Source organism: Malania oleifera, chromosome 4, assembly GCF_029873635.1.
Source record: "Malania oleifera isolate guangnan ecotype guangnan chromosome 4, ASM2987363v1, whole genome shotgun sequence".
Taxonomy (NCBI): Eukaryota; Viridiplantae; Streptophyta; class Magnoliopsida; order Santalales; family Ximeniaceae; genus Malania; species Malania oleifera.
Genome location: NC_080420.1, coordinates 38451980 through 38596158, shown reverse-complemented (window position 1 = coordinate 38596158; position 144179 = coordinate 38451980). Strand labels below are relative to the sequence as shown.

General features: G+C 36.3%; 1 protein-coding gene across 4 annotated transcripts; it reads left to right on the top strand.

Moving 5' to 3' along the window:
- Positions 1-35786: 35786 nt before the first annotated feature.
- On the top strand, positions 35787-128984 carry LOC131154593 (protein SPIRAL1-like 2). Of its 4 annotated transcripts, none has more exons than XR_009136520.1 (4): positions 35787-35975; positions 41718-42006; positions 54892-55048; positions 128789-128984. XR_009136520.1 is itself a non-coding variant. In XM_058107499.1 (3 exons), exons 2-3 carry the CDS (start codon positions 41746-41748, stop codon positions 54970-54972), a joined length of 342 nt encoding a protein of 113 aa, XP_057963482.1. In that variant the 5' UTR covers positions 35787-35975; positions 41718-41745; the 3' UTR covers positions 54973-55295. The 4 variants fall into 4 exon arrangements, 2 of the variants coding, with proteins under 2 accessions (XP_057963482.1, XP_057963483.1); XR_009136521.1 differs by having other exon boundaries at positions 35861-35975; positions 41722-42006; XM_058107499.1 differs by lacking the exon at positions 128789-128984 and having other exon boundaries at positions 54892-55295.
- Positions 128985-144179: the final 15195 nt, after the last annotated feature.

Genomic DNA, 144179 nt, shown 5'->3' with positions numbered 1-144179 from the left:
AAAATGAGGTTTAATATTTTCGGGAAAAAACAAGGAATGTCAGAGTCGCCACTAACCTTTTAGTATGGTTAGAACACATGATTACTACCCCGTTAAATGTAGAATGGGTTTATTTTACCAGAGTTGGGTTCGAGAGTTCAGTTACGCAAGGGGAAGGTATGAGCACCCCCTATGCGCCCGTTCTTACGAACGGTACCTAATTAATTTGGAATTGTCCCTAAGTTAATCTAGTATGTCTTTAAAATTACTCCTCTAGTAAATTTACTAATACACATGCAAAGTGAATAAATAAATAATACAAAAAATACGTAATATATAAATATTCACATATTCCCTCAGAACAAAAGGTACGTGAAGCCCAAAGACTCATACCCCCGCATTAAAATCATAGGGATAAAAATCAAGAAAATATTTTAGGAAAATACACTCCCCAAATTTTGAAATTATATAGAATTTTTAGTAGGAAAATACTAGCATGGAAGGTTTTAATATATACTAATAGGAAAATAAGTTGAGATATTAAACTATCACGATGCATATAATATTAATAATAACACATATTTACCAAAGTATTACAAAGGTCAAAACAGGTAATAAAATACCATATATATTTAATAAGTAATACTAAGTATAAATATAGTAATAATGTTATACTAGATACCATAATAAGAATAATGTAACGCACCAAAATACCTAATATGAACACACAATCAATGATATACATAATACATATAGAAACGAAATCACCAAAACTAAGGAAACATTCTTATAATCAAATTATGGAAACTAAGTCAACCTAAAATTAGTAGGTAATTATACTAGGGTAAGAAAGAAGTGAAATTATAGAAACCAATTCAAACTATTAATACTACGTAAACAATCGATATGGTGACCCAATACTAAATTATGGTAATAAATCAAATCAAAAATCAATATACCATCCTAAATATTTAATATCTTAGACATAATAATAAAACATGATAATAACTTTACACACGATCTGATGAAAAAAAAAAACCTACTTTGATAATACATCATAGACACAATTTATATTTGAATATTTAATTATAAAACAAATAATATAACAATAAAATAAAAACCCTAAATATGAATATACTATTTACTTAACAAATATATGACCATAAGAAAACCAAAACTTCAACAATTATAATCAATCAACCATGATACTACTTATTTAACATATGTACGATTCGCAATTTAAAAATTGAAACCAGCCCCAACAAATAAAAAGGAAACCTACAAAAATGAGAGAAAACCAATTAGTATTTATAAACATGGACATTAATTATTAAAAATCCTAAAACAATAAATATAAGTAAATATTAATACCTAAACAAGTACCAAACAAAATTTAAACTTCGAAAAAAAAGTGTGTAAGTGTATATAGGTGTTGTGTGTTTTAATGTGTGTGAAAAAGTGTGTAGCGCATACAGGAAAAGGGGGCTCACGAGGGGGATATCGCCGGGTATGGTGGCTATGAGTAGGAAGCTCTCGGGTGACTGGCTGTTGTAGGAGCCTTGTTCGGGTGCTGTAACTAGGCTTGTGGCCGAGAAGCAACAGGTTGGCGGCCGCGGCTGTGGCTGGAGCAGAGAAGATCCTTGGGTGGGTGTGCTTCCGGCTATTGGAGTTCGGAGTTACAGAGTTGTGTCAGCTGCCAGAGTGGTGATGTTGGTGGAGCACGGAATAGGGGTTGCCATGGCCGTGTATCTGAGTCGAGGCGGCTACTAGACTCTCTCATGTTCTATGCGGAGATATGGATTAGGGGCTAGTGCTCGGTGGTTGCCGGAGAGTTCTGGGTATGCTGGCAGTGGAGATGGCTTAGACGGAGGCGGGGGAGGAACTGGAGCAGAGGGAGTTTGGGAGATGAGCAGAGAGGCAAAAGGAGGCAGAGAGGATGGATTCAGGGTGCGCCGGGAGAACGAGAGAAGATGGGAAAGAGCAGGAATGGCCGTGAGTTGCAGGAGACTCCGCAGGAAGAAGAAGATGTGCTCTTGGCCTACGCTGTGCGCCCCCACCTTTTTGTTGTGCCCTGTGGTCCTTATATAAAAATTCCAACCCTAAAAATCCTTCTTTTCTTTTCTTTTTTCTTTTTTATTCTTTTTATACTTTTATGGTAATAATAATAATAATAATAATAATAATAATAATAATAATAATAATAATAATTAGTAAATAAAGTAATAATACAAATATTAAAAGCAATAATTAATAATAATAATAATAATAATAGCAAAATAATAGAAATAATAATAAAGTAATAATAATAATATATGAAAATAATAATAATAATAATAATAATAATAATAAATATATCCAAAATAATAATAGTAAAGTAATACTAATAATACTACTAGTAATAAATAATAATAAATAATACAAATAATTATAAAAGAGTAATAATAAAATAAAGATAAAAAATACTAATAATAATAATAAGAATAAAAATAATAAATACTAAAAATAATAGCGATAATAAAATAATAATAATAATAATAATAATGAAAATAAGAATAGACCCATTGTTCTATCTGGTTAGGGCAAAAATAGGGTGTCTACAACGTAGTTCCTATTCTTTTCTGTTCAGAATCTGTATGGGCACCTCCTCATAGACTAGTGAATCACTGAACTCTAACTCACCGTAACTGATAATATAAGAAGGGTTTGGGACGTATTTCCTTAACATAGATACGTGGAATACGTCGTGCATCCTGGATAGCGTTGGTGGCAAAGCTAGCCTCTAGGCAATCGGTCTCACTTTCTCTAAAATCTCAAACGGACTGATGAACCTAGGGCTAAGTTTACCCTTCCTTCCAAACCTCATAACTCCTTTTAACGGAGTTATCTTCAAAAATACATGATCACCCACATCGAACTCCAAATTCCTATGGCGATTATCAGCTTAACTCTTTTTCGGCTTTGAGCTGCCTTGATTTTATCCCTAATGAGTCGAACCTTATTGTACGCCTATTGTACATGCTCTGGCCCCACAACTTGCCACTCCCCCATCTTGTCCCAATACAAAGGAGACCGACATCTCCTACCATATAAAGCCTCAAACAGTGCCATGTCAATGCTGGCCTGATAACTGTTATTATACACAAACTCTACCAGTGGCCTGAACTAAGTCCAGCTACCCCCAAAATATAACACACATGCTCGGAGCATATCTTCTAATATCTATATCGTCCTCTCAGTCTACCTGTATAACTGAGGATGGAATGTTGTGCTAAATGATACCTGAGACCCTAGAGCTTCCTATAAGCTTCTCCAGAAACGTGACGTGAAACGCAGGTCTTGATCTGACACTATAAATACTGGCACCCCATAGGAATGAACTATCTCCTAGATATAAATCTCTGTCAAATGGTTAAAGGAATAGCTGATCTTGATAGGGAGGAAATGGACGGTCTTAGTTAATCGATCTACTATCACCCAAATCGTATTCTGGCCATGCGATGTCGACGGCAGCCCTAAGACAAAATCCATTGATATATGATCCCACTTCCACTCTGGGATAAATAGTGGCTGCAACTGACCTACTGGTCTCTAGTGCTCAGCTTTTACCTACTGGAACGTCAGACACTGGGCTACATACTCGACAATCTCTCTCTCTTCATACCACTGTACCAATAAAACTCTCGCAGATCCCTGTACATTTTCATACTGCCAGGATGAACTGTATACAAGGATCTGTGAGCCTCCTCCAAAATAGTCTTCCTGATCCCAACATCAGCAATAACACACAATTTGGAACGGAACATTAAAGCCTCATCATCTAAAATGCAGAATTCTTCTCCCTGACCAGTCTGCACTCTATCTATCACCTCTGCTATTCTAGATCTTCCTTCTGAGCAGCTTTAATTCTTTCCTGCAGAGTAGGCTATACCACTAAACTAGTGATACATACTGGAGGATCACTCTATACCAACTCTATGCTGAGTCTCTCCAGATCCATCATGATAGGACGCAGGATCTCCATAGTCACCAACGCTGATTCCCCAGACTTCCTGCTCAATGCATTAGCTACCACGTTTGCTTTCCCTAGGAGGTAACTGATAGTACAATCAAAATCCTTAATAAACTCTAACCACCTTCTTTGTCTCATAATCAATTCCTTCTGAGTGAAAAAATACTTTAAACTCTTGTGGTCGAAGAAAATCTCACACTACTTACCGTATAGGTAATGCCTCCAAATTTTCAATGCATGAACCACTGTAGCTAATTTAAGATCATGGGTAGGGTAGTTCTTCTTATACTCTTTCAACTGTCTAGACGCATACGCCACCAGCATGCCATGCTGCATCAATACACAGTCAAGTCCTTTTAAGGACGCATCACCGTAGATAGTATAACCCTCACCCCCTGATGGGATGATTAGTATTGGTGTTGTGACTAGCCTCTGTTTCAATTCCTGAAAACTTTGCTCACAGCTTTCGTCCCATTCGAATCTAGCATTCTTTCTAGTCAGTCGTGTCAGAGGCCCTAATAAAGCTGAGAACTCCTCGACAAAATGATGGTAATATCCGGCTAACCCCAAGAAACTCTTGATCTCCTGTACATTCCTCGGTCTAGCCCAATTCACTACCACATCAATCTTACTAGGATCCATAGAAATTCCATCTCCTGAGATAACATGCCCCAAAAACACAACTTTCTCAAGCCGAAAATCGCATTTACTAAATTTAGCATATAGCTTCTTCTCCCTAAGCATCTGCAAAACCTACCTCAAATGTATCTTATGCTCCTCATAGTTTCTCGAATAGACTAGTACATCATCAATAAAAATAACAACAAAATGGTCTAAAAGTGGATGAAAAATCCTATTCATCAAATCCATAAATATCGCAGGAGCATTCGTCAGACCAAATGGCATAACAAGGAATTCATAATGCTCATATCTGGTCCTGAAAGCAGTCTTCGATACATCTTCTGCTCTTACCTTTACTTGATGGTAGCTTGATCTAAGGTCGATCTTAGAATATACCCGTATACCCTGGAGCTGATCAAACAAGTCATCAATACAGGGTAGAGGATACTTGTTCTTGGTGATCACTTTATTAATCTCCATATAGTCTATGCACATCCTCATAGATCCGTCCTTTTTTTTCATGAACAGTACTGGTGCTCCCCATGGGGATATATTAGGTCGTATGAAACCTTTATCAAGTAAATCCTACAATTGATCTTTCAGTTCTACCAACTTTGCCGGTACCATTCAATATGGTGCTTTAGAGATCGACACTGTACCTGGAAGTAGATCAATGGGAAAGTCTACCTCACGATTAGGTGGCAAACTTGGAAATTCATCTGGGAACACATATATAAATTCTTTTACTACTGGCGTGTTAATAAGCTTCAATTCATTCTCCGACATTTCTTTCACAAAGGCTATAAATCCCTGACAACCACTCATGAGTAGTCTCCTTGCCTGAACAACTGAGACCATCTGAGGTAAAGATTGCACTCGTGATCTTGTAAATCTAAATTCTAGTTTTCCTAGTGGTCTGAATATCACTTCCCTTGCACGGCAGTCTATAATGGTAGAATCAGCTGCTAACCAATCCATACCGAAGATGATATCAAATTCATGCATATCCAACACCATTAAGTCAGCAAATAAAATTCTCCCTTAAACATCAATTGAACAACCATGAAGCATCCTACTACACCTCACTGCTGACCCAGTTGATGTAACCACTAATAATTCAACATCTAGTAATTATGTTTCGGCCCCACACAATTTAACACATTCCATAGATGCAAACGAGTGTGTGACCCCTAAGTTAAAAAGTGCAATAACTTTAAATGAAAACATATTAACCGTACCTCTCACCACATTGCCGGTTGTCTTAGCATCACCCGGCGTTAGAGCAAAAACTCTGGCTGGGGCCATATTCCACTGCTAGCCTCCACGTAGCGCCTGGTAGCCTCCTTGAGCAAGTCTAGGAGCAGGAGCAGCACCAATTTGAGCCTAACAATCCCTCATCACATGCCCTGGCTCCGCACAGTGGTAGCAAATACCTCGCCCAGCTCAACACTCCCCCGGGTGTCTCTTCCCACAAGTTAGGCAAGCTTGAAGTGGCTGCATACCCCGAAAACCTTGAGTCCCTGTCTCCTACCTCCAATCTCTATAGTAGCCACCTCTTTTCCATGAACCACGGCCGACACCCTGCTAGGAACTTGAAGGTGCAGATATCTTCTTCTGCCGCTACTCTTTAGCTTCCAACCGCTCCCCAATCTCCGCTATAGTGGCTCTGTCCACCAGCTCAGCAAAATCCTGCAACTTCAGAATCGACACCTACTTATATATTTCTCTCCTCAAACCTCTTTCAAACTGTCGTACCTTCTTTGCTTCATCTAGTATAATGTATAGGGCGAAGCAAGATAGTTCGATGCACCTCATCGCATACTGCTGCACGGTCTGCTGTCCTTGTTTCAGATTCAGGAACTCCTCAATCTTAGCTTCCCTAGACAAAGCCAAAAAATACCAGTCGAAAAATATCTCCTCAGGTACTGTCCTCTGTTGCTCCAAGAATTTCACCGCCGACCACTATCTCTCGGCCTCTCCAGTCAGTTTATATGTAGCGAATAGTAACCTCTGCTCCTCTGAACACTGCAGCACTGCAAATATTTTCTTTATCTCCTACACCCAGTTTTCAACGACTGCAGGATCTGTTCCCCCTGAGAAAGCCAGAGGATTCATCTTTATGAATTTCTCTATCGAACTACTGTGGCCTGTTGATGGACCACCCTGTTCCCTCAAACTCCTAGCAATTTCAGCCATAACCTATTGTGCCATGTTGCACAAGACTGCATTTGAATCACTGCCCATAGCGCCCAAGGGTCTAACACCCTCATTCCCACTAGCGTGGGCACTACTGCCACCAGGGTCCATCCTGAAAAGCAAATAACTTAACTTAGAATCCCTTCACTATACATATTACCCAACTAATATAATGTTTACTCCTAATTAATTCATCTCTCATGATCTTAGTTCAAGGTTCAATCCTGCAACCTAGATACCCAACCCGATGATAGTTTACCATGACTTTTGTGAAATTGTCACCCCAGGAAAACCACACAAACCACCACGGAAGTCTTAAATTTATACTACAAAACCAGACTTCAAATTCCCTTAACCTATACTCTGGTATTATTACTGCTGCACTCTAGAGTCTACAGAACCTAGTATCCTAGGCTCTGATACCAAACTGTGAAGACTCGCTTATATATTCATATAAGAAGAGCAAAATAAATAAAATAGTCAACCCGAAACTCGTGGGTAGCGAGGACACCTATCATACACAGCGTAACCTAGGCAGCAGTAAATGTAAATCATCATACTCATAACCATAAAATATAAAAAAATACCAGAGCCAACTACAATCCACAGTGATACTGTATTCATATACAACGTCAAAATATCAAAAAAATACATCTAGGATCCCACAACAAAAATCTCCTCACCCTAGTACAAGACTTACCCTTCTAACGGGGTAGTCCAATGGACTCAACGGCGGCCACGACCCGCCGGTCATTCTAGGTTTCTTGAAAATCATTTAATTTTTGGGAGTGAGACACTTCTCAGTAAGGGAAAATAAACTAAATACAATTGTGTGGCAACATGAACATTTAATGCAATTATACATATACAACACATTTCATATACCTGAAACATTCATCATAACAAATTGAATAATCATATATTTTCGTATTTTCTAATAAATCATATAGTTCATAAAATGTCTGGTATAACTGATAATACTAAAAACATACCCAGGATGAATAGCTAGCTAGTGTCATGTATTACTCCCAATGACGGGTTGTGCAGCTCGAAGGTGGGACCCGACAATGGTTGGCCGACCACTACCGAGTCAAAAATGTCTATAAGTACGATGAGCTCACCACACCCTGGGCCGGACTGCCAGGTGGACATCTACAACTCTACACTGAAAGCCACATCGACTATCCATTTCCCACCCCCTTGTGGGGTGGTTAGCACAAGTCTGAACATAGATATCTGATTTATGTAGCTACGGTACCGTGCTCCTGAAATTGAACTAAATTAACATCTGGGTTCTGATAACATATAGTACATGATAATATAGCATTTAACATAAATGGATTGATAACATTTCTATTCTTTCATAAACACGGCCTTGCACCGAACATTTCATAAATACGGCCTTGCACCGAACATTTCATAAACATAACCTTGCACCGGAAACATATAACATACACGACCTTGCGCCGACTATCAATCATGGTCTTGCACTGAACATCTTATACATATCTTTCTAAATAAATAAATCATTTATCATGTACTTCAAAATCATAACGTACTGTATTATTTCATAATTCCTGAAAACATGCTTTACTCGTAAAATTGTCATAACATAATACTTATCATGTAAAATAATGTTCATGCCACACAATGCTGAGTAAAATCATACATTTTATTCTAAATACATTTCTTGTAATACAGCGGTATTTTTCCAAATATGCATTTTCTCAATAATATTTAAATATAAAACATACTTTCCTGAAAATTAATTTGCTGATAAATAATACTAATTTGCATGGAAAAATAACTACTTTAGTTTATTCCCTTACCTAACACTGAGAAAAACACCCTAAAAATCCACTCGTTCTGCACCTGCAGGGTTCCCTTTTCAACACCCTGAATTAAACAACTTCTAGAACTAAACTTCAGTATTTCTCCATATAAATAACCTTTCCTATAACTATAGAAAGATCAAATTTCGCTTAAAAGGCCTTACCTAAAACTAGGGACGAATTTTAACTCGCTTCCAACAACAATCCACTCTGGCAGATTTGGAGAGAACTTCCACAAGAGTGTCGTGGTGGCCTCAGATCGTCGATCCGATGAACGATGGAGCCGAAATCGAAGAGAGAGGAGAGAGAAACCGTAGGGAGAGAGAGAGAGAGAGAGTGAGAATTTTTTATTTTTCTACATTTAAATCCAAGTTTTAAGCTATTTATACAAGGGGCTTCGTCGACGAGGCACGTCACCTCTTCAATGAGGTTAAGAGACAATTCATCGACGAACTCTCCCCTTCGTCAACGAAATTCAGAGTTGCCCAAGTTGCCACGTCGTTGACGAAGTCTGCTACGACCTTCCATTTCCCTCTCTGTTTAATATTTAAATACCATTACTCTTCAGGTCATTACAGGTTTATACTGAAGTTTTATTAAGGAAAAACATTAATTTTAGGATGTTGTGCTAGGAGCACCGCGGGTGTAATTTTGGACTAAATTGTGGGCTCAGTAAGTCAGGTAAGGGGATAAACTAAGTTAGTATTTACATGAAATTATTTATTAATATTTAGCTTTTATTTTCGAGGAATTTATGTATGTTATAGAACTGAATTTGGAAATACTGTTGTTAATAGGAAAACAATTTTAATACAGTTCCGCAGGGAATATGATTTTGTACAGATTTTACAAATAAAACAATATTCATTTTGTGTGGCATGAGTATGAAATTCTACGATTTTATGAAATATTAGAATATTATGTTTTTAGAATCAGCATGTTATTACTGTTTTCAGGAAGATATTAAAAACAATACAGGAACTATGTTTAAAGTGTGATATTGAAACACTACAGGGATTTCAAACTATATATGTTAAAATATATGTCAGCATAAGGGCCATGATTTTTACATGATATGTCGGTGTAAGGGTTGTGCTTTTTACATGATATATCAGCATAAGGGCCGTGATTTTTACATGATATACCATGCTGGCGTAAGGGCCGTGATTTTAATATGAAATGCTATGCAAAATTTATGAAAATATTATCATGACAGATATTATTATGAAATAGTCATGTATTAGTATTTGAAATTTACTATATGTTATCATAACTCGGATGGCTTGGTTTAGGCTTTCAGGAAGCATGGTACCGTAGCTATATGATTATGATCATATATATGTTAAAGCTACCATATATCGTAAGGGGCTATGGGTAATCGGCAATCGATGTGGTTTTATGGTAGTGCAGACATCCCTCTGTCATCCGGACCAAGAGGGGCAAACCCATCGTACTTACAGACTTATGTTGATTTAGTGTGGTCGGCCAGCCATTGCTAGGTCTCGCGTTTGGGTTACACAACCTAGTCATGTGGGGGTAAGACATGACACCAGCCAACTATCCATCCAAGGTGTTATTTCATGTATAGTTATATAAGATAATTTCATGTATAGACACTCAATATGATATAACATGTTATGTTAAATTATCTTTTATCTAGTTATGATACAGGCAATTTTGCCAAATATGATTTATGAACTGTTATATATATAACACAAAAATACTCATGTTACCACACACTGATATTAGTTTATTTCCCTTACTGAGAGGTGTCTCGCCCCAGTTATATAAACATTTTAGGAGCCCTGAATAGAAGAGCAGATAGAGTTCCGCAGCGTTAAAGGTTGACTGTTTTGCCTTGTCAGAAGGGTAAGTCATTACGCTAGGGTCTGATGGGTTTTTGGGTTATGACCCTAGAGCCCTTTTTGGTCTTTTGGGATGTGTATATGTGAAGGTCTAGTAGAAATCTGGTATTGTGTTGGTTGGGTGATTGGATATGTATATGATTTTATCTTTTCCACTATTTAGGTATCAGAGTTATATTTCAGGTATGTCCCCGGTACCCATAAGTGCAGGCTGATTATGCTTTATTAGTTGTACAGGATATCAGGATTATTATATTAAATGTTATTATGAAAAAAAATTATAGTAAAATATGCAGGTCGTTACAGTTTGGTATCAGAGCCTAGGTTCCTAGGTTTTGTAGACTCTAGAGCGCAGCAGAAACAATACTAGAGTGTAGGAAAACGATTTGAAGTTTTGTTCTACAGTCTAGAGGCAGGACTTCCGTAGTGGTTTATGTGTCTTTCTTGGGGCGACGATTTCAGGAAAGCCATAGTAAACTATTGCCGGGTTGTGTTTCTACAGTGTAGGACTAGATTTTGAAATAAGATAAGGATGTCAAGATAAGGGATTTTAGTTAGACGCGTAAATTATAAGAATAGGGTCCCTGAACCATGTTTATTGACTTTTCAGGATGGACCATGTAGGAGGTAGATCCCATGCGAGTGATAGTGACGGTGTAGGGCTCTTGAGTGCAGGCGGGGCTGATTCTGATGTGGTATTACACAATGTGGCTCAGCAGGTTATGGCTGAGATCGCTAGGAGCTCCAGAGAGCAGGGAGGCTCGTCTGCAGGCCATCGGTGCACGATAGAGAAATTCTCCAAGATGAATCCTCTAGCATTTTCAGGAGGTGTTGATCTTGCAGTTGCTGAAATTGGATGCAGGAGATTGAAAAGCTGTTGGCAGTATTACAGTGTACGAAGGAGTAAAGGGTTCTCTTCGCCACCTATAAATTGATAGGGGAGGCTAAGAGGTAGTGAACTGCTGTGAAACTTCTAGAATAGCAAAGGACAATGGCGATAGTTATAACATGGGACCGATTTAAAGAATTATTCTTTAACAGATATTTCCCAGCCACTGTCAGGGAAGCTAAAGTGGAAGAGTTCCTGAATTTGAAGGAGGGACAATAGTCGATTTAGCAGTACGCAGCGAGGTTTATAGAGTTATCTCGCTTTGCCTCGTATGTTGTTCTTGATGAAGTAAAGAAGGCGAAACAGTTTGAAAAAGGATCGAGGTGTGGAACATACAAGTAGGTAATAGTGTTAAAGATATAGGACTTTACTGAGTTTGTCGACAAAGCAGCATTGGCTGAGGCTAGTGAGCGGATGGATGCAGAGGAGCAGGGACAAAAGAAGATATCTACGCCTTTAGGCTTCCAGCAAGGATCTAGGTAGGGTCAGTGGAGGAAAGGAAACTATGGAAAAGGATAGAGGCAGGAGACTGGAGGTCATGAATTTCAGGCAGTGCATAATTTCCTTGTCTGTTAGACTTATGGAAAGAGGCACTTGGGAGAGTGTCGAGTGGGGAGAGTCATCTACTATCGCTGTGGTAGGTAGGGACATTTGGTGTGAGATTGCCCTACACCACCTGGTACCGCTCCTGCTCCTAAAGTTTATAGGGGAGGTTATCAAGCGCCCCATAGAGGCCCACAGAGGAATGTAGCATCGACAAGAGTTTACGCCCTAATACCATGTGATGCTGAGACAACCGACAATGTAGTGACAGGTATGATTAACATGATTTCATTTAAAGTTATTGTATTGTTTGATTCAGGAGCCACACGCTCATTCGTGTCTATGGGGTGTATTAGATTATGTGAGGCAGAAACACAGTTGTTAGACACCGAACTGTTAGTAACTACACCGACAGGGTTAGTAATGAGGTATAGTAGAGTGCTCTGAGGCTGTCTAGTTAATATTCAAGGAAAAGTTTTGCTAGCTGACTTGATAGTGTTAGACATGCATGAGTTCAATGTAATTTTTGGTATGGATTGGCTGGCAACTAATTACGCTAGTATAGACTATTGTTTGAAAGAAGTGATATTCAGACCTCCGGAAAGACCAGAATTCAGGTTCATAGGGTCACGTGTGCAATCCCCACCTCAGTTAGTATCAGCCATACAAGCGGGGAGATTACTCTTGGATGGTTGTTAGGGGTTTGTGGCCTTTGTTAAGGAAATGTCAGGAAATGAATTAAAGCTTGCTAATACGCCAGTGGTGAAGGAGTTTTCAGATGTCTTCCCAGATGAGCTACCTAGTTTGCCTCCTAATCGCGAGGTATATTTCTTTATTGATTTACTTTCGAGGATGACACTGATTTCTAAAGCTCCTTACAAAATGGCTCTAGTAGAGTTCAGAAAGTTAAAAGATCAATTGCAAGACTTGTTGGATAAGGGTTTTATTCGGCCCAGTGTATCGCCGGGGGGAGCTCTAGTGTTATTTGTAAAGAAGAAGGACGGGTATATGAGGATGTGTATAGATTACAGGAAAATTAATAAGGTAACAATCAAGAACATGTATCCTCTACCCCGCATAGATGATTTATTTGACCAATCATGGTATGCGAGTCTATTCCAAGATTGACCTCTAATTAGGCTATCATTAGGTGAAAGTAAAAGCAAAAGATGTCTTGAAGATAGCTTTCAGGACCAGATATGCGCATTATGAATTCCTTGTTATGACTTTTGGTCTGAAGAATGCTCCAGCTGTATTCATGGATTTGATGAATAGAGTTTTTCACCAATATTTAAACCAGTTCGTTGTAGTTTTCATTGATGACATACTAGTTTACTCGAGAAGCTTTGAGGAGCATGAGACACATCTACGGCAGGTACTTCAAATTCTTAGGGAAAAGAAGTTGTATGTCAAGTTTAGTAAATGTGAATTCTGGCTAGAGAAAGTGGCGTTTCTAGGGCATGTTATTTCAGAGGATGGTATTTCAGTGGATCCCAACAAAATTGAGGCAGTGTTGAATTTGGTCAGGCTGAAGAACGTTTAGGAAATTAGGAGTTTCTTGGGACTGGCGGGTTATTACCGCCGGTTTGTAGAAGGGTTTTCAGCTTTATCAGGACCTCTTACACGTCTGACCAAAAATAATGTTAGGTTTGAATGGGATGAGGATTACGAGTAGAGCTTCTAGGAATTGAAGCAAAGGCTTGTCATTGCACCAATGTTGATTATTCCATATGGGGGTGATGATTATGTAATTTATAATGAAGCATCTTGGAAAGGGCTCGGATGTGTATTGATGCAGCAAGGCAGGGTAGTAGCGTATGCTTCCAGGCAATTGAAAGAATATGAAAAGAATTACCTTACCCATGATCTGGATATGGCTACAGTGGTACATGCGTTAAATATTTGGAGGCATTACTTGTATGGTGAGAGATGTGAAATATTCTCTGATCACAAAAGTTTAAAGTACTTTTTCACTCAAAAGGAGCTGAACATGAGACAGAGGAGGTGGTTGGAACTTATTAAAGATTATGACTGCACTATCAGTTACCACCCAGGGAAAGCAAATGTGGTAACTGATGCTCTGAGTTGGAAATTAGCTGGACTAGCACTGGCAGCTATGGAGGTTCAGTATCCGATCTAGATGGATCTAGAGAGACTCGGTGTAGAGTTGGTAAAGAGTGGTTCTCGGGAATTTATTGCCAACCTAGTGGTGTAGCCTACTTTACAGGAAAGGATTAAGACCGCACAAAGAGATGACGCAGAGTTAGCAGAGCTGATAGCTAAGGTGTAGGATGGACAGGGAGAGGAATTTAGTATTTATGATGATGGGGCCTTGAGATTCCATACCAGGTTGTGCGTGTCTGCAGATATGGACATCAGGAGGACGATCTTAGAAGAGGCTCATATGTCTTTGTACACGGTTCATCCAAGTAGTACTAAAATGCATAGGGATCTGCGAGAGTCTTACTTATGGAGCGGCATGAAGAGGGAAATTATCGAGTTTATGCAACAGTGTCCGACATGCTAGCAGGTAAAGGATGAGCACTAGAGACCGGTGGGCCAGTTGCAGCCGCTTTACATCTCAGAGTGGAAGTGGAATCATGTTTCTATGGATTTTGTGACGAGTTTACCACCAGCACGATAGAGATAGAATTCTATTTGGGTGGTCGTTGACAGATTGTTGAAGATCGTTCACTTCATTCCTATTAGAGTCAACTACTCCATGGACAGATTGGTAGAATTATATATTTAGGAGGTAGTACGATCACATGGAGTGCCAGTGTCTATAGTATCATACCAAGACCCATGTTTCATGTCATGGTTTTGGAGGAGCTTTCGGGAGGCTCTAGGGTCTATGTTATCTTTTAGCATGGTGTTTCATCCTCAGACGAACGGTCAAACTGAGAGAGTGATTTAGATATTAGAAGATATGTTACGGGTGTGCGTGTTGGATTTTGGGGGTAGTTAGACCTAACATATGCCGCTGGTAGAATTTGCCTACAATAACAGCTATCATGACAGCATCGGCATGGCACCTTATGAGGCGCTCTATGGTAGGAGATGTCGTTCTCCTCTATAATGGGATGAGATGGGTGAGAGGCGAATGTTGGGACCAGAAATAGTGCAACAAGCCTATGACAAATTCCAGTTTATTAAAGAAAGAATATGTGTAGCTCAGAGTCGGCAAAAGAGCTACGTCGATACTCGCCACCAAAAATTGGAATTTAAAGTTGGAGACCATGTGTTTTTGAAGATAGAGTCGTTGAAGGGAGTTATGAGGTTTGGGAGGAAAGGTAAGTTGAGCCCTAGGTTTATTGGCCCTTTCGAGATTCTTGAAAGAGTAGGGTCAGTTGCCTACCGGCTGACTTTATCACCAACTTTATTTAGAATTCACGACATATTTCATGTTTCCATGTTGAGGAAATATGTCCCAGATCTCTTCCATGTAATTAGTTATGCTGAGTTAGAACTCAGTGATACTTTTGCTTATGAGGAAACTCCAGTGCAGATTCTGGACAAGAAGGAACAGGAATTGCGCAATAAGAAGATTCCTCTAGTAAAAGTTTTATGGAGAAATCACGCAATGGAAGAAGCCTCTTGAGAGTTGGAAGAAGAAATATGACAGAAATACCCGCACTTATTCAGTGGAGATCAGCACTAGGTATACGAGTAAAGTAAATGTAATATGGTTTAATTTTATGAAAATCAAGATGATATGTGTTAGCCTTAGTGGCTACACCATCATTGTTTAATGTGTTTTGATGATATTAACCTATATGTTGTTCCTAGTATTTTCCTATATTACATATCATGTTTACTATAGGTACTCGTACATATATTATTGGATCAAAGGCAAAGATCGGACCGAGTAGTCGTTAAGAAGGAAAGATCAAATGGACACATACTCAGAATGACCCAAGCACAACCAAAGGAAGCTTAACTATAGAATTTTTTGTAATAAGGGTTGTATGAGGTAGTATGTTTTGTAAATCTTGTGAGTGTGTTTCTTGCATGATTTCTAAGCAAGAGTTGAGCAAAGCACATGCATACTAGGACACATGAGTTTATAGGATTGCACTAAAGACATAAACACAAACTCACCTTTCATGACTTTCTAAGTTAAAACAAGAGTTTGTCAAATGAATCCTAAAACTCAAATATATTTTCAAAGGGATAAGTTTTTAACATCCTAGTTTTAAGAACATTTTTATATTTAGTCCTGATTGTGTTAAAACAAGTTTAATGTCCTAAAAGTTCAAAGAAAGTCAAGTATATTTACAAAAGGACATACTAAGCATATAAGATATCAAAATGGGTTTTCAAACGTGTTTTATTAATTAAAATATCTTATATTCAAAAGGAAACTCATTTGGATAAGTTTTAATCTCAATTAGACTTAATATGTTTCATATAATTTTGTCCAAGAATGTTTTGAGTCATTAAAACACTTTTTGACAAGGAAAAACAAAGTAATCGTCACTGCCGTAGTGCAGTCTTGAGTCCGGAACACCTTATGGTATTTTGGACACAACTTTTTGTAAAAAAGTCCAAATGGACGATCCTGGTGTCTCTGGAAAGCTAAGACAAAATGCCACAACTTTCATTTTGGTGACTTTTTCTGATTTAGGGACCTCGTCGATGAAATTCAGATTTTGTCGACGAATTCAACGGGCAGAAGCGTTCCAACGAGCGGAAAACGGCTAGTTTACCAAAGAAAATATTTTTTCTTCCCCCCAACGGCTAGTTAACGGCTCCTAAGGTTCTTGGGCTATAAATACAAGCTATTAGACTTGTATTAACATGGTTTTGAAGGTCTTTGATCATTGTTAGTAAAAAATATCATTTTATGCAAAACCTAGCACATTGCATATTAGTTCTTCATTACATGTGCTCATTCTCTCTTGCTCACTTATTGTGTTTGATTCAATTCTTGAGAGAATAGTGTGAGGTTTAAGTTGTAAATCATATTTGCTCATTGTAAGGAGCATTCTTTGTAATCTTCCATCTTCTTGTGAAAGGTTCTTTGTGAACCGAATCGGTAAAGGCTCTTTGTGAGCGGTAGGGATTTGTTCCCAAGTTTGTAAGGCTTGCTCCGCTGTGAAAGGAGCGATTATAGTGGATTGTGGAATCCTTGGCTTGGTGCTAAGGCGTGGACGTAGGCTTGGTGCCGAACCACGTAAAAATACCGGTGTTATTCTTTCTCTCCTTTACACTCTCTATTTTATATCTTGTGCATGATTTATATTTATATTGCGATATAATTTCTTGTATCTTACCAAGAGTTTTTATTTTGTAGAAAAAATACATATTCCTTGAAAAGAGTCTATTCACCCCCCCTCTAAACTATATACTCCCGGGCTGGGACTTCCAACAATATGTGTGTGAGTAGTATTGTAGGTTATAGACTAGGTAATATTTTGGTTTTGGGAGAATTTTTCTTTTATGTATATATTGCAATCTCCCATGACCCTATATGTAATCACGGTATTCCTCCGCCACAAGTGAGGGTAAGTAATAAAATAAGTAGCCAATTTTCTTTAAAGGATGGTGTCAATACAAATAGTAGTTTTCGAGGACGAAATTTTTATAAGGAGGGGAGAATGTAGGGACCTAAAGAATTATAGTAATTTAATGATAAAAGAAAGAAGAGAAATGGAAAATTTTAAGGGGGTCACAACAAGGTCTTGTCGATGAAGTGACGTGTCTCATCGACGAAGGCTGGTGTATAAATAGACTCAAATCCAATTTCTGCAAGAAAATTTCATGCAAAACCTTCTCTCTCTCTCTCTCTCTCTCTCTCTCTCTAAACTTCGGCTCCCTCACCTTCTCTCTGGAAATCTGGCCCCGTTCTTCGCTGGTTCGATGATCCGAAGCTGCCACATTACTCCTGGGAAGATTCTTTACAAATCTACTGGAGTGATTTTTAGGTTAGACTAACTTGGGAACCATTCCACAATTTGGGTAAGTTAGTTATTTTAATATTTATTAGGGTATTTGGTATTTTTGGATTGAGGAAAGGTGTTAGATGGGTTTATACTGAACTTTTATTGGGGGGAAAACATTAATTTCAGGGTATTGTGTTAGGAACACCGAGGGTGTAATTTTGGACTAAATTGTCGGCTTAATAAGTCAGGTAAGGGGATAATCTAAGTCAATATTTCCATGAAATTATTTATTAATATTCTGATTTTATTTTCGAGAAAATTATGTATGTTATAGAACTTGGTTTGGAAATATTGTTGTTAACAGGAAAACAATTTTAATACAGTTCCGCAGGGAATATGATTTTGTACAGATTTTACAAATAGAACAATATTCATTTTATGTGGCAAGTATGAAATTATATGATTTTATGAAATATTGGAATATTTTGTTTTCAATATCAGCATGTTATTACTGTTTTCAGGAAGATATTAAAAACAGTATAGGAAATATGTTTAAAGTATGATATTGAAATAGTACATGGATTTCAAACTATGTATGTTAAAATATATGTCAGCGTAAAGGCCGTAACTTTCATATGAAATGCTATGCAAAATTTATGACAATATTATCATGACAGATATTATTATGAAATAGTCATGTATCAGTATTTGAAATTTACTATATGTTATCAGAACTTGGATGACTTGGTTTAGGCTTTCAAGAAGCACGATACCGTAGCTATATGATCACGATCATATATATGTTAGTGCTACCACATGTCGTAAGGGACTGTGGGAGATCGGCAGTCGATGTGGTTTTATGGTACTGTAGGCATCCCTCTGTCATCCGGACTAGGAGGGGCAGACCCATCATACTTACAGACTTATGTTAATCTAACATGGTTAGCCAGTCATTGCTAGGTCCCACCTTCAGGCCACACAACCTAGTCATGTGGGGGTAAGACATGACACCAGCCAACTATCCATCCAGGGTGTTATTTCATGTATAGTTATATAAAATGATTTCATATATAGAAACTCAATACGATATACCATGTTATGATAAATTTTGTTTTATCTAGTTATGATACAGGAAGTTTTTCCAAATATGATTTATGAACTATTATATGTATATCATGAAAATACTCATGTTACCACACACTGATATTAGTTTATTTCCCTTACTGAGAGGTGTATCACCTTAGATATATAAACATTTCAGGAGCCCTAGATAGAAGAGTAGATAGAGCTCCGCAACATTAGAGGTTAACTGTTCTGCCCTATCAAAAGGTAAGTCATTACGTTAGGGTCTGATGGGTTTTTGGGTTATAACCCTAGAGCACTTTTTGGTCTTTTTGGGATGTTTATATGTTAAGGTTTGGTAGAACTTTGATATTGTGTTAGTTGGATGACTGGATATGTATATGATTTTATATTTTTCGCTGCTTAGGTATCAGAGTTATATTTCAGGTATATCCCTGGTACCTATAGGTCCAGGTTGATTATGCTTTATTAGTTGTACAGGATATTAAGATTATTATATTAAATTTTATTATGAAAAAAAATTATAGTAAAATAGGCAAGTTGTTACACTCAAAGATCCCTATACATTTTAGTGCTACCAAGGTGTGCAGTATACATGGATCGGTGCGCTTCCTCCAAAATAACTTTCTTAATCTTAGGGTCGGCTGGTACACAAAGCCTGGTACAAAACCTCAAGACTCCATCATCTGAGATACTAAAATCTACCTCCTAACCATCCTGTACTTTACCCATAAGCTCTACTAACTCTACATCACTCCTCTGAGCCACTTTAATCATTTCCTACAGGGTCGGCTGTAATACCAGATTGGCAATAAATGTCTGGTGATCGCCCTCTACAAGTTCCAAACCAAGCCTTTCTAAATCCATCTGAATCAGATGTTGCATCACCAGTACAGATACTAATGAACCTATTGATTTTCGACTCAGAGCATTAGCTAGTACATTAGCCTTTCCCGGGTGGTAACTGATGGTGCAGTCGTAATCTTTTATTAGCTCCAACCATCTATTCTGCCTCATGTTTAATTCTTTCTACGTGAAGAAGTATTTCAAACTCTTATGATCGATGAAAATCTCACACCTACCCCCATAAAGATAGTGTCTCCAAATCTTTAGTGCGTAAATCACCGCTACTAACTCTAGATCATGGGTAGGGTAATTCTTCTCATATTCTTTCAACTGTTGAGAGACATATGCTACAACTCTCCCCTGATACATCAAAACACATCTGAGCCCTTTATGTGACGCATCACTATAAATCACGAAACCCTTTTCTCCTAAAAGAGTTGTCAACACATGTGCAGTGATGAGTCGCTGCTTTAACTCTTGAAAGCTCCGTTCACATTCGTCGGTCCACTCAAACTTCACACCTTTCCTGGTCAATTTAGTCAACGGACCAGACAATTTAGAAAAGCTCTCAACAAATCTGCGGTAGTACCCATCCAATCCTAGGAAACTTTTGATCTCCTGCACATTCTTTGGTTGTACTCAGTCTACCACCACCTCAATCTTATTCAGATCTACTAAAATACCACCTATGGATACCATGTGTTCAAAGAATGTAACTTGCTCCAGCCAAAACTCACACTTCTTGAATTTCATATACAATTTTCTTTCTCTCAGCACCTAAAACACTATCCTCAGATGTTCCTCATGCTCCTCTGGGCTCTTTGAATACACTAGTATGTCATCAATGAACACTACCACGAACTGATCTAAATACTAGTGGAAGGCCTGGTTCATCAAATCCATAAATACTACAGGGGCATTTGTCAACCCAAACGACATAACCAAGAATTCGTAATGGTCATACCGAGTCCGAAATGTTGTCTTTGGAACATCCTCTGCTCTAACCTTTACCTAATGATACCCAGACAGTAGATTTTTTTCGAGAAAATTTGTGTCCCCTGTAATTAATCAAACAAATCATCGATGCGGGGAAGTGGGTACTTATTCTTGATAGTCACTTTATTTATTCCTTTGTAGTCGATGCTCATTCTTATCGACCCATCCTTCTTTCTTACAAAAAAAATCGGTGCTCCCTAGGGCGACACATTGAGCTTAATAAACCCCTTATCTAAAAGTTCTTGCAATTGTTCCTTCAACTCTTTTAGCTCTACCAATGCTATTTTGTACGGTGCTTTCAAAATCGACACTGTCTCCGGAACTAGATCAATAACAAACTCTACCTTTCGATCAGGAGGTAGTCCTGACAAATCTTCAGGAAAAACATTAGGAAAATCCCTCACTATCGGGATATCTTGTAGCCTCAACTCCCCTTCTGATATTTCCTTCACATAAGCCAAATAATCCTGACAATCCTTTAATAACAACCTCCTCGCCTAAATGACGGATAACAACTATGGTGGGGTATGCACACATGACCCCACAAATATGTACTCCTGTCCTCCTGGAGGTCTGAACATTACCTCTCTTTAATGGCAGTCAATACTGGCACAGTGAGCAACTAGCCAATCCATCCCCAGAATCACCTCAAACCCATGCATCTCTAAAACCACCAAGTTAGCTGGTAAAGACCTTCCCTGAATACCAACTAGACAGTTCCTAAGTACCTTCCTACACAACACTATTGCCCTAGTATGTGTAGAAACGAACAAACTAATGTCTAATTGCTGGGTTTCTATCCCACAAAATTTAACAAATTCTTGGGCGATAAAAGAATGAGTTTCCCCTGAATCAAACAAGGTGGTAGCTTTATATGATTGTATTGAAACAGTACCTGTCACAACATCTCCAGCCACCTCAGCATCTCTCGATGTCAGTGCATAGACTCGTGTTAGGGCAATATTCCTTTGCTATCTGCCTCGGGGTTCCTGGTGACCTCCTCGGTATAGTCTAGGAGCAAGCGCATTCACTGGCAGTATTTGTCAATCCCTCACCATATGCCCAGGCTGATGGCATTAATAACAAACAATGTCCCTAACTTGACACTCTCCTAGGTGTCTCTTGTAGCATATGAGACAAAGAGGGGGCATATGCCTGCCTTATACTGTCTAATCTCTCACTCCCTGTCTCCGTCCTCCTCTATTATCCTGCCTCCTCCAAGGCCCTCAGCTAGACCTTACCTGAAAATCTGGAGGCACGAGCCTCTTTCCTTAGTTTTGTGCTGCAGCACTTCTCTACAATCCACTCTCAATCATTGCAACTCTATCCACTACCTCAGCAAAAGTCTGAACCCAAAAACCTATAGCCTGCTCAAATAAACTCTGTCTCAGGCCCTCCTCAAACTTTCTCACATTCTTTTCTTCATCAGGCACCAAGTACGGGGCAAACCCAGACAGCTCGATAAATTGGGCTGCATACTGTTGTACTGTCATCTGCCCCTATGTCAAGTGCAAGAACTCTGCTGCCTTCACACTTCTAATAGTAGTGGGGAAGTATCTCTCAAAAAATAACTCTTTGAAGCGACTCTAGGTCACCGCTACAGGCTTACGTCTCTGCTCCTCTAACAGTCTCGCTGATCTCCACCAGCATTTAGCTTCCTTAGTCAACTTAAATGTTACAAACAATACCTTTTGCTCATATGTACACGAAAGAACTGTCAACATATCCTATATATCCTGGACCCAATTTTCAGCCACGAGTGGGTCAGCTCCTCCAAAGAACGACGAGGGTCTCATGCGCATGAACTGCTCAATTGTGTAGCTCCGCTCCCCTGAACTCCTAGCCATCTTTGCCATCACCTGCTGGGTGATGCTACGTAGTACTGCATCAAGTTCTCCGCCACCCATACTGGAAGGCCCTACATCATCACCTCCTGTATGTACACTACTACTCCCTGGATCCATCCTAAAAATGATATAAAACAGTCTTAGAACTCTATCATCTCAACATCACTAACACAATCAACAAACTAAACTCATAAAACATTCCTCTACCGTCATCCTTCTCCAATATCCTGAATCCCAATTTAAGGTTCAGTCCTACCATTCAAAAACAAGAATCGGCGATAGTTTACTATGGTTTTCTTGAAGTCGTCACCCCAAGAAAATCATAGAAACAATCACGGAACTCCTACCTCCAGGCCGCAAGATAGAACCCTAAACTTCAATCTTATCCTCCACAATGACTGACTCATATCCTAGTCTACCTACCCTTTACTCTCATCAAAATTCATTCCTATACTCTGGTATTGTATTCCGTTGTTTACTAAAGTCTGCAAAACATAGCAACCTAGACTCTGATACCAAATTGTGATGCCACAATTTTCTTACCATTTTTTTCAATAAATAATAAATATTAATCAATAATACCCAAACATCGGCCACGTCAAAATCTCTGATACCGTATTAGCATAACCCGAACCGAAACGGGTACCGGGTAATCAGTCAAACTTATATAAACAACCCTAACAGCGGAAGTCAATAATTACAAACCATCCGGAATACAAATACCCAGAGTAATATACATTCATATATATATATATATATATATATATATACATGTCTAACCCATTTCCAAAACAACAAAACACCCTAGGGGTAACATACATACATACATACATATATATATACATACATACATATATATATATATATATATATATATATATATATACAGGTCTAACCCATTTCGAAAACAGCAAAACACCCTAGGGGTAACATGCATCCCTATCTCAAAACACTCACCCTGTTTATCAGGGTGTAGGCTCCCCTCTATCTCAGTGCTCTATCTCCTAGTCTGTCACTGTTCCTTGAAATATTTAGATATTTAGGTGAGACACATCTCAGTAAGACAAAATAAATTATTTATAGTGTGCAGCAGTAAGAGTTTCATTGTATCATAATATTCTTATTTCAGTGATAATACCATCTGAGAAAAATATACCATTTATACTTATAATCATATAGATATAAAACACAAGCTTTTTATAAGCTTTAATTCCATTTTCCAACTCATTCACATGCAACCCATATTTATCAGCGAAAGTTCATGAGGATTAGGGAGATTACACGCCTATACATGTAGCTCCGCTCTGCTATGATATCGTTTGTAATCTTGCCCAATTAACTCAGGTACGGCTACAATTAATACTTATCAAGGTACTCACCTTACTTAGTAAACCCTTAGGCGGAGAGTTTTACTTCGCCTATTCTATTTATGTTATTAAACTCACTCTTTCTTTTCTCATTTCCATTTCATCATCTAGCACATGAATATCCTCGGTAACTAATACATGTGTGTCTATAACTCATGGCTGCCCTGAGGATATTCTCTACGCCATGCTTCCCCCCATGGTCGAGGTTGTGCGGCCCAAAGGCTGGATTTAAACCGTGGTTGGCCTACCTGATTAGATCAAAATAAACAATCCATATACTCGTTTGTAGTATGAATAACCTGCCTAACCCTGGTCTGGACTCCAGGGGGCAAAACTACCCTTCTCACTGGCTTATTTGACTGCCACGCCACACTCTCCACGAGACCGTGTAGTTGCACTTATCATCCGCTAGCATCGGTACCGTGCTTTCTATCATAATCCATCCATCAGGGTTCACATTTTCACATTTACACATTCACATTTCAGTATTCCCATTTCCATATTCACATTTCACTATTCATAATTCAGTATTCACATTGTTGTATTTGAATTGCAATATTCACATTCTAGTATTCACATTCCAGCATTCACATTTTCATATTCTCATTTCAATATTCATATTGCAATATTCACATTCCAACATTCACATTTTCATATTCTCATTTCAATATTCACATTACAGTATTCACATTGCAATATTCACATTTCCATATTCACATTTCAATATTCACAATAGATTCTCATTTACGTATTTCAACATTTCTCAGTATAAAACATATCGTTATTTTATACTGCCACATTTATCATAGAAATCATTTCTATACATATATATCATGTTCCATCAATTTTTCCAGTAAACATATCCATGTTACATATTTCATCATTTCTTAGAAAATACCCTTCGATATATCACTTTTCATTGTTTCTTAATAAAACAATTCTCTTATCATTACAATTCAGTATATAAACATCACTGGGTTTCTCTTATATTCTTTTCTGCACAAAACATTTCAATATATGTTTGTCTCATATTCTCATAATTTACTATGCAGTTTACACAACCCAGTTTCAAACATGTTCTCAATATAACTCATATGCCACACAGTTTCGTTTATTATTCATATCATAATATATACAGTTAAAATATCATATCACCATTTTCACACATTTATTCAACCCATAATTTCTAAAATATTGCTATAATTTATTCCCCTTACCTCGCTTACGGAGATGTCCACCAACACCCTAGATCCTACACTCCACGACGTTCGTAGTTCAAAAGCCTAAAATTCACATTTTCCCTAATTAATCAACTCAATTCTCAGAACAATTCTTATTTAACACTTCCTAGGTTCTGAATACTTCAAATAACCTATAAAACCCTAAAATACCTCACTTACCCTGATTTTGGGATGGTGCCCAAGAACTACAAACCAACAATCTGCTCTTGCTAAGTTGCAAAAAATATTCCCACGAACCTCGTGGCAGTTCTTGATCATTAATTTAGGCTATAACGAAGCCGAAATCGAAGGAAGAGAGAGAGAGCGAGAGAGAGAGAGAGAGAGAGAGAGAGAGAGAGAGAGAGAGTGTGTGTGTGTGTGTGTGTGTGTGTGTGAAGATCGTAGGGTAGAGAGAGAGAACGAGAGAAGAGAGAAATTGTCACAGGCAAATGACAAAAAACTTATTTATAAGCAAGGCTACGTTGACGAGTTAAAGTGATTCGTCAACGAGGAGGCTGGTTCGTCAACGAACCTGAAATTCTCTTAAATTCCATGACTCTCGATATCTTCTTGTCAACAAGATGTGTACTTTGTCGACAAGACCTAGAGGGACATTTGTCAACAAAGACCATTGGTTCATCGACGCACCCCTGCTGATCCCCTTTTTCCTTTTTCCTTCTCTTTCATTTCTTTTCTTTTATTACTTTCATTAATTAAAATTTTTGGGTCTCTACACTATTGGAGGCCAAATATCCAATAAGGAGGGTGCTAGTGGATAATGGGAGTTCTGCCGATATAATCTTCTATTCGGTACTACAGGAGATGAGGATTGGAAGAGAGCAGCTAAAACCAATCTCCACACCCTTGGTGGGGTTTAAGGGAGATGTAATTCATCCTATGGGCATAATAATGCTCCCCTTTGCAATGAGGGCATCTCTGTAGTAGATTACCCTGATGATAGACTTCTTGGTGGTTGATCGCCCTTCAATTTACACCATCATACTGGGCTAGCCAACACTCAATGCAGCTCGGGCAGTGACCTCCACCTATCACTTGAAGGTAAAGTTCCCTACCCCACACGGAGTCGAAGTGGTGAAAAAGGATCAAACGATGGCTCGAAAATGCTACATAATGGCACTAAAGTGGAAGAAAAAGGCACGGGAGACTCTAGCCATTGAAGATCTAGAGGTAAGAGGGGAATACCCACAGATCAGCATGCTAGATGAGGATTTCATGAGTATTCCAATAAAGGGGGATCAAGAAAGGTGCGTTCAAATTGGGAGCCATTTACCAGAGCCCATAAAAGAAGAGCTAATCTGATTATTGGGTGAATATACAGACATCTTCACTTGGTCAACTAATGATATGCCGAGGATCAACCCTACAATCATTGAGCATAAATTACAAGTGGACCCAAACCATCGACCCGTGAAGCAGAAAAAGAGGAGCTATGCCTTGGAGCGAGTCGTGATTGATAAAGAGGTAAACAAACTTTTGAAAGCTAACTTTGTTAGGGAAGTCAATTATCCAGAATGGCTCAATAATGTTGTTCTAGTGAAAAATCCAAATGAAAAATGGCAGACTTGCATCGATTTCACAGACTTGAACAAAGCATGCCCCAAGGATAGTTTCCTCCTTCCATGGATTGACCAGTTGGTGAATTCCATGTCTGGACATGTGCTTTTAAGCTTCATAGATGCATACTCAGGTTACATTCAAATTGGTATGCATCTAGATGATGAGGAGAAGACTTTGTTCATCACCGAGAGGGGGCTTTATTGTTATAGAGTGATGCTCTTTGGATTAAAGAATGTAGAAGCAACACACTTGAGACTGGTGAACATAATATTCAAAGATTTTTTGGGGAATACCATGCAGGCTTACATTGATGATATGCTAGTAAAAAGCTTCAAGTCAAAGGAGCACTGCAAGGATTTGAATGGGGCATTCAAGCTGCTGCATAGGTACAAAATGAGATTAAATCCGACTAAATGTGTATTTAGTGTCTCTGGAGGAAAATTTCTAGGGTTTATGGTGACCCACAGGGGGATAGAAGCAAACCTTGACAAAATACGAGCATTGATGGAGATGAAAGCTCCTTAAATGAAAAAGGAGGTTCAAGTCCTTACTAGGAGGATTGCTTTGCTGAGTAGGTTTGTCTCTTATTCGGGACATAAGTGCCTGTCATTCTTTAAAGCACTGCTAAAAGGTGGGAGAATTCGAATAGGGAGAAGAGCTGGGTAAGGATTTTGAACAGCTTAAGCGGTACCTAGGTTTTCCACCTCTTTTAACAAAAGCAAAAACTAGACAAGATCTTTACTTATACTTGGCCTCTACTAAGCAAGTGGTAAGTGCAGTCCTGGTTCGGGAATAAGGCAGGCAACACAAGCCTATATACTATACAAGAAAAGTGTTACGTGGAGTAGAGGTCAACTATATGGTAGTAGAGAAAGTAGCCTTCGCTGTGCTGACCAACTTACCGTTAAGGCATATCCTTCAGCAGTCGGAAACCTCAGGAAGGATGATAAGGTGATCGATTAAGTTGGAGGAATTTGACATCCACTACAAGCCAAGACTTGTAATTAAAGCCCAAGTCTTAACTGATTTCATGGTGGAGCAATTCTGAGAAAAGTTGGAGGAGTAAGATGTTTGGGTGTTGCACGTGGACGGGTCATCCAACGAAACCAGAGGAGAAGCGAGATTAATCCTTATGGCCCCAGATGGCTCTGAAATCTTGTATGCATTACAGTTGGAGTTCACAACAACCAATAACAATGCTGAGTACGAAGCCTTGCTAGCAGGGCTATGACTATTGGCATCTCTTGGAGTGGAACGAGTTTGAGTATCAAGCGATTCCCAACTTGTGGTCGAGCAGGTAAAAGGCGAATTCAAAACTAGAGATCAAAAGATGAAAAGATATCTGGTGAGGGCGTAGAAATACATCTAGACGTTCCTTCAGTTCGACATCCAACACATACCCCGAGCAAAAAATACAAAAGTTGATGCACTGGCGAAATTAGCCTCAGCTTCAAAACCAAATTAGAAGAAAGTCGTCTACCTGGAAAGAATAGGGATACCAACTTACGAGGAGATCATCATTAAGGTGGCGGTAGTATAAGAAAATGAAGAAGATTGGAGAACCTTTTTGATACAATATCTTCGATATGGGTCTCTACCAAATGATAGGAAGCAATTGCTGAGGATAAGAAGGAAAGCAGCCAGGTACACACTTGTAGACCAAGAGCTATACAGGCGATCCTTGACGCAATCCTATTTACGATGCTTAAATATCAAATAAGGGGAATACCTACTAAGGGAAATTCATGAAGGGGTATGTGGGAACCATCTGACTAGTAGCGTAGTGATCCTAAAAAAAATTATAATTATAATTAAAAAATTAATTAATTACTATTATTAATTAAATAATATAATATAATAATAAAATATATTATATATATAATATATTTTATTACTATTATATATATAATATATTTTATTATTATATTATATTATTTAATTAATAATAGTAATTAATTAATTTTTTATTTTATATATATATAACCTTCTTGAAGCCATGCTTCAAGAAGGAATTAAATCTCCTGAAAGAATAAACAGAGGTAGCGACCTCCGTTCCCTTTGTCCCCTCTCTCTCACTCTCCTCAATCTCGTCACCAATATTTGGCCAATCGGAAATCCGAAGATACTGTTGGATTCCTATCACCGCCACCAACAATTCTATTGGAGCAGATTTGTCATAGGAGCGGCGTAGATATATCTTCTGGGGTAAGACCAATTTTTACTCTTACCTCAATTTTTCTTAAACCATAAGCCCAAATAACGAACAAAAATTTCCAGGAGACTCGTGGGGAGATTTTCTATAATCTAACCGGAGCGGGTTTTCGAATTGGATTTCCAAGGCACCAACCTTAAATCGGGGGTAAGTTTAATAATTTATACTTTATTAGGCTATTTAGGGTTTTTAGAACTTAGGGGAATTTTAGGAAAAGTTACTCTGGAGATTGTAATAAATAATGTGGTTAAGTTTGAATTTCAGGGTTTCAGGGGTTTTTGAATGCCTGGGGCGTAGGTCGGGGTGTTATCGGACTTTTTAGGAATCAGGTAAGGGGATTAAGTTAAGTCAGAAATTTTATTTAATTTGAACCGATTAAATTAATATATATATATAATTTATTTATTTATTTAAGAATTTAAAGGTTATTTCAAAAACCAACCGTTCGAAATGGATTTTACAAACTTAGGATATATGGTATGGTATTTTGAATAGAAACGAACGGTGGAAAGTTTGGTTGTTTATATGGTTATGTTTAAATGTTAAAATCGTGTGGCCGATGATTATTTGGTAAGATTTATTGTTTAACTGGATTTGAGATTGTTTGCAAAATACTAGAACTATTTGTGAAATACTAGAATTGTTGCGAAAAATATTAGAACTACTTGTGAATAATGCAGAAATTTGGTATGACGGCCGAGGGCAGAGTTTTAATTGATGGCTATATGCTGGGTTGTATTTTGTGGCCGGGGGCCAGGTTTTTGGAATAATAGGAAATATATGTGAATTGATGTTTTAAATGATGTTTTCTATAATCTAAATTGCATGATATGCTTTAGGAACCCTAGGGACCAGTGTATTGTGAGCACGGTACCGTTGTTAGAAATTTGTTATGTGGCCATGTGCACCCACACCTGTGCTGAGAGGTGTAGGGTGACCTTGTTCGGTTTACCTACGTGAGGTGAATGTATTCTCCCTAGATGAGGGCAATTGGACCAGCAATTGGAACTACATATACCCGTGGAGTATGTTAGCGAAGAGTACAGATGACTATTGTCTGGGTGGATCCTCAAGACATTAGTCTAGCCTTCGGGCCGCAAAACCTGTCCCATAGGAGAAGTAAATGGCGTGTTTATCACAGGGAGTGTCTTATATGCATATCTATTAATTTATATGAATACGAATACTTAATAAGATAATTTCAAGGGCTTGCTGAGAAAGGCGAGTGCCTTTATAGTAGTAATGGTATTAGAGTAGAGGGAAACTACTTGTATGCGTAGGTAATCTTCCCTATCCTCGGCTAATTGTGTGTGTGAGTGTAAAATAAGAATGTTTTTATAAATGTGTTTGTCTACTTAGTGAAATGGTTATTTTTTGTACACTAAATGCATGCTGATCATACACTGACATTAACTTAGTCTTTCCTTTACTAAGTTGTGCCTCACCCCTACTTTACAAACTGTCTTTTCAGGAAATCCTAGAGATCAGGTCTAGTAGACTACAGGAGCCGGGCTAGTGGTGTAAATTTTATGTAGGTAGTGTGTAGATAGAGATTTTATTTTTGTTTAGTTTTATGGGATGTAATTATGTGAAAATGGATATATTTGTGTATAAAGATAGTTAGAACTCTGGTAATGTAATTTGAAGATTTTATATTTTATTTCCGCTGCATATATGTGTTTTATTTATGATAAACAAGGTATTAGGTACACAAACAACACTAAAGTAGCACTCCGGCCCACATGGCGGGTCAGGGTTGTTGCAAGTAGAGCCCTAGCCCACAAGGCTCTGTGACAAGGTTTCTATTGGCACACTATGAGAAAATGTGCGATTGAATTAGTAAAGCAGTGCGACAGATGTCAAAGGTGTGTCAGCATACCACACCTACCATCCAGAACGCTATCACCCTCAACAAGTCTGTGTTCCTTCACCCAATGGGGACTTGACATTCTAGGGTCGTTACCACAAGCAGCTAGACAGCGAAAGTTCCTACTAGTGGCCATTGACTACTTCACAAAATAGGTAGAAGTTGACGTTCTGTCCCATATAATAGAGCGTAACATCACCAAGTTTGTATGGACTTTGGTGATCTGTAGATTTGGAATACCCTGGGCCATAGTGACAGATCACGGGAGATAGTTCGACAATAGTCGTTTCAAAGCCTTTTGCACAGATCTTGGTGTAAAGCTGCTCTTTGCATCTGTAGCACACCCATAAAGTAATGGGTAGGTAGAAAATATAAACAGAATGATCATGTCGGGCCTAAAAATGCATTTGGAGTCATCATATGGTAGGTGGGTAGAAAAGCTCCCATCAGTCATATGGGCATATCATACAACTCGACAAACGGCTACAAGGGAGACCCCTTTTCTGCTTGCCTTTGGAGCAAAGACCGTCACCCCTGCAAAGATAGGAATCCCTTCTTAGCAAAGACAACATTTCAACGAATAAAGGAACAGAGTTAGATCTATTAGAAGAGAAGCAGGATCAAGCACAAATCAAAGTTACGGCTTATCAACAGAAGGTGGCTAGATACCATAACGCATGAGTAAAAGCATAAACTTTCAAGGAAGGAGATTTAGTCCTAATAAGAGTATGAAACAACCCTGGAGAACCCAAACCGAGCAAGTTGAAACCCAATTGGGAGGGGTCATACTAGATAGCAATGGAAATCAAACCAATGGCATACACATTGAAAGACTTAGAAAGGAATGAACCAGATTAAGAACACATGGAACTCTGAAATGCTGAAAAAAGTACTATTCATAAATTTGTATACTTCAAAAGCAAATTACATAAAAGTTACATAGCAATAAAATTTCAGCATGAATCTTTCAGTCATCGGCTTCACTACCTTCTCCATCATCCCTTTTGACCTCTTCCCCCGACGGAGGACTCTCATTACCGTAACTGAGCGAAGAGACGCTGGTTAGGAAAAGGTCATGATGCATAGTCTTGACCTATTCTTGGCACCTACAAAAGCCCATTCGGTACTACTGGGAGTTGTCCACCACAAAATGGTCGAAATTGTGATAATCTGACACTGCAACACTAGTAGCAGCACTAGTAGCAGCACTGGTAGCAGCATTGGTTGTAGCAAGAAGCTCTTCGCTCTAGATTCGAACAATCTCCTCTTGGAGAGCTTTCTCTCAGACAACAGCATCGTTCAGGTCCTTTTGTAAAACCAGGTTCCATTCCCTTGCCTCTGTGGAGACTCGATACATCTCGGTTACCTTATCTTCCATGGTAAGGTTTATGGTTGCCAACTAAAAATAACAACAAAACCATAAGCAATGTAGTAAAAAAACAACAAAATAAACTTATAAACAATATCAAAAGGCTACTTGGTAAGCAGTGTGCCGAGCAGAAGCAGCAAGGCTTCAGGGAGCATTATTTTCAACTCTAAAGCGTCCTCCGAAGGTACAACACGCGTTGGACGGCACGACCAGAAAGCAGAGGGTTGTGCAAAACTAGCCCTAGCTTGGATGTAGCGACGACAGGTGGAGGTGCTTGGATTGGAATCTACTCATCATCCATCGCGGGGACATCTTCCACCTGAGAGGACCCACCTAGTGAGCCCTTTTTCTTCTTTTTGCTTGCCCTATGCCTTTTCTTTTGAGAAAGCACGTTGTCAAAATGATTCCAATTCATACCTAAAAAGAAAATGGGGGTGAGGAAAAAATAAAATAGGTATATAAACTATTACAAAGCTTATGAGAGGCAAAGACCGGGTGGAATGTGGCTGAGGTTACACTCCACAAGGACTCACTCCTTGAGTAGCTTGGAGTGGGGAACAATCCTTTGCCGGGCACCAACTTGAAGCTCCTCAAGGACGGTTCGCTCTAGGGGAGACTAGGAAGGAAGTGGTGCTGTTGGGCTGAAAAGGAATGTAGAGTTAGATAGAAAGCAGAGGGAGTAATATATATTGGGGTGAGGATAGGATAATAGACATCACCATCAAGAGGGGTTGACTAGATGCGGGGCCTATGTAAATTCAGCTCCCCTGAGGTGAAGAATAACTTGACAACTATGGGTTGGTGGCCCCTTCGTATAAGGAGCGCAACAAAGCACACTAGGGGCAAGTACAAGTTGGGGACCAGTTGGCAGGAAGCTATGTTATAGAATTGAAATACATCAAGAGAAAAGGGGAGGAAAGGTAGTCATAGGCCAAGCTCAATAAAGTCCGTATATAGGCAAATTTCATTGGGGCCTGGATGTTGAGCAGAATCAGAGCTGGTAGACAACCTAAGTTGGATATTGTTTAGAATGTAATACAATCGGCGTAGGTCACGTAAATATTCTCGGGTTAGGTACGACCTAGCATTACTTGTACTAGTGGAGGGCGCGTACTGAGCCTCAAAGGACTCCATAAAGGGAGATAGACTAGGTCAAAAGGAAAAATAACCTACGATTTTCAAAAAGGAGAATTAAAAGGCAAGCTTTCAACAAACTATGAAGAACATTCGAAGAACACATGAAGAACGTGAAAAACATATGAAGAAAAAAGCCATAATCTAAATACACACACAAAGACAATGCCAAGGAGAACAAAAAAAGAGAAACTCCAAAAAGGGGAGGATGGAAGGGCGTACCTAGCAGACGTAAGAGACACTATCGTTGGAGATAAGGAGAGAATGAACAGGCAGACACCTTTTATAGAGTGAAGTTGGCACAAATCTCACAAGCACACATTGCAAGATGGTGGGAATCACTAGGAGGTGCGAACGAACCCCCCCCCCCCTCGCAAGATGGTGGGAATCACTAGGAGGTGCGAACGAGGGGGCCCCCCCCCCCCCCCCCCGCGCCCAAATATACAAGTCTCGTACAAGCATGCATTCCAAGAAGGATGCTTATCCCAAATAGGTACATATATTGAACTGGTATGTACGAACACGCTTCCCGAACAACCACACATCCCAAGAAAGGTACATATCCTGAACAAGTGCATATCCCGAACGAGCATGCATCCCAAACAGGTACATATCCCAAACAAGCGTGCATCCTGAATAGGTGCTTACCCCTTAAACAACTACAAGCCCCAAGGAAGATCTCGAAATCTTGAAAATACGGCCCAACAGATGAGAAAAGCTTATGAGGCCCCAAGACACCGCCCAACCAATGAGCACAACTCATGAGGCAGAAGAAAATCGGCCCAACTGATGAGCAAAGCTCATGAGGGCCTAAGGAAGCCCAACTCTTGAGCACAGCTCATGAGGCAAAAGAAAATAGGGCCAACTAATGAGCAAAGCACATGAGGCCCCAAGATAGCCCAACTGATAAGAAAAACTTATGAGGCAAAAGAAAATCGGCCCAGCTGATGAGCAAAGCTCATGAGGCCCCAAGACAGCCCAGCCGACGAGCAAAGATCATGAGGCACGAAAAATGTGTTAAAGAGCTGTTCGACACGAAAAATGCCTTAAAGAGTTGCTCGGCATGAAAAATGCCTTAAAGAGCTTCTTGGATTAAGTTGCTAGGATTGGAGCTTCTCAACACAAAAAATGCCTTAATGAGTTGCTCGACACGAAAAATGCCTTAATAAGCTGCTCAGATGGAAACTGCTTGGCACAGAAAATGCCTTAATGAGCTGCTCGGATTGGAGCTTGCTCAGCACAAAAAATGCCTTAAAGAGCTGCTCGGATTGGAGTTTCTCGGCACCAACAATGCCTCCAAAAGTTGCTCGAACTGGGGTTGCTCAAATTAGAGCTGCTCGACACAAAAAATGCCTTAATGAGCTACTCAGATCAAGTTGCTCAGATTGGAGCCTGCTCGGCATGAAAAATGCCTTAAAGAATTGCTCAGATAGGAGCTTCTCGGATCAAGCTGCTCGGTTTGGAGCTGTTCGACATGAAAAATGCCTTAATGAGCTGCTCGGATCAAGTTGCTCATATTGATGCCTACTCGGTAGGAGAAAAATGCCTTAAAGAGCTGCTCAGATCAAGCTGCTCCGATTGGAGCTGCTCGGATCAAGTTGCTTGGATTGGAGTTGCTCAGATCAAGTTGCTCGGATTGGAGCTGCTCGAATCAAGCTGCTCGACACCAAGAATGCCTCCAAAAGTTGCTCGAATTGGGGTTGCTCGGATTAGAGCTACTCGACATGAAAAATGCCTTAAAGAGTTGCCCGGATCAAGCTGGTCGGACAAGCCCATTAAGCCACAGACAAGTCCAAAATGGCTCGAATGAAAGAAAAATGGCTTGGCAGCATTATAGGCGGCTTAGATAAAGCAGTGGAGCCGTGAAAAAGGGCAAAAAGGCTCGGATGAAAGAAAAACGACTCGTCAGCATTATAGGCGACTCAAATAAAGTCAGTGGAGCCACGGACACGACCAAAACAGCTCGGATGAAAGCAAAACGACTCGGTGCCGCACTTGAGTGTCCAATATGGTGCAATGGTGGTTGGAATCCCCGGGTCATAAAAAAAAATAAAAAGCTATCCACAACTATCCCAAAATGTCCTTATACTCTTTAATTTTTTGTTATATTCTCAATACTTTTTTAAAGATTTTAAAAAATAAAGTTATGGAGCACGCATGTAGTGCATTATTTATAATTATCTAAAAATATCCTTCAATTATTCACAATTACCCCAAAATAGCTTTATAATCTTTAACGCTTTATTATTTTTTTATAATTTTTTAAAAAAATTTAAAATAAAAAAGTCGTAGAATCAACCCGTAGTGTGAGTCCATGACTAGTTTGTTATTAAATAAATATTTCAAGAGGTTTAATGAGATATTAAAAACAAAAAGCAAAAGACAAATAAAAAGGGAAATGATTAAACATGAAAATTGGGCAAAGACACAGACCTTTTTTCTTTTTCTTTTTGTATTTTATCTTAAAATTTTAAATTCAAAATTCAAAATTATTTTTTTATAACACCCATTTTGTAGTTATATACAACATGCATACACAACATTTGCCCCCTGCCCTCGCCCACTGTTCCCTTCCCGTCTTCTCTGCGATCCAGTTCGGCTGCAGATCTTCTCTTCAGATCTGATTCAAACGTTTGGGTACAACCCTAGATCTCTGCTTCTTCATTCAGATGCATCTACGTGACAGCATTTGTTTATGATTTTATTTTATTTTTTAATTTTTATTCTCTATAGTTACTGATGTGATGCTTTCTCTGCATCTTTACTGGATTTATGCCAATTTTCGTATCATCATCTTCGTCAATGAAATATTTTTTCTTTGTTGATCTGTTTTTCCTTTCCTCCGTGAGACTCTGATGGATTGAGACGTTCTGTTTTTTTGGATCTGCAATGTGGCGGATTTAGTATACATTTGTTTGCCAAACAAAGTGAAAAGGGAAATTTAAGCTTGACTCTATTGTTGTTTTTGAAATTTGAGAAACTCATGTCGATTGAGGAGAATACTTGAGACTGAAGGCATGCATTTTTCTGTAACTGATATGTTATGGTTAGAAATGACCGCCCTGCAATTCTGTGATCATATGGCTATGTTGTCTTATGTGTGATCTCAGTGCCTCTAAGTTGGGTTTTTATTTGGCAGGCAGATGATGAAAACTTAAGAATGGGAATATGATATAAAAAAAAACCATCTCTCCCAAAGAAACAGCCATGGAAGGATATTCTGTGATATTTTGAGGCTCCATTCATGTTCTATGGCATATGGTCACACATCTTGGGAGAATTTTGTCTAGCTTTGGCTATAACAGTCAATATAAAACTTCCCGAAAATCTTTACAGCTGAAACAGATGGATCATGAAAGAGTATTCTTGCAGAAATGATTTTTATTTTCTTTTTTGAAGGTTTTTTTATTGGACCATGATGAGATTTGTGAGATAAAACTTTATTCTGTCAATGCCTCTTTTGAGGGAGTATTCTTAAATCTCAACATTGCTGACATTTAAACAGACTTGTCAGGTAGATCAACTACAAAATTATTTATTTTTGTCCTGCCCTACTTGTTTTCACACTCTTTTGGAAACCCAAATTTCAACAGTGCTTAATCTTGGAAAAGAATTTGGACATAAAATCTACCGCTTTCCATATGTATTTTGAATACTGCTAGGTTTCATTGTCCTTTGTTACTGCTACCTTTTTTTTTTAATGCTTTTATTACCATCCCTTACATCATTCATCATTTATTTGTGATTCAAAACACTCACCAATGAATCACAAACTCACCATCACCTTTATTCATAACCACTGTCCACTGCCTTCATGATCTTTAATACTGAGCACTGAGGCGTAAAGTTCTCTTGGAGCCTAGGTCCATGGCACAAGCCTGAGTAAATTATGGCACATAATATATAATATATGAAACCAACACAAAGAAAATTTCATGAATTTCTTATGTATAATATGTTCTTGAGTATATTATATTGAGAGTGTGACTCTTATAGAATCTTATTCAAAATTTTGGACAGAAGCTTAAGAATTTAGAGGTTTTAACTTTTAGGATACATTGAAATAAAACAATATCTGAAATGTAAGTTTAATTATTTTAGGAGGAATATTCGAGAAAAAAAAATTAAACTTGATGGTCAAGAAATTATTGACATGAGTGGACTTGATACCGTCGATCTATTATGCAAGCTAAAGGAGAAACTGAAGAAAATGTAATACATAGAGTTAAAAAAGGTCAAGTAAAAGGGGGAAGTATGTTGAGTGTGTTGTATGGTTGTAGAGCACCCTTAAAATTGAAAGGAAAGTTCATTATGACAACTATATGACTAGCTATGCCTTGGGCAACTAAAGAAACAGCATATCCAAAAAGTAAGAGTTACTTAAAATGAGAATGCTAAATGTAACTCTGAAAGGCAAAATTAAGGAATGAGCACTTGCATGGTAAGTTAGGCCATAGTACGTGTAGAAGTTAAGATCATTTAAGATGGTTTGGGTACTTGCAATGTAGACCAAATAATGCATTGATGAGGAGCGAGGTTGCTAATATTAGTGGTAATAAGAGGGGGGGGGGGGGGGGGGTTAGACTCAAAATAACTTGGATTGAGATACTGAGTACAGATTTGGCAGCCCCGCACTTGTTAGGATATTGCCTTAGTTCATGCGTAATGGCGGAAGTGGATTCATGTAGTGGGACATAAAGCTTGGTGGTGATTGTTGTTGTTTGTTGTTGGTACATTGAGTCTCTATTGTTATAACAGTTTGTAGTTCTATTAAAATAGTTAACTATGGCTTCAATATGCATGAGGCAAATTTTCTAACTTTTTTTCTTTTGGTATAATTTGTTCTTAACTTCTTATAGCCCCTACTAGGTTGGCTAGGACCTTGGAGAAAATTAAGGGAGATATTTTGTGGTCTGGTTTTGGGGAGGGTAAGATGGATCAGCTTGTCAGTTGAGAGGTTGTTAGAGGCCTAAATTTGAGGGGGACTAGGGTTTGCTCATGTGGTTTCTAAAACATCTATTTATTTGGAAAATGGTTATGGAGTTTTCCTTAGAGTCAACTCCTTATGGCATCACGTTCTAAAGAGCAAGTTCGGGATTAACGAAATGGGTGGGGTAGTAGGAGGAGTGCCAATGTTACCTATGCAAGCCCGTGGAAGTTTGTTTCCTAGGTAGCTTGTCTTTTCTTTCCTCTTACTCATCTTAAAGTGGATAATGGAGATCGAATTCAGTTCTGAGAGGATATTTGGGTGTGTGAGACATAGTAGGAGCTGTCAATGCTGCGTTTGCTTAGACTATCTACAGTTCATAAATGCACCAATTTTAGTTTTTCACTTTATCCGCGCGCGCGCGGGGGGGTGTGGTGTGGGGGGTTCATTTATGTAGGAGTCTCAATGGAAGAGATGTTGATGAGCTTCCTTCTTTATTGGTTGTGCTGGATTTTTTTTTTCTCCTACTTTGAGGGGGATGCAAGGCATTGGATTGGACATTCTTTGGGGTCTTTCTCTTCAAAGTATTTTATTAATTATCTCGTAAATCTTCAACCCTAGCCCTTTTCATTTGAGCAAGCTGTTTGGAAAGTAAAGGTTCCTTTTAAGATCTTAGCTTACTTATGGACTCTTGTTTTCAACAACTAAAAGATTAATATGAGTGACTTGGTGCGAATAAGAAGACCTCATAAAGCTCTCATGCTGTGCTGTGAGGCAAACAACTAATGTTCATCTCTTTTTTCATTGTTGGGTGGTTAGGGGTATCTCTGGAGCACTTTGTTTTCTTGTTATGTTGAAGATTGGGTGGCACTGCAATTTGTATATTATATTTTATGGTGAAATTTCAGGGTTCTGGGAAGAGTAGGCTTTTGGAATTGCTGTGTATGTATTTGTGCATTCTCTTTAGCTTGAAAGAAACACAAGAATTTTCAAAGATTAGAAGACTTATCCAAATTTTCTTTGGGAGAAAGTTACTTTCCTTGCTTCCTTTTGGGCGCATTCTTTTGGTTTTTTTGGGGTCTTTCGCGATCTGATCTTCAAACCTAGCCCATTTAATTTGAAAAAAACTGTTTGGAAAGCAAAAGTTCCTTCGAAGATTGTGTTTTCATTTGGATTCTTGTTCTCAACATGATTACTATGAATGCCTTGCTACAGATAAGGAGACCTCACAAAACGCTCAGTCCAGATGTTTTTATGCTGTGCTGTGAGGCAAACAAGACTAGCATTCATCTATTTTCTCCTTTCCAGGTGGTGAGGTATTTGTGGGACACTTTGTTTTCTTGTTATAGTGAAGATTGGTTGGCTCTGCAAAATGTATATGATTTTTTTAAAAAATTTTTATATATGGTGAAAATTTGGCATTTTGAAACATTTCCTAATCTTCATGAGTCTCCTATTGCAGCCTTTCTCATTTTGCAAGGGGAGGGGGGGTTCATGGGATTTTCACTTTCAGAGGAACCTAATGGGAGACACCGATGAACTTGCTTCTTTGACTATTATGCTAGATTCTCTTTGTGTCCAGGTGGGGGTCATAAATGTGTTTGGAAACTTGATTCATCTTGATTTCTCGTGCAAATATTTTTTTCTCCCATTTGATCCATGACCCTAATGTTAGTTCCTTTGGTCTCTGTTCTCTAATCTGGAAAGCTAAATTTCCTTCAAAGATTAAGGCCTTTTCCTGGACGGCCATTCTTGAGAGAATCAACACTAACGATTTACAGAAGAGAAGGCCCAACAAGGCCCTATCTCCCGATATTTGTGTTCTCTGCTTCAGGTTTGGCTGATTAGTGAAACCTTCTCACTTGTTTTTGCATAGTCCCTTCTCTTGGGACCCTGGAATAGTCCCTTCTCTTGGGATCCTGGAATGATTTATTTGGGATATTTGGAGAAAATTGGCTTTTCCTGGATTATTTGGATCGTTTTTGTATTACTATGTTTGGAGGCTTTGGTAAGAGAAAGGAGAGAAAGTTCTATGGAGGTGTATTGTTCTGTTTATTATTTGGTGCATTTGGATGGACAGAAATGTCACAATTTTGGAAGGGCTTGCCACTTTCAGAAATATGCTTTGTAGCAGAGTGGTCTTTTTGGCGTCTCTTTGTGTTCAGTTAATGGATTCTTTCATCATGTTTCTTTGGAAGACATTTAGTGGTATTGGCTGGCTCTACTTACTTGAATTGCTTCGTTTCTGCCTTCTGTATTTACTTCCTGTTTAGTCGCTTTCTTATTGTAAAGGGGGGATATCTTGTCCTCCCTTTTTTCTTTTTCCCTTTGCTTCCTGTTTTGTTGCTTTCTTATTGTAAAGGGAGGATATCTTGTCGTTCCTTATTTTTTCCCATCTTTGTTTTCTTGATTGTAACCCTTCTTTCTTCCTTTAATATAATTTTTTGTTTATCAAATTTTTTTTATTGAGGTTTTGGGAAGACTAAGGAGGGAGGACTTTTTGGAATTGCACAGTGTGTGCTATTTTGTGGATTCTTTGGCTCTAAAGAAATGCAAGAATTTTCAAAAATCAGAAGACTTCTCTGAATTTGCTTTGGGAGAAAAGTAACTTTTTTTTCTTTGTTTTGGGCATGTTCTTTTGGGGTCTGTAACTGTTTGATCTTCATAGGGGTTGGAAGGCAGCACTCATGTAATTTTGTTTTGTTTTGTTTTTTGTTTTTTGTTTTTGTTTTGTTTTGTTTTGTTTTTTGTTTTTTTTTTTTGGTTTTTGCATTGGAGGATTTCATATCCTCTTTTTCTTGTAATTTTTAAAAATATGTTCTTATATGATATATTGAGCCTCTGTTGTTGTAACAGTTTGCAGTTCTATTAAAATATTCAGTTAAGTGAATATTTTGTTTTGCCAAACAAAATATTCAACTATGATTTCAACATGCAGTCCCAATGGGGTTGGTCTAGATTATATTATTGCACCTGAATTACCTAAAAGTTTAGGCAAAGGATTTTCTTTTCAAATGAAGCTTTAAAAGAGTTTTTTTCCCCCTTTGCATTGGTTGAGCTCGTTGTGATTAGGCTAGAAGGCATTTTTTGTGAACCTCATGTGGGCGTGAGCAGTGATTTTGTGATATAAGCTTTACACATCTTTTAAATAGGAATTCAGAAATTGGATTTGCAAAGAGGGTGTTTTAAATTGACAAGAAGGTAGTGACTGAAGATATTGGGACTAAGACGTCTGGATATTGAGTTGCTGACACATTTAATGACTCTGTGGTGTTAAAACTACTTCATTGTTTCTGAAGTGGATTGACTATCTAAATTTATTGAACTGAATTGTGATATACTTTTTGAGATCTTTTTTATGCATGCTTCTTGTCTCTGCATGCATCAAGAAACAACTTTTTGGCATCAAAGATTCTTATATTTCTCAGTGTGTCTGTGTGTTTCTTTTTTAGGCAGATTCTCGACTGAGAAACAAGAGAGATGGGTCGTGGAGTCAGCAGTGGTGGAGGACAGAGCTCACTGGGTTACCTGTTTGGAAGTGGAGAGGCTCCCAAACCAGCTACAAACAATGCCCAGCCTGTTCCAAATCCAGGACAGGCCATGAACGATGGGCCTTCCCAGAAGCCTCCTGCTTCTCAGGCAGTTGATTCTGCTGGTAAACAGATTCCAGCTGGTATTCAAGGCAACCTTTCAAACAACTACCTCCGGGCAGATGGTCAAAACTGTGGCAACTTCATAACGGTATGATTCTATTCCAGATAGCCTTGCCATCTGCTAAGAAAGTTGATCGATGTTTCTATTTTTACATTGTTGTCTGTTGGTATTTTAGTTGGATACAGTTTTCAGCAGCTTCATGACATGTTTATGATATGTTAGAGGTAGCAAGTGCATTTAAAAAGTAAAAGTTTTAGCAATGGCATGCAGCCTTTTGATTGGTGCTGAAGAATGGGCTAATAGGTCATCTGGTTAGAGCTGAAACAGTTATATTATGCTAATTTGTTTGTCTCTTAACCTATGCACATGTCCTGATATTATTGAGAATCTATTGTTTTATACATACAATTGGATTTTCCATCTTTTTTTTGGCTCTTGTAAGAGTGATTAGATGACATAAGTGGTTCTAGCAAGATGTAACAAGAAAATATTTGACAACACCAAGTCACCAACTTCTTGAGGCTTGGGTTCAAAGGCCCTCCACATTTTCACGAAAGCCCTTAGTGGGAAATGGTTGTGGAGATTTATGATAGAGAAAGATAATCTTTGGTGGGGAATCATTGCCATGAAATATGGGCTTCAGCACAATGATTGGATCTCTCGGGTTGGTAAGGGACCATATGGCGTAGGGGTGTGGAAATACACATTAGGAAAGGCTGTAATGACTTCTTTTCTTGTATTAGATTCCAAGTGGGGAATCATGACAACATTTATTTTTGGCATGATGTGTGGAGTGGTCAGGATTCAAGAGGCTCTTTGTGTCTCTTTTCTTGCCATTTATAACTTGGTATGAGACAAAGATGCCTGCATAAGTCAGCACCTTCATACAAAAAATGGTTTTTTGGAGCATCCCTTTCTGTAGAAATGTGGAAGGCTTTGAACTCCTTCAGCTCACCGACTTCTACATTGATCTTTACAAGTTCTAGCTTCAAAACACCTCAAATTTTCCTGTTTGGACTGTAAATAGGAAGGGTGTCTTTAGTGATAGAACCTTCTACAAGAGACTTTTTCCTTTGGAGTCAAGCCCCACTTACTCCCCTTGGTCTCAAATTTGGAGGACATCAGGTCCTGCAAAGGTTGCCTTTTTTACTTGGGAAGCAACTTATGGTAAGATATTGACCTTAGACAACTTGCAGAGAAGGTTGTTCTCTGTCGCAAAACAAATGCCCCTTTTGCATGGCTGATGCAGAATCAGTTCAGCATGCCCTTTTTCATTGCTCTTGGACCAGAGAGAAAGAGGAGGGATGTTCAATTTCAGGAAGGAGACATGGTACTTGTAAAACTAACACCTCAGTTATGGAAGGAGATTAGTAGCAAGACATTGCAGAGGGGATTGATCCCTAAGAACGTTGGTCCACTTGAAATTCAAAAAGAAAGTGGGAAATGTTGCTTACCGATTGAAGTTGCCTGACATAGTGAGTTTCTTGAAGCCTTACTATGTAGAACTCCTAAATGAAATCAAGAGATAAGCAAAGAGAATAGTTTGACGAGTATGTTGACAAGATCCTTGATTACAGAAGTAAGGGACAAAGTAAGAAAAATTGAAGAACCCATTACTTGGTAAAGTGGAAGAGTTTGTCAAAAGCATAAGCCACATGGGAAAGAGGTGTGGCACTATGGCAGTTTGAAAAACATAAAAGGGACTATGTTGACAGCCTCCCAACAAGGACATTGGTGCCTTTTGGTGGGGGTGGTTTGTCAGACCCTTGATTACCATGACATTGCCAAGGCAAATGGTGTGGGCAGCTCATGTGCCAAGGCATTAGCATCAGATGACTTGTCATGGGTTATCTTGAAATTTGGTGAATTTACAATTTATATTGCTAAGGGAGGAGCACATAGATGCTAAGTTGCCTATTTGACATGGTTAGGGATGGACATGGTTGGAGCCATGGGCCTTGACAAGGTTGTTTCAATGGAATGATTTCGAACCTTTGGTTGAGATCAGAAGGTTAACTCGGGTTTGTCAAGTGCCTCATTGACATATGGTGCTGCTTGTATGTGGGAATAAGTCATGGGTAAGGGGAAACCATGCATGCACAAGGTGTTGATCGGTAGCCTATAGTCTGTGTTCAGTGTCAATGCCAAATGCTACAATGTTGACTAGGTTAGTTGTTACATGGGAGTTTTCCTTGTAAAGATGACATATAGGCTTGTTTGAAGGGTTAATTTGTGGGTTATGCCTTGTTAACAATGTTGGCTGCGTCTAGCACAACTTGGGCAATTGAGATTGTCAATTGTAGACCCTAGGCAGTTGGGGGTGTCAACTGTTGTTAAAATGACATGTTGGTGGCGTGGGACTCTAGAGGGAATTTGTGCATGATCTTCTTGCACATGAAATGAGTGTGTCATTCTTTTCTTTGAATAAGAATAAGGTTGGGAGGATTGCTCCTGTAAATTGTTGCCTCGTGTCTTTACACACACTAGTAGGATTAACCAACGAGTTTGAAATTGTGTCATTGGCTTAACCAAGTGAACCACTTGGTGTCATCACAGTGTCAAGATGTGTGGTGTGAACATAGACCCTGTGACACTAGGCGTAGAGCTTGTAGAGGACATGGAAAATGTGGTTAAGATGGTTTAAGTACTTACAACAAAGATCAATAACGCTTCAATAAGAAAGTGTGATTCATATGTTAAAGGCAGTATTAGGAGGGGAATGGTGGATGTGTAATAGCTTGGATTGAAATAAGAGGTTGAAGTAGGAGGGGCTATTTGAGAGTAAGGATTTGACAATTCTGTAGATAGAAAAAATGGATTTGACAATAAACTTTACGAGAATATTGTCCTAGATTGTGTAGGGCAGTGTGGAAAAAATTTCTTATGATTGACCCCATGCTATTGGACTGGAGGCTTCTTGTTGTGCTTGTTAGTTGTCAACTACATGTTTTGTCTCTTTTAAAATTTTTTTTTTTGTTTTTCTGACAAGATTGACGGAAATTTAATGATGTACTTTTTTATTCTTTGTGGATGAACAAAGACTATTGGTTGAGGAAGATCATGCAAAACACTCATTTAGAGTTTTTGCATGTTAGATCAAGTGATTAAAGGAGTATTGGCCCTTTAGTTTCAAAGCTTTGAGATTTGAATGGGAAGTTTCAGAAAAGCTGTAACTTTATTTGCTATCCCCATGCTTTGTCAATAGTTAGACCTTTGTTATAAACATGTTCATGTAACACCTTGGCATGAAACAATTGGTTCTGTTCATTAGGTTATGAATCATTGTCCGCATCGATAGAAAATTCAAGGAATCTTGAGAAGTACAAAAAGTCAAGTTTTTGGGTACAACATATTATATGGCTCATAGGATTAGTTCAAGTGAAGGGCACACACTTATTGTTGTGACAAAGCACAAATACAAACTTTTATCAAGCACACAATTAAGAATCAAAGCACACACGAGATCTAACATGGTTCAATGCTTTTAACTTGCCTATGTCCCACCTTTCACATAAAAAATCCCCTATCGAGAGTAACTGAACGAATCTCTGCAAACACGCCCGCTCTTGCAAACACTTTATCTCAACCCCAATCCACAATACACCCAAACCTCAAACACACACACTCATGAGAGTGTATCTTATAAAGCTTTAAATTGTCTTACACCTACCTTACAAAAATCCCCTTCAAACCCTAAAACCATGCAAAAATTACTCTTTTACACCTGGCTTACATGTGTAGGGTGTTAAAAAACACCTAACTTACATGTGCAGGATATTAAAACCATGCAAAATCATGGACTAAAATCCCCTTCATGTATTCCTCAAAGTTATCCCTAAAAGGGTTCTAAGTGGTCAGGGTGATAAGAAAAGGTACCTCCCTTCCTCATATTCTTCTGTGCAAACATATCCTTTGTTTTGCTGAAAAGTGTACTAGCAATTGGCCACTTTATTCCATGCAGTCAATCTTCTTTATGTAGGAGGTTGACCACTTGTGCATGTGTTGACGACCTTTTGCACATGTGGTTGAATAAGGACCTTCATTTTACCAATTCAATCCAAATTATTACAAACTTCCACCTTGGCTCAAATTTGATTTTTCACCCCTTGAGCCTGATAACTTTGACTGCTCACCAATACAGAAACTTTCTTGGAAGTTGGCTTTTGCTATTCAGAGACCAAATCTCTCTTTCAGGCAAGCAATTTTTATTCCAATTAAATTTCTCAAGCACCTTACACAAATTCTTCATATTCTTTGCATCATGGGACCCATGAATGTATTCACACCTTCGTAAGTCCACCTCGAGCGGACTATCAATATCCCAATTGCTTAGCCTTCTTAATGAAATATTATTCTTCCAAACTTTTGGCAAATGCCTTACCTTTCCCTACTCCTTAACTCTAGGCCATTAGCCATAATCATCGAGCACTCACAATCTTCATAGCTATCAAATGATTCTCTTTTCAACACAAATAAGGGAACATCCTTAATCAAGCAAGCATGTGTCTTCCATCTCTTCATTCTCCCTCATCATCAACACACTCCCTACACAATTCTCATTGCTATCACTGACACGAGCCATTACATTTGTTGCTCTCATTTTTGCTTGTCTCCATGACATTTCATTGTAAGTTTTTGAAATTCTTAATCTCCCTTCATCCTGTTGCGAGCATATTTGATATGCCATTTCTAATGGCAATAGTATTTCTCTTTCTCACTCCAATTTGCTTGAGCTCAAGAGCATGGTCTAAATTTCCCCTTTCAATATTCTTTGGCTAATAGTGCTCCTTTGTGTAGCCACGAGCTCCACCTTCACTACTAGTTATCAGCTTATTCAATATCTCATTCTCCAATATTACAAACTCCTTCAATCTCTCATTTACCAATAACAGGATTGCTAAATTCCCATGTGATTTGGAAACAGAGATTAACCCTAAAACCATGCAAAATCCTTGGGACAAAATGCTTGATGTATACTCCTAGAAGTTTTGAAAATAATTTTCTGACATGGCAGTTAACTGCCTTGAGTGAGGTGGTCGACCATAGACCAATGAGTTTTTTTTTTTTTTTTAAAAATATATATATAGTGCATGAAAGTGCACTACCTTAACATAGGGGATGTCCTTCACATGGTTGGTCTACCACCTGCTTGATTTGACAAATCTTGCCATGTCTTTGCATTTATATAGTTCTACATGGGCTCTTATCACTGGGTAAAGAAAATTATTTTATTCAATATGAGAACTTTGAGGCTTTGGACCATTTCTTAGTTCTTATTATCCAAACCATTTATGAGTATTATGGTTATTCATATAAATTATTTTATACCAACACAAATTGTGTATGTTCCATATCTTGATTTAGGGATAGAGATATTTTTAGGAGCTAGGATGGCTCAACTTATTGTTTGTATTTCATATAGAGAAAAAACTATCATGATAGGAGTGAGAATTTAGGTATACTCCCAAGAGGGGTGGGGGGTGAATTGGGTTTTAAAATTTCTTTGTAACTTAGGTTTGTAAATACCTTTAAGTATTACCCTTTTCAATTTTATTTCCAATAACCACACAATCAGCAACCTCACAAGTTCAGTTAATAATCCTTTGTTCAATCTATTATAAATTAATGATATTAAATACTAACTGTTAAATTCTAATAACAAATATCAATCTCAGACCTTCAATATTCAAAATCAGAATTGTTCTTCAATAATAAATATTAACAATATCAAGAATAATTTCAGAGATTTGATTTAATAAAGCCTAAAACTTTCCTTCAATGTAATAATTAATTTAACAAATTAACTTCAGTTGTGATATTCAAAAATCAGTATTCAATTTTACTCTTAGTTTGTTAAATCAATCAATGATAAACAATATAGTTTCTTGATCTCAAGTAAGAACCAAAATTAGAATTTCAGCAACTTCCAATATGCAACAAGTTCTCAATAAACATACACCCAAATTATAAACTTGCAATAAATAAAGAGATTAGTGCCGCAAGAGGCGGAAGACCAAATTTTTTACAAGGTTTGGCCAGAAGCCCACGTCATTGCCCCAAGCAACATGCTGTGAGGATTTTCCTTTCCTAACTTCATTACTAGGTGAAGTTACAACCTCTCTCCTCAAAGGTGGTGTTCGCCTCTCTAACGAGAATCCCCTCTCGCTAGGCAATGATCCAACAATCTTGAATCGTCAAGAAAACAAGAAACAAAGAGCAACTTTTGTTAGTACAAGTAAAACTCTTAGTTAGCATATTTGTACAATTGAAATACAGCAATATACTTCAAGCAATAAACAATATAGAAGAGTTGAATCAGCTTAGTAGAATATCAACAGGGTTTTGATAATTTGAATTGAAATTCTCAGTAGAAAAGGTCAGAAAACCATGGGTTGTTTCAGCAAGAGCACAACTTTACTTTAGAAAATATTTCAGCAGGAGAACTTTGAATTTGTAATTTTAATGTGCTTGATTGTTGTTTTTAATTTTGTGAAATTAACAAGTATTTATATAGTAAAGTTCCTTGACGTTTTCCCCAAGTTTCTTATAGTATTTCCCAAGTATTTTCCAAGTTTGGAGCTCAAGAAATCAAATTTGGAAATCTTTCAAACGCTATTTAAAAGTTAAAACATGAACTTCAGTTGACTGTGACATGAGGGTCAGTCGCCCGAGCTTTATAAGTTCCGCGTATTTTGAAACACAGTATTGGGTTAGTCGACTGTACTTTAATGAGTCAGTTGCCTGTCTCGGTTCTGTTTGCTTCTTAAAAAACTCATAAAAATGTCAGTCCCCTGATGATATTACATCAGTCGCCTGTCCTGCTTTCAACTTTTTATATTTTCATAAATTTGATTTGAATTCTTAACTTTTATCTTGGAAAAACGTATGTCAAACTTTAAAAACATTTTCCATGATTTTGAAATAAGGTCTCTAAGTCAAAGATTTTTCCTAAGAGCTTCATGCATCAATATTGAATTGTTGAAGTACTTACATGAGACTTGTATATGATAAAACTATCTTAAACACTAAGTCTTCATGCTTCAGCTTCCATGCTATGTCCAATTTGAAATTCTTCCTTTAATATACTTTAACATCCATCATAGCTTATTGCCTTGAGTATAAACTTCATTCATTTTCTTTAAACACATGAACTCGATCTCATAAGCTCTTTTTGAAGTCCTGATAGATACTTAATCAAACAAAAAAGTTAAGTACAAAACCCGGGAGGGGGTTAGCAGCAAACAGAGGAGCCGGGGAAGCCAGCGTGAGCTCCAAATCTACTCACTATTTCGTTAGTGCCCTATCACTTGAAACTGCATTGAGAACTTAGGAGAGATGGGATGTGTTATGGCATTCATTGTCTTCAACTTTATGTAACTTTTTGATGTGATTATGCTACTAAACATATATATAGTCTTGAACCTACATGCATCCATCGAATAAACCAGTATAAAGGGAGAACATGTACTAAAATTTAAAGATAAAATGATGAAGAAGGTGACTAGATGATAGAAGATAACACAGAAAGTGACCCCCTTTGGAAGTCTAGTTCTATTAGAATTATAGTACAAGAGGTTTTATGTAAATATAAAGTGACAAACAAGATGGATAAAAAGAGTTGGGATGAGGATGTCCAAAAAGCAATTAAAGCAAAAAAGAATGTGGTTTAAGTTATGCTAATAATGCAGAAAAGTATAAAAAGGCAAGAAAAAATCCTAGCAAATTAGACTTGACAATATGGAAAAATTGTTTACTAGACTAGACAATAATGATTGGGGAGAGAGATATTCAAATGTGTTATGACTAGGGAAAGAAACAATCGAGACCTATCTAATATCAAGTGTATGGGTTATGGAAAGTGAGGGCAATATTGGGTTGGTTATATAAGAAATAAAAGGAAGTTGCCGAATTTATTTTAATAAGCTATTTGATGAAATCCAAATAAAAGGCGAAACTTAGAATTGTCACATGAGAGAAATGCTGAAAAATAAAGATATATCTGCAAAATTATTAGTGTTTTTTTATCATCATATATCAGCAAAATTATAGTATATGAAGTTAAGTATTCCATTAAAGAAGAACAATGAAAAAAAATGTAGGACTAGATGACTGTCATGGAGAGCTCTGGAAATGCTTAGGAGGTGATGGGTGGTATATTAACTAGTGCATTTAACAAAGTTTCACTAAATAGGCGCTGGATGAATGCACTTTTAAGTTGTAAAGTTTTCATGGAAGGAACTTATGATCATATGATGAAATTTTGGGAAAGGGTGATTGAACAAAAACAAATGATACATTAGAGTTCAAAAAATCAATTTGGTATTATACCTAGAAGACCTATCACTGACGCAATCTGTTTCTATACCAGAAGGTTGGGAAATCTAAAACTACTCATTCTACTCACACATGATAATTTAGCTCATTAGAAGGATCAAGAGATAACTAACCACCCTAGGGGATACTTTGCAAAGAAACTCATCAATCATGGTGTCCACCAAGAAGATGCATAGCTAAATGGTTATTGTGTTTCCCCTTAGAAGATACTTGTGGCATAGAGCCTTACGAAATTTGGTTTGGATGAGAATGGGTGGGATACCAATGCTAGTTTGAGATCTTCTTTGGGGAGTCCATAGAGGTCTATTCTCAGATTTATTCTCTATTCACTCCTCACTAAATTTGAGGTGGGTAGGGGTTCCTAAATTCATTTTTAGGAAGACCCATTGCTTGGGAATGCTTTTCTTCCCCTTCTTTCCCTGATCTTTTTAAATTGAGTTTTGAGCCGAATAGAGTTATTTCTTTCTTAGTTGGAAATTTGAGTAGCGCGTTGGTTTCTTGGAATCTTCACTTTACGGAGGCTCTAAATGATAGGGAGATGGTGGAGCTGTCATCCTTCATGTCCTTATTTGATAACTGCAACTTGTCCTTGGGAAGGGATGTTCATTCTTGGTCTTTGGATCAGCTAGGGCTGTATACTTGCAAATCATTCTTTGAATTCTTGGTGTACTCCCAACTCTTCTTTTGCTCTCTATCCTATTATTTGGAAGGTCAAAATTCCTCAAAAAAATCAAAGCTTTTACATGGTTGGTTGTGCTTGACAAAATTAATACCAATAACTTGGTGCAGATAAGGTGACCTTTGAAGGCTCTCTCCAGATGCTTGCATGCTCTGTTAGGAATTCCAAGACGGCAGCCCATCTTCTTTTGCATTGCGAATTTGCTTGGAGGATTTGGACAACATTCGTATCATGGAAAGAGTTGGGTTTCTTCTCCTCCTTTGTGGAAGATTTGTTAGCCATTTCCTTTGCGGTTTGTTGGAAAAGGACGGAGGGGGCAGCTTTGTGGAAGTGTGGCTCTTTGGTAGTCGTGTGTGGTTTTGCTGAGCGTAATGCACTATAATTTCTGGAAGAAGTCAAACTGGATCTAGTGGTGGGAAAAGATTCATGTAATGGATCTTTATGGTGTCTTGGGTTTAATTTTTTAGGTGCTAGTATTCTGGTTTACAAAAGAGATGGGAGGAACTTGCTGGTTTGATTTTTTTTTGTCTCTTTTTTTGCTGTTTTGTTGTTCTTTTTTTTTCCATTTTGGTCCCATTTTTTATTGGAAAATATCTTAGTAACTTGTTGGTTTGATTTTTTTTTTGTTCGCTTTTTGTTGGTTCTTAGTTTTTTTTTCTGTTTTTGTCCCAGATTTTTATTGGGAAAATCTATTCTCCTTGATTCTTTCCCTTTTAATGAATTTCTTTTGCTATAAACATGAAGAGATAAACAGGCCAAGGCTTCTATACATTCATTATGAACTCAGATATGCTTATTTAAATTCAATCAGAGTGTACACACACACACTACCTGGTCAAGCATTAACGTTTTGCACTCTACGGCCGCAAGTGTCGTATTTGTTTAGAAGATTAGAAAGTGGAATATAATGTCAGAATTCCAATATTAAATTAGTTTATGACTTTTATATATTTTTTTAGAGGAGTTTGAGGAATGGTGTGAATATTTTAGACATTCAACTTTGAAATTAGTTTATCATTTGAAACACCTTGAACCGTGAGAAGATTGGAAATTGCTGTGTTGGGAAAAAAGTGACTGCTGTATCAGGAAAAAAAAGGAGATGGGCTATTTGAAAGGGTAAAGGTTAATTCGTAAAATATATTTTTTACACATTTATTCTTATTGTGAAGAGTTATTAGTTGAAAATATGTAAAATTTGAGGGGTATTGGAGCAGTTTCTTGGTAATATGATTCATGAAAAATGATGATTGAAAACTGTTATGGGTTTTTTTGATTAATAGTAGGCTAAGTATGAAACAACTCTCCGAGGATGGGAAAATGCCGAAAATAAGGTGCTGTTTGGTATCATTGTCAAAAATTAGAGAAGCAAAAATAAAAAATGAAAATAAAAAACCAGAAATAGAAACTAAAAATTAGAAACTAGCAATTTGTTTGGTTAACATTTATAAAACCAATACATATTAAAAATTAATTAAAAAAATGATAATTTTCATCTTTAAATCAAAATACTCTAAAAATATGATTAAAATAATAAAATTACAAATAATATTACATTAAAAAAATTACTATAATAAAAATAAAATTTATAATAATTATTTTTCTGAATTGCTCTACTTTGTAAATTTACTTTACTATAAAAATTGAAAAATCGTAAAAGTATTTTGTAATTGGATTTATTATTATTTTTTGAAATTTATGTATATTTTTATTTTAATTATATTTAAATTCATATGATCATTTAATTTTGATTTTAATTTAAAAGTATATAAAATGAATAATTTAATCCATAAAAACTATTTCTGGATATTAAAATTTTTGGCAACCAAAACAATTGAAAACCATAAAATCTGGTTTTGAATTTTTTGACAATTAGTTGAAAATCAGCAATAGAAACAGAAAACTAAGAACATAACCAATGCGTTTTTATAATCTGTTTTTTCATTGGAGAAACAAAAACAGAGAACAGAAAACAACAACGATACCAAATAGGCCCTAAGTTAGAGACATTTCCTAGAGCTGGCACAATTTCAAGATGTCATTTGACTGATAGACTTAAGGATGTTAAGATGAATAAGTAGCAATATAGCGATCAATAGGATACAAAAATTTAAGTAGAAGATGAGACAGAATATAAGGAATAATTTCTGTAATGGTAGCAAGTATGTTGGAGAAAAGATTAAACTCGATGGTATAGAAATTCATAGCCCTAATAGATTTCTATACCCTTGGATCTTTTGTGCTAGTTGAAATAATAACTGAAGAAGATGTAATACATAGGGTTGAAGCAGTGTAAAATGGTGCTGCTGTGTGATTGTAGCGAACCCTTAAATTAAAAGGGAAATTTTATGGGATGACTATAAGACTAGGCTATAGATTATGGATCAAAATGTTGGGCAACTAAGAAGCAACATATAAAAAAAAGTAAAAGTTGCCAAAATGAGAATGCTAAGGTGGATGAGTTGTATAATGTATGCTAAGGTAGATGAGTTGTACAATGTTAAAAAATAAACTAAGGAATACATATATCTGCAGTAAATTATGCATAGAACTTGTAGAATATATGGTAAGGGAGGGCAGCTGAGCTGGTTTGAGCATCTGCAATGTAGGCCAAATAGTGCAAGAGTTTACTAGTTATTGAGTGGCAGTAGAAAAGGTAAGGGCAGACATAAAATAACTCGTAATGAGACTGGAAACCATCAGACACTACTAAGAGTAATTTGATTCAGATGAACACTATTAAACAAGAGGGAAACCAAGAAGAGAATGGTTGCAGGGTGAAGCTACATTCCACCCCCCCCCCCCCCCCTCCACCACCCTAAAGTTGAAAATAATTTGATGTTAGGATTTATAATATTAAAGTTTGTCTCATATATTTCATTGTATTAGACCCCCTTTCTCTTAATATGCAGTTCCCCCTTTCCTTCAATTATCACGTATAAGTACACGTGGTAAATAAGTAGCTTTTGCATGTACCAAAAGCCTCTTAAATGGGAAATTTCTTAGAAGTAGTTGAGTAATGCTTATGGTCTCATATGAATAATATACAAATCTTGAGTATAATAAAATGTTCTGCTCTAATAGTATAGGCTGTATGGTATATTATAACGAAGTAAACAATACATAAAATTTAATTTATGCTTTTTTTTATTTTATATATTTATAAAATTATCTTATAATGTATTTACATTATAATAGTGTTATTGCAAAATATTATAATAGTTATAAAAATAAAATTTATAATATTGAAAATAGGAAGTGAAATTGTTTACTACATTTTAATAAAATGTAATAAGATTATATTAGGATATGTTGTATTATTATATAAATTTATATTTATGCTATTATATATATAAATTGATATAAAAATGTGTTTATCTTATGTCATATTATTATTACACTGTTATTATATTTATAATAATAAAACAGTTAATACTATTGAACATTTAAAATAACAAAAGCATAGGATAATTATTTTCTGCCCCCTACTCCGACCGATAATGTAGCAGCCTTGTGCATTGAGCATTACATTTTTTTTAATGATAATATATTATATATTATTATATTTTTTTTATCACTATTATATATTAGTATATTATAATGATACATTTTTACAATTGTACATATCATAAAATGATAATATATTTGACAACGTACTAGTATAATAGATTATTATCATTAATATTAGATGTCTTGTTGGTCAAATCCATTTCCAAACCCTATTTTTAACTTTAGGACTTGGGAACAATTAAATATAAACAACCATCCCTTTGTTGATTGCATGGAATTTTTAAATACTGAAAATGGGGCACTTAAATTGGCCATTAGATTTAATTAATTAATTAATTTATTAAGCCATCAAAAGTCATCCTTCTTGACATTTTCATAGTCCAAACAAAATCCAAGAATTTTTTCTTTTTAATTTCTAGCATCCTATTTATCTTTCTTTATGATGGTTGCAGGATCGGCCCTCTACAAAGGTTCATGCTGCCCCCGGGGGTGGATCTTCTCTGGATTACCTATTTGGTGGTGGCAGTAAATGATATGCATTCACATCTTCAAAATGGAAGTATTGTTTGCCTATTTCTAATGGGAAAACTCTTGGAAAGAAAAGAGGCAGTGGGGGCATTTGTCTTAAAAAAATGGACCCAAAAAAAACTTCCAATTGTTCCATGTAGTATGAATGTGTGTTGTTGTGGTTGCTGTTTCCTGGGGATTATTCAAAAAAACACTAAAAGGGGCATTAGGCCTTTCAGATGCATTAAAAAAAAACATTTTGTTTCGCAAAGCTTCTCGAAGTAACAAAAATTTCTCGATGCATTAGCCTCCTATTTTAATGTTATCAATCGTTAAGGTTTCTTGTTTTTTTTACTCCCCATGAATCTGGAATTGTGAGGCAGGGCTGGTTTACTTGAACTTTCTTTTCTTTCTTTGGCTTTAACGTGGTCCTCACCATAGTATTATTCCTCTTTCAATTAGGGCAGGGGGGAAAAAATTGCACTGGAGGGTGCCCCATTTTAATTTTGCTCGGAAAACTTTTAAGAAATGTTTTTAGCAATTTTGGTTTTCGTGGGAAGAAAAAAATGGTGGTGAAATTATGATAAGATTAAAAAGGAGTAAAAAAACTAGATTTTCTTATTACGTTCTATTTGGGGAGTTGCTTGTTACGCTTTGTATTTTTTTTGTTCTTTAGCAGGGGGAGGTATTCTATTGGCGCCTCTTTATTTGATGAGTTATTTTGAAAAACTCCGATTATGATAGTTGAGTTTACATCTGGGAACATTTGCCGGGAATAGGATGGATGCATTAAAATTGCTATTGGTTGACCCTCATCTTCATGTTTGGACAGAGGGTTTTAGATTTGGGAGTTGAATTAGATTTTGGAATTAAAAAGTGATGTTGTTAAAATTGTATTGGAAATTTATTTGAAATTTTCAAATTGCAAGTCGAAAAATTCATTGGCTTCCAAAACACGATCTCAGCCAAAAACAATGCCAGAAAGAAGCTTTGTGGTTTGTTAGTGTAGGTAGTTGAAAAACTAAATAACTATTATTGCCAATTGTTAGGGTTATGAATAGAGTCATGTTATTCCCCATATTAAAAAACTATAACAGGATAAAAAAAAACTTAATAATTTCAAAAAGGGTTAAAAATATATTTTAATTGAAAAACTAAATATTAAAAAAAAAAAAAGGGTTATTTTATCTGTTTATTGGCTTAAATCAAATACTAGTACATAAGGGGGGGGGGGGGGGAAAAACTTTTGGGTTAGTTTCTATAAAAAACATTGTTGTAAAAATGGCGGCTAGTTCCAAAGGTCCATTATTTGGCCTTATAAATCCCACTATTAAAATTTAACGCAAACTTTTAGGTTATCAAAGACTGAGTACCACATGAAAAAAAAAAAACCCCGGGCGGTTTGGCTCAAGGGGTTAAAGGCGGGGGGACTGGGACGTGCTTGGTTGGGAACCCAGGGGAGGGAGGTTCTTTGAGTAGGATTTTCCTTGGCCTCCCACTGAGCCAAAATTCCTGATTTATCTTCTCCCTACAGGGACCGTGGGGGGTTGGGGAATTGGTGGGGTGTGGAGGGGATTTAGTGTCTCCGTTGTGCGTGACCATTTTTGCCCCTAAGGGCTTGCTTGGTAAAATGGCCGGGCGAGGACGGCCAGGACGTTTACTCAAAAAACAAAAAAGAGAAAAAAAGAAAAAAAAAAAAAAAAAAAGGGAAAAAAAAGGATTTACCACATGAAAAGAAATTTCTTCTTATCTTTTTCACCCCAATCGTAATTTTCCCACACGTGGTAGTTATGAGACTTGAATAATGCCCTTGTTGTTCTGAGTGTAAACAAAAAATTCGGGGGGCCATAGCAGTTCAAACCTTCAAAAAATATCCAAAGTTATTCATCTGTAGTGATCGCACCGTGGGTTAAAGTTTCCAAAATTTACATATCATAATCTTACAATTTCATTACTGGCCAAATGGCTTTTGAAAAAATTTAAGAAAAACAAGCTACTAAAAATCCTCCCCTATTTTCTGATAACCCAAATCTTGTTACTTAGGCCATGGAATCCCGACGGCCCGTTTTGCTCTTCACCCACTTCCATAATCACATCTCACATGTCAACTCAATCTTCCTCCGTCTCCTTTCATTATTAACTTTCTTTCATTCCAACAGGCATTCCATGTTTCACGAGGCCGGACTATTTTTATATTTTTGTTAAAATGGAATTCGGTGCGGGTAGTTAAAAAGGGGCCACTTTTTACTTAAAAAACTAGGGTGTCTACGTTTAATTCACAATTATCCATGAAATTACTTTTTTTCATTTAGCAATTCACTCAATACAAAGATAAAAGCGGGAAAGGGGAAAAAAACAGTAAAAAACAACAATTATGAAAAAAGTAGTGGGCACGTAAGTAGTAAATAATTAAAAAAAACCCAAAAAAACCGCAATTCATTAATAGCCGCCTCCGTTTGAATTATGTGTTTAGGCATGGGAAAGGCAAAGTAGTTAGAAAAAATAAAATGAATTGGTGAAAGAAGTAAATTAATGAGACTTTGTATTTATGATTAAAAATTAAAAACTATCTTAAAAAAAAAAAACAACTAAGTCCTTCATCTTGCTTCAGTTTCATTGCCTATGTCTAATTTGAAAACGTCTTTCCTTTACTTTAAAAAAAAAACATTCCATCATAAGCTTATTGCCCTTGAGTATAAAAGTTTCATTCATTTTCTTTTAAAAAAATGATGAAAAAAAAAAACTTGATCTTACATAGCTTCTTTTTCGAAAAAAAAAAGGTTCCTGATAGATTACTTAATTTCAAAACAAAAAAACCCATTGTTAAGTTCAACACCCTTTGAATTGTTATCATTCCCCCAAAAAAAACGGAGGGGATTAAGTGCCTTGTAAGGCCGTCAAAAAACAGTGGGGAGGGACTCCAAAAAATTTTTAAATTCACTATTCGTTTAGATGGCCCTTAATTCAAACTTGGAAAAACAAAAAAAAAACTACCTTGCGGAAAAACACTAGAGAGATGGGGAGAATTGTGTTATGGCAAATTCATTGTCTCAAAAACTTATGATAAAAAAAACTTTTTTGATGTGATATTTGCTGACTAAAAAATATATATAGTTCTTGGCAAAACCTAAAGGGGCATCCATCGACGAAAAAACAAAAACCGTTATTATTAAAAAAGGAAGAGAACCATTGCTACTTAAAAAAAATTCAAGAAAAATTGGATGGAAGGGAATGTGGGAACTAGATTATAGAAGATTAAACAAAACAGGAAAAAAGGTGGGACCCCCTTTGGAAGTCTAGTTCTATTAGAATTATAGTACAAGAGGTATTCTGTAACTTTTTGGTATTTTTTTATCGCAAAAAAATTATTAGGAGCTAAAACCCGCATCAGTTCGTAATTTGTACATAACTTTTCCATCTGAACTCCGATCGAGATGATTCAAAATTCTGGAGAAAGATGAGAAGATTATCTACAACTTCCATGTTTTGCTTTTTGAGAGAAACGAGCTCCAAGAAGATTAAAATTGGCCTTATTTGCAGAGAAAAAAATGAGAAATAAAAAAAAAATTTTAAAACTTGATGTGACCCGGCCATGTAGCCGGGTCGGATCTGGTTGCTGGGTAAGGGGCAACCCCCCTCCCCTATTTATTTTATTTTTCTTCTCCTCAACTCCCTTGCACCCCCTCTCCCTTCCTTCTCTCACTCTCTCATTCTCCCTTCTCTCCCTCTTCTCTCTTAGCCCCCAGCTCCCATTCTTCCTCTTCCCTCTCTTTCTTCCTTTTCCTCTTCTATCCTTCTCCTTATCTCCTCTCCCTCTTCTCCATCTCTATTGAAACTCCCAACCGAGACCTCCAGGCTCCTGCTGCAACCTTCACACATAGCTGCTCCGGCCACACCCGAGAGCTGCATCAGCCACCTGAAGCTTCCTATACCCGTGAGAACTTGAACCTGCTGTTGTTTTCTCCTTCTCTCCAGCCGCAACCTAAACTTGCTGCTGCCAGGCTGCTGGTACTTTGCTGAGAGGAAGCTTTCTACTGCTGTTGCTAGAGATTGGAAGCCGAACTTGTTGCTGCTAGAGATTGGAAGCTGAACTTGCTACTGCTGTGTTGCTGGAGGCCACCATTGATGCTGCTAAATCGAGACTCGAAGCTCCTCCCTTGCACTGCTAGCTGCTCCTCCACTTTCCAGCCCAGCCACCAGCCACTGTTCACGACTACTGCACAACCTGCTCCTCCACTTTCCCCCCTCCCCTATTACTTGTTTGCTGTTGTGTTAGTGAATTTTCGCTGTTTGCATTGATGTTTGATGCCATAAGTTTGTGATAATTTGAATAGACCGTCTAAATTTCACATAACACCAGTAGGGACACACAGAGCACAGAATCTGACTGTTCTCCTATTAATTTTACGAGTGATTCTGAAATTGATTTGAGCAATCTGTTTGATCAATTTTTTGAGGAAGTCATGGTTGCACCTGCACCACGTACACTTTAGGATTTTCTACAGCCTACACGCATATCTACACCTTTATGCATTGTGTTGCCACAAGATACACCAAACTTCAATATTAAGCATGTTATGTTATCTGTGATACCCCAGTTTCACGGGATGGATTCTAAGAGTCCATACGAACACTTGATAGATTTTGAGTTGGTCTGCACCACTTTCATTAATAGGGTTGAAACTGATGAATATATCAAATTTTGCTTGTTTCCCTTTTCTTTGAAAGATAAGACAAAAATCTAGTTTATTTCTCTGTGACCTAACTCTATTACTAGCTGGGCTGAAATGTAGCGTGAGTTCTTACATAAGTTTTTTCCTTTTCAGAGAACTTAGTACCTGTAGGAGTAGATCAGTCAGTTCATGCAAAAAGGTGACGAGACATTCCAGCCTTGTTGGGAGAGATTCAAGGACCTAATGAACATATGTTCACATCACAGATTTGAATCTTGGAGGTTAGTGAATTAATTTTATACTGCTTTAATCCGTATATGTAAACAATTTGTCCAAATTATGTGCAACGGGGAGTTCTTTCACAAGGAATCAGATGAGGCTCTATCATTCTTCAATTATTTAGTTGAGAGTACCCAACAATGGAACACATATCATGAACGGGCACAGATAGCAGCACAACTTCTTAGATCGATCAGTAGTGGAGGCAGATACGAGGTCAAAGAGGAAACTCGCTTACAGGCTCTTTTTGCTGCGTTGTCTAAGAAACTAGAGGTTATGGAATTAGAAAAGGCGAAAGCTGAGGATTGCTTTATCTATGAGACCTCAGACCACAGAATTTAGGATTTTCAATTATTACCAGTATGGCAGGACAGTAGATCTGATCTGGTGCCATCGGCGAATTGGGTCAACAAAATGCAGAATCAACCATTCTCAAACACTTATAATCCAGGATAGAGGAATCATTTGAACCTCTCATGGAGGAATGATCAGCCTCGTTCGTCATCCTCACGGTATCAACAAGTTCCTCAACCTTATGCATCGCCTCCGTAACCGACATATCACCTAGTTCTAGCTTTTCAACCGCAGTATCAGTTGCAAGTGATTTCTCAGAGCTATGCACCACCGGGATTCCAACCAACTCTAGCTCCTATTCCAATAAAGAAATCTCCTGATGATAGCATGGCGCAGATGGTGAACATGCTCCAACAATTCATGTAGCTTCATGCCACAACCACCGCAGAATTGAAAGATGCTGTGAATAAGCTAAGTACATAGTTGAATACCCTAGAAAAAAGGAAATTTCCTGCACAACCTCAGCCTAATCCCCAGGTATATAGATAGCAACAACAACCGGTGCACAATGTTTCAGGGGATGCTTTTGAGTCAGCTAAGGCAGTTATTACTTTGCGAAACGGAAAAGAAGTTGCCTATCCTAAAATGCCCACTGATCAATAAACAGTTGCTCCAGCACCTGAAGTGACAGCTGAGACAGATGAGGGAAAAGAAAAATCAGATGAAGTCAGCTTAAGTTTAACAAAGTCAGATAATAAGAAGGATGAGCCGGTTAAGGAGTATCAACCCGTGGTACCGTATCCTGAGCGGTTGACATCTGGTCAAAAGAATAAGTATCACATTGAGATCCAAGAAATATTCACATAGGTGAATATCAATATTCCACTTCTAGAGGCCATACAACAAATCCCTGCATATGCAAAATTTCTGAAAGAACTATGCATAGTAAAAAGGAAATTGAATGTGAAGAAAAATGCTTTCTTGACTGAGTAGGTTAGCGCGTTGATATTAAGTTAGACTCTGTAGAAACTTAGAGACCCTGATTCTCCCACTATTTTGATCATGATTGGTGAATCTCGTATCGGGAGAGCTTTACTTGATTTGGGGAGTAGTGTGAACTAGCTCCCGTTTTTGATATATGAACAACTGAGTTTAGGTGAGTTGAAGAAAACTACTATGATGCTACAGTTGGTAGACAGATCTGTTAAAGCTCCGCGAGGCGTTGTTGAGGATGTATTGGTTTAAGTTGACAAATTTTACTACCCCGTGGATTTCGTTGTTTTGGATATGCAACGGCTTGTTTCCACCATATATCAGGCCCTTGTTATTCTTGGTCAACTATTCCTTGCTACTTCTAATGCCCTAATTAATTGTCGAAGCGGAGTACTTAAGCTCACTTTTAGGAACATGACATTGGAAATGAACGTATTCAATGCTCACAAGATGTCAAGTGGGTGCGATGATGCAGAAACACATGCAATTGATGTAATAGATAATTTGGATATTTCAGAGCTACTATTTGTACTTGATGTTGATGGCGCGCTTGAAAATGACTTTCCTGAACAGTTTGAGGAATTTGATGAAAAATTGCTAGAATCGGAGGGGCAGGTTCTAGAGATAGATGGTACTCCTTACGTGTTGGATGCAAGTTACACAAGTAGTTGGCGTAAGCCTACATTTGAGGCCATTAATTTGCCAGAAATTATGAAGTCATCAAAAGAAGAAACTCCAACACTTGAACTGAAACCATTGCCTGAAGAGCTGAACTATGTTTTCCTAGGTCCAGCAGTCGACACATTCCATGTACTAATTTCTTATCACCTTACTCTTAAATAGGAAACTGAGCTATTGCAGGTACTAAGGAAGCATTGCGGAGCGATAGGATGGACCATTGCAAACATCAAGGGTATCGACCCCTCGATTTGCACTCACAACATCTTCCTAGAAGGAGATGCTAAACCAGTTCGAGATGCACAACAGAGGCTGAATCCAACCATGAAGGAGGTGATAAAGAACGAAGTGCTGAAATTATTAGCTACCGATATCATCTACCTGATCTCTGACAACAAATGGGTAAGCCCGACATAGGTAGTTTCAAAAAAATCTGGTTTGACTTTCATTAAAAATGCTAATGGAGAATTGATCCCATCTAAGAAAGTAACGGGTTGGAGAATGTGCATTGATTATCGTAAATTGAATTCGGTTAACCGAAAAGATCACTTCCCATTATCTTTCTTAGATCAGATACTCGAAAAAGTAGCTGGTAATTCATTTTACTATTTCTTGGATGAATTTTCTAGTTATTATCAAATTGCTGTAGCACTTGAGGACCAAGAGAAGACTACTTTCACTTGTCCCTTCTATACCTTCGCCTTTTGCAGAATGCCATTAATGCACCTACTACTTTCCAGCGCTGTATGATGAGTATTTTCTCTGATATGTTAGATGATATATGTGAAATTTTCATGGATGATTTTTTTGTGTTTGGTAAGTTTTTTGATATTTGTTTGGAAAATTTGACTGCTATTTTGAAAAGATGTGAGGAAAAGAATTTGCTTTTGAATTGAGAAAAATGTCAATTTATGGTAAGTAGTGGTTTAGTACTTGGTTATTTGGTTTTTGAGCATGGTATAGAGGTTGACAGGGACCAAGTAGAGCTGATTTCCCAGTTACCTGTCCCTAAGACAGTTAGGGATATCCGTTCTTTCCTTGGTCATGTCGGCTTCTATAGGCATTTTATTCAGGGTTTTAGTAGTATTGCTAAACCATTATGTACTTTGTTACAGAATGAGACTAAATTTTTGTGGACCAATGAATGTCTACAGGCTTTTGAAACGCTAAAGAAACATTTGACTATTGTGCCTATCATGCAACCTCCTCGGTCGGACTTACCATTTGAAATCATGATTAATGCTAGTGACTACGCCCTAGGTGCCGTTCTGGGTCAAAGAATTGATAACAAGCCGTCTGTCATTTATTATGCGAGTCGAACTTTGAATGATGCTTAGAAAAATTATACCACCGCTGAGAAGGAATTGTTAGCTACTGTATTTGCCTTAGAAAAATTTCTTTTTAAGGAAAAATTTCTTTCTTATGTCATTGGATCGCTTGTTATTATTTTTACTGATCACTCTACTCTGAAATATTTGTTGGAAAAGAAGGATGCTAAACCCGGGTTTATAAGATGGATTTTACTTCTCCAGAAATTTGACATCACTATTCGAGATAAAAAGGGCGTGGAAAATGTTGTAGCTGCTTATCTCTCTTGTTTGTAGTTACCTGAGGTGCTTGTATCTCCCTCTCCCTTAAATGATATTTTTTTCCATATGAGTGTCTTTTTGTAGTGTGGTTTTTTGATATTGTGAACTATCTTGTCACCGACCGAATGCCAGAACATTGGTTAACTCAGGATAAGCGTAAGTTCCTTGCCGAGGTAAGACATTATTATTTTGATAATCTGTATTTGTTTAAATACTGTTCTGATTAGTTGGTGCGTAGATGTATTCCTAATGTTGAATTCACTTTTGTGATGCATTTTTATCATCGTGGGGCATGTGGAGGTCACTTTGCTGCAAAGAAAATCGTTTAAAAAATTTTTCAAAGTGGACTCTACTGGCCTACTATGTTAAAAAATGTTGAGAATATTTGTAAAACATGCGAGGCCTGTCAGAAGTAAGGAAAAATAACTACAAAGAATGAAATGTCTATGTTCTCCATTTTGACTCTTGAAATATTTGACTGTTGGGATATTGACTTTATGAGACAATTCCCAAACTCTTTTGGGCATTCTTTCATTTTGGTTGCTATGGACTATGTTTCCAAATGAGTGGAAGCTATACCTTGCAGAACTAATGACCACATGGTTGTCATCCATTTTCTCAAGGAGTTATTTGCACGCTTTGGCATGCCCAAGGCGATCATTAGTGATGGAGGGTTGTATTTTTGTAACAAACCTTTTGAAAAAACTCACGCAAAAGTATAAAGTGATCCATAAAGTCTCTGCTCCCTACCACCCTTAGACTAATGGTCAAGTTGAGTTGGCCAATAGAGAGATCAAACTTATACTTGAGAAAACTGTGCGTCCTAATCGAAAGGACTGGTCAGAAAACTTGTTGATACACTCTGGGCTTACCGAATGATTTTCAAGACAAACTTAGGGATGTCTCCCTACATGTTAGTTTATGGTAAGACATGCCATTTACCTGTTGAAATTTAGCATTGTGCTTTATGAGCTATAAAATAGATTAGCTTTTCACTTGATGATGCCAAGGGTTTAAGGAAATTGTAGGTATGTGAGCTTGAAGAGTCTAGGAGGGAAGCCTATGACAATGCTCGCTTAGCCAAGGAGCGGATGAAGTTGCTAAATAACAAGAAAATCAAAGACTAACAACTTTTCTTTTCTCAACAAGTGCTTCTCCATGATTCCAGATTGCATGTGTTTCTTGGGAAACTGAAGTCCCGATGGGACGGCTCGTACGTCGTTGAAAAAGTTCATTCTCATGGCGTGGTAGAGATTGTCGATCCAAAGAGTGGCAACTGCTTCACAGTTAATGGACAACGTCTAAAACCCTTCATGACTCCATTCGATCCCAATAAAAAGATTTTGCAGAGAGTCCTCAGACCTTTCTATATTACTGTTTTCTTTTTCATTTTTTTTCTTTTCGTTTTATTTGTTTCATATGCATCTTTCTTTTGTTTTGTTTCATTTGCATTAGTTGGTAGTGATGTTCTATTAGTTGTACACCCGTGCATAGTTTTTCTATTTTCCCTACGCTTTACATTGAGGACAATATTTCACTTTAGTTGGGGGGGGGGTGAGTATATGTATGTGACACTGTGCACGTGTACTTGTTGGGTTTAAAAAAAAAAAAAAAACCAAAACAAAAAAAGAAAGGAAGAGTAGTAAGGAATTACACTAAATTATGTCATGATTAACACTGACTTATACCCTTCACATACTTGCATATAACCTAATAATTACACACTTGAGTCATTTATGTGTAGTTTATGTTTATATGATTGTGTAACTCTATGAATAATTGATTGGTAGTACACTCGTGTTAATCTGGCTATATAAACTCTTGTATTTACATAACATTTCATGAGGTTGAATAGACACATTCATGTGATTCATTGCACTTAGGGTTCCCTATAAGTATTGAGAGAACACCCGTGGCGACTATGACACCTTGTGAGGTATCCTTGAGCTACTTATCATCCTTTTGACTGTTAACATCAAATTAGAGTTCATGAAAATCGATTCTCTTTTCTTCTGAACGATTCTTTATACACTAGTCTCTATTTTTGACTTGCTAACCTAGAGGTGACATGTAGTGGGGAGATAGAAACCTAGGTCTTGTAGCCTGCTCAAGATGTGAGGGCTGAGCCACCCCTAGAAATAGACTTAGTTCATGGACCATTGTTTAAGCTTAATTCCCATTGATGGTATGAAGACAACAAAAGAAGTGTAATGATTGTTTAATTGACCAAGAAAAGAAAAAAATTGAAGAATGAGCAGAAGAAAAAATAAGAAATAGAAATGCACATGAAATGAAATGCTAATGCCTGTTCCACAGAAATACCACAAAAAAAGTCAAAGACACGACACATGTTCTCCACGTATGAAGATTTTTCAACCGTTTAATGCCTCAGATGTATTCATGTCAAGTTTTTGAATAAGTTGATCGAGGGTGGTCTCAATTGGACATGGCGAGAAGGTGAGAAGATGCTAGGGTGAAGGACCCGACACCTCATAGATAAGCTAGATCCTTCTCAGACTAGTCCACTCCATATGCTTGGCGTTTGTTCCTTTCAATATGTGAGATGTTTGATCGCGACACTCTTCCTCACATATGATGAGCGATCCCATTCCGTTTGAGTGTTCTTGAGGGTATACCAGTTAGGTCGAGTCAAAATGACCGCTTTGTAGGTGTCCACTGGTATCTTAGGTGTAATGAGTCATACACATCACACACACCTCTAGATTTTACCTGTTCATACTCGAACTTATATGATCACATTAACTCTGAATTGCACCGCTGGTTAACTTCATGTAAGTATACTGTTCTTAAATGCCATATAATGATGAAACTTGCATGAGTGACGTGCTTCGGAGTTGTGTGCATTGAATATGAAAGAGTTTGTGTGAAATTCAGTTATATTCATGTATATGAAACAGAATGATTGTGTTGCATGGGTATTAATTTCATGTTCTCTAAAGTTAGTAACTATGGATACCGCCCTGAAATTCATACACGTTATTTGTTAGAGACTAGCAAAACGTTAGTTGGAGGGTGTCATTACGCGTTCAAACTGTGTAATTAGGTGGTTTAATTCATGCATTGAGACCTATATTTTTAATTAAATACCTAATTACTTTTAATACTTTAACACGGATTCCTATTTATAATATTTGAGTTTTATTGAGTAATTTATAAATTTTCGGCATTTTTTTTATCGCAGAAAAATTATCGGGAGTTAAAATCAGCATCAATTCGTAATTTGTGCATAACTTTTCCATCCGAGCTCCGATCAAGATGATTCAAAGTTTTGGAGAAAGATGAGAAGATTATCTACAACTTCCATGTTTTGAATTTTGAGAGAAATGAGCTTCAAAAGGATCAAAATTGGCTCGTTCGTAGAGAAAAAAAAATGAGAAAAAGAAAAAGAAATATTTTAAAACTTGATGTGACCCGGCCATGCAGCCGGGTCTAATCTGGTAGCTGGGCATAGGGCAACCCCCCTCACTTAATTATTTTATTTTTCTTCTCCTCATCTCCCCGACACCCCCTCTCCCTTTCCTCTCTCACTCTCTCATTCTCCCTTCTCTCCCTCTTCTCTCTCAGTCCCCAGCTCCCATTCTTCCTCTTCCCTCTCTTTCTCCCTTTTCTCTTCTATCCTTCTCCTTTTCTCCTCTCCCTCTTCTCCATTTCTTCTAAAACTCCGAATTGAGACCTCCAGGCTCCTGCTGCAACCTTCACACATGGCTACTCTAGCCACACCTGAGAGCTGCACCAGCCACCCGAAGCTTCCTAGACCCGTGAGAACTCGAACCTGCTGCTGTTTTCTCCTTCTCTCTAGTTGCAACCTGAACCTATTGCTGCCAGGCTCCTGGTACTTTGTCGAGAGGATGCTTTCTGTTACTGTTGTTGGAGTTTGGAAGCCAAACTTGTTGCTGCTAGAGATTGGAAGCCGAACTTGCTACTGCTATGTTGCTGGAGGCCACCATTGATGCTGTTGAACTGAGACCCAAAGCTTATCCCTTACACTGCTAGCTACTCCTCGACCTTCCAGCGTAGCCACCAGCCACTGTTCATGACTGGTGCACAACCTGCCATAGCCACAACTCTTTTTCTCTCTTTCTCTCTTGCTCTCTCTCTCTCTCTCTCTCTCTCTCTCTCTCTCTCTCTCTCTCTCTCTCTCTCTCTATATATATATATATATATATATCTTTTATTCTTTATTTTGAATAATATTAATTTAATTTTTGTTCAAATTTCAATTAAAGTTCAATTTTAATTCTATGCTGAGATTTTATTATTTTAGTTGATTTAATTTTTTTCTTTTTTTATTTAGTATTATCGTTAGATTTAATTTTATTTTGTTTGACTTAATTTCTGCTTGCTTTACGTGCAGTTTGGTTTCTTGAAAGAAAAGAAAAAAAAAAGAAAAAAATGCAAAAAAAGGAATATATATATATTAGATTTAAATAAATTGCTTTCTTAAAAATTCAAGTTTTGTTGAGTTCTATTTAGTTTAATTTTAGTTTTCTTAAAGTCTGAATATTTTTTTTTTCTATCGCGTACCATATTATTTAGTTTTTAAATTTTTAATTTTTGTTCTAATTCTTGATTGCGTAAAAAAAAGTTGGTTCTTGTTGAAATTAGGTTTGACTGAGTTTTTTTTATTGTATGTTTAAGCTATTAGGAAGGTTATCATCTTTAGGTTTTATTCTGAGGTTCAACGTGAGTTTTGATTGGCTTTTAAACGTAGGTTTTCTGTTTCTCATTATTTAATTCAATGCATGCTAGGATTATGATTTAAATTGCATGTTTGTTTAATTTGTCAAAAGAAAATCTCAACAATCTTGAAAAACCCAAATCTAAACTGTGTTCAGCAACTTTTTATTTTTTTATTTTCGATTGGAAGTACGTAAAATTTGAGATTAAACCACATTCCTTGAGGAGTCGATTTGACCTTTGGGATGAATATTGCACGATAGAACTCCTATACTTGGGATAACTTCCGAACGGCTCATTTTTTGAGTGAGTCAAGAACACTTATTTTGCCTACGTTGCTAGCACAAAAGGGTCATCTTCATACCATGTCCTACTAAAGTTGACACTAGTAAAGAAGGTATCTTTGTCTATCCCACTCTTTTTACTGCTAATATCCCACCAGTCACTTCTGGGCTGAATTTTTTATGCCATATGACAATCACCATTCAATTTCGTGTCCTTAAGGGAGAACACTTGTTCTGCCTACGTTGCTAGCACAAAAGGGTCATCTTCATATAATGTCCTACTAAAATTGACACTAGTAAAGTAGGTATCTTTGTCTATCCCACTCTTTTTACTGTTGATATCCCACCAGTCACACTTGAACAAGTAGACGAGTTTATTGGCTCCATAGTTTAGCTCAATAATGTCATTGAAGATACCAAAATAGTTAGTATCCTCATCATCTTCTGTGCTTAGCATGACAACCCCACAATTTTGGGTTCTTCTATGCAGTTTAAGAGACTTCGTATGAAATCTTAAGCCATTCACAATGCAATCAGTGTAGTGGATAACTCATTGATCATGCCTACATGCTAACGCATACAAATCTTTACTTGCTGTTGGTTCTTTATCATAATACATGACTTTCATCTAGTAAAAAGAAGTTTAGATGAGTTAACCGTCATTGAAACTTTACGTTGCTTCAAACTCTCAGAAAATTTGTTACTTACACATGTCCCAAACCAGTTGACAAATTCTTTCTTATGTCTTTCTTCAACATTCCTTTCATTTTCCTTCACAAGTTCAACTTTATGTTCACTATGTGCAACAATAGCACATGTTAATGTCAATTAAATATATATATATATATATTTATTTATTTATATATATGCAGATATATAGTGCAAAGTATGGATTAAGAAATAACGTACTTGATATATGGAACAACTTCATCACAATTATTGAGGACGTAAAAATACGCCTTTGCTAGGACTCACATATCAATGAAATCATATACCTATCCACCCAACGGTAGAACATTTGCTCGAAATATGGACCTGATGGGTTCTTCATCTTCATCATTACCATGAATCTCTACATTTCGCTAATCACGAGTGAACTTTTGTCAATATCATATAAATACATTGAGCAAAATGTAAGATAATTACTATCAATGCATGTTATTATGCCCAAAGAATAATGTGGTAGTTGTATCACATCTTTGGGGTGTCAATTCCACAGAGAGACAAATTAAAAGAATAGCAGAAGGAACAAAAAAACTAAAGAAAAATATTAAACGATTAATGGTGAACAAAGATAAATTTTAAATGCAAATTAAAGTGAAGCAAAGTGACTAATGGTAAAAGTACCCAAATTTAACAAACAGTAAAGCGTCAGGAATCCCTTGCACAAATTCTATATTTTAATTATTCTTAATTCATTGAATAACTCAATTGGGAACTCAATTCCCAAAATTCCCAATCGGAAGTATAGATTTATAAACCAAAATTAATCCAAATGTAATCCTTTGAAAAATCATTCACCACTTTTAGAATACGTAAATTATTATCCCTATTGAGAAAATACAACGACGACAATATACTCAGGGAGCGATATTGCAGCAAAGAATTAAATCAATATATATAAATAATTGATCCAAACATAATCAAAGAACTATTCCATTCAATAAAAAAAGTATGATTGAATCCATAAAAAAAAATAAATTCTATGATTATTCGAAGAAGAAAACATCAACAATGAACTAAGAATGATAAAACAAAGGGGTTTAGTAAATAAAAATCAAATACATAAGTTAAAAATAAATTGAAAATACTATCTAGTGTGCAAGTTCATCGGTAGCCCTACTTGAGAATTTATTTCTCCATACTAAGATGAAAAATACATAGAATCTAGAGAAAACCTTCAAGTCTCCAGCCCCCTCTTCTTTACAAAAAAGTTTAGCTTATATATGTCCCTTCCCAAAACCCTAAAACCGGAATAATAAAAAAAAAACGCTGAAAAATATCCTTTAGTTTCCGGGCTTGGATTAAGGCCCATTTTTGACCTAGTAAACGTCCGTATTAGAGAAATACTATCTCACAATGAATTGTAACTCTTTCTATGAGCTTTCTAACGCCACTTGAATCATACCAATCCGATATTAGATGAGAGAGTTATGATCAAAATATGGAAATATGTTCAGGCGATCTTCGAGCGAATTTTGGACTTGGATCTCTTGCAATTTCATTTTGTGATTTTTTTTTTCCTTTTTTTTTTTCTATTGATCCAAATTGCTCTTAAACCCCATAAGAGTCCTCCTTTGAATTTGATTGGGCTTTGACTTGCTCTTTTATAAACTTTGAAATTAAACATAAAAATCTGCTTAGGAGTATCTCAAAGTAAATATGTTGACTTTGGTGTAATCCCGAGAAAGAGGGGGGGGGGGGGGTGAATTGAATATTTAAAAATTATTCTTCCTTGGTTTAACTGAGCCAGCAGTAGTAATACACAACCTAGGGTCTTTCTAAGCAAATACTAAATGCATAGATAAATATAATATGCGAAAATATAAAACAGTGCACACACGATATGTTATCGGCGTTCGGCCAATATTGCCTGCGTCCTCACCTCTAGCTTGCAAGCCCGAAGATTCCACTAATGCTCGCTTACCGGGTAGAGCGACACCGTTTACAACACTAGGTCAAATTACCAGAGGCTTAACATTTATAACCAATCTTTACGGGTTAGATTAACACCCCCTCAGGCCATGCCTAGAATACAACACTGAATATAAAGTTTGCATACAAATCAAATGCTTTTCAACTAAGAAAATATGTACCAGCAATAAGCACAGTATGATCAAAGCACTAAAGTATGATAAAGAATTAATGCTGAAGTGAGATTTGATCAATCAATTAATATAAGAGATGATGTTAAGATGGAAGTGAAGCAAAGTGACTAACGGTTAACCGGGCACCTAAACGATCACAGTTAAAATGGGCTCGGGTGACCGAATTGGTCAGTTCGGTTTACTAAACTTGGAACTAGGCACCTGAACCTACGAACAAAATACTATTGACTTTAATTCAGCCGACAAACCCTTTCTTTGGGCACCTGAACCATTAAAAATCGATTTTCTGAGAGAGTTTATTCGGGCACCTGAACCTCACAGGTTAAAATATTTTTTACCAATTTTTTAATGGGGTAAACTAGGTTAATTTTATTAATGGCTTTTGAAACAAATTTAATTATTCCCATTGTGTCCCCAATGGTCAAAAAATCCTTCTTGCCTATAAATACCTATTCATTTGTCATAATTAGCAAGGGATTAGCATTTTGATTAATGCCAAAATTCTCTAAACTTCCAAAACCTATTTTAGCCTATACTACTCCTAAACACTCCTACACTCCATATTTCTTGATCTTTCAAGTGTTGTGAGTATTTCTAAACTGATTGTGCTTAGTCTTACTAGCTAATACTCTCATTTGGTATATTGTTTGATTGATTTTATTTGTGAGTATAACCTTAAGTTCTTCCATCGATTTTACTTGATAAATCTTGTGTGGGAAGACTTAAAAGGTTATGGTTCCTGCATTGTCATTGCAAGATACCTAAACCTATATTTTTGTGTGCAAAAATCCTTTTCAAAGGATAATTTTTCAAACAATTCCATTGTGCTTTATATATTGAAATATCTTATTGATATTGTTTGAATCAACTTGCTCAGCATATTTGAAACCTTGATCTGATTTTGTATTATTCAAGTATTGTGTTTCAAATCTTGCTTTGATATGCACTCTAAATATGGACCGATAATCTATACTTGATTGAGTGTTTAGCACACATTAGAGCACTGAGCATATTTACATATCATTCGTGCTTGCAATATTGATTGAGCTGTACTGGTGCACATATCTGCTTGTGTAGAAGCGTATTTTTGTGTAAAAATTTTATACACATTGGTTTTATTCCAGGCATGGGCCTAAAGAGGGAGACTAACCCTGTTGAATAGTCACCCGGTCAGGAAAGCTAGGTGTGCCATCCTAGCAAGGCATGTTGGTTGAGGTTAGCCCATTGAATTGAACTGGTTGTTATCGGTGTCGCTCCACCCGTTAAGTGAGCCTAGTGGAATCCTTGTGTTGGTGTAGCCAAGGCGGGGATGTAGGCAATTTGTTTGAACCTTGATAACATATTGTGTGTATTGTTTACTTTTCCGCACTTTACTTTTACTGCACGTTTATGTTTATTTTTTGATTGCATAGACTGACCCTAGGTTGTATAATGCTGTTGTTAAACCGATTGACCTAGGCGATAATTTTTAAATACTCAATTCACCACCCTCTTGGGATTGCACCAAATCTAATAGAATTAATCTCTAAGTTGCCTACACCTAGGAAATCCAATATCAGATGGGAGAGTTATGATTAAAATATGGAAATATGTCTAGGCTATCTCTTAGTGAATTTCGAACTTGGACTTCTTGCAATTTCCTTTTGTGATTTTTTTTTTGATCCAAATTGCTCTCAAACCCCATGAGAGTCCTCCTTTGAATTTGACTTGGTTTTGACTTGTTCTTTTATAATCTCTGAAATTAAACATAAAAATCTGCTTAAAAGTATCCCAAAGTAAATAGAAACTCAATTCAAGAATACACATAAATTCAAATGATTTCTATTCAAATTTTAGCATTTTAGTCCAATAATAAGGTATTTAGAGAGCACTTTTGTACACTCATCAATATACCTAAATGATTGAGCCTTCCAGTCATGCCTTATTGAACACATAGTTCTTTAAATTGGACAAGCACCTGTGCATTTACATAGTATTAGTTACATCTACAAATAAAGCGAGGAAATCATGTGAAAATTATTGCATCATAAAAATTACCTCTCAATTGGATACAACCAACGGTATTGCACTGGTCTTGCAATTATGGCATCCCTTGGTAAATTGAGGGTTAGGTAGACCATACTTCAAATAATGCTGGTGGAAATATTTTCTCAAACTTACATAGTATGATTACAATGTCATCGTCTAACCGTTCAAGTACGTTTAAGGTCAATTTCTATGAGCACAACTGTCGAAAAAAATTCCTAACTCAATCAACACTGAGTGAACATCATCAGTTAAGTATCCACGAAGGAAAGCTAATAGAATCCTTTGAAGAAGGACATGACAGTCATTACTTTTTATTCTTAACATCTTAGCTTTGTACTTATGTTTTAAGATATGTTAGATGCATATCCATCAAGAAACTTCACTAATTTCAACCATTTAAAGAAAGTATTCTTTTTTTCATCCTTTGACAATGTGTAACATGCTGATGACATAAGAAGCTTGTCCCCATCATGAATCAGGTGCAACTCAGGTCATATTCCCATCTCTTCCATATCCCGATGAACATTTGCATTGTCCTTTGTCTTCCTATTTATTTCCAATAATGTACCAATTACATTCTTACAAATGTTCTTCTCAATGTGCATAACATCCAAATTATGGCGTAGTAGAAGATCTTTCCAGTATGGCAACTCAAAAAATATGTTTCTCTTTGTCTAATTTAACTCGATCTCAGTATGTTTCCTTTTTCTACTGCTCGGTGCTTTACCAAATTCCATATTTCTTATCAACTTCAGTTGGTTTAATATCTCTTCCCTAACTTAGTCGATTTGGTTGTAATATTCGTTCAAGTTTTCTAATAAAGCTTATATTAGAACGAGTCCTCCAAGGATGTCCATGTGGTAGAAAACGATAATGATATATAAAGCATAACTTTCATCCATGCTTCAGGGATAAGGACCCAACATCCTTATTACACACTAGGCATGCGATATATCCTTTTGTGCTCAACCCTAATAGATTGCCGTAATTTAGCGAGGAAATCATTAATTATCCACAAGTATGCAACATGCAACCAAATTGTTTTCCTAGTTTTCACATTAAATGTCTCCACTCATTTTTCCCATAGTTATTTCAACTCATTAATTAATGGCCTTATGTAAACATCAATGTCCTTAGTAGGTGCCCTCTGTCTTGGAATAAGCAAAGACATATAAATGAACGGTTCTTTCATACATCGCCATGGCGGCAAATTGTATGGCATCATTACAAGCTATACGGGTTGTTCATGTTACTAAAAGGATTGAAACCATTTGAAGCAAGGCCAAGCCTAAGTGAGGATTAGTGGAAAATCACGGATGCATTTTATCAAACTCGACCCAAGCTTGCGAGTCCGCTGAATGGCTGAGGGTGTTTTCCTCTGGAAGACGTTTCTCTTTATGTCATCTCATATCTGCAGCAGTCTTTCTAGACATGTATAATCTTTGAAGCCTCGGTATCAAAAGACAATACTGTAAAATTTTTTAGAGGATCTTGTTGGAATTGGTGTATTCTCAAGAGGGGAAGGGAGTGAATTGGGAATTTAAAATTTTCTGCCTAGGTTCAATTCAAATAAAAAATCAGTATTGCACAACCTAAGGTCTTTTTGTGCAATTCCTAAACCCAATACAATATAACTGAGAAGATATTGAAATCAGATAAAGTAGGCTCAGTATTTCCCAATCATTCAAAATATTTAACACATGCACACATTAATAATAAATTTAACTAGAAGCATACATGTGCTAGAATTTAAGTGCGGAAAATAAAATAGTGCAAGGAAAGAGAGAACGACACATGATATGTTATCAGGGTTCGGCCAATATTGCCTACGTCCCCGCCTCAAGCTAACAATCAAGAGGATTCACCTCTAACGCCCACTTATGGGTGGAGCAATACCAATTACAATTACCTCTCCTTACTGGGTGAAGGAATATCCCAAGTCACATTCATAGGGTTAACTCCAACCTTTACAACTACACCTTACAATGCAACATGTCCTCCTCATCAGTTCTGAACTATCCAGTGCTTTCTTAACTGGGTCTAAGCAATGTGGTGCACGTTACATGTCAGTGCAATCCTCTTCCGACCACACGTCGAGAATACAACAAATATAAATTTGTGTACAAAGAAATGTTTCTCAAAAAGCAAATGTGTACATCAATAAGAGCACAATGCACTCATTTATGATATGAAGATGAAACTCAAGCGAGTATGTGAGGTTTTCTTAAAATAATTTTCTAGATGAAGCTCAAGTGAGTATGTGAGGCTTTCTCAAAATAATTTTCTCAAATAAGTACCTCAAAGATTTAAACCCTAATAGCTATTTCTCCATAAAATGTTTTTCAAAGAAAATGAAGAGAACCTAGGGTTTTGCTTGCACAAAGAAATTTATATGATCTTTGATTTCAACAATGAAATATGTATAAGTGTTTTTTAAAGATCTAAAAATCCCAAAAAATTTCTTCTAACAATGATATTCAAAAATGCTATTAAAGAAAGTTAGGGTTAAATGCTTACAAAGATTTTGCAATGAAGAATGTGAGCTATTGAAGTCTTGCAATAAATGTGCAAGATTTACAAGCTATGCAAAGTTTACTCCCAAAGATATTTTTTGAAATAAAATATATGGGAGAAACTAAAGTCTTACTCTCAAGAATGATTTTGAAATATGTAAGCAAAATGAGAATAAAGATGATTTTTGATATATAAAAAAAATATATGCCTAAATCAATATACTCTTAAAAAAATTTCAATATGATAAGTATATGAGAATAAAAACTCAAAAATAATTTGAGAGAGTTTATTATCTAAGCATGGGTTTTGAAAATGAATAATGAGGGGCTATTTATAGAATTCTAAGAAAATCTGACCATTAGGGAAACAGAGGATGTTTTTAAAATTGTTTAATTAAATTTTAAACATGATTAGTGCAGTAAATATTCGGGGAACCCAAGAGGTTCTGCGACCTTCTTAAAGGGTCGATCGGCCAAGCTAAGGCAATATTCCAAACCTTCGTAGGTTCGGTCACCTTGCCTTAAGGTTGGTTTGCCGGTTCATGAGGTTCGGTCTGTCGAGGGCATTTTTGAACTGAAAGTTTGGTTGGCCGAGGCAGGTAGAAAAAGTCAAGTTTGAAGGTTGGTCGACTGTGGAAGATACGATCAATTTAGGTCGGTCGCCAGAGGCTTGGTCAACTATTTGACTTCTGGCCTTAAGTGTGGTCGGTTGACTAAGGTGATTTGAATTGTGTAGGGTCGGTTGATTGAGGCTTTTAATTAAGCCAAAAAATCAAACGTCGGTCGACCTATAAGCCTTGTTTTTGACCTTAAATTATTTTGAAAACCTTTGTAAGATCTTATCTATTTAGGAAAAGGTCTTTCATGAAGGTGTAAGGTCCCTAGGGTCTATCTATGGTCATTCTGAGCTTTCATCCACATCAAGCATGACATGCAATTATTACAGACCAAAACCAAAAATGCAATTTACAAATTAAAACAAATATGTCTTCTTATTTTGTTCTAGTGCATGGAATATGCCGGATGATGTGTTCTTTGAGTTCTTTAGGCTTCCATTTCTTCTGTATCCCATGTGTGTGCTGTATTGTAAACCTATTCACAAACTAGATGTACACATAAGATCCTTATGCTTTGTTTGTATCAAAACAAGGATCAGACTCAAAAAGTAAGCAATCTCCCCCTTTTTTGATGATGACAGACACCCAAGAGCAAAATACGATAAGCCTGAAAAGGCTCCCCTTAACAATATGCATTCTTTAAAAATAAGCAGTTTACAATTCAGGCATATTTGCAAAAGAAGACATTTCAAAAGAATGTAGTTAGTTTTGACAATGAAGCACATACATGTAGCATGCAATATAACTAAGAATTTTATCATTTTACTCTCCCTCTCCCCCTTTTGGCATCAGCAAAAGGGTTAAGTTAAGAAAAGAATTGATTATTTTAAAAGAAGTCTTAGCTTAAAATAACATTGCCCCTTTCTAAAATAATTTTCATTTTTCTTAGACAAATTCTCCCCCCCCCCCATTTTTTTTTTTTTTTTTAAAACTCCCCCTTTTTGATATAATATTTAGGCATAAAATTATTTTACTGTTGATTTGAAAATTTTGCAAGAAAACATACACAAATGTATAACTTGTCATTTAGGTTAAAAATGACATGATAAATTTGGTTCGACCAGAAATATGCACAAACCATTGCATTTTAAAACAATACATAAGACCTAAAAAAAAAAAAAAAATTGAGTTCAGAACATGCAGCATATGATAGCAAATATTAGGTTTAAGCATAAATACAATCTAACTAGTTCGCATGTATTTTCACATTTAATCAAAATCCACCTTTGATGTTTTCAAAAAGTTATGGGGACGATGCTTGCTAAAAAAGAAACTTTAATGAAAGGCTCAAGCAAGCATCATTGTTTTGGATAAACATTTAAGCACAAGTTATAACATAACCAGAACAAGCAACCATATGGATGCTAAAAATATCAGAACAATTTGAAACCAAGGATCACATGGTAGAACCTAAGACACTGTGGCTAAGCAGTATATTTCAAATCAATATTTTCAATAAAATCATTATAATTAAGCACATGCCATAGATAGTTCAACATTAGATCTAAGCAAAAATTATTGGTGAGCATAATAAGGTAAGAAATTATTTTTAAATGCTCCCCCTATGAAGTTGAGTAGTTGCTTAGATGCTTTTAAGTGCTTATATTTATCAAAGATTAATTTTGGTTTGAGTGCAAAACATTATAAGCAATTAATCATAAGAATAACTATACTGAGTATCGATTAAACGATCTTTATCACTTGACCAGCATAGTCTCCCTATAGACTATAGATGCATCAGAAAAGATATATTAAGGCATGCTTTAATGTTCATAACCTTAAGAACAATCCATATCTAATCAAATAGATTTAAGAGCTGGATACGATGTTCGGGTTTCAAGAAGAGCCTCAATATTCAAAAAGCTAAATATGTGTGATGCATATAAGTCCTTTATGTTCTTTCTATAGGGATGGAGCATAGCTCCCTTAAATAGGCGATGATTATGTAAAGATGAAGTTTAATATTCATTTAGTTTTAACTTATCATTTCAAAAATATTTTAACATTTATTTTATCATAATCATCTTATCACATGGTTTTATTTTGGGAAAATTTTGACGAAATTTCGGCAGCATGCCGTCTGTAAATTGGAATTTTTCCTATAAAAACCGTGCAAATATACCTGATAGATCCAAGCAAGCAATTCATAACACTCTACATCATGCATGTTCCATTTAGCTCAAGCATGCAAGAACCTATATCCACTACTAGCACACAATACACAATACACTCCATCAGCCATGCAGGAGGCATTTATCACAAGCATGTATTCCAGTAGTTCAAATAACAGTTTATATATAAAACCATCCATTAAAGATAAAACACTATAGAACAATAGATAGTTATGAGTTCAGTTCAGTGTTGTTTTTCATAAAGGCATATGGGCACAAGATATAATTATAAGAGCATTAAATAAGGTCATGAAATTAATAACGAGTAATGCTCCCCCTGAGTTATGCACTAATCCATCTTATGCCTTCTCTTATTTTTTTAATTACTTTAGCTAGGATTTCTAAGTTTTTCAATGGTTCAAGCTTAGCTTTAAGTTCTTAGGCTTATTCGACCAAAAAGTCACAATAAATGTCTCTTTAAGTGTTCTAAGCCTATATTTGCCTCTTATCTTATGAATCTCAATGCGTTAGAGACACTATTTTGAATAGCTTTTAATTTTAACTACACGCACACAAATTTCCTAGACATTTGAACTTTCTTTTAATTGAAACCTAGTGCAATTATCTTAGCCATTCATTACATTCAAAATATATGAAGCTCTAAATAATCTGAATTTTAAAGACAAAAGCTTATGATGTGAATTTGGATAAATACTTTTAACAATTAAATGGCTATTAAGTTCAGAAGAGTATTCATTATGAGTGGACATGATTCAAAATATTTTCTTGAAAGTGAATATGTCTAACAACTTAAACAAAGAGCATCTTAGGAGAATATGAATTTGTGAATGTTGCTCTTTGGGTATTTATCATTTGCCACAAATGGAGGGTATCCTCTAGAAATGATTATAAATTAGAGTAAGGATACTAACTACTGAAAGGATAAATCTCTACTGGATATGATTGTGGTATGGTAGAGATTTCCTATGGAGGTGATGGGTGGATCAAGATTAGAGGATTTATATTTTAAACTCAAAGGGAATATTTTGATTTAACAATAAAATATAAATTCCTTATTGGATGCCTCTAATTTTGATTACGAGGAGAATGTATTTTAATAAGCACTTAATAGAATAAAAAATTTATGATTAATAGTGCTTATGACCTGTGTGATGACTAAACTTTTATAACTGAGTTTAGGGTTAAAGATGTGTAGTAGAGAATAGATACCCTAAAACTCAATTATGTGCAGTGGATAGAGTATGCTTAACTTAAAATGTTCATGTTTAAGCCTGAGTTAAGCATTTAGAATTATTTACCTACAAAATATGCCTAGTCCATTTGGAAGAGATTTAGATTCTTAGTATAACAAAATAGTATACAGTGAATGCAAATACTAAGTTTTTACATTTTAAAGCCCGAACCACTTCCTAAGCCTTTATATCACCATTACCCCTAAACCTAAGAGCAAAGGAAATATTAAATAATTATGTAGTATCAATTGGAATCCATTCTTCCTTTGGCCCTAAGGGGTTTGCCTTCATGATTATCCATGCATATCATCTTTTTGTCCAAATCTCTAGCACTTCTAAATAGACAATTAACCTGGACGTGCCCTTTCCTTTAACAAAATAAGTAGGCTTTATGTGCATTTGAAGGAATTTGCTTATTTGTTCCATTTTTATTTAACGGGGCATGATTATGGGTTTGATAATCTAAACATGAACCCTTTTTGAAAGATATATTTCTTTTAACTCCTAAGGGTTTATTATGATTATGCTTTTCATTTTTACCTTTGAGTGTGACTCCAGAATAATCATCTATATCTTCCTTTAAGCAAATAATTTTCAATATCTTCTTAATCTTTTTCTTCTTTAGGTTAGCATGATAGTCTTTCAACCCTTCTAATTGATTAGCTAACCTCTTGTTTTCATTTTTCAAACGTGTTTTCTACTTAGACAACCTATCTAGAAGCTTGTGCATTTTACATAAAACATTTTCTAGTTTTTCATTCAAAAGCAAGCTTTCATCAATACAATCGCCACACGATTCAATATAAGATTTATCACTATAACATTCATATGAATCAATGCATGTGTTGTAACGACCACAAATTTATACTTTTTTTATTTATTTATAAAAATGACATCATCATACACTACCTTTGATACTATAATGCAACATACATGGACCCGGTGTGGTCCAGGGTAATACCATCCCATAATTTATTTCAACAAATGAACAACGAAAGCAAATATTCTTCTACTACCATACACACCAGAGTATTAGCCCTTAACCTTTGTTTCTATATCTTCCAAAATATATTACAACCCATAATGACCAAAAGAAACTAAAAATGACAAAATACAGTCCTACCAACACTCACTCTCAGCTAGCTCGTCTAGGTCCCGCCAAGAGCTCCTAGACTCGGTTTACTATAGACCCTGAAAAGATGATATATTTTCTGGGGCGTAACACTTCTCAATAAGGTGGAATAAATTATTATCAGCGTGCGTGGCTAATTATGAATTTTAGTGTAATCAGACATATTCTTTAATTTACTTTAGCTGACGAATATAACATTTGTATAATATAACTCACACCTTTACAGTTAGAAATATATATATATATATTTCATAATATAATCAACTCAGTAAATAATATCATTTACATAAATTCACATATATGCGTAGAAGAAACCCCATTTTTGGACAAACAACATCATCATGTATAAACCCCCATGATCGGGTTATGCGGTCCGAATACTAGATTTAGCCATGATTGGCCTACCACTAGGCTAAGTCAAAGAATCCTGTCTATTAGTTCGATTTGTCTACCCAGTCTGGTCCGGACTCCAGTGGGGTACAACAACTCTTCGCGGCCAAATCGACTGTCTAAAGGCTTACATGTCTCGCTACCGTGTGGTTGCACTAACTCATTCACTAGCAACGGTACCATTCTCTCATCACATCTGGTCCTTAGGGTTCTTAAACCATATAATGCAATTTAAGTAATAAAAACTATAATATAATCTCATTTTGTAATTTAGTATAAAACTTGTCATGTCAAACCCAACATTTAGCCGTTATATCAAACCTGACATTCAGTTGTCATATTAAACCCAACATTCAGCCGTCATTTCAAACCTGGTATTCAGCCGTCATATCAAACCTGACATTCAGCCGTCATATCAAACCCAATATGCAACCGTCATATCAAATTTCACAATTTCCACCACATTTCCAGCATTTCCATCAATCAGTACAAATCACATTTTTCACTATATAATATCGTAAAATACTTAGATTCAACTGTGTAGTAAAATTTAGATAAATCTCATGCCACACGATTTTTGACTGATAAATCATAATATACAAAACTGCCTGGGAAGAACATATTTTTCGTTGAAAACTAGGTCTGACCATCTCCATAATTTTATACATCCCACTATACCGGTTTTATAAGAAGAAGGAGATGATCAACCACACTCACTTTGGTTGTCCCCTAAATACTAATAATAATCAAAACCATAAATTTCATATGCCTGAATCATTCAGAAAATCATATACACGTTTAGGAATCCATATACTCAATTTTAATCGGTTCAAATTCAACAAAAAACTAACATAATTTATTCCCCTTACCTAATCCTGAAAAACAGCCTACCACGCTCCCTAGAACAAATCCCAGGTTCCAAGATACAATAAGGAGAAAGTCGCTGGCAAGCCGAGGAAGAACAGGGAGCCGATCAGAGTGCTTGCCGGAGCCTCGAGAGACCGTAGGAGTGAGAGAGACGCGCGGGGTATGAAACCTTAGTAGAGAGAGCTGTGGGAGAGGAGAGATAAGGAGTTAAGTGAATCTAAAATATAAGAGTTTCTATTTATAAACATGTTGGTCTGCTAGAAACCGTTGACGATTTTCTTGAAACCATCGACGATTTGGCCACTTATCAAGTCAAACCTTCCTATTAAAAGATCTCGGTAGTTGAAAACATCAACAAATTTCCTGAGATTTCCAAAACCGTCGATAGTTTGGTCTCAAACCAAACCTTCCCACCTAAAACCGTCGACGGTTTTCCTGAGTCCTACAAAACCGTTGACGGTTTGGTGCTATACCAAACCATTTCCTTTCCTTTATTTTTCTTTTTATTTTCTATTTTTGCTTCTCTTTTATTTATTTTATTTTATTTTTAGGGTTCGGGTTCCTACATCCTCCCCTCCTTATAAGAATTTCGTCATCAAAATTGCCAACTGACATTTATAATCACTACTGGAATTACCGAATTGCTTATCTACCTCTAAGAAGAGTCGGTAGCCACCCACATAGCGGCCTTGTCCCAAATTTATTAATTACCTTCACTTATGGCAGAGGACTACCATGATTACATAAAACATTTCTAGGAGATTACAAATAGTCAAAGACAACTCTCCCAAAACTACTCAAAACACACAACCCGAAACCTATAGATTTACAATTATTCGAACCTATTTGGATAACCTGTACCAAAAAAAAATATATTCACAATCAAATTCTTACCTGAAAAATTTCACCTACCTGCATAGCGTTGGGTCTCGTTGAATAGCTGTGGATACCTTTGACGTATTTTCTCCTCTATCTCCCATGAAGCTTCCTCCACTGCATGGTTAGGCCAAAGCACTTTCACTAACGGAATCTTTTTAGTACAGAGTTTTTGTTCCTTCTGAGTTAATATCTGAACTTGCACTTCATCCTAGGATAACGTATCTTTGATTTCTAAGAATTCATAGCTTATCATGTGCAAAGGATCGGGAATGTACTTTCTCAACATCGACACATGAAAGACGTTATGAATCCTAGACAATGCTGGGGGAAATGCTATCCTGTAAGCAATCAAACTAATCTTCTCCAGTATCTCGAATGGCTCGATGTACCTAGGGCTTAACTTACCCTTCTTTTCAAACCTCATAACTTCATTCATTAGAGCAATCCTAAAAAATATCCTATCTCCTATCCCAAATTCTAGCTTTCGTCGGTGAGTATCAGCATAAATCTTCTGCCGACTCTGAGCTGTTTTAATTCTATCCTAAATAAACTTGATTTTCTCTGAAGTTTGTTGAATAAGTTCTGACCCCAAAATATGCCATTTTCCAACCTCGTCCCAATACAACGATGTTCTGCACCTTCGACTATAAAGTGCTTCATATGATGCCATCTCGATGCTAGCCTAATAACTGTTATTGTAGGCGAATTCCACCAGTAGCATAAACTGGATCCAGCTACCTCCAAAATCCAGCACGCAAGCCTGCAACATGTCCTCTAATATTTAAATTGTTCTCTTCGATTGCCCATCAGTTTGCGGGTGAAATGCTGTACTAAAGGTTAGTTGGGACCCCAAAGCTCTCTGTAAACTCTTCCAAAACTAAGAGGTAAATCATGGATCACGATCTGAAACAATGTATACAGGTACGCCGTGAAGTCGAACTATCTCCTGCACATAAAGTTCTGCCAGCCTATTCATGGAGTAACTGACTTTGATTGGAACAAAATGCAGTCTTTGTTAGACAATCCATAATTACCCAGATGACATTTTGTCCATGCAGTGCCGGCGATAACCCCGCGACGAAGTCCATGAAGATGTGCTCCCATTTCCACTCAGGAATGAGAAGTGGTTGCAACGGTCCCACTAGTATTTGATGCTCTGCTTTCACTTGTTGACATATAAAACACTGTTTTACAAATAGGGCAATCTCCCTCTTTATGTTGTTCCACCAGAAGGATTCTCGTAGATCCCTATACATCTTTGTGCTTCCTTGATGTGCTGTATAAAGTGAACGATGTGCCTCCTCCAGAATTGTTCTTTTAATCTCATCATCATTAGGTACACTTAGTCTGGTGTGAAATCTCAAATCCCCGTCATCTGAAATGTTAAACTTTGTCGTTAGTCCACCTTGTACCTTATCCTTAATTTTTACCAACTTTGTATCTTTCATTTGAGCAATCTTAATCATTTCCTGTAAGGTCGGTTGGACTACCAGACTAGCAATAAACCCGTGATGATATCCCTCTACCAACTCCACACCAAACCTTTCCAATTCCATCCTAATTTGGTGTTAAACTACCACTGCCGAAACCAATGCGCTCCCTGATCTCCGACTTAACGCATCAGCCACCATATTAGCCTTCCTTGGGTGGTAACTAATGGTGTAGTCATAATCATTTATTAGCTCAAGCCATTTCATCTTTCTCATGTTCAACTCCTTCTGTGTGAAAATGTACTTAAGGCTCTTATGATCTGTGAAGATTTCACATCTTTCACCGTACAAATAATGCCCTCCAAATTTTCAATGCAAACACTACTACTGTCAACTCCAAGTCGTGCGTAGGATAATTCTTCTTATACTCCTTGAGCTGCCGAGAAGCATAAGCAATAACCTTTCCCTGTTGCATTAGTATGCACCCAAGCCTTTTTCGAAACACATCACTGTAGACTACGAAACCCCCTTCTCCTGAAGGAACTGTTAGTACCGGTGCAGTGATAAGTCGCCGCTTTAACCTCTGGAAGTTCTGTTCACATTCATTAGTCCACTCATATCTTATATTCTTCTTGGTTAACTTTGTCAACGATTCTGATAACTTGGAGAAACCTTCCACCAATCGGTGGTAATATCCTGCCAATCCCAAGAAACTCCTGACCTTGTGGACATTCTTTGGTCTCACCCAGTCCATTACTATCTCTATCTTGCTTGGATCCATAGATATATCACCCCTGGGTATCACGGGCCTGAGGAGTGCAACCTATTCCAACCAGAACTCGCACTTCTTGAATTTAGCCCACAGTCTCCTTTCCCTCAACAACTGAAGTATTATTCTCAAATGATCCCCGTGCTCCTTAAAACTTTTCGGATGTTGTCAATGAACACCATTACAAACTGATCCAGGTATTGATGGAAGACTTTATTCATTAGGTCCATGAATGCAGCAGACGCATTCGTCAGTCTGAATGACATAACCAAATATTCATAATGGCTATACTGAGTTTAGAAAGCGGTCTTTGGTACATCTGTTGATTTAAATTTCATCTGATGATCCCCGAATAAGAGGTCGATCTTTGAGAATACCTACATCCCCTGAAGCTGGTCAAACAGATCATCGATACGGGGTAGCAAGTACTTGTTCTTTACCATCACTTTGTTTATCTCTTGGTAGTCGATGCACATCCTCATCGACCCATCTTTATTTTTCATGAACAACATTGGACCTCCCCAAGGTGAAACAAAGGGTCTGATGAACCCTTTATCCAACAACTCCTGTAATTGTTCCTTTAATTCTTTCAATTACGTTGGAGCCATTCTGTATGGAGCTTTAGAAATCGGCACCATTCTCGGATATAGGTTGATAGCAAACTCCACCTCATGCTCAGGAGGTAACCCCAACAAATCCTTCGGAAACACATCAAGAAAATCCCTTACTATCAGGGTATCCTCCAGCTTTAGTCCTTTCATCGATGCATCCTTCACATAAGCCAAGTAGCCCTAACATCCCTTTAAAAGTAACCTTCTAGCTTGCATGGCTGACAGAATTGGTGGCGAGGTGCACACACAGCCCCACAAATATGTATTCCTATTCCCTACAAGGTCTGAATACTACCTCTTTCTTGTAGCAGTCAATACTGGCATAATTGGACGCTAGCCAGTCCATCCCTAGAATCACCTCAAATCCATGTATTTTGAGAACCACTAGGTTAGAAGGTAGGATCCTTCCTTGAATACTGATTGGATAATCTTTAAGTACCCTCCTACACACCACTATGGTTCTTGTCAGTGTAGCTATTGACAAGTCGACATCTAGTGGTTGAGCTTATATCCCACATAATCTAATGAACTCCTGAGCTATGAACGAATTTGTTGCCTCTAAATCAAACAACACAATAGCTTTATGTGACAAAATTGAAACAGTACCTATCACTACATCGCGGGCGTTCTCTGCATCTCTCGATGTAAGCGAAAACACCTGCACCTAGGCGGTGTTTCTTTGGTAGCCACCTTAGGGTGCTTTATTGTGCCCTCAAAATTGACTAGGTGCAGGCACATCACTCGGCGATGCACGATAGTCTTTTGCCATATGGCTGGGTCTACCACAATGAAAACAACTCACTACTCTACCCTGACATTCACCCTAATGCCTCTGATGACACCTGAAACTGGGAGGTCATGGAGGATTTCTCTATGGAGCTTGGTATCCCACCTCCTGTCGCTGGCCCACGTAGTTGCCAGGGCTCCTCCATGTACCCATACTAGTGTCGGTATGAAACTCAAGAAGTAGGTACCTCTTCCTCTAATTCTCTATCCCTGCACTCTTATGCATGTTGGTCTCCAACACCATGGCCTTGTCTACTAGCTCTAAGAAACTGTGGACCTGAAACGCCACAACCTACTCATATATTCCTTGTCTCAGACCTCTCTCAAATCTTCATGCCTTTCTCGGCTTATATGGGGCCATGTAGGGGCGAAGCGAGATAGCTCTACACACTTGGCCACATACTACTATACAATCAAGTGCCCCTGAGTCATATTAAAAAATTCCTCTGCCTTGGCTTCCCTAGTGGAAGCATAGAAATATTTGTTGAAGAAGATCTCCCTAAAGCGGCTCCAGGCAATAGTTGCAGGTTGTGGCCTTTGTTCCTCCATTAATTTCAATTTTCTCCACCATTGTTTAGCCTCTCCAATCAATTTGAAAGTGGCGTACTGCACCCTCTTCTCATCGGTGCAATGCAGAACAACTAGAAGCTCTTCAATCTCCTGAACCCAATCCTCAGTCACGATCAAGTCCGCTCTTCGTACAAATGTCGGCGGATTCATTTGGGCAAACTGCTCAATGGAGCAACCTTGGTCTACATGTGCATAGTTTTGACCTCTGGGGTCTCGCCTGATCTCCCCCATAACCTATCGGGCTAAACCTCGCAGTACCGTCAAGGCATCGATATCCTCCTTACTAAAATCCTCCACATTATTATCCCCTCTAGCATCAACGATTTCATTTCTCGGATCCATCTTGAAAATAGGACAAATAATGATTTCCTTAGAATCCTATTACCGGAACACGACCAGCATAACTAATTCACTACAACTATAAAGTTCCCCACACTCTTATACTAAAATAGTTAGACTTTCCCTCATGAATTCTTTCCACACAATTAAATCATTTGACTTCCAAACTCCCAATCCAAAGTTCCACCTCACCGCTCAGAAACAAAACCTTTGATGGTTTGCCATGGTTTTTCTGAGACCGTCGCCTCAGGAAAACCACAGAAGACCGTCAAGGGATTTCTGTCTCTAGGCTACAAGACAAAACCTTATAATCTCTGGTGCTTCACTTCGCTATCCATCCTATACCTGACCCACTTACAACACCAAGACTACCCATTCCAAATCTCATCACCACTTATTCCTATACTTTGGTAGCATTATCCTTTAGAGTCCGTAGAACCTAACAACCGAGGCTCTGATGCCACAATTGTAACGGCCCTAAATTTATATTGTTTTTTTTTAAAAAAATGACATCATCATACAGTACCTTTGATACCATATATGCAACATACATCAACCCGGTGTGGTCCAAGGTAATACCATCCCATAATTTAATTCAACAAATGAACAGCGGAAGTAATATTCTTCTACTACCATACATACTAGAGTACTAGCCCTCAACCTTTGTTTCTATATCTTCCAAAATATATTACAACCCAAAATGACCAAAAGCAACTAAATATAACAAAATAGGGTCCTACCAACACTCCACTACAAAAAAACAAGTTTTTAGTGACGAAAGTATTAGTGATGGTTTTAAAACCGTCACTAATAGTGTGGTATTAGTGACGATTTTTCAGAACTGTCACTAATAGTGTAAGCATTAGTGACGGTTTTAGTAGCCGTCACTAATACAACACTATTAGTGATGGTTGTAAAACCGTCACTAATATTTTTGTCACTAAAAACTGCACGGTAAACATTTTTCGAGTGAAAATTTTTTCGAAAAAATATTAGCGACGATTCTATGGTATTAGTGACGGATTAATTTCATCACTAAAAGTCATTTATTAGTGACGATTAACAAATCGTCAGTACTAATATTTATGAATATACAAAAAAAATTTAGTTAAGAGTATTAGTGACAGATATCAAAATTCGTCACTAATAAGAGGATATTAGTGACAGTTTTGAAACCGTCACCACTAGTTTTTTATTTAAAAAATATAAAATAAATTTATTTAAGGGTATTAGTGACGGTTTTGGAATCGTCACTAATAGTTCTTTTATTTAAAAAATATAAAATAAATTTAGTTTAAGGTATTAGTAACGGATTTGACAATCGTCACTAATAAAAAAATTTAAGTTTGGAGTATTAGTGACGAATTTGTAAAGTCGTCACTATTGGCCCCTTATTAGTGACGGATAAACAATCGTCACTAATACTTTATATTTTAAAAAAATAAAATATTTTAAGTTCAGAGTATTAGTGGCGAATTTATGAATTCGTCACTATTTATCCCTTATTAGTGACGAATTTTTAGATTTAGATTCGTCACTAATGCTTCATTTTTTAAAAAAATATAAAAAATTTAAGTTCAGAATATTAGTGATGAATTTATAAATTCGTCACCATTGGTCCCTTATTAGTGATGAATTTTGATATTCGTCACTACTAGTCCATTATTAGTGACGAATTTTGGACCGTCACTAATACTTTGTTATTTATAAAAAAAATAGACGGAGAGTAGTAGTGATGGTTTTGAAACAGTCGCTAATGCCCAAAAACCCTTATTCCTTTTCCGCGGGATATTTTCCCACTCTGCTTTCCCCTCCTTCTCTAGTCTGGCCTCTTCCCCTCCGCCTGCTCCCGCAAACCTCCTGCTTCAGCTCCTCCTCTTCCCCGGCCTCCAACTCCAGCTCCTCCTCTTCCCCGGCCTCCAGCTCCAGCTTCTCCTCTTCCCTGGCCTCCTGCTCCAGCTCCTCCTCTTCCCTGGCCTCCTGCTCCCGTGATCGTCTCTCCTAGTCTCCCCCTGCTCTCGGCCACAAGCCACCACTTGCGAGTCTCTGTAGGCCGTCGTTCAATTCCCCTCTGCAATCTGGCTGTGGCAATCTACCCTTTTCTGCAACTAGTAATTTCTCATTTCTCCTTCAGTTGTTTTTGGTTGCTGTCATTAACAATTGCAGTAGGAGATCATGGGTCATGGGAGGATATGCTAATATTTGCAGGGATATGCTAATATTTGTATCTTATATGCTAGTGACTCAGTTGGATCATGGATGCTCAAAAGAGATTTGAGTTTGATCCCATTTTTTTAAGTGATTTTGTTTGTGAGTTGGGGATGCCGGGAGGGGGGACGGGGGAATATATAGTATTTGCATTCTTCTACTTAGAATTTTTTTTTGCAGCATGAAGACTAAAAATACACTTGGGTAAAGATTTTCTCCTCTGCAGTGTGCAGAGGACCATCCTTTGCAGGATATTATTTTCAATTTTAGTTTGGGAAATATAATTTTTGGGCACAAGAGAAATTTTTGCCTTACTGCACTAGAATGCAAGAATATTTGTTAGTTGGGTTTATTAATCTAATCAATAGGCTGCGTGAGTTCAACCTAGTAAGTAAAACTGCTTTATATTATGTAGTGTTCCAATTTCATTCTCAACATTATTCTTGTAGAATTTCTTAACCTAGAGCATGAATTTTAGGTTTTTAGATTTTCTTGAATTTTGGATGAAATGCAAATTTTATATTTAGTCCCATCCAAATCTACATCAATTTATATCTAAAACTTAAAAGCCATGACTCCAAACACGACCTAGCAGCCTTTAGGATGATACATAAATTTGAAACTGTATAGATCTTAAAATATGTTATATTTTTATATTTTGTTTCCAACGAGTGTGTACAAATTTAAATGATAGTGGCACTTAAAACTATGGTGATGAGACATTTTTGAAATTCTATTAGGAGTTTGATTGACTTTTTAGGAGATTGTATCCAGGAGTCTCCCATAAAGACTCTTGTGGGGCTGACACTAGTGGGATCGGCCTCGTGTATTTTTGGGAGACTCCGGAGTACAATACAATCTCCTAGAAGCTTATTATTATTTTTTTCTCGATTGTATGTAGGTGTAAAGGTGTGTTTTTTCATGGGCTATGAGTGGCTAGGTCTAGCCTATGTTTGAACACGAGCTATAAATGAATTAGAAGATGAACTAGACGAAGGAAAGGAAAATGAAATAAGAAAATCAAGGAAATTACATTGGTAATATATTTTTTTCTGTCAATTCTACTTTATTTTGTATGCAGGACCATTGTTTTTTTAGGCTCTATTCTTTTAAGGATCATTAATGTTTTCGTTAGTAGCTAACTTTATGGTTGAGCTCATGAAATTTTAGTTTTTGTTTACATCATTTCATCCCTAAGCGATTGCCTTGTTTGATAGTATACAATACTTTAGGACCAAACAACATTATCAAATGTTTCCTAAAAGTGTAAAAAGGGTCAAGGAGACATAATTTAGCTATCCTCAGCTTAGATTTTGCCATCATTGAGAAGGGTTTGTTATATAATTTTAGGTCTACTTTTAATAACTTCTCTTTTTGATAGTGGGCATATCATTTGCAGTGTATATACAATTAATGGAGGGGCTTTATCTAGTTTACTTGGAGTTTCTTTTCAAAATTGATTTGAAATGCGATAAGCCTGCCCATGTAGACAAAATGAATTTTAGCCTTTCATCTGATAGGTTGTCTCTTATAGTTAAGGTATGATTTAATTATTAATTTTATTTCTCTTGAATCTTGATGCCCTTCTTGCAGTCATTGCATCCACAAGAAGGGCATCAAGATTCAAGTGAAATAAAATTAATATTTAAATCATACCTTAACTATAAGAGACAATCTATCAGATGAAAGGTTAAAATTCATTTTGTCTACATGGGCAGACTTATGACATTTCAAATCAATTGTGAAAAGAAACTCTGGGTAAACTAGATAAAAAATCGTTGATGCAGCCACCACCATCCATGACCTTGTCGTCCTTCTCTGTCATCCAGGACCTCATTGTAGTTAGAGATGGGTATATATCTAACTTCAGTTTAATAGATGATTTAACTTTTGGACTGCATACTTGGATTGATATATCTTGTGATCTGCATGCTGGTAGTGGACATTAGGACTGCATGCTTGATTGGAACGCCACCTGCATGGCTGATGCAGTGATGTGTATTTAGTGCGGGTAGATACTTTTAGGTTGTTGCATATCTTAATCTAAATGACATCTGTATGATGCAAAAAAATTGTGAATTGCATGCTTTTGTGACTTGCAGGTTTGGGAAATGTTCTATTTATAGATGACATGTTGCTAAAAATTTGTTGACTTTTTCCCAAAATGATCATAGCCATATACCATATGCTCATATGGTTATACTGTGCTGAATGTTAAAGCATTTTTGAAAGAATGAGTGAACTTCAAATGAACTTTGATCTTCATCTCTAAATTTACTTTTGCATATGTTAAGTGAAAATTCTATCAATCATGGACTCATTTGCATTATTTGATTATTATAATTGTTTTAGAGTCTTATGGAAGTCATGTAAACCATGAACATCACATTCTATTTTTTCATAAACTATATTTTGATATATATTGTTTATGAGATGCATGAACACGTTACATTATTTAATACTTATTATATGAAGCTCTTGTGCACTCATAAAATTCATTACTGGTTAGATTATTGTGAATTGTTTATTGTAAACACCTAGGCTTGGAGCATATCTCTATGAAAAATGTCATATTTACAGGAGAAATGCTGCCAAAATTTTTCAAAAAGCATATACTATTTTTTTTTTTACTTTCTTAATTTGTTGGGTTTGCAACCGTCACAATGTCAGCACGATGCCATGCACTACAGATGCAACTTTTGACTTTTTTTGTTATCTGAACAGATGAAATTTTTGTATTTGAATTTGAATTTGTATAATGTATTTGTATTTAAATTTGAATTTGTATAATATATTTGTATTTGAATTTGTATAATATATTTGTATTTTTATTTAAATTTGAATTTGAATTTTGAATAATTTATAAATTTTTTAGCAATTATGGTTTAATATTACGTATACGAAAGTGTAATTACAGATTTTTACAGGAATTAATAATTAGAAACAAGTTAATTTAAAATTATTAGTGACGGTTTTGTAGTATTAGTGACGGTTTGAAAACCATCACTAATAGTTGCCTGTGAGCAATAGTGACGATTTTCAAACCGTCACTAATAATAGAGCATTAATGACGAATTTAAAATCGTCACTAATACTATGGCTTTAGTGACGATTTTTGATCGAGCTGGTATAGAATTTATAGTGACGGACTTAGATTTTTAGTGACGGTTTTAATCCGTCACTAATACTCTATTATTAGTGATGATTTGAAACATTTGTCACTAATAAGTATTAGTAACGGCAGATATAGCAACTAATTCAAAACCGTCACTAATAACCTTATTTTTTGTAGTGCTCTCAGCTAGCTCGTCTATGTCCCGCCAAGGAGCTCCTAGACTCGGTCTGCCGTAGACCCTAAAAAGATGATATATTTACTGGGGTGAGACACTTCTTAGTAAGGTAGAATAAATTATTATTAGTGTGTGGCTAATCATGAGTTTTAGTGAAATCAGACATATTCTTTAATTTACTTTAGCTGATGAATATAACATTTGTATAATATAACCCACACCCTTACAGTTGGAAATATATATATATATATATATTTCACAATATAATCAGCTCAGTAAATAATATCATTTACAGAAATTCATATATATGCATAGAAGAAACCCCCATTTTGGACAAACAACATCAATATGTATAAACCCCCATGATCGGGTTGTACGGTTCGAAGATTGGACTTAGTCATGGCTGGCCTACCACTAGGTTAAGTTAGAGAATCTCGTTTGGTAGTCTGATTTGCCTACCCAGTATGGTCCGAACTCCAGAGGGGTACAACAACTCTTCATAGCCAAATCAACTGTCTTAAGGCCTACACGTCTCACTACCGTGTGACTGCACAACTCATTCACTAGCAATGGTACCGTGCTCTCATCACATCTAGTCCTTAGGGTTCTTAAACCATATAATGCAATTTAAGTAATAAAAACTATAATATAATCTCATTTCATAATTCAATATGAAACTTGTCATGCCAAACCTGGCATTCAGCCATCATATCAAACCCGACATTCAATCGTCGTTTCAAACTCGCCATTTAGTCCTCATATCAAACCCAACATTCAGCTGTCACATCAAATTTCACAATTTTCACCACATTTCCACTATTTCCATCAATCATTATAAATCACATTTTTAACTGTATAATACCGTAAAATACTCAGATTCAACTGTGCAATAAAATATAGATAAATCTCATGCCACATGATTTTTGACTGATAAATCATAGCATACTAAACAGCCAGGGAAGAACATATTTTTTGTTGAAAACTAGGTCTAACCATCTCCATAATTTTATACATCCCACAATACCGATTTTATAAGAAGAAGGAGATGATCAATCCCACTCACTTTGGTTTTTCCCTAAATTCTAATAATAATAATCAAAACCATAAATTTCATCTGCTTGAATCATTCAGAGTATCATACACACGTTCAGGAATCCATATACTCAATTTAATCGGTTCAAATTCAACAAAAAGCTGACATAATTTATTCCCTTTACCTGACCCTGAAAAACAGCGTACCATGCTCCCTAGAGCAAATCCCAGGTTCTTGGCTACAATGAGGAGAAAGTCGCCGGCAAGTCGAGGAAGAAGAGGGAGTTGACCGGAGGGCTTTCCGGAGCCTCGGGAGACTGTAGGAGTGTGAGAGATGCACGGGGTATGAAACCCTACTAGAGAGAGCCATGGGAGAGGAGAGAGAGTGAGTTAAGTGAATTTAAAGTATAAGAGTTTCTATTTATAGGCATGCTGGCCTGTAGGAAACCGTCGATGTTTTTCCTGAAATCGTCAACGATTTGGCTACTTATCATGCCAAACCTTCTTGTTAAAAGCTCTCAGTAGTTGAAACCATTGAAGGTTTTCCTGAGATTTCCAAAACCGTCGATGGTTTTCCCGCGTCCTACAAGACCGTTGACGATTTGGTGCTGTACCAAACCATTTCCTTTCTTTTCTTTTTCTCTCTTTTCTCTTTTCTTTTATTTATTTTATTTTCTTTTCTGGGTTCAGGTGCCTACATGCGTCATTAACAGTATTATTACAAAATTTAACAGATTATTCAATATATGATGTATAACAATATTTTGCACAAAAATCATCTATAGAGGTAAAGATAGGATCATATACCTTCTCTTCTATTGATGCAATTGTCTTATCATTTACCACTTCCTGAGTAGTAGTCTCATTCCCTCGAGATTCTATGTATTTCTTTTTGAGTTCATCCCATATTTCCTTTGCACTTCTACACGCCATAATCTCAAGGAAAATATTCTAATATAAAGCACAATATAATAAATCAATAGCATGTGAATTTGCATGCATTAAATTAATATCATTTTTATTTGCAGGGATACAAATTCCTTTAACAGTTACCTGCCAGGCTGTCTAGTTCATTAATTTTATGAATACGTTCATTTTAATTTTCTAGATGGTGTAATCAACATCGCAAAATACTAGAGGCCTAGAAGGTGATTGTCCTTTGCCGAATGGGGATACACCAATAAGAGCCATTGTGATCTTTAACACAAGCGGTTAAGCTTTTTGCAACGAGGCTCTGATACCAATTGTTGGAATTGATGTATTTCCAAAAGGGGGGTGAATTGGGAATTTAAAATTTTCTACCTAGGTTTAATTCAAATCAGCAATCAATATTGCACAACCAAAGGTCTTTCTATGCAATTCCTAAACCCAATACACTATAACTGAGGAGATATTGAAATCAGATACAGTAGGCTTAGTATTTCCCCATCATTCAAAATATTTAACACATGCACACATTAATAATAAAGTTAAACAGAAGCATACATGTGCAGGAATTTAAGTGCGAAAAATAAAATAATGCAAGGAAAGAGAGAATGACACACGATATGTTATCGGGGTTCAGCAAATACTGCCTACGTCCTCGTCTCAAGCTAACAAGTAAGAGGATTCACCACTAATGCCCACTTATGGGTGGAGCGGCTCTGATTACAATCACCTCTCCTTACTAGGCGAGGGAATACCCCAAGTCACATTCACAAGGCTGACGCCAACCTTTACAAGTACACCTTACGGTGCAATAGGTCCTCCTAACCAGGTCTGAACTATCTAGTGCTTTCTTAATCGAGTCTAAGCAATCCGGTACATGTTACATGTCAGTGCAATCCATTTTCGACCACATGTCGGGAATACAACAAATATAAATTTACGTACAAAGAAATGCTTCTCAAAAAGCATATGTGTGCATCAATAAGCACAATGCACTCACATATGATATGAAGATGAAGCTCAAGTGAGTATGTCAGGTTTTATTAAAATAATTTGAAAAGTAAGGTGTACTCCCAAGAGGGGGGGGGGGGGTGAATTGAGTTTTTAAAAATTTTATTTGTAAATTCTTGTGTTTACAAATTATTTTAGTTAAGTATTAACCCCTTTTTCAATTTGAGTTAATTTGCAATTACACTCTATAATACAATAATTTCACAAGTATAGTTGATTTGTAATAACCAACACTCAATCCTAGATTTGTTATTTATTGATGAATTATGATGATAATCAAAACTTCAATATTCAAAACCCAGCTTTTCAATATCAATCCAATCAATGAGGTGAGCTTGAATTCACAATATGAAATAAAATAGAAAATCCAACCAAGCTTCAAAAATTCAAATATTGATAACAAATAAGTATTTTGAATTTGAGTATTGTTGGCCTAATAAGGCTTACAATTCTTATTTTGATGATAACAAATAAATGATATGCTTAATATGTTTTAAATAAAAGTTTTTTAGGAAAACTCAAGTGCATAAGGAAGTTTATGGATTACAAAGAATCCTTGAAGAACACAAAGTAAAGCTTATGGATTATAAAGAGCATGAAGAACAAAGTTATGCTGTGAAAAACTCAAAGGAAAGATTGCAACAACAAAGATGATGGAAGAACAAGTTTTGAAGACTAAAAGAATTATAGTTTTTTTTAATGTGAGTACTTCAAAGTTAATCTCAAGTATAAAGTCGTTTGAAGCTCATAGAAATTCAAAAATATGTTTTTATATATACTCTAAAAAATATATTTTTTTAAATCAATAAAAAGAAAGGGTTTAAGAAAAGAAAAACTTTTTGAAATAATGAAGGGCCAGGCGACTGCCATGATGAGGCAGGCGACTGCCACATTAAGAAAATGATTTTTCAAAAAGTCAGTACCTAGACAGGTGATTGCCTAACCTACCAGGCGCTTGAGTGAACAAGTCAGGCAACTGCCTTGGTTCTGGCAGGCGACTGCCAGCATTCTGTGTTAAGAGAGTGCTATGTGACAGGCGACTGCCACTCGAACGTTGGCATTAAATCTCTCAACAGGAAGACTTTTTAAACCATGTTTTTGAACATATTTATTTCAAAATATTTGGAAATGATTTTTAGGAATATTAGGGAATAAATGGATGGCTTCTAAAACATCTATAAATAGTCAAAATCTTCAAAAGTTTGAAACAAGAAAATTGATTATTATTATTGAAGCAGTATTCAAAGGTTTTTAAAATCAAGCAACCTTCAAAGTTTTCAGATCCAGCAACCTTCAAAGTTTTCAAATCCAAGCAACCTTCAAAGTTTTAGAGCAAGCAACCTTCAAAAGTTTTTAGATCAAGCAAATTTTTCAAAGGTTTCTAGATCAACCGATCTTCAAGTTTTCAAAATTCTCAAAGGATCTAAAACTTTCTTGAGTTTAAAATTCTGATCTAATATTGATTCATACTTTGAAGCAAAGCTTTCAAAAATCAAAATCTTTCATTTTCTTTGAAAAATCATTTGGTAATTCATACTAAGCATTGAGCTTCAAATTTCTTATATTTGAATTACCTTGAAGTATAAGTGTGCTAATCATTGTACTAATTTACTCTATTGTGAGAGTTCTCTTTTGTACACAAATTTCTTTATCATCATTCTTAAACAATTTAGAGTTGTTGAATTGTTGGACCAAACAAGGGGTTATTGTTTGGAGAGGCGGACTCTAGCCTAACAGAAGGAGTGGTTGTAAATAGGTATTGTTCCACCAGGTAAAGGAACTGATATAGTGGAATCCTTTGGTGTTTTTCCAAAGGCGAGGACGTAGGCTATGTTGAAGTCGGACCTCATAAAAATTCTTGTGTCTTTCTCTCTACTTTACTTTATATTCTTTACTTGCTATAATTGTATGATTTAAAAGTGCAGGTTGCAGGTTCTTAAGTGAGAAGGAAACAAAGGTACTTGATATTTAGAAAGTACGTCTTGATTAATCGTTTGCGGAAACCCAAAGAGGGAGTACGTTGGTTAATCTGCGGAAATCTTAATCAAGTAGAGTGCATACTAAAAGTTTACAGGGAAATCAACAAAAGCTTTAATATTTTTGATCGAGTGATTTAATTATGTTGGTTTCATTTATTGACTTGTGAATTTAAATTTCAGTATTTCTTAAGTGTGGTTATCGTTCATATATATTTATATATATCTTGTTTTCTGGGTAATTAAAATTAAAAGCTTAAAAATTATTAAAATATAAAGAGAATCAAATTCACCCCCCTCTTGGGAAGATATTCCTCATTTCAATTGGTATCAGAGCCTAGCTATAGAAATTCCTAACAAGAAACTATAAAAATATCTAATGGCAAACATTGGAGTAGCACCCTTTGGTGAAGGACAATCCTCAACCCGTCGACCAATCTTTTGTGGACACAATTACACTTTTTGGAAAAAGAGAATGGAAATATATCTCCAACACATGGATTGGAAAGCTTGGGAAGTTGTTATGGATGGAAATCTTATTCCCACTAAGTTAGTTGATGGAAAACATATTCGAAAGGAAAAGAAAAACATGACAGACTTAGACTATAAAATGCTTCAAATAAATGCAAGTGCTATAAATGTATTATATTGTGCATTAGATGCTGATGAGTTTAGTTGAGTCATGACTTGCAAAACAGTTAAGGAAATTTGGGATAAATTAGAAGTAACTTATGAAGGAACCGTTGATGTTAGAGACAATAGGATAGACATGCTAACAAGTGAATACGAAGCATTCAAAATGAATTATGATGAAACGATATCAAGCATGTACACCAGATTTACCCACATAATAAACTCTTTAAGTGCCTTAGGAAAAACCTATACTATATATATGAAATGATTAGAAAAATTATAAGAGACCTACCCTCTATTAGGGAACCAAAGGCCACAACTATCACGGAAGGTAGAAACCTTAAGACTACTTCTTTGGATGAACTTATAGGTTCACTTCTTACATATGAAATGACATTGAAAGAAAGGAATCCTGAATCAAAGCATAATAGATCCATAGCTCTAAAAGCATCTAACCATAGCTCTAGTGAAGAAGAAAGCGAAACAAGTGACTTAGATCAAGATGAATTGGCATTCATTACTAAGAGACTAGGAAAATTCTATAGAAGAAATAAAAGGTTTCCTAGAAAATTCTATAAAAAGAAACTGAAAAAGGAGATACAAGTAGGAAAGAAAATAAAGGTAAGAATGAACTACCAATTTGTTATCATTGCAAAAAGGCAGGACATATTAAACCAGAGTATCCATTGTTCAAGAAGGACAAGAAGAAAAAGAAGGAAGCAATGAAAGCTACTTGGGACGATTCAAGCTCCAGCGAAACTGAAACTGAATCAAGTGAACAAGAAATGACAAATATATACTTCATGACAAACGATGAAGAGGTAAATTCTTATTACTCTTCAACAGAACCTCAAAATGTGTCTTGTGATGAGTCATATGATAGTTTGTCTTCTTATAAGGAATTACAAACTGAATTATTTTCATTACATTAAAGATTTATAAAAGTGTCAAAAAAGAAATATAACTTTGAAGGATCAGAATCAAGAACTATTAAAGCAATTAGAATCATTCAAAGTTATTGAAGAAGAAAGATATACTTATATTAAGAAGCTGGAAGAAGAAATAAAACAAGAATTAGATAAAACTCATAAAAATGGTTTGAATAAGAAAGATTTAGAAATAAATGAACTCAAAAAGATAGTTGAAGATAAAAAAAAGATTATCTATAACTTTACTAAAGGTAAAGAAAACTTTGAAAAGATGATTGGACAACAAAGGCTTCATGGAAACAAAGAAGGAATAGACTACAATGGTAAAACAAATAAAAAGAATAAAAAGCTATACATGGGATATTTTGTTAAGGAAGCTAAGTTTTATGCTAGCACTTCATCAAATAACAAACATGAACACACCACTTGCTATATGTGCAAGACTAAAGGTCATATAATGTTCAATTGCCCATTAAAGAAAAAATATGTTAAAGTTCAAGGAGAATGGAAAACAAATAGTGGAACCAACAATAAAACAATGAGAATCAAAAGAATTTGGGTTCCAAAAACTAACACATAGTGTCCCTCATTATAGGTTTGCCTTAGGACAACAACGACAACGGACAAATGGTACTTGGACAGTAGATGCTCAAGACATATGACCGGTGACAAGACTAAGTTCACTACCTTAGAACAAAAGGATGGAGGATACATCACCTTTGGCGATAATGCCAAAGGTAAAATTGTTGGTATAGGTAAAAAATCTTCAGTCACTATAGATAATGTGCTATTAGTGGAAGGACTAAAACATAATCTTTTAAGTATTAGTCAATTAAGTGATAAAGGGTTCGAAGTAATGTTCATGAAAGAGAAATGTGTTATCCAAAATCCCAAAAATAAAGAAACCTTGTTTATGGATCATAGAATAAATAATGTTTATTGTATAAATCTTGAGAAAATAGCAAATCTAAACATAACTTGTTTGATAGCTATGAATGAATTGAGTTGGTTATGGCATAGGAAATTAGGACATGCTAGCATGGACCTACTATCTAAACTATCTAAGAAAAATCTTATAAAAGGATTACCAAACGGTAAATATGTAGAAGAAAAGATATGTGATACTTGTGAAAAGGGAAAACAAGTAAAAACAAGTTTTAAAAAAGAAAAAATTCATATCCACCAAGAGACCCCTAGAACTCCTACACTTAGACTTGTTTGGTCCAACAAGAACCTTAAGCTTAGGTGGAAAACAATATGCTTTCGTAATAGTAGATGATTTTTCAAGATTTACTTGGGTAATCTTTTTAGCAAACAAAGATGGAGCTTGTAACTAATTAATAACCTTATGCAAGAAACTACAAAATGAGAAAGACCATAATGTAACAAGCTTTAGAAGTGACCAAGGAAGGGAGTTTAAAAATGAGGAAGTTGAGAAATTTTGTAATGAACATGGAATAACTCACAATTTCTTTGCACCTAGAACTTCACAACAAAATGAAGTTTTTGAAAGGAAAAATAGAACTTTGCAAGAAATGGCAAGAACAATGCTCAATGAAAATAGTCTACCTAAATATTTTTGGGTAGAAGCTGTAAATACAGCATGTTATATTGTAAATAGAGTATCAATAAGATAAAAAATAAATAAAACACCATACGAACTTTGGAAAGATAGAAAACCAAATATATTCTGCTTTCATGTATTTGGTTGTAAATGCTTTATATTAAATACTAAAGATGATCAAGGAAAATTTGATGCAAAGTCAGATGAAGGTATTTTCTTAGGTTATTCTACAAATAGTAAAGCTTATAGGATTTATAATAAAAGAACTTCTACAATTATGGAATCAATTCATATAACTTTTGATGAATCAAATCATTATAACATTAAAGATATGAATGATGAAAAAGAAGTCACTTCACAAAAGGAAGAAGTTCTTGAAATAAAAGAAGAAAAGAACAATGATACATTAAATGAAAACCTTTCAGAGAAACTGAAACTTCCTAAAGAGTGGAAATATGACAAAAATCACCCAAAAGAACAAATTCTTGGTGAAACATCAAAAGGAATAACCACTAGAGCCTCATTAAAAAATATTTGCAATCATTATGCTTTCTTATCCCAACATGAACCAAAAAATATTGAAGATGCCATAAATAATGATTCTTGGATTATAGCTATGCAAGAGGAATTAAATCAATACGAAAGAAGTCAAGTATGGGAACTAATACCAAAACCCAAAGATAAATCAATTATAGGAACTAAATGAGTGTTTAGAAATAAGAAGGATGAAAATGGAGTTGTTGTGCGAAATAAAGCTAGGTTAGTGGCACAAGAATATAATCAAGAAGAAAGAATTGATTACGATGAAACTTTTGCACCTGTGGCAAGGATGGAAGCCATTAGGATGCTTTTAGCCTATGCAGCCCATAAGGATTTTAAGTTATATCAAATGAATGTGAAGAGTGCATTTTTGAATGGATATATAAATGAAGAAGTATATGTCAAACAACCTCCAGGTTTTGAAAATTCTAAAAATCCAAACCACGTATTCAAATTGACAAAAACCCTTTATGGTTTGAAATAAGCTCCAAGAGCTTGGTATGAGAGATTAAGTAAATTCTTACTTAAAAATGAATTCACAAGAGGAAAAGTTGATACTACCTTATTCATTAAAACTAAAAACAAAGATATGTTATTAGTTCAAATATATATGGATGATATTATATTTGGAGCTACAAATAAAGATCTATGTAAAGAATTTGCCATATATATGCAAAAAGAGTTTGAGATGATCATGATGGGGGAATTAAATTACTTTCTTGGATTACAAATCAAACAAGCTAAAAATGGAATTTTCGTAAATCAAACTAAATACATCAAAGACATGTTAAAAACGTTTGATATGGAAGAAAGTAAACCTATATGAACTCCTATGAGTACTTCAACTAATCTTGACAAAGATGAAAAAGGGAAACAAGTTGATACTAAGCACTATCGAGGGATGATAGGAAGCTTACTCTATTTAACAGCAAGTAGGCCGAATATTATGTTTAGTGTATGTATGTGTGTAAGGTTTCAGTCAGCTCCTAAGGAATCACACCAAACAGCAGTCAAAAGAATCCTTAGATATCTATTAGGCACACTTGAACTAGGATTATGGTATCCAAAGGAATCCGAATTTGAAATGATTAGTTATTCAGATGCAAACTTTGTTGCATGCAAAATAGATAGAAAAAGCACAAGTAGAACGTGTCATTTTCTAGGACATTCCTTAGTTTCATGGTCTTCAAAGAAACAAAATTTTGTAGCATTATCCATAGCAGAAGCAGAATATATTGCTGCAGGAAGTTGTTGTGCACGAACATTGTATATGAAACAGCAATTGAAAGATTTTCAAATACAATATCAAACTATTCCATTCAAATGTGATAACACAAGTGCTATTAATATTTCAAAAAATCCAGTATCTCACTTAAGAACAAAACAAATCGATATAAGACATCATTTCTTGAGAGATCATGTGCAAAACGAAGATATAGTACTAGAATTTGTAAATACACATGCTCAATTAGCAGATATTTTCACAAAACCTTTGTCGAAAGAAAGATTCATATTTATAATAAGAGAATTGGGCATGCTTCATAGTCGTGAAGTAAGTTAAATATTGTTATGGTTGGCAGGCGACTACCACCAAGGAGCCAGGCGACTGCCTGGCTACTGTCTTTTAAGATTTCACATAGACAGGCGCCTGCCACATTCAAGCAGGTGATTGCCTCGTGGCGGGTAGGGTTTAAAACCCTATTTTAAGTCATTTTAAAACCCACTAGGCGCCTGACCATTCATTTTTCTCTCTGAAATCTCTTTGTCTCTACCACTTTTCATACAAAAATTTTGCTCAAAGCTTCTTGAAATCAAGTATCTAATCCTTCCTACTCACTAAATCCTAAACTTAACTTAGGATTTCCTTGTTTTTTCATCTCCATACAACCATGCCTCGATCAAAATCCGTTGGTGTCAAGGGATCCTCATCTTCAACAAGGATCAATAACGATGAGGTGGAGAAATGGTTGGTCACTCCATACGCCAAACACCTTTACCGAAATTAAATTGCTTCAGCTGAACCAATTTTAGGTAAGGTTCTCGATGTAACGTTCTTTAATTTTGATTTTCCCGAAATCATGGAACTTTTCAAGAACATTGGATGGGATAAGTTTATTACCTACCAAGCTAAAGGCTATTATCCCAATGTTGTCTGTATTTTTTATGCAAACATGGAGCGATACGAAAATGGAATCAAAAAAAATTTTCTTGGGAAAGACATCCATCTAACTTCAATATCTTTGGGAAAGATTCTTCGAATTAAGCCAGGGGATTTTGAGGTTCATATTATTGAGAAGCAATGGATTATGACTCAAGGTTTTACTCTACAAGAGTTTTTGCCTCTGGTTATGACTAACACTCCAGTTAACTTTGGCCATCCTCCACTTTATAAGCAGCTTAGTTTGAAAGTCCTAATCCTACACAAGCTCATTACAAACAACATTTTACCACGATCTGGTTCTCACGATCACATTTCATTTCTGGATTGTTTTGTAATGTGGTGCATTCTCAAAGGGAAGAAGATGGATCTTCCAAGTTTGATCATTCAGTGGATAATCATGAAAGTCAATGCTCCCCATATAGTTCTACCATATGCTAGAATGTTTAACGTGGTATTTGCTCATTTTAATGTTTTAACACCATCATTCAACTTCACTAGCAAGACTTGTTATGATATCTTTTCTGATACTGTTCTAAAACGGATGGGCAATAAAAATTCTCCTCAAGGGTGGTTTTATAAAGGACATAGGAATGTCTCATCTGCACCACCACCTTCTTCATCTTCCATCCAAACATCTTCAGTTCAGCTTGATGCAGACACTCCTTCATGGTTTGTTTCATTTTTTAACCATTACATGACGTTTAGTGATCGTATGAAATCTGGCCTTAGTACTCTGCAAGATAAGGTTACCTCCATCGAAACTCATTGTTCACACATTGATAAGAGAGTTGAAAAGATTGAGCAATAGTTGGCCAGTTCTTCAAAAGGAAAATCTCCTATGAGTATCAGTTCTGCTACATCCAGTGAGGATGACTCTGGTAACCAAGAGGAAGGAGATCATGAAAGTGAACAAGAAGAAGGAACTAATGAAACTGATGACCAAGAGGAAGGATATGATGAGAGTGACTCTATGGAAGCTTCTGACTAATGTGTTCTTATCTATAAGATATATATCACTTTTATGTGCTCAAGTTTTATCAGATAGGTTATTTTTGGTATTTTAAAAACAAGTACTTTGACTTGCAGCATTTCTCTATTTTTGTATCTCTTTCTCCTTTTTGATTGATGTCCAAAGGGGGAGAAATGTTTAAGAGAGGTGTGTGCAAAAATATTATATATATGGTTTGTAAAACTGTAAATGGATGGATGAATCTTTCATGAAAATTATCTTTGTACTTATGTGTATTGTTTATTCATGGTTATATCATGCTTATTGATAGGGGGAGATCTTTGTACTTTTATGAGTGGTTTATTCATGGATTCATGGATTATCCTTTGGACTTATATACTTGAATTACATCATGATTATTGATAGGGGGAGTCATGAATATTAAAATCTTATTATTTTTGCTCTCGATTTGTCATCATAAAAAAGGGGGAGATTGTTGACCTAATAAGGCTTACAATTCTTATTTTGATGATAACAAATAAATGATATGCTTAATATGTTTTAAATAAAAATTTTTCAGGAAAACTCAAGTGCATAAGGAAGTTTATGGATTACAAAGAATCCTTGAAGAACACAAAGTAAAGCTTATGGATTATAAAGAGCATGAAGAACAAAGTTATACTGTAAAAAGCTTAAAGGAAAGATTGCAACAACAAAGATGATGGAAGAACAAGTTATGAAGACTAAAAGAATTATAGTTTTTTTTAATGTGAGTACTTCAAAGTTAATCTCAAGTATAAAGTCGTCTGAAGCTCATAGAAATTCAAAAATATGTTTTTATATATACTTTAAAAAATATATTTTTTAAAATCACTAAAAAGAAAGGGTTTAAGAAAAGAAAAACTTTTTGAAATAATGAAGGGCCAGGCGACTGCCATGATGAGGCAGACGACTGCCACATTAAGAAAATGATTTTTCAAAAAGTCAGTAGCTAGACAGGCGACTGCCTAACCTGCTAGGCACCTGTGTGAACAAGTCAAGCAACTGCCTTGGTTCTGGCAGGCGACTGCCAGCATTCGGTGTTGAGAGACTGCTATGTGATAGGTGACTGCCACTCGAACGTTGGCATTAAATCTCTCAATGGGAAGATTTTTTAAACCACGTTTTTGAACATATTTATTTCAAAATATTTGGAAATGATTTTTAGGAATATTAGGGAATAAATGGATGGTTTCTAAAATATCTATAAATAGTCAAAATCTTCAAAAGTTTGAAACAAGAAAATTGATTATTATTATTGAAGCAGTATTCAAAGGTTTTTGAAATCAAGCAACCTTCAAAGTTTTCAGATCCAGCAACCTTCAAAGTTTTCAGATCCAAGCAACCTTCAAAGTTTTAGAGCAAGCAACTTTCAAAATTTTTTAGATCAAGCAAAGTTTTCAAAGGTTTCTAGATCAACCGATCTTCAAGTTTTCAAAATTCTCAAAGGATCTAAAACTTTCTTAAGTTTAAAATTCTGATCTAATATTGATTCATACTTTGAAGCAAAGCTTTCAAAAATCAAAATCTTTCATTTTCTTTGAAAAATCATTTGGTAATTCATACTAAGCATTGAGTTTCAAATTTCTTATATTTGAATTACCTTGAAGTATAAGTGTGTTGATCATTGTACTAATTTACTCTATTGTGAGAGTTCTCTTTTGTACACAAATTTCTTTATCATCATTCTTAAACGATTCAGGGTTGTTGAATCGTTGGACCAAACAAGGGGTTATTGTTTGGAGAGGCGGACTCTAGCCTAATAGAAGGAGTGGTTGTAAATAGGTATTGTTCCAGTAGGTAAAGGAACTGATATAGTGGAGTCCTTTGGTGTTTTGCCAAAGGTGAGGACATAGGCTGTGTTGAAGCGAACCTCGTAAAAATTCTTGTCTCTTTCTCTCTTCTTTACTTTATATTCTTTACTTGCTATAATTGTATGATTTAAAAGTGCAGGTTGCAGGTTCTTAAGTGAGAAGGAAACAAAGGTACTTGATATTTAGAAAGTACGTTTTGATTAATCGTTTTCGGAAACCCAAAGAGGGAGTACGTTGGTTAATCTACGGAAATTTTAATCAAGTAGAGTGCATACCTTTACAGGGAAATCAACAAAAGCTTTAATATTTTTGATTGAGTGATTTAATTATATTGGTTTCATTGATTGACTTGTGAATTTAAATTTCAGTATTTCTTAAGTGTGGTTATCGTTCATATATATCTTATTTTCCAGGCAATTAAAATTAAAAGCTTAAAAATTATTAAAATATAAAAAAATCAAATTCACCCACGCTCTTAGGAAGCTATTCCTCATTTCAAGTATGTAACCAATCAATTTATTAATGAGCTTCGGTATTAATCAACCAACGTACTCCCTTGCGGTTTCCTTTTGATCAATCAACGCACTCTCTTATGGTTTCCGAAATTCCCAAAGGCAAATTTATTTTCAGCAAATTTAGTACACAACCACGCTGTTTATATAAATAGAAAATTAAAGAGAATAGGGAAGAGAGTGACACCGAGATTTTTAGTTCGACTATACCCGCTTATGTTCTTGCCTTAGGTACATCACCCAAGGATCACACTATACAACTCCTTTAACCGGGCGGAGCAAACTGTTTACACTCCTTCAAGTAGGATAGAGCCCTCGTCTCCAAGCGATACCCCACGCTTGGTACAATGATTCAACAACTTGACCCGTAAAAAACAACAAGAAGAAGAACAATTCTTGTGCACAAAGACACTCTCAAAACAGAGCTGATTAGTACAAGATTAAGCATAACTAATATCCTTCAATTTAAATATTAATGAAGAATGAATTTGAAGCTCAAGAAATTATTCACTAGGTTCTTCTTTAGATTAAAAGATCTCAATAAGAGCACAAGAACCATGTAATTGTATCAACAGAAATTCAGTAATACTTCAGCAAGAATATGTAATTAAGTGAGCTTTTGAAGAGTATGAGAATTATAGACTTTGATTGCTGATTGTAAGTTGTTATGTTTGATTTTTGGTTTTAATCATGTATTTATAGATAGAAAAAGTAGTATTTTGTATTCCTCAAGTTGCTTGAAGTGTTTCTCAAGTTTTTACAAAGATTGGGGTCCAAGAAATCTAATTTGGAAACCTTTATTCACTCTTAAAAAATAGCCATTACAAAGTTCAGTCGACTGGACTCATCAGGGCCAGTCGCCTAGACTTCAAGTTTTAGCAAAATATCAAAGTCAAGATAGGGTCATTCACCTGAATTAGTTGACTGGATTTGGGGTTAGTCGCTTAGGTCAATTGACTGGACCTATTTTGTCTTCTCAAAATTAATTCAGCATAAATGTCAATCGCCTGACCTAAATGGGTTAGTCGCCTGGACAGTTAGAAATTCATGTTTATATGTTTGTTTCCAAAAACTTTTGCCAAATTGTTTTGAGACTTTTGAAAATATTTTTCAGGATTTTCAAAATTTGGTCTCTAAGTCAATAATTAATCCTAATGAGTTTCAAAGCATATATATTGACTTTTAATTGAAATACTTACATAAGACTTTTTTAAGACTTAAAAAATTTTCTAAACATGAAGTCTTCTAGTATGTCTTTCTTTGAGTCCATCTTGACTTGAGCTTCAATATTCTTTAAGATTTTATAAGATTTGTCTTTCTTTGATCTTTTGAGCTTTAGCTTTTTTTTTTTTTTTTTTTTTATCACATGTCTTTAGAATGTAGGTTTTCATAACACTTGTGATCACTTGATCTTGAACTCTAGTACTTGATTCCTGAAACATCATCACTTTAACCAAAACATGTTATATTCCCTTGGTTTGTTATCATCAAAATAAGATTCGTAAGACTTGTTAGGTCAACATAATTTTCTCAGATAAGTACCTCAAAGATTTAGACCCTATTAGCTATTTCTCCACAAAATATTTTTCAAAGAAAAAGCAAGAGAACCTAGGGTTTTGCTTGCACAAGGAAATTTATATGGTCTTTGATTTCAACAATGAAATATGCAATAATCCCAAAAACTTTCTTCTAACAATGATATTAAAAAATGTTGTTAAAGAAAGCTAGGGTTAAATGCTCACAAAGATTTTGCAATGAAAAATGTGAGCTATTGAAGTCTTGCAATAAATGTGCAAGATTCACAAGCCATGCAAAGTTTACTCCCAAAGATATTTATCAAATAAAAATATGAGAGAAACTAAAGTCTTACTCTCAAGAATGATTTTGAAAGATGTACGCAAAGTAAGAGTAAAGATGATTTTTGATATATAAAAAATATATATGCCCAAATCTATACTCTTGAAAAAATTTCAATATGATAAGTATATGAGAGTATATGAGAATAAAAACTCAAAAATAATTTGAGAGAGTTTATTATCTAAGCATGGGTTTTGAAAATGAATAATGAGGGACTATTTACAGAATTCTAAGAAAATCTAACTGTTAGGGACACGAAAGGTATTTTTAAAATTGTTTAATTAAATTTTAAACATGATTAGTGCAGTAAATATTTGAGAACCCGAGAGGCTCGGTCCACCGTATTAAAGGGTTAGTCGGTTGAGCCAAAGCGATATTCCAAACCTTCGTAGGTTCGGTCGTTGGCCTTAAGGTGGGTCCGCCGGTTCATAAGGCTCGGTCGGCTGAGGGTATTTTTGAACTGAAAGTTTGGTCGGCTGAGACAGGTAGAAAAAGTCAAGTTTGAAGGTCGGTCAACCGTGGAAGATATGATCAATTTAGGTCGGTCGCCCAAGGCTTGGTCAACTATTTGACTTCTGGCCTTAAGTGTGGTCGGTTGACCGAGGTGATTTGAATTGTGCAGGGTTGGTCGACCGAGGCTTTTAATTATGCCAAAAAATCCAAAGTCGGTCGACCTATAAGCCCTGTTTTGACCTTAAATTATTTTAAAAATCTTTGTAAGATATTATCTATTTAGAAAAAGGTCTTTCATGAAGGTGTAGGTTCCCTAGGGTTTGTCTATGTTTATTTTGAGCTTTTATCCACATCATGTATGACATGCAATTATTACAAACCAAAACCAAAAATGCAATTTACAAATGAAAACAAATATGTCTTCTTCTTTTGTTCTAGTGCATGGAATACACCAGATGATGTGTTCTTCGAGTTCTTTAGGCTTCCATTTCTTTTGTACCTCGTGTGTGTACTATATTGTAAAACTGTTCACAAACTAGATGCACACATAAGATCCTTGTGCTTTGTCAGCATCAAAACAAGGATCATACTCAAAAAGTCAACATATTTTTTTACCATTCTCGTGATTAATTTTATACCTCGGTTTACCATATTCTGGACACTTGTTTTTATTTTCGAATTCACTATAAAAAAGTGTGCAATCATACCTATATGCATGTATTGGAGTGTAACTGAGACCCAAATCATGAATGTATGTCTTCGCCTCATAAAAAGACTTTGGAAGTGTTTCACCATCACGCAATGCCGCCTTAATTAGCCTGAAATTCATGTTGAATGCAGTCTGAGTTTGACGATACATTGTCCTTGAATGAAGCAACTTTATCAGGAACTCCAATTTTGAGAACTTTCTACAGTTTGGATAAAGTGGCACCCGTGCATCCCTCACAAGATTAGAAAATGGTTTATTGAGTTGATTTAACTTACTAGGATCGTAAGGTGTGCTACCGACTGAACTAGATTCAAGACTAGTATGCAACACATTGTCATCCTCCGTGTCCACTACATTCCCCCTTTGCAAGTCACCTAACATTTCGATTATCCCATCCGAATGTGTATCACCACCTCCTATATTGACCCTCTCATCTTCATCTTCATCATCATCACTTAGAATTTTGTAATCTTCATCATGAAACACACACCTTGTGTAGCTATTGTACATTCCATAGTCTAATAAATGTTTTCCAACCAAATCAATATGTCGAAATGTTATCTTTTGACATTTCTTGTAAGGACACCTTCTTTTACTAGATTTGTCAACACGAGGATATGCAAACTCTATGAAATCATATACTCCTTTGACGTATTATTGTAGAAACCTACCCCAAGCCTTCATCCAACTCTTATCCTCATTAATTAGTATATAACATGTTCAAGTAAATGATATTGATTATATTCTCATAATGTTTATAAGGCATGTATCGTGAATCCTAAAATCAACCACCTTTTGTCTAAAGGATATAGATCCTATCCCATTCAGGAATGATGCATTTACATTATAATTAATAGCTCAAATTCCTTGATCATACTTATTCTAAATTTCGCGACATCTCCTTATGGTTCTCCAAGTACACGAGATGGGGGAAGTGAACATGTTACTAGTTTTTCATCACTAACAAATTGTCACGACTCCCCACTATGCACCCAGTGAACATAAGCAGAGATGCTCTTGAAATATGTAATGAGAATTAACAAAGCGTGAACGATGACAACAATGTAATAAGTACAAATTCCTAAACTATCCATACATTGGGCAATTCAAGAATAGTTCAAATACAAACATCACTAATCGTAAATAAAACAAATAATTAACATATTACATTGATTATTAATATATATAGTATAACTAATAATCAATTGAATATTAATTGATTTGTCTCACATTTATGATAAGACATGAATGTATAGTAGCGATTTTTGAATGGGTCTAAGTTTCAATGAACACATGCATATAATGAATGGAACAAAATATGATTTTTTGAGCTCTATCCAATAGAAGATACCACCTCATAGCTGCCCCAGTTAGACTTTTTAGAAGAAGTGGATAATTAGTTTATCATCATGAGAATAAGTGATCACTTTTCAACATTACATCCAAATGAGTAATTGGATGCTTTGATCAGAACATACAGTTTAATTTTTTCATTCTATTTTATTATTTAGAGTTGGTAATGCTCTAATTGCTGGCAATGGCAAAGTCGCAAAAGCACATATTTTTTTACTACAACCTCCAACCAAAGCAGCAATTGTATGCCTTTAGCATAGATAGACCGAAACTTTGCACTTGTCCAGTATTTTTTCTTACTTGACTTTACCAATTCTATGACTATATAGAATGCAGTGACCAGATGCTTTTTTTTTTTTTTTTTTTCTTTCTTTCTTTGAAGTGTCTTGACCAATATAGAAAATCTTTAAAATTTAGTAACTAAAGCACATGTAACTTAGAATTATGATAATGACTTTAGGAAGAGGAAGGATAGGGAGTGAATGTATTAGGAGGAGAGACAATGTTAGGGAGCAACAAAAGAGGCTACTAGACCTTATATTTTGCATGTGAAATGGAATAAGGTATGAAGTAGGAATGGAATAGTTATTGTGCAAGGATATACTAAATTACAAGAAGTGGTGATATTTTAACGCAAATGTCTATGCAAAAATTGATATTTTTCAAACCAAATGGAATAGCATAGGGATAAACATTTTCTTGGCAAGATTGATGAAGTTATACTATCTTTTGTTTGGTTATTTGTCATAGAATGACATTGATTTTTTTATAAACTATTATATCCCCTATTCAATAGTTATTCCAACTCTTAAACCAAACTTAACCTTAAATCTTTCCCTTAGGCCTTTACACTTCTTCTTTATGAGCATGGGAATCCTAATCCCAATTAACCAACGTTTCTAAAGCAAACTTGAAACTACATCTTGACAAGGATTATTCTCATTCTGATCAACGTAGGATACTGCATATGGAGGATCCACATTCCATATGAATAACATATTGGATTGGGTCCAATAACCCAGTCCTATTTCCTTATACTTTATGATTGCAAGATATTATCACTGAAAGTTTTGATGGTACGATTTGAGGAAATCCTTTCTCTTGCAGAACTTTAAATGCATGTTAACTATTTCAAACATTAATGGAACAATCTATTTTTGTTGCACTTGCTAAAAGCAAACTCAAATTTTTATATTGATTCTAAGAAAATAGGTTGATCTTGCTATTTAAATGAAACAAGATAAAATAAAATGAGTTTTACTAGGACTAGAATTGAAGGTAACAAGAAGCATTTGACTACTTGGAAGCACAAGATGAAAGTCCATTTTTGGGATTTTTCTTAGGCTAAAAGCTTATTGAAAAAGATGATTTGCATGAATGTATAACTTTATTGACTATTATAATTACTTTAGGAATTTGACCTCAATGACTCTTCTCTTTTGGTGGCAGGTGGTGGCTTCTGCGGAGGGGAGTCGCAGGCGGTGGGTTGTAGCGAAGGGGAGTCGATTGACGGATGGTGGCCTATGGCGGAGGGGAGTCATGCGATTGTGGCTTAGGGGTGAGCATAATTCAATGAAAACAGAATTAATCGGAGAAATTAGTCGGTTCGATTCGGGTAAAAATCCCGGTTCGGTCGGTTCGGTTATAATTCTACAAAATTCCGGTTAATCGGTTTCGGTTCGGTTAAGGGTAAAAAAAATTTCAGTTAACCGAATTACTAATTAATTAGATTTTAAATATAATTTATGACTATAATTTTTGCTTATGCAAGTGCATTAAGGAGTTTAATTAAGCTTGCTTATACTCGATATTATTATTATTATTATTATTATTATTATTATTTTTTTTTTTTTGTTGTTGTTTTTCTTGTTTTGGATTCTTTGTTCTATGGTAAAATATTATTTTCATTAATAAAATTAATAAATAAGGTATTTAATTAAGCTAGATTTTTTTTTTAAATTTATAATTGTATTCTGTTTCTAACAATTAATTTTAAATGATTTCGGTTAAAATCGGTTAACCAAATTACCTGAATAGGCAATTCGATCGGGGTCGGTTCGGTGTCCTTCATCAATTCGTCGATTCGGTTAATGGTATTATTTAACTGAATTTTTTGGTTAATTCGGTTAATTACCCGAATTTAACCAAACTGACTGTTTGCTCACCCCTACTGTGGCTTGCGGTGGAGGGGGGTTCTGGATTTTGAGGGAGGGGTTGGGGATTCTGTTGACTTTATAGGTCACGCCTAGTTTTGATAATGATAAATACTTTTTATATTTAATTGGTGTTTGAGGTTATGTGCAAGAACTCATATTGACAAATCATAATGCATAAAGAGAAATTGAAGCGAAAGACCCAATATGTGTTGTATTGTATTTCATTTTTATTCAAAGGGTCTATAATAGTAAATAGGTTCTTTGATTGTAATAATTGTATGCATCACCTGCATGATGTATTGTGTAAGCTCAAAATGAAAATAACCTTAGAAAGACCTTAAGGATTATCCTTCGGTCGACCGACGGTGGATTTTTTTGGTGTCTTCAAAAGGACGTAGAAAAGACCCTAAGATACTCACCTTTGCACTTGTATGTTTTAGGCACTTTAATAGGGTGATTGTGTATTGAAACAGGACCAAAATGTACAAGTTATGTACTTTTGGTTGACCGACCTATACAGGTCATTTTGCCCCCGGTCGACCGAATCCGTTCTGGGTCAACCAATTGACCACATTCTGGTCGATCGAGCATCTGAAGCACAATTGACCTCGGTCGAACGAAACCCCTTGAAGTCAACACTTTGACTTCCTAGTTGACCAAGAGGATTTTGAACTACACTAACCTGGTTAACTGAGTTCCCATGTGTGGGAACCCAACAGTCTAGTCGATCGAGAACTCAGTTCATTTTCACCCTGATCGACCGAACCGCGTTGTTTGGAAAAATCGCCCTTCTCGATCGACCAATCATGAAGTTAAAAATTGTCCTGGTCAACCGAGTCATATGAACTTCGGTTGACCGAAAGTCTTCTGGTCGACCGGGTCTCTTGGGTTGCCCAGAATTTTTAATCGTGGTTAATTTTTTAAAACAAGGTTAAAATAATAAAAACATTATTAATCTTTTCTAATAATCTCAATCTTGTCCCCAACAGTCACAATTCATGGGGTGTCTATAAATACCCCTTCATTTGGGAAAATTAGCAAGAGATTAGGCATATCAATTAGGAAATATACTCTGAAATTCCCAAATTTATAATACTCATTTTTGAGCCTCCAACACTTATTCTTACCAGATCTTACCACTCAAATATCTTCTATAAGTGTGATTTAAATGTTGTTGTTCTATAAGACTTGCTCTCCTTGTTTGTTTGATTGAAACGATTTTAACCAGAGTTAAACCTAAGTTCTCTTAGGGGGCTTTGTTCATAAGCTTATCCTATGAAGACTAGCCTCAGCTTCTGAGTATTGCTTTTGTGTTGCAATATCTTAGGAAGCTTGTATTTGGTTTTTGGGTTGCAAAAGGTTTTCAAAACTTACTCAAATATATTGTGTGATTTATATTTGATATACTTGTGAGAAGATATTTGTGTTTGTGATATTAATCTTTGTGCAATAGTTATTCACTCACATATTATTTGCTGAATACAAAGATTACACATCTTTTGCAAACCAAGCATATACATTATAGAATATTCACATGATTGAGATATCCTGTTGATTGATATCCTTGAGGCTTGCTTGACATCTTTGTGTGAACATGATTGATTGAATATCTTGAGAAACAAAGATTGTTTGTTGACACTCTCACGCACTCATTACACTAATAGCAAATATTTTGAGAGTTGAAATATTAGACCACACTGAGCTTACTTATTAAATCATCTTGTGGTGTTTGTGACTGAGCGCATTTGGATATATATCTGCTTTACAAGAAAGCATAATTACTGTACCGATATTATTTGATTGCAAATACTATTGTATTTCAAGGCACGGGTCTGAAGAGGGAGACTAGCTCTTTGAAATAGTTCCGGATTAGCTTAGACCTGGTTAGGAAAGCTAGGTGCGTCATCCTTGTAACATCCTCAAAATTCTGACCATTTTTTTAACAGATTACTCCAATATTTGAATATAAATGGGCACCCCTAAGCAGCGGAAAACATAAATCACATAACCACATATATATACACATAATACCAGAATTCAGTATTTGCAGCCATAGCTACATAATACATCTCTCTTTCCAATTTCAACTACCCCAAAAATACAAAACCCTACACAAAAACTTACCCTATAACTAGGGTGACCAAGTAATCTCTATCTGCGAGCCTGATCTACTCGCCTAGTTGGCTTACGTGAAAAATGTTAAAGTAATGGGGTGAGACGACGCTCAGTAAGTGGAAATATTCTATTACAAGTGTGTGGCGACCGAGTTGTAAAACTATAACATTAATATATATATAAAACTGCATGATCTGACAATTTTGTAAAACATATGTATAGTAGCTTAAAACATTTATATCATCTGAACTTTCTATCATTCATGCTACTATATCATACTATATACAACAAAAGCTGTAAAAATGTATACATATAAATAACTGTGCTCTTTCCCTGGGACTCTATATGTCATGATTTGACCCCTCATGACAGGATTGTACGGCTCGTAGGCGGGACTTAACCTGGTCGGCCCTCTAGGTAAGTCATCATACTCTACACTACCTCAGCCTGACCAAACTACATCCACTCCTAAGCTCGGGACGGGCTGCTACGTCATCTAACCGGCCCCCCTCAACCTAGCGTTCCGGGGAGCTACATCCTCTCCGAGTATAGTAGATGGTACCCACACACTATCTGAGATATGTGGTTGCACTCTATCTGTATTTAGCAACGGTACCGTACTCTGTAAACTATATTTTTTTGTAATATTTCCACAGGGATCTGATACTATATAAGTAAATATATATATATATATATATATATATATATATATATATATATACCTTTGCTGTTTTCATCATGTTTCCAAAATAACCATAACGCTATAATACTATACTATAAATACTGTAATATCTGAGTAACTGTAGCATCTTGATGCTATAACTGTATAATTTGTTTTTATAAATTATCTGTATAATCTTTCTGTATAAACTGTGCGTTATGACATTTAGGAAAACATAACATTCCGTAAAAACTATAATATATTGAACCGAATAAAATCTATATAAATATGTCTGTTAAAATATCTGTGAATATCTGTATATATATATATATATATATATATACCATATAACATGATATGCTGAAACACTATATAAATTCTAGATCAGGTAAATATCTACTCAGGCCACACAAACATTAAAACTCTTATTCTGTAAAAACTGTATAATAAACTGGTTTATATATGTGTCTATGAAATCTCTATTAACATTCTTAAAACTCCTAGCATAGCATATTTCCCTTACCTTTTGAAAAGCCCCTACGAAATTTTGACCCTATACCCGTAGGGTTCCTAGTTCAATATTTTGAAAATAATATCCCCCAGAACAAAACATCAGTATTTTCTTACCCACAACATTTCTTATAACTATGAGAAAGACATAATATGAATAAAATGCCTTACCCTGAATTTGAGATTATTTTCAAACCAACTTCCCCCATGATCAACTCCGGTAGACTTGCAGAGAACTTCGCCAGGAGCGTCGTGGTGGCCTCAGATCTTCAATCCGATAAGAAACATAGCCGAAATCGAAGAGAGAAGGGGAGAGGGGTGTAGAGAGAGAAAAAGGGGCGTGTTTTGTGCCAAATAATGCTGAAAAATCTGAGTTTTCAATATTTATAGGGTCAAATTCATCGACGAGACACGTCACCTCTCGACGAGTCCTTAAGTAATTTCATCGACGAACTTCCTTTTTCGTTGATGAATTTCAGACTGCCCAAAAACCTCTCTCGGTATCTTCTTGTTGACGAGGTCCTCTTATGCACTCGTCGACGAATTCCCTGTGTTCGTCGACGAGGCCCTATGTAAGAATTTCAGGTTATTATATCCAAAGTGCAATGTCGTCGATGAATGCAAAGCTTTCATCGACGAAGCCTACTATCTCCTTCTGTTTCGGTTTCCATTTCCCTCCCTCTTCATTATTTAAAAACCATTATTTTTTTTTCGAGTCGTTACATTCTCCCCTCCTTACAAAATTTTGTCCTCGAAATTTGCTATCTGTTTCTCCATCTATCATCTCATAAAGGCAAATGGTCTACTTATTTTATTACCTACCCTCACTTATGGGGGAGGAATACCGTGGTTACATTATATTTTCTTGGAGATTACACATATATAAACTAAAAACTATCTATTAACTAAAATCAATACATGTACCTGCAAAAGAAACACCATCTAACTATCGTACTTTACCTGATTACCTCTATACCTCTTGGAACATCTACGGGTATTTCTGTTTGATTTACTCTTCAAGCTACCAAGAAGCTTCCTCTAGGGCGTGATTCCTCCACAAAACTTTAACTAACTGTATTTCTTTAGTGCGTAGAGTCTGAATTTTTCTGTCCAAAATCTGTACTGGTACTTCTTTATATGCCTATGAATCCTTAAGGTCTATCTCTGCATAGCTAATGATGTGGGATGGGTCTGGGATGTATTTCCTTAACATAACAACATGAAACACGTCATGAATTCGAGCCAAAGCTGGTGGAAAAACTAGCCTATAGGCAACTGACCCTATTCTCTCCAGTATCTCAAAAGGGCCAATATACCTAGGGCTTAACTTGCCCTTCTTTACAAACCTCATAGCTCCTTTCAGAGGAGTTATCTTAAAAAATACTCGATCTCCCACATCAAATTCTAACTTTTGGTGGCGAGTATCTACGTAGCTTTTCTGCCGACTCTGTGCTGTATTGATTCTTTCTTTAATTAGTTGGACCTTGTCATAAGCTTATTGTACTATCTCCAGACACAAAACTTGCCTTTCACCTACCTTATCCCAGAAGAGAGGAGAACGACATCTCCTACCATACAATGCCTCGTAGGGTGCCATGCCGATGCTAGCCTGATAGCTATTATTGTAAGCAAACTCAATCAACAACATAAATTGAATCCAACTACCTCCAAAATCAAGCACACAAGCACGAAGCATATCTTCGAATGTCAGAATCGTCCTCTCAGTCTGTCCATCTATCTGGGGATGGAAAGCAGTGCTAAAAACTAACTGTGTACCCACAGCCTCCTGAAAACTTTTCCAGAATTGTGAAGTAAACCGAGGATCTCGGTCTGAGACTATGGATACTGGTACTCCATGAACATGAACTATCTCCTGAACATATATCTCTGCCAGTCTATCCATGGAATAGCTGATTTTAATAGGGATGAAATGGGTGGTCTTCGTCAGTATTCCACCCCTGATGCACTGACGGTAATCCCGTAATGAAATCCATCGAAACGTGATCCCATTTCCGCTCAGGAATAAACAATGGTTGTAACTGTCTTGCTGGTCTTTGGTGCTCAAATTTAACCTATTGGCACGTCAAGCTCTATTGTACAAATTCAGCTATCTCTTTCTTCATTCCACCCCACCAAAAGTACTCTCATAGATCCCGATACATTTTAGTGCTACCTGGACGTACGGTGTATAGGGATTTGTGAGCCTCCTCCAGTATAGTTCTTCTGATCTCAGTATCCACAGGAACAGATAGCCTAGTATAGAATCGCAGGGCTCCATCATCTGATATGCTAAACTTCTCTCCCTAACCATCCCGCACTTTAGCCATCACCTCTATCAACTCCGCATCATCACCCTGAGCTGCTTTAATCCTCTCGTATAATGTAGGTTGAACCACTAGACTAATAATGACTACCTGAGGATTCTCCTCCATTAGCTCTAAACTGAGCCTCTCCAAATCCATTATAATTGAATGCGGAATCTCCATGACTGCTAGCACTAGACCCACTGATTTTCTGCTCAGAGCATCAGCTACCTCATTCGCTTTCCCCGGGCGGTCACTAATGGTGCATTCGTAATCTTTAATGAGTTCTAACCACCTTCTTTGTCTTATATTTAGCTCTTTCTGAGTGAAGAAATATTTTATACTCCTATAATCCGTGAAAATATCGCACTTCCCTCCATATAAATAATGCCTCTAGATCTTGAGAGCACATATCACTGAAGCTAATTCCAAATCATGCACGGGATAATTCTTCTTATATTCTTTAAGCTGTCTAGATGCATAAGCAATAACCCTTTCGTGTTGCATCAACACGCACCCAAGACCCTTCAAAGAGGCATCATTATATATTACGAAATCGTTCTCCCTTGATGGAATAGCCAGAATTGGTGTTGAAACTAACCGCTGTTTTAATTCTTGAAAACTCTGTTTACAGTTGTTGGTCCAATAAAACTTCACTGTTTTCCTTGTAAGTTGGGTCAATGGACCCGATAGTTTGGAGAAGCCATCTACGAAGCGCTGGTAATAGCCTGCTAATCCCAGAAAGCTCTCAATCTCCTGTACACTACATGGCTTTTCCCAATTCATCACTACCTCTATTTTACTCAGATAAACTAATACACATGCTTCTGAGATCACATGGCCGAGAAAAGTAACTTATCATAGCCAGAACTCACATTTCTTTAATTTGGCATACAATTTCCTTTCTCTTAGTATCTGCAATGCCAACCTCAAATGATGCTTGTGCTCTTCAAAACTCCTTGAATAGACTAGTATATCATCAATGAACACAACCACAAATTGATCTAAATATTTATGGAACCCTGATTCATCAAATCTATAAATACTGCTGGTGCATTAGTCAACTTAAATGACATCACTAAGAATTCGTAATGCCCATACCTGGTACGAAATGTGGTCTTTGAAATATCCTCTACTCTAACTTTCACTTGATGGTAACTCAATCGCAGGTCAATTTTAGAGTAAACTTGGGTCCCCTGAAACTGATCAAATAAATCATCAATCCTAGGAAGAGGATATTTATTCTTGATTGTTAGTTTATTGATCTCCCTATAATCAATACACAGTTTCATGGTCCCATTTTTCTTTTTCATGAACAGAACTGGCGCACCCCAAGGCAACACACTGGGCCTAATGAAACGTTTATCCAACAATTCCTGTATATGTTCTTTCAATTCTTTTAACTCTACTGGGGCCATACGGTATGGTGCTTTCGATATTGGTATAGATCCTGACAACAAATCGATGGTAAACTCAATCTCACGATCAGGCAGCAAACCAGGCAGTTCTTTCTGAAAAACATCTCCGAATTCCCTCACTACTGGTATATTAGCTTGTCTCAATTGTTCTTTTGGCAATTCTTTTATGTATGCGACATACTCCTGGAAACCATCCTATAGCAGTCTTCTCACCTGAATAGTCGACACTAGCTGTGGTGAGGCACGTACACGTGAACCCACGAATTTGTATTCCTGCTCGTCCGGGGGTCTGAAAATAACTTCTTTCTGATGGCAATTTATACTGGCATAATGAGTAGCTAACCAGTCCATACCTAATATTACATCAAACCCCTGCATATCTAGAACTACTAGATCAGCTGATAATACCCTCTCTTGAATACTTACTGGAAAATTCCAAAGTATCCTCCTGCATCTCACCACAGACCCCATCGGCGTACCCACAGATAATTCTATATCTAATGGCTGTGTCTCTATTCCAACTATTTTTATCCCACTGATATAAAGGAATGGGTAACACCTGTATCAAACAAAACAATAAGTGTATATGGTAAAGCAGTAAGGATACCTGTAACCACGTTCCCAGTTGTCTCGGCGTCTCCCGACGTCAATGCATAAACTCTCACTGGCTCGATATTTCTTTGCTGACCTCGGCGGGGTGCCTAGTATCCTCCTCGAACTGGCTTAGGAGCCGGTACATAACCTGGTGTCATCTAACAGGATAGAGCCATATGACCCGGTCTCCCGCAGCGGTAGCAAATATTCTCCCCCAGCTGACATTCACCCGGGTGTCTCCGTTCACATCTGGTATAAATGGAAGAAGGCTGACCACCCTGAAATCCACCCTACTTTACCATCTGCCTCTGACCTCCGCCAGATCTACCTCCTTTCCAAGGGCCTCGGCTGGAACCCGCCTGAAAGCTCGAGGGTGCGGTTCTCTTCTTCTAACTCTATGTCTCAGTCTCTTTCAGCAGACTCTCCTTTACTATAATGGCCTTGTCAACCAACTCTGCAAAATCCTGGATCCTCAGTATCGCCACCTGCCTGTAAATATCTCACCTCAAATTTCTCTCGAACATTTTGGCCTTCTTTACTTCATCGGGGATGATATATGGGTAGAACGCGAGAGCTCAATGAATCTCACCGCGTACTACTGGATTGTCATCGACCCTTGGGACAGACTCAAGAACTCCTGAACTCGGGCCTCTCTGACTGAGGCAGGATAGTATCTATCGAAGAATATATCCCTGAAATAGGCCCAGGTCATCAGCACTGAAGTCATCGTCTGCTCCTCCAATAGTCTAGTGGTTGTCCGCCATCTCTCAACCTCCTTTACCAGTCTATACGTAGAGTACAGAACTCTCTGCTTGTCGGTGCAGTGAAGTACTGTCAGGATCTTCTCTACCTCCTGCACTTAGTTCTCAGCAACTGTAGGGTCAGTCGCTCTAGAGAAAGTTAGCGGATTCATCTTCATGAATTTCTTTATGGTGCATCCTTGAACTGGAGGTGGACCTCCTTGCTCTTTAGAGCTCCGTGCTATCTTAGCCATAACTTGATAAGCCACACTACGTAGCACAACATCTGAATTTGAACCTCCTACATCAGAAGGATCCACTCCATTATCACCACTGGTGTGAGCGCTACTGCCTCCTAGGTCCATCCTGCAAATATATAAAACACTGTTTTAGAATCCTATTTATCATAAAGACCTAACTTATTCCATTTAACTAAAACTGCAAATTCTCTATTAATCATCCCTCCTGATCTTAACCCCAAAATCCAATCCTGCAACCCAAACACATGACTTGTTGATAGTTTACTATGGTTTTCCTGAAATCGTCACTCCAAGAAAAACACGGAAACTACCACAAAATCCTGTATCCAGATCATAGAACAAAACCTCAAATCTTTTCCTATATTCTGAAATTATTTTCCACTACACTCTAGAGTCTACAGAACCTAGCAACTTAGGCTCTGATACCAAATTGTAACATCCTCAAAATTCACACCGTTTTTTTTAACTGATTACTCCAATATCTAAATATAATGGGCACCCCTAAGCAGCGAAAAACATAAATCACATAACCACACACACACACACACACACACACACACACATATATATATATATATATATATATACAATACCAGAATTCAGTATTTGCAACCATAGCTATATAATACATCTCTCTCTCTAGTGTCAACTACCCCAAAAACACAAAACCTTACACAAAAACTTAACCTATAACTAAGGTGACTAAGTAATCTCTATCCGCTAGCTTGATCTGCTTGCCTAGCTGGCTCACCTAAAAAATGTTAAAGTAATGGGGTGAGTTGACGCTCAGTAAGTGAAAATATGTCATTACAAGTGTATGGTGACCGAGTCGTAAAACTATAATCCCTAGGACTTTGTATGTCATGATTTGACCCCTCATGACAGGGTTGTGCGGCCCGTAGGCGGGACTTAACCTAGTCGGCCCTCCAGGTAAGTGATCGTACTTTACACTACCTCATCCTGGCCAAACTGCATCCACTCCTAAGCTCGAGATTGGCTACTATCTCGTCTAACCAACCCCCCTCAACCCAGCGTTCTGGGGAGCTGCATCCTCTTCGAGCATGGTTAGACGGTTCCCACACACTATCTAAGATATGTGGTTGCACTCTATCTGTATATAGCAATGGTACCATGCTCTGTAAATTGTATCTGTCTGTAATATTTCCACAGGGTTCTGATATTATACAAGTACATTTATATATATATACCTTTGTTGTTTTCATCATGCTTCCAAAATAACCATAACGCTATAATACTATGCTGTAAATACTGTAATATCTGAGTAACTATAGCATCTTGATGCTATAATTGTATCATCTGTCTTTATAAATTGTCTGTATAATCTGTCTGTATAAATTGTGCATTATGACATTTAGGAAAACATAGCATTCTGTAAAAACTATAATATACTGAACTGAATAAAATCTATATAAATCTGTCTGTTAAAATATCTATGAATATCTGTATATATATATATATATACCATATAATATGATATGCTGAAACAGTATATAAATTCTAGATTAGGTAAATATCTACTCAAGCCACACAAACATTAAAACTCTTATTCTGTAAAAACTGTATAATGAACTAGTATATATATGTGTCTATGAAATCTCTATTAACATTCTTAAAACTCCTAGCATAGCATATTTCCTTTATCTTCTGAAAAGCCCCTACGAAATTCTGACCCTATACCCATAGGGTTCCTAATTCAACATCCTGAAAACAATATCCACAAGAACAAAACATCAGTATTTTCTTACCTACAACATTTCTTATAACTATGAGAAAGACATAATATGAATAAAATGCCTTACCTTGAATTTGTGATGATTTTCAAACTGACTTTCCCCGCGATCAACTCCGGTAGACTTGTAGAGAACTTCGCCAGGAGTGTCGTGGTGGCCTTAGATCTTCAATTCGGTGAGAAATAGAGCCAGAATCGAAGAGAGAAGGGGAGAGGGGCGTAGAGAGAGAAAAAGGACCATGTTTTGCTCCAAATAATGTTGGAAAATCCGATTTTTCACTATTTATAAGGTGGTATTCGTCGATGAGACACGTTACCTCTCGACGAGTCCTTAAGTAATTTCGTCGACGAACTTCCTCTCTCGTCGACGAATTTCAGATTGCCCAAAAACCTCTCTCAGTATCTTCTCGTCGACGATGTCCTCGTGGACGAGGTCCCCTTATGCACTCGTCGACGAATTCCCTATGTTCATCAACGAGGCCATGTAAGAATTTTGGGTTATTATATCCAAAGTGCAATGTCGTTCGCGTTCGTCGACGAAGCCTACTGTCTCCTTCTATTTTGGTTTCCATTTCCCTCCCTTTTCATTATTTAAAAACCATTATTTTTTTTTTCGGGTCGTTACAATCTTGTTAAGGCGTGTAGGTTGAGGTCATCCCCGCTAATTGACCTTGTTGTAAAGGTTGAGGTTAGCCCTGTGCTAATTAACCTGATTGTAATTGGTGCTGCTCCACCCTTTAAGTGAGCCTTTAGTGGAATCCTTGGGCTTGCGAGCTAGTGGTGGGGACATTGGCACAGCTGGCCGAACCTTGATAACATATCATGTGTTTGTTTATATTTCCGCATTCTATATTTACTACACGTGTATGTTATGGTGTGAATGATGCACCTGATTTAAATTTCCATACGTTATATCTACTTGCGCATTTGGGATTGTATAGAAAGACCCTAGGTAGTTAAATCATATTGATTTCTAATTTAACCTAGGAGAAAAGTTTAAAATTTCAATTCACCCCCCCCCCTCTCTTAGGAATATACCAATTCTAACAGATTCTATGAAACAAAGCAGCAAAATTGCCTTTTCCTAGGCAACCATTACTAAAACAAGACTACTAGTGATGGTTTTCGGTTGTCACTAACAATAGACTATTAGGGATGAAAAGTTTTCATCACTAGTAGTCAATAAATTGTTGCCAATATTTTCACATGATAGTTTGAGCGGGAAACTACCTTTTAGTGACGAAAATATTAGTGACGAAGAAAAAACCGTCACTTAAAATGCCTTATTGGTGATGGATACTAGTTCCATCACTAATGCCATAACTATTAGTGACAAATTTAATATTTGTCGCTAATGGCGCATTATTAGTGACGATTTTTTTTTCGTTACTAATACTTTCGTCACTAAAAAGACCATTTTTTGTAGTGATATGTATAAGTTGTTATCATTATCTTTATTAGCATTTGTTTTGGTTGGTTCCAATCCTTATTATAAAATTTGTACAAGCATTACTTCAATATTTGTGTAAGGAGAAATATTCATCCCATCATTACTCAACCAACTTGCTTCCCTTGATCTTAGTGCTTGTTGGTCAACCATAATTTCTTACATAGATTTTTATTGTAGCGAAATGTAATTTTGGGATAAATTATATCCCCTAATTTTTTTTTTTTCATTTTAAGAGAAAATAATGAACTATCACATAAATAACCTTTGCTTATGAATCCATTTGTATCTTGTAATGTGTAACGCATCCCTCGCCACCCTGTAATCATGTCAATTCAATAATTATATCAATTTAATCTTTTAAAAGTCTCCACCCTTTTCCCCCCTTAATCATCATTGTTGATTGCATTGGAGCTCTCAAACATTCTTTGCACATTGGAGCCCTAATTACTTTTGTTTCCTTCAATTTAGTACCCATTAATCTTAGATTTGCACAAAGATTTGACAATATTTAGCAAATTGGCCAATTTACATCTAGTTGTGTTGCTCTTGCCATTTGAGTTAGTTACTCTACAATGCTACTTTCTATAATTCTTCTACACTCTTCCCAAAATTCTTTGTGTTTTATTATTTTTTTGATCTTCTATTATTTTCTTGGTCCAAGAACAATGTGAAAGGATGCGATCAATTGATTCTTCCTGCTCCAAGAATAAAAAAACATCTATTGACAAAAGAGAAACCTTTTTATATTTTTATTTTTAAAAGACTGTCCACGGTAAGGATCTTTTTGAGTGTAGCACCATATGTGGAAAAACAACTTAGTAAGGGCTTCTATTGTCCATATAAGTTTCCAAAGAAATTTTGACTCTAGATGGAAGTTTTCGACATCTAGTTCTTGGGAAATTATCAGACTTAAGCAAGGCAAATACATGGGTATGGAGTGGATATGGTATAAATTTCTCCCAAAAAAAAAAAATCTCAATGTGTATGTGGAAGGCTCAGTTCAATTGTATGCCGGTGGATACGTGCGTTCAACATTGTGGTATTTATCTTGCATCAAGATATGATTGTTGTCTTAACAAGAAGATTGAAACGCTCGACCATGTGTTGTGTTCAGGGGAGGTGACATCGTTTGTTTGGGATAGAGTTGCTTGTATTTTGAGCTTGCATACTTTCATTGTGGGAACCTGGTGGGGGCGTGTTTTTCATTGGTTTTCTTTAGCAAAAAAATCTTCTCAATGAGGCATTGTTATTGGGTTAATTCCCTCTATCATCACTTGGAGTCTTTGGCAATTTTGGTGCAAAGTTAGGATGGAAAATATGGTGGACTCTAAAGAAGTGGTTTGGAGATCCATTTGTTTTTGGATTTGGCACATTTTGATAAAGAACTCTGATTTGAATTTTGGGTTCGGGGGGTTTAATTTATTTGACATTCCTCGAATAGTTCCTTATAAACTTAGAAGATAGCATATAGTTGTTTGGGAGAAACCCCCAACAGTCTTTGTACTAAAGTTGATTGTTGATGGAAGCTGTAGAGGTAATCCGGGTTCATGTGGGGGTGGAGGTACTATTTGGGATTCCTTTGGCAAGCTTAAAGGGGCCTTTTCTTCTTGGTTTGGACAATGTATGAATAATGAAGCTGAGATTCGTGCTTTCCTCATTGGGGTGTTGTTATGTAAAGATTTGGGTTTTTATAATATATTTATTGAATGTGACTCTAATCTAATTTTTGATTGGATCAATAATGATAAATGCACGATGTGGTATTTATGGGATATTCGGGAGGAGATTGTTTCGATGCTTCAAGGTCTTCAGTTCTTTATTCGACACATATATAGAGAGGCTAATCGAGCGGCAGATTACCTTGCTTGTCAAGGTGAAGAAGGTATGATATATTGTTTTGAGGAGGGGATGAATTTCCGAGGAAACTTAGAGGCATATTAAGACTTGATAGACTTGGTTTCCCTAGCATTAGATGTTAGATTTGTGTAGTTTACTTGGCTGTTTGATTTAGGTAGGTTTAGTTTGGGCCGTTTAGTTAGGCTTGTTTAGAGTTGATTTTCTATTTTTTGTTTATGTTTGTGGTTAGATTTTGGGAGGGTTTTAATAATTATATGTAATCTCCTAGAGGCTTTACTTGTAACCACGATTTTCCTCTCCCATAAGTGAGGGTTTATTAATAAATTTGGGACAGGGTCGCTGTGTGGGTGGCTACCAGCTCTTTTTTGTTTTATTTTTATTTTTTAAAGTTTCCAAAGAAATTTTTTGTTGCTTTTAACTAGGGAGCTAAGGTGTTTACAGAAACAATTGACCTTGAATTTTGCATCCTTGCTCAAGACCCAAATGAGCTCTTTAGAATTGGCTTAATTTGAAACTGAATCTTATAGAGATTGTTGAAAAAATATATAAGAATATCAAGCTCTAAGAAGCATCTTTGCCACAAGCAAATCTGAAGATGGAAGGGAAAGAGGAGCTGAGCTGGGATTTACCACACAAGATATCATGCCAAAGAACACATTCTCCCCATTCCCCACATGAAAGTCGATGAGAGAGAATAATTTCTCCTATCCTTTTCTGATGTATCTCCAAACGTCTCTATTATGAGCTTCCTTTGAATCTTTTGAGGTCCAATCCTTATGATGGAGACCATACTTGACAACAATGACATTCCTTTAGAAATGATTTTTCTTTGTCTTGAATCTCTAAAGTTATTTCACCAAAAATGGCTTCATTAAATGGATCTAAGGTCAAGACCGACCTGTTGAAAAGGCTTTCTAGCCCCTAATTTAACACTATGATATTTGAAAACCTCACTCGTATTCTACCAAAGGAATCTTCTTTGGATATCCTCCATTCTCTTTGCAACCATACTAGCTAGGGATAGAGAATGGAGATATGAAGTAAACTGAAAGATTATATAGAGTACTCTTAATGATAGTGGGCTTGTCACCTTTTGACAGAAAGTTCCTTTCCTAATTAACTAGCAAGTTTCTTGTCAAACTTGCCAACAATAGGAGCCCAAATACTATTACTTGAATTGGCCATTAGATTTAATTAATTAATTAAATCATCATAAGTCATTATTCTTGACATTTTCAAAGTCCAAACGAAATCTAAGAATTGTTTCTTTTTAATTTCCAACATATTCATCTTCTTTATAGTAGTTGAAGGTTTGACCCTCAATGAAGGTTCATGTTACCCCTAGGGGTGGATCTTCTCTGGACACCTATTTGGTGGTGGCAGTAAATGATCTGCGCTCACATTTTTGAAACGGAAGTATAGTTTGCCAAATTCTTTGAAACTTCTTGTGTGAAAGAGAGGCAATGTGTTTATCTTTCATAAAGGAGAAAAAGTCATTTGTTCATGTAGTATTATATATGTGTGCTTGTTCTTAGGATTATTCAACTAAGGGCATTAGGCATTAGATGCATAGACATTTGTTGCAAAGATCTCAAGTACAGTCTCTTATGCATAGCTTTTATTTTAATGTTAGTCATTAAAATGTTCTTATTTTTCCCCCTTTATTTGATTAGAAGGCTTGGTTTCTATTGGTTAGGTTCTCTTAATGGCTTCATATTGGTCCACAAAGTGCATAAAAGTAGCAGTATGTGTACTTGGGGTGCCATAATCCTTAAAACTAAAAGAATGTATTCTCGATTTCATGGATAAATGGTTGTGAATTGAACTTATGGTCATTGAGAAGAGTAGTTATATTCTTTGCATTTAATTTGAAGTTACTTTATGCCATTTTAGTTCTTAGCAAAAACTATTTCTTTTGGAGTAATTCTATTTTTATTGTAGCTATTTGTTAAATATCAACTTTTGCATGATTAATGATTAGTTTGGTTACATGATAGTACGCCATTCAAATGGATAATAATTAGGAAAATTGGTTTATTTTAATTGTACTTTTTCAAACAGAACAAAGGATAGAATGCAAAGAAGATGCAACAAGTTCATGACAACTTGAATTCCTCAAGCATGAATATGAGCTCCAAATTGTTAGAGAATGAGAGCCTTTGATGCGTTGCGAAATAAGACCTTTTTATGGTCCTAGATCTACATTGTCATGGGTGTTGGTCTCATGCAATGACCAATAAAAACTTATATATAGGCAGTTGAGGGTTTTTTAGTTTTGAGAAATGAAAGCATTCAAGATGTCTCTACTAGGGTCCAATGTAAAATTAAAAAAAAAAAAAAAAAATGCATCATGAGTATGGTAGTTTCACTAGTTAAGTATTTCAAATCCCCTACTACCTGTTATATTTATGAAGACTAGACGTCTTATCTTATCCCATGTTTATATTGTTTAGTTATAAAAAATAAGTTAATTTTTTTTTTAAAAAAAAAGCTTAAACGCCAGGATGTATTGTGCCCCTTCCATAAAAATTGTGATGCATATGACGCATATGTTTGTATAAAGTCAATTTGCTTATACAGTACAATTTTACTATTTTAGTGGCAGGGGTTTGGGGGTAGGGGGATGGTGTCCCAATGGCATGCACGTTTTTTCTATCATTTGAAAGGCTAGCCTAAATATATTTAATTGAAAGATACTTAAAAAAATAAAGGATTATTTAATCCATTTATTGCTTAGTCATTAATTACAAGTTTAGTGACTTTGACCATATACCATGTAAATGGACAATCCAATCCATTTTTTTTTTTTTTAAATTGATGAATCATGTACCACATGTGTTACACAAAACATAAACAAAGGCTACTTAACCTATATCATGAGTTATATAATGCCCTTGTCTTGAGCTCAAACTGGCCAATAACATTTCAACCTTCAAATATATAAATAAGTTATTTTTACTTTTGAGCGATAACATGCATGCAAAGTCCAAATGTGTATATATATATATATATATAATATACCACTAACCCTTACTATTCATGTATGGCATACTTTGAAAGAAGCTACTAAAAATCCTCGTTTTCTGATAATCCAAATCTTGTTACGACAAAATCATATCCCATCTGTTGTTTCCAACTCCCAAGAGATTTTGACGCCATGTAATCACAATGGCCGTTTTGCTCTTTCATGACCGGCTCTCATCCTGCCATCCAGTAACGACAGCGGAAAAAAAAAAAAAAAACACACAAATCCCAGCCAGGGTTTTCCCATTTCTTCACTACGTTTCTTCTCATCACAACCCACACCTCAATCTTCCTCTGTCTCTTCCTATATACACCTCATCTTCTTCTTCCATCAGAAATGCCCAACGAAGAAGAACACAGAAACCCAAACGACAACCTATCAGATCTGGCAAAAGCCACCTACTTCGTTAGCTTCATCAGCGTGGGAACAGTAATCCTAGACTACAGCTCCATCCACTACACCCTCTGGTGCGCAGAGATTCTCCCATTCGCCGCCGGCTACCTCCTCTTCATCATCGAACTCCTCCACCTCCCCTGGGTATACACCACCGAGCTCTTCGCAATGTGCCTCATGACGATCCTCTCCGATTCCTTCTCGATTCTGATCACCGGATTGGCTCTCTTATCCACGGGAGCCAGCGGCCTCTCCCTCGCCGCCTTGCTCTGCCGGTTGAAGGGGAAAGCCCCGGGAAGCGAGGACTTCGGGCGCGTTTTCTCTTGCAGGGTGCAGCTGGTTGTGCTGCAACTTTTGATCGTGGTGGTTGTGAATGGTTATATGATGGTGGCGTGGGGGTGCCTTAGACGGAGAGGAAGAAGCTGGCACGCTGTGGGCTTAGGGCTTATGATGGTGGAAGGGGCTTTCTGCTGCTTCTGGTGCATTTCTGAAGCTGTGGGTCGGTGGAGAGAAGCTTGTAGGGAGAATGCAAGGGTTTCGCAGGAGCCACTTCAAGCAGCATAGTAGGTGATGTTTGAAGAAAAGAAAAAGAAGAACCATAAAATTTTGTTAGAGATGGTCCTTTTGTTTAGAATTTGCAATTACTCTTATCATGCATGTTGTGTTAGCATTTGGTGTTATTCAGAGAATAATTTATTTCTGTCTTTATTTGGCATGCACAAGGTAGCTGAACTGAAGCTGGACGAGATTGATGCAAAGTTGTATATGCCTAAACTACAACTTCCTTAATACTCACAACAAAATGAATCTTCATAATTTCAAGTACTAACATAATTCTCTAGTTGCCCAGCTGAGCTAGCTTAAGTGGTAAGAACGATTTGTGACTTTGGTATCCATAAGATCATTTCTTGAAGCATTATGTCTGAATTACCAAGAATGCATTAATGGACGGACGGACAATGGGCGGACGGTTTTTATCCCCAAATTTGGGGCCGCACCATAGTGTCCAAAAGTAGCGCAATAAAAAAAAAAACATGATACTCTAGCTTTTGTTAGTAAGTTGCAAATTTCACATAAAAGAATTTTCTTTCTTGTCTTTCGAAAAAGGATTGGATTCTCTCTATTATATACCATGTAATTCTTTTCACCCTTTTCTTCTCTCTCCTCCTTTTTCCTTTTTCTTTTTTTTCTTTTTGGTTTTGAGTCCGTTCAGATCAAAGATTTTGATGGGAGACAGGAAAGGAAAGAAAAATACCAAAGAAATTTCATTTTTCCATTGTATTTTCTCTCTATACCAAATAATATTAAAAATAAAAATTTATTTTAATTTAATTAAAAATTAAGAAAAATAAAATGTTTATGATACGTGGAATTAAAATATTTTAATTGATTTGCTATATATATTTTTTAAATATTTTTTCTTATTTTCCTCCATAACTAAACATGAAAAAGTGAATTCCTCCAGGGGCCTTTATGTTTTAGGCTTATAAATAGTTATGCTCACGTATTTTTTCCGTCTCTTATAGGTGAAAGACATTGAATGCATGCAAAATGCATATCGTCATGAAGAATTAGTGCATGCATAAAAAAATCTTAAAATTTTGATGGGACATATTAAAATGAACTCGTGTATTATGAGAAATGACGTAAATGAAAGTAATTCAGATTTTACTCAAATTGTAACAATCTGAAAAATAATGATATTTAAATAATAAAGAGGGAGGAAAATAGAAACAGTAACAGAAGGAGGTAGCCGACTTCGTCAACAAACGCTTCGCGTTCGTTGACGACGTTGCATTTTGGATGTGAAAATCCCAAGAATTTTCCAAGCCTCGTCAACGAACACAGGGGTTTCGTTGACGAGTGTTCTTCAGGATCTCGTCAACGAGGTCCCGTCTCATCGACGAGAAGATATCGAAGAAGATTTTTGGGAAGTGTGAAATTCGTCGACAAGTGTGTGTAGGTTCATCGACGAACTTTTTACAGGACTCGTCGACGAGGTGACGTGGATCGTTGATGAATCCCACAGTATAAATAGCCTAAATCCGGGTTAAATGCATAATTTTTCAGCCAAATTCACTCTTTCTCTCCTACGACTCCACCTCCATCTCTTTTCGATTCGGCCTCGTAATTCGCCGGATCGACGATCTGAGGCCACCACGATGCTCCTGGGGAAGTTCTCCCTAAGTTTGCCAAAGCAGATCGTCGATGGGATGGAGTTGGATTTCATCCTAGATTTAGGGTAAGGTCTTTTATTTGAAATTAGGCTTTTCGGCAGTTGTAGGAAATGACGTAAATGTAGAAATTGTAATATTTTGTTATGAGATTTATGGTTTTCAGGGTGTTGAGTGGAAAACCTTGCAGGTGTAGGACCCGCTACAGTAGAGAGATTTTAGCAGAAATCAGGTAAGAGAAATATGCTATGCTAGGTAGTTTTAGAATGATTTTCAATATGAAATGTATATTTTACCAGATTATTATTCACAGCATAAATTTATACAATTAATTAATTATGTATTATATGTTTTAAATTATTGTGAGGTTCGAGAATATAGATATAGTACAGAGACATGCTTTACAGTATTTTTCAGAGTTATGTTTTACAAAATATACAGACAATGAATATATTTTTAAGAAATTACAAAATACCATGATTAAACAGTTTTCGGTACCATGACATACAGTTTTACAATTCATTTCAGAAATACAGTTTATCACAGTGTCATGGTTAATACAAATATTATAGAATCATGGTAAAATAGATAGATTGTATATAGCAATGTATTATTTAGTATCAAACCTTGATGGATCAGATAGCAGAGCATGGTACCGTTGCTATATACAGATATTCAATATAGAGTGCAACCACCTATTCAGATAATACGTGGTATGTAGGTCGATCAAATGCCCAGGAGCGGACATGCTCCCCATCAGATATGGGTTGAGGAGGGCTGATCAGACTGATAGAGTATAGTGGTTTATTCCTAGTTGGCCAGCCAGAATAGATCCCGCCTTCGGGCCGGACAACCCTATCATGAAGGGTTAAATCATGACATACAACCATCCAGGGAAGTTTTTAGTTATTATTATGTGTATATACAGTTTTATAGTAACAGGGGGCGTACTTATGTATAGTAGAAGTATTATGTATAGAAACCTAAAAATACAGTTATGTTAAGCAACATGAAATGGTGGTTGTTATATTATTAGTACTATATTTTCAGATTCAGATATATGTGTTTATATAGAAACAGATCTTCTCAGTATTGTAACTCATTTGCCACATACTAGCAACAATATATTTTGTCTTATTGAGCGTCGTCTAATCCCATTACCTTAACATTTTTCAGGTAAACCAGATAAATGAGCATATCAGGCTCATAGATAAAGGGGCTTCAGCATTGCTTTGCCAGTAGAGTGAGTATTTTTGAGAGTATGCATGTATAGCCTTAGCCAGTTAAAGGTATTTTGGGAAGCCGTCATATATGTATATTTTAAGGATCCTTTTAGCACTCTGGTATTGTATATTTTCTTGATGGTGTTTATATGAATTCCGCTTCTTGCTGCTTAGGTTGATGGATTGGTTTGATCTAGTAGGTATCAGAGCTTTATAAATTTTACAGTATACACACACACACACACACACACAGAGATATATATATATATATATAAGAAAACTCCAGTTAAATAGTAGGTCGTCACACAAATTTTGTACATTTTTTTGTTCAACTCCATTCCCAACTTATTTCATTTTGTGAACCATTTCTCTTACATAGAATAATAGTAGATAATGTTAATGTTTTAATTTGAGCAATACTTTATTAATCTTAGAAACAGTTATGTTATAAGTGCCTCTATATAAATATTTTTTCTTTGTAAAAAGTATTCATGACTGAAAAAAGAAAAAAATATATGTTTGAATGGTATTAAGAAAGAAGTGTTTGTGAAAAAAATTAGAAGCACATACAAGTTATAATTCTATTAAAAAAATATTTATATGATATTATATGTGCTTTATTCTCAGCATCAACTTGATCTTATTTTATTGAAACTTAACTAAAATTAGTTACAAAATAAATTTAAAATATGCATGACTTATAAGTAAAATTTAGGTTGAAAAACAAACATGTGATTTTATTCCAAAATTTTCTCTAATCATTAACATATAAAAAATGATTTTAGATAGTGATGAATATCAAGAATAGGAGAAAAAAAAATGGAGGATATGAGTTTCAAAGAGAGTTGGATCAAAGGAGAAGGCATAAGAAATTAAATATGCTGTATTATTTTGATGTTTTTCACATGAGCTATTTATATACTTGTTGCTAAGGGTTGAGATCCTAAGTTAATTTTTATTGATGATATAGTAGATATTTGCATAGGTTCCATGAATGTTATAGGCATAACGTTGGACCACAAAAATTGTTGTACTCATCTTATTTTCTTTAAATTTTCTTTCAATTTGTAATGTGTATATGCGTAAAATGAATTATTCAACTACAACCAAATAAGCTATCTAGAATAGACAATCACTATATTTGTAGTAAATGGTCTTTGTGCTAATTTTCAACTAGAAGAATAAGGGCATTTCCTATCACACATACATCAATGTCAAGTGCTAATTTCTAGTTTCATTGCAACAAGATGGATTCCAATGACCAACGCTACATTGAGAAACGGCCATGACTTCCCAATAGGTATCGAGATGTTACGTTCCTCGTTTTGTTCAAAGGTGCTTCTTTGAATGCTAAGAAATGGCCAAAGTAGTAAACAAAGTCATCACATTGAATCTAATTAATGGCCCTCTAGTAGTATTTAGCATTGCTCCCATAGCCTGTGCAAAAAGCAAACCATGAAAAATGAAAGAAGCCCAAAAAAAGTATCCAAAAGAATGGTTTGGATGCTGTTAACGTGTATTAGGCTTTAGACTGAAACCCAACCCTTATTTACTTGTACTCTTATTACTTGTACTGCACTTGTACTGCACTCCTATTTACTTTTACAACACTTCGTGTCTCCTATATAAATAGACACTCATGTATAGTCTTTTAGATAAGAAATACAATAATACTTGTTTAGTATTTCTAACATGGTATTAGAGCCACTGCTCTTACCTTTTCTTAGCAGTCTTGTTTTCTTGATGTTACTCCTTCCCTATCACACTTCCACCACCATCAAGGAACCACACCACAAACCACTGCATCATTGGTCGTTGCCGAACTCATCACTCCAATCAAGCTTCTGCAGGTACCATCAAGATTGTCGTTTTCCAATCTACTCATCAGTGGAAACAAGGATGTCATCGCAACTCACACGTTCCTGCATGCGTTGCCGCCATGTTCTGCTTCAGAGTCTACGCGCCTCACGCGCCAATCGCCTGCTGCCTACACGTGCTCCACGCGCACGCCTGTTTCATCCTGCCACGTTAGCCTTAGAGGACATCATCATGCCACATCAGCATGCCACGCTAACTTGCCACATCATCACAATTGACCGTTGACCTGAGCGTTGACCAGCTTGTTAATCGTTGACTTTGACCATTGACTTTTCCATGGTTGACTTTTTCAGGCTAGGTTCTCCTCACCCAGTTTTTTATGTAGATTTCATTTTTGCAGTCTATTTTTGCATATTGTGTCTCTAAATGGATAAAAATGACATTTTGCTTCCTCGCCCCATCAATACTACATTGGAGGGGACTAGAAATTATTTATCTTGGTATGACGCTATGCGCAGTTTTCTTAAGGGTCCATGCGTTGGCAATATTGTGCTCATTCAATCACTATTCCTGTCAAGGGGGCAGCTAAAGAAGCTACTACATTCACTGCTTGCATAGCTGAATGGGATAGTCATAACCATATAATCCTTACTTGGCTCCAGAACACGTCCATTCCTTCCATTTCCAATATATTAGGCAGCTTTGATGATGCAAAATCTGCATGGGATATGTTGGCTAAATGATATTCGACTTCTCACGGATCCTTGAAATATCAATTAGTGGTTGAGTTGCATCAACTCTGGTAAGAACCAGGGCAATCTATTAATGACTACTATAATTAGCTTCCTTTCCTTTGGGACCAAACTGACTTTTCTGATCCAACTTGGGCATGCTTAAAAGATGCTCAACAATATGCCGTTGTTTGAGATGAATTCCATCGCTATGAGTTTTTGATGTCACTTGACAAAGCGTATGAGCCTATTCGAGGTCAACTTCTTAATCGCAATCCTCCTCCCTCGCTTGATACTATTGTAAATGAGTTAGCTAGAGAAGAAGGTCGTCTTGCCACCCTTCAAGCCTAGAATAAGCTAAATGTTTTGGCTATTGCTCCCTCTACTCCCACAGAGCAACCTTCGCAAGTAGGGTTTGATGCCTCTAGCTCTAGCAATCGTTGCAAGCAGTCCAACAAAAAGTTTTGCAACTATTGCAAGCGTCTTGGCCACACTATTGAGACTTGTTACCGTTGCAACAAATCTCCTACCGCTGTTGCCAATTCTGAGTCTACTCTACCAATGCCTTTCATCTTAGCTGAGTCTCAGTCTTCTGGATCCACTATCCACCTCTCCTTAACTGAACTATAGGACATAATAGCTCAGGCTATTCGTATGATTGGTAATGCATCTCTTTCCATTACTCTCTTAGTCTTTCTTGGTAAGTCTCAATCTTGGCCTTTTGATTCTACTTATTGCAACCATATGACACCTCACTCATCCTTATTTTCTAAACTTGAACCCGCACCACACACTCTAAATATTCATATACCTGATGGTTCCACTTTACATGGCAATAGTCTAGGGTCTGTTTTGACCTCCAACCTTTCAGTTCCTGAGATCTTCCATATACCTGACCTATCCTATAATTTATCCTCTATGGGACAATTAGCTGAACTAGGTTATCGCCTTACCTTTGATTATTCTGGATGTATTGTGTAGGATCCAAGGACGTGGTAGGAGCTTGGGATTGGTCCTAGAGTTGGGCATATGTTTCCCATGGACAACCTTCATCTTCCACCTGTTGCTCTTGTTTCTATTGCTGCTGCGGTTTCTTCTTTACCTTCTCTTGCACTTTGGCATCCTTTTCTTGGTCATGCACCCACTTTTCAAGTACAACATTTAGCTTCTAGGGTTCTGTTAGATCTGTGTCCAAAGATAATTTTGATTGTACTTTATGCTAGTTAGGAAAACAACCAGCTTTACCTTTCAATAACAGTGAATCTGGCACTAGTATCATTTTTGGGTTAATTCATTCTGATGTTTGGGGACCTTCTCTTGTTACTAGTATTGGTGGATCTCGATATTTTGTTATCTTTATTGATGATTATTCTCGTTACAGTTGGATATTTCCCATGAAATCTTGTTTTGAATTGCTATAACTTTTCAAAAGTGGTTGAAACACAATTTTACAAACGTATCAAGATTTTTTGATCTGATAATGCTCTTGAATATACTTGAAAGTTAAAGTGTTATCCAAAGAAGGGGGTGAATTGGGTTTGTAAAAATTCTTTTAAGTGTTATTACAAATTTTTAGCTTTTTGTATATTTAAGAAAACACACAAGAATGACTTAATTTTAAATATACCACAATCCAAATATAAACCAAATATCAATCACAAGCCAACCAATAAACAATCAACCAATCATTCAATGCTTAATCAATTTGTAAAGCTTTGTAGCATATTCTTTATTTTTAGTGTTTAGCTTATAGCCCTGTATGTATGATTTTTAAGCACTTCTTTTAATCAAGATTTCTGCAAGCGGTTAATCAACGTACTCCTTTGAAGGTTTCCCCGAAATATTAACCAACATACTTTCTTAGATCAAAAGGTCTTCTTCAATCTTAGTTTTAGCAACCCTGCACTTTGAAACACAATTTGTATGTATGTTGAAATTTAAATAGAAAAGGGTAGAGAGAGTGAAACCGAGATTTTTTACAAGGTTCAGCTTATCCCCAGCCTACGTCCTCGCCTTAGACAAGAATAGGTGTCTTTGCTTTGAGTCCTCTTGACTTGAAGCTTGAGTCAACTTTAGGTCTTTAAATGCTTTGAATCTTTTTAGTCCACTTGAGCTTCCTTTGGATCACCTTGAGAACGAGTATCACTTTGTGGTCCTTGGTGATCTTTGAACTTGCATTTCCTTTGATATTTTGAACTTTGTCATTTAAGCATTCTTGAAACATCATCACTTAACAGCACATGTTAAATCAACCTTCATTTGTTATCATCAAAACAAGATTCAAAAGCCATGTTAGGCCAACAATCTCCCCCTTTTTGATGATGACAAATAAGGAGCAAAGATGAGAGATCCTTTGAAAATGGCTCCCCCTTACAATAAGCATTCTTTAAAAAAAAAAAAATGAAAAATGATGATTTCAATTATGAGTAAGTTCAAAAGTAATGCATAGTTAAGTATATTTCATACAATTAAGTATATTTCATTATAGCTCATTGCATGTATATATTTGCATTGTATTTTAAATCATCTATATACAATTAAGTATATTTCATTATGGCTCATTGCATGTATATATATTCTTTTACTCCCCCTTGCTATATGCCAAGATTTATATATTTGCTCTATGCTCATGCATTGTTGCTTATGCATTGTATACTCATGTTTGCTCTCAAAATTTCTCCCCCTTTGACATCATTCAAAAAGTATTGAGGAGCATAGACACAAAGTGGTTTAGCATATTAAAAGCATAGGCATATTTAGAGCAAAGTCATAGTACACAAGGTCATAAATAGAGATTACAAGCCCAGCCAAAAACAAGAGCAACATAAACAAATACACAGAAAGTGTAGCATCATCATCTTTTTCTTTAGCGTCTCCGTCATATCCTTCCTCTTCATCACCTTTTTCTTCATCTTTTTCTTCATGTACTTCCTCTGATTCTTCATCATCACTCCGAGGAGTAGAACTAGTGTCCATAGGATCAACACCGTGGGATGAGCTAGCCTAATATTTTTCAATACAAGTAAGGCATTGATCAAGTGAGGAACAGGTAGAGTGAAGTGAAGATACATCCTCCCGAAGGGATTGAAGTCCCAATCTCATATCTCTATTGAAGGTGAAAAATTCATGATGAAAAGGAATGAACCATGAAGGCGTATAAGTAGGAGGTCCTTGGTCTTGAGCCAGAGGAGGAGGAGGAGGTACAACTGCTGGTGCTCTTTAAGGTCTTCCTCTTTTTAAGAACCAACCCTTGTCATGCTTTTCATAGCCCATTTGCTTGAGGGTTGTGGAGGTAAAGAGGTTATATCGGGTTCTTTTTATTAATGACTTAGAAGGTGTGGTAATGTCAAGCTGAGCAAAGATAAGATTTAATACACCTCCATAAGGAAGTGTGGCACAAGTGGCTTCCAACTTAGTCCACATCCATTTCAAGATAAGGCTAGAGAGATCAAGCTTCTTTCCCTTTAGCAAACACCATAAAGCAATCGATGTAGGAAAGATGATCATAAGATCTGACCTTAGGTAGGATGTTATTGGAGATGATCTTATGAAGAATTTGAGCCTAGAGGTTCAATTGCTTATACATGGGTGGATGGCCAAAATATAAGGGTTCATTTACCATGATCAGAGGCAGAAACTCTTCAGGTGTAAAGCCTTGCTCAAGAATCCGTGATTGAGCAAAGGACATTCGAATTTTCCTGGAGTGATATGCAAAATGGGGGCTAGAATTTGAGGAGTTAAAATGATTTTCTTGCCTTTAACCTCAGTAGCGAGAACACTTTCCCCAGAAATCATATTGGCATAGAAAATTTTAATAAGATTGGGATACATGCCTTTGGCTTGATAAACTATGAAAATTTTCCAATCGATGTTTCTAAACATAGGCAGTATTTCAGGGAATTCGGAATCGAAAAATGTGGTGTCGATCACCTTACCAAAGATGGGGTCCGTAGAACGGAGAGTAGAACAGTAATGACGCTTTGAGTGGGGAGTGACTAGCCATTGCTCAATATTGGTATCGTCCCTTCCAGAGGAGGATCCTAGGTTTTCCGTGGTCTTAGTGCGAGGCATTGTTGTATTCTTGATTTGAGGAAATAAGCCAAAAGGAAACCTAGAATCCAAGAGGAAGAGAGTAGGAGAAGGTGATTGAAGCTTTGATTCGAAGGGTTTTGAGTAAGGGAGCAAGGAAGACGAAGGGGTGGAACTTCGGGTGAGTGATGGAACAAGAGCTAGTAGCCTGAAGTTAGGGTTTTGCGCTTTAAAGTATATAGATCCTACGACTTCAAGCATCTGAAGATTAAGTTCAGTCACCTAAAAATTTAAAGAATTGGAATCTCAATAGGCAGTAGCACCTCAGTCGGCTGAGGTTTGCTAGCTCAGGCGCCTAAACCTTTAGTCTATAGTGCTCAGTCACCTGAGCTTCCAAGCTTAGTTGCCTGAAGTCCCTAATTTCTTAGTTTTCTCATTTTGCTCAATATGAAACCTACCTAAATTACCTCCCTGCTATGTAACAACCCATGTTCTCTTCTTATGGATATAAATCTTTCTTCGGAGAGAGGTTTTGTAAAGATATCTGCCCATTGATCATTTGTGTTTATAAATTCAAGTATGATATCTTATTTTTGAACATGAACTCTTAGAAAGTGGTGTCTTATGTCAATGTGTTTTGTTCTTGAGTGTGATATAGGATTTTTAGAGATGTTTATAAAACTGGTGTTATCACACTTAATTGGAATGGTGGAGTATTCTAAATTGTAGTCCTTTAATTGTTGTTTCATGTATAAGGTTTGTGCACAACAACTCCCAGCTGCTACATACTCAACTTTAGCTGTGGATAAGGCTACATAGTTTTGTTTCTTAGAAAATCAAGACACTAGAGATCATCTTAGAAAGTGACAAGTCTCACTTGTACTTTTTCTATCTATTTTATTCCTTGCATAATCGGCATTCAAATAGCTAATCATTTCAAATCTGGTGTCCTTAGGATACTAAAGTCCTAAATCCATTGTACCTATCAAGTACCTTAGGATTCTTTTTACAGCTATTTGATGTGATTATTTAGGTGCTGATTGGAAACGTGCACACATGCAAACACTAAACATCATATCGGGCCTACTAGCTATTAAGTATAACAAACTTCCAATCATGCCTCTATAGTATTTTATATCTACTGATTTCACATTTTCATCTTTATCAAGGCTTGTTGAAGTACTCATAGGAGTACCTATGGGTTTACTATTTTCCATGTCAAATTTCTTAAGGATATCTTTTATGTATTTGGATTGACTTATAAAAGTTCAGTTGATTAAGGTGTAATCCCAAGAGGGGGGGGGGGGTGAATTGGATATTAAAAATAATTTCTTTTACACACTTCTTATAAATTTACCAACTACTTCTTATTGCTCAATTATGTATGTGTGTGGCAATCCTATCTATGCATTCAATATACTCAATTTAGATATAACGCGGAAAATAAAGAGTAAAAGGAAGAGAGAAGACAAAGGCGATTTTACGAGGTTCAACCGACTTGGCCTACGTCCTCGCCTTGAGCAACCACTCAAGGATTCACTAAAAACCCTGCTCCTAAAAGTGGGATGGAGCTTCCCTTACAAACCGCTGCTTACAAGAGGAACAACTCCCTCCTTATCCGTTGCTCACAAGAAGTACAACTTCCTCCTCACACCCGGTTCACAACCCGAACCGTGTTTACAACGAAATCTGAAAATAACACTCAAAACAATGCTTCCAACAAAAGCTTGTGAATACAATTCAATTTCCTAGCACATTAACATATGATATAACTTGAAGCTCATGAATGTATGAAAACGATACAATCATTTTATGTATGATATGCTTCAATACAAAAAACCCTTTTTATTAAAAAACTCCCAAGTAAAGAAATATTTGAAATGCTTTTGAGTATATTAGGGTTCTTGATTCACTTTGTAAAGATGCACAATTATATTTGAAGTGAACTAGAAAACAAAATCTTTGTCTTGAATACAAACTCAATCAAAATCACAAAGCTTCTTTCAAGTTCCAATATTTTAATCAAAGTAGGTTTTTCAAAAAGAAGCCCAATGAACAATATATATATATATATATATATATATATGTGTGTGTGTGTGTGTGTGTGTGTGTGTGTGTGTGTGTGTGTGTGTGTGTGTGTGTGTTTATATACTTCTTGAATCACAAATCAATTAACCAAGCTAACAAGTTTTTCTCAAAACATGATCTTTTCAAAAATCAATTTTTATATATGAATACACACTCAAGATCAAAACCTATTTCTAATGATAAACACGTAAAGAAATGAGAGGTTCTTGAAAAGTAATAACTTGAAAGATCAAACCTTAATACTGGATTAAAGTTTAGTTAGATGAATGAATGCCCTTTTGATTTCAGTAGAGATTTGCCCAAAGAAGATGGAAGAAGATTGAAGTGCAGAAAATCAGCTCTAGGGTTCAAGTCTTGAAATGAGATGTATATTTTTCTTGTTGTGTGTCTTCACCTTTGTTCTAGGGTTTATATGTTCATAATATATAGTATATTACTCTTAGAATTAATCTCAGCCGTTGGATCAATAAGATACTTCGCGTGTCTTTTTAATAAAGAACTGATTTTTAGACTTTCCCGCAAGTTCAGACAACTGAACTCGACTTCAGGCGCCTGAGGTTCCAAGGTCAGGCGACTGAAGAGCCTCGGCCAGGTTCTGTCTTCTCTATTTAATTCTTTAGGCTACTGAGGTTTGAGTTCAGGCGACCGAAGTCCCCATTTTCTCAAATTTTCATTTCTAACTAAAAATCTTCTTGGCTCCTTTTCTTGGGTCTTTTATAAAACATATTTTTCATAATTTTGAAAACATTTCAAGGTCCATGAGAGTTTCCTAATGATGTACATGAAATGCATGAATCCTAAAACCATTTTAAGTTATAATGAGCCTCAAATTAAATCATATGAAAATGTAAATACATGAATTCTAAATACCCTTTCCCAAGATATTCTTGAACTTTGCCGCTTGCATTTTGATTCCCGTACACTTTGAGTTCCATGGATCTTGCCAAGATTTTTTGACTTTCCGTGCATGCTTAGTGTAAGTCACGTTCACAAACTCAATGCACAGATCAAATATCAAGTGATTTGTCATTATCAAAATAAGATTGGACTCGTAGAGTCAACAATCTCCCCCTTTTTGACGATGACAAATGCACGAGCAAAAATATATATAATGGGTTACGCCTAACAAGGCTCCCCCTCAATTAATGCATCAAATATTGAATGAATGACAATATGCTCATGTTCATACACAAAGTGTTTATCCTAAATCCAAATGAAATGTGAAATATGCTCATAATGAATGTAATATGCTAGATTTCTCCCTTTGAATATCTCACCATTTGCAAATTAGTTTCACCCTTTGCAACTTAGTTTTACCAAGACTCTTTGCTTCCATTTTATTATTTTTGCTTTTCCAGATATTCTCCCCC

Coding starts and splice junctions, on each gene's coding strand:
- LOC131154593 (XM_058107499.1), top strand. CDS start 41,746: ATGGGTCGTGGAGTCAGCAGTGGTGGAGGACAGAGCTCACTGGGTTAC. Junction 42,007..54,891: donor ACTGTGGCAACTTCATAACG/GTATGATTCTAT, acceptor TGATGGTTGCAG/GATCGGCCCTCTACAAAGGT.